The sequence below is a fragment of the Lampris incognitus genome, chromosome 1 (assembly GCF_029633865.1).
Source record: "Lampris incognitus isolate fLamInc1 chromosome 1, fLamInc1.hap2, whole genome shotgun sequence".
Lineage (NCBI taxonomy): Eukaryota > Metazoa > Chordata > Actinopteri > Lampriformes > Lampridae > Lampris > Lampris incognitus.
In genome coordinates this window covers 101,371,401-101,506,223 of record NC_079211.1, presented here as the reverse complement: position 1 = coordinate 101,506,223, position 134,823 = coordinate 101,371,401, and the positions used below count along the sequence as shown (strand labels likewise).

The 134,823-nt window shown below is 44.6% G+C and overlaps 2 protein-coding genes across 4 annotated transcripts; one reads left to right on the top strand and one right to left on the bottom strand.

Moving 5' to 3' along the window:
• The first annotated feature begins 18,969 nt into the window (after positions 1-18,969).
• On the top strand, positions 18,970-26,049 carry zgc:101858 (uncharacterized protein LOC449555 homolog). The gene is made up of 8 exons (XM_056275730.1): positions 18,970-19,059; positions 19,238-19,408; positions 21,857-22,035; positions 23,383-23,476; positions 23,559-23,628; positions 23,718-23,754; positions 23,955-24,018; positions 25,758-26,049. Exons 1-8 carry the CDS (start codon positions 19,036-19,038, stop codon positions 25,914-25,916), a joined length of 798 nt encoding a protein of 265 aa, XP_056131705.1. The 5' UTR covers positions 18,970-19,035; the 3' UTR covers positions 25,917-26,049.
• Positions 26,050-27,488: 1,439 nt separating this feature from the next.
• On the bottom strand, positions 27,489-126,404 carry col27a1b (collagen, type XXVII, alpha 1b). 3 transcript variants are annotated; one of them, XM_056275701.1, is made up of 61 exons: positions 125,505-126,404; positions 123,644-123,708; positions 113,791-115,088; positions 109,469-109,522; positions 100,972-101,025; positions 91,212-91,265; positions 91,061-91,114; positions 83,767-83,811; positions 73,471-73,524; positions 72,259-72,303; positions 71,261-71,314; positions 70,733-70,777; positions 68,393-68,446; positions 67,175-67,219; positions 66,843-66,896; positions 66,439-66,483; positions 66,181-66,234; positions 66,019-66,072; positions 63,589-63,642; positions 63,069-63,122; positions 62,929-62,982; positions 62,770-62,814; positions 61,257-61,310; positions 60,983-61,027; positions 60,503-60,556; positions 60,344-60,397; positions 59,969-60,022; positions 58,061-58,114; positions 55,794-55,847; positions 54,987-55,031; positions 54,554-54,598; positions 54,295-54,348; positions 52,456-52,509; positions 52,298-52,351; positions 51,969-52,022; positions 51,577-51,630; positions 49,750-49,857; positions 49,582-49,635; positions 49,208-49,315; positions 49,071-49,124; positions 48,170-48,223; positions 44,914-44,970; positions 44,763-44,816; positions 44,590-44,643; positions 42,287-42,340; positions 42,063-42,164; positions 41,658-41,765; positions 41,460-41,567; positions 40,892-40,999; positions 40,719-40,772; positions 39,509-39,571; positions 38,556-38,609; positions 38,403-38,438; positions 37,858-37,875; positions 37,701-37,736; positions 37,530-37,556; positions 37,363-37,428; positions 36,277-36,445; positions 36,057-36,166; positions 28,195-28,413; positions 27,489-28,052 (listed from the first exon to the last, which is right to left on the bottom strand). In XM_056275701.1, the coding sequence occupies exons 1-61, from the start codon at positions 125,555-125,557 to the stop codon at positions 27,906-27,908; spliced, it is 5,139 nt and encodes a 1,712-aa protein (XP_056131676.1). In that variant the 5' UTR covers positions 125,558-126,404; the 3' UTR covers positions 27,489-27,905. The 3 variants fall into 3 exon arrangements, with proteins under 3 accessions (XP_056131676.1, XP_056131686.1, XP_056131693.1); XM_056275711.1 differs by having other exon boundaries at positions 42,063-42,116; XM_056275718.1 differs by lacking the exon at positions 109,469-109,522.
• Positions 126,405-134,823: the final 8,419 nt, after the last annotated feature.

Here is a 134,823-nt window from a genome sequence, read left to right as displayed (position 1 = left end):
ACGTGAACTGACTCACCCGGGACATAGCCATCATATTCGCCATCGCTGTCGGTGCAGAGCTCCCTCAAGAAGTACAAGACGTCGACTTCGCGACGGGCCCTGCTACTCCACAACGTGATCTACGGGAGGTTATGGCTGCAGATGACGCTTTCAAAGTAGTATTCACTTTCTTCGTTTTGCATGCAAGTCAGCTCCCGTTGGGCCTTAATGTCCTGCTTTTGGCACGTCACCGCTATTAAACCCAGACCCGGTGCGTCCAGTGGCTCCCCCAGACATTTTTCATAGGGGTGGAAAAATGGGGCCACTGAAAATCTTGGGGTGGCACACCCAAGACCAAAAGCCATGACTGAATTTCGGGAATTCTATGATGCTGTTGTAGTACACTGTATAGGCTGGTTGAAAACTGTCAATATGAGAGTTAAGAAAAATATACATTATTGATTTCAATGAACAGCACCTAATGCAAAATATCAGATAGAAGCATATTATGCATAATCAGAAGCATATTCTGCATATGCGACTCGTGGCTGGGGGGGGGGGGCAGCGGGGAGGCCAGGGATGGTATCAAGGTGGCCCTGGCCACCCCTTGGGGGGCGCCGCTGGGTGCGTCTGCTTTGGCACTGTGACGTTTTCTTTCCAGGCGTCCTCGCTGAAGGACGAAGTGACGCTGATCATAGGACCTTGATGAAATTAATTTCATATTTGCTATTCGCCGATAGTTTCCCCCCTTCTAACCTCAATAGCCCCGTGTAACCGGAACCGACTGTGTGCAGGTTAACCTTATATTGTAGAGGAAAACGCAGCCCACGTTTCACAGTCTTGTACAATTCAACAGCTTCAGTGGTTGAGACGCAATCGCAGATGAACTACACTCACCGGCCACTTTATTAGGCACACCTGTCCAACTGCTCGTTAACGCAAATTTCTAATCAGCCAATCACATGGCAGCAACTCAATGCATTTAGGCATGTAGACATGGTCAAGATGATCTGCTGCAGTTCAAACCGAGCATTAGAATGGGGAAGAAAGGTGATTTAAGTGATTTTGAACGTGGCATGGTTGTTGGTGCCAGACGGGCTGGTCTGAGTATTTCAGAAACTGCTGATCTACTGGGATTTTCACGCACAACCATCTCTAGGGTTTACAGAGAATGGTCCGAAAAAGAGAAAATATCCAGTGAGCGGCAGTTCTGTGGGCGAAAATGCCTTGTTGATGCCAGAGGTCAGAGGAGAATGGCCAGACTGGTTCGAGCTGATAGAAAGGCAACAGTAACTCAAATAACCACTCATTACAACCGAGGTATGCAGAAGAGCATCTCTGAACGCACAACACGTCGAACCTTGAGGCAGATGGCCTACAGCAGCAGAAGACCACACCGGGTGCCACTCCTGTCAGCTAAGAACAGGAAACTGAGGCTACAATTCGCACAGGCTCACCAAAATTGGACAATAGAAGATTGGAAAAACGTTGCCTGGTCTGATGAGTCTCGATTTCTGCTGCGACATTCGGATGGTAGGGTCAGAATTTGGCGTCAACAACATGAAAGCATGGATCCATCCTGCCTTGTATCAACGGTTCAGGCTGGTGGTGGTGGTGTAATGGTGTGGGGGATATTGTATTGGCACACTTTGGGCCCCTTAGTACCAATTGAGCATCGTGTCAACGCCACAGCCTACCTGAGTATTGTTGCTGACCATGTCCATCCCTTTATGACCACAGTGTTCCCATCTTCTGATGGCTACTTCCAGCAGGATAACGCGCCATGTCATAAAGCTCGAATCATCTCAGACTGGTTTCTTGAACATGACAATGAGTTCACTGTACTCAAATGGCCTCTACAGTCACCAGATCTCAATCCAATAGAGCACCTTTGGGATGTGGTGGACCGGGAGAATCGCATCATGGATGTGCAGCCGACAAATCTGCAGCAACTGCGTGATGCTATCATGTCAATATGGACCAAACTCTCTGAGGAATGTTTCCAGTACCTTGTTGAATCTATGCCACGAAGGATTAAGGCAGTTCTGAAGGCAAAAGGGGGTCCAACCCGGTACTAGCAAGGTGTACCTAATAAAGTGGCCAGTGAGTGTAGGTTGAAGTTCATCTGCAAAAAAAAAAAAAATGAAGAAAAACAAGTCTGGTACAGTAAATTCCCAACCCGTCGCCTACCAGAAAGAGGTGACTCCCAAACCCCCTTTTTGCAGAAGTAGCCACACATTTAAGTGCTTGTAAAGGGATGCACTAGCCCTAATAAACAAGGCTCTGCTGTATAAAGAATGTAGTTTCATGTAAGCAAATTGTTATAGCTTATTATTTTCAACCCAAAAGCAAATTGTGTTCTATTGATATACAAAACTACAACCCCCCCCCCAAAAAAAGTAATAGTCATAATAGCAGTAGTAATAATGCATTTGTGCTTAGGCTCAGTTTTGTTTACTGGTCTCCGGATGTCTTTAGATATATTGGAATCAATCCAGTGAAAGTACCCCATACCAGTATCAATGTACTTAACGATTGATTACGGTGGATAAGCGTATCAACATACTGAAGTGCATGGCTCAGTAAATGTCAGTGTCACAAGAGGACACTAATTTTTTTTTTAAAAAACAAAGGGTGGACCGTGTGGTGTATTGATAAATGTTCTATCATTCACTGTGGATACGGAACTACTTATTGTTTACATGTTGTTGACCGGATGTAACCCCGCCCAGAAAGGATATAAATATTAGGTGCAAAAGCGCCAAAACCCAGAACTGCGCTCTCCAATGCCTCGACAGTCAGGTGGACATGTACAGCCGAGAGATATGAATAAAAGCTCCTGTACATAAAGTCATCTCCGGGTACTTTGTCCATAAGAACGCAACACTGGCGACGAGGATAGGATTCGTTTTTCCACGAAAACGTTTTCTTCTGAGACGGAGAAAAGGGTGTGAGAGAAGAGAGAGCTAACCGGAGCAACGCGCTAGCTAGCAAGCAAAGGAGCAACTAGCAACGTCAGTCACGACATGGCTGTGCTTAGCAGTGAGTCGGGTTTGTGCTTCAACGAGGCTAACGAAAGCTTCAGCACGGACGAGGATCGTTTTGCACAGTTTATCGAAGCCAACGGGATTGAGGAGGGGAAGCAACGGGCTGTGTTCCTATCCGTGGTGGGTGCAAAGACTTTCACCTTACTGACTGAGTTGGTAGCGCCAAAGAAGCCATCGGAAACGCCATTAGCTGATATTTTTAAAGCATTGAGGGACTTTTATGTGCCAAAGAAGAATGTCCTTAGCGAACGTTATAGCTTCCGTGCCCGCAAGCAACAAAGTGGTGAGTCTCTAGCCGAGTATGTTGCCGCGCTAAAAGGGTTAGCAGCCTCTTGCGCATTTGGCGCGACGCTGGAAGAACAACTGAGAGATCAGCTAGTATATGGTATCAGTAGTAAAGAGCTGAGAACTAAGCTGTTGAGTGCTGCTCATGGACAAGAGCTAAACTGGGCTAAAGTGATGGACACGGTGAACAATTTTGAGTGCACATCCACGAGTCTTAGAGCGTTCCAGCAAGCTCCGCTGAGAACAGACATTGTGAGAGCCAGCAGCTACAAAGGGAGTGCCAGTGCGCGCGGAAACGCTGCACACGTCATGAAAAAGGGGGCCAGGGACACGGCGTGCTACCGGTGCCTCGGAGAGGGACATCAAGCAGCGACATGCAGGTACAAAGAGTTCCAGTGCAGAGCCTGCAACCGGAAGGGCCATCTGGAGAGGGCGTGGAGGTCTACTGCATCATCGGAGTCGGAGACGGCCAACCACGGCGGCAGCTCCAGACGGGGACCTAGGACGAGCAGGAGGGCCACTCCTGCAGAGAGGCAGACTCGCTACATCACCAGGGAGGAGTCTCCCCACGAGCAGCAAAGTGCATCGGAGGAAGAGACTGATTATGAGGACTATAGGGCCTCCAACAAAACCCACAAGCTGACCATCATCGAGGTAATAGGGACTGAAAAAGACTTGGGGTTGTTTTCCGTTACCGGTAGGCCTAAAAATGATAATGAATATGTCAGACCATTTATGGTCATGGTGAGATGTAATGGTGTAAAGATCAAAATGGAGGTAGATACAGGCGCAGCCATGAGTATCATAAATGAGAAACTGTACAGACAGAGGTTTAGCAAGTGTCAACTAATGCCATGTGATGTAAGTTTAAAAACTTATTCTTCAGAGCTGATTCCATTGTTGGGTAAATTCCAAGTGGAAGTACAGTGTGGGGAGCAAACAGAACAGCTATCTTTGTTAGTGTGTAAGGGACATGGGCCAACACTGATGGGTAGAAACTGGATCCAGTTCTTAAAGTTAAACTGGTCTAGAGTGAACCATGTACCGGTGGTAGTAGATCCACTGACTGAGATGTATCAGAAATACTTCCAGGTGTTTGAGAGAGACAGGGGGGTCATTTCAGGAGTAAAAGCAAGGTTACAGGTGGTTAGCGACGCCACGCCCAAGTTTTGCAAAGCAAGATCAGTGCCTTATGCACTGACTACAGCAGTAGAACAGCAGCTAGACAGACTGCAAGAAAAAGGAGTATGGAACCCGGTAGAATATAGTGAATGGGCTACTCCCATAGTATGTATCCCCAAAACAAATGGAGGAGTCAGAATATGCGGGGATTATAAAGTGACAATAAACCCATGGCTAGAGGTAGACAAATATCCTCTGCCAAAGACACAAGACCTGTTTGCTAAACTAGCAGGTGGCAGGTATTTCACCAAGTTAGACCTCACACAAGCATATCAGCAAGTAGAGCTGGATGATGAATCCAAGCAGTACCTAACTATAAACACGCCTAAGGGGCTGTATCGTCTAAACAGGTTGCCATATGGAGTAGCAAGCTCCCCAGCAATATTCCAACGCATCATGGATCAGGTATTACAGGGGCTGCCAAGGGTGGTGTGCTATTTAGATGATATACTCATCACAGGGACAACAAAAGCCGAACACTGGGAAAATGTAGAACGAGTGCTGGAGCGGTTACAAGACAGAGGTGTAAGGGTGAACAAAGACAAGTGTGCCTTCTGCCAGCCAAGTGTTACATATTTAGGGCACAAAATAGACAAGGAAGGGTTACACCCCATAGAAGAGAAGGTAACAGCCATAGCAAATGCTCCCACCCCAAAGAATGTCACAGAACTGAGAGCATTCTTAGCCCTACTGACATATTATGGGAAGTTTATGGACAACTTATCCACTATCATAAAGCCTATGACTGAGTTGTTACAGAAAGACAAGCCATGGGTATGGTCTACTAAGTGCCAGGAAGCCTTTGAGAAGGCCAAGAGCCAGTTAACATCAGACACATTGCTGACTCACTTTGACCCCCAGCTACCACTATTACTAGCGTGTGATGCAAGTGCCTATGGGTTAGGAGCAGTGATAGCACATAGAATGGCAGATGGTAGTGAATGTCCAATCGCATATGCCTCACGCACACTTAGCAAGACTGAGATCAACTACTCTCAAATTGAGAAAGAAGCACTAGGCATCATTTTTGGGATACAAAAATTTAGGGACTACTTATATGGAAGGAAATTCATATTAGTGACGGATCATAAGCCTTTAGTAAAGATTCTAGGGCCAACAACAGGGGTGCCAGCGTTAGCCGCTGCCCGCCTGCAGAGATGGGCATTACTCCTCTCTGCCTATCAGTATGACATAGTCTACAAACCCTCCTTACAGCATGCAAATGCAGATGGTCTGTCCAGGCTCCCAGTACAGGGAGAAGCACCAACGAGTAACCCAGAGTACAGAGTGTCTTGGTTAGAAGCAATGCCAGTCTCAGCCACAGATATTAAAATCCAAACAGATAAAGACAGGGTGCTCACAAAAGTTAGGCATTTTATACAGACAGGATGGCCTAAACACATAGCAGATGAAGAATTAAAGCCATACTGGAAGAGCTCACAGTGGAAGCCGACTGTGTGTTATGGGGTTTAAGGGTAATCATACCCATGACACTGAGACCTACACTCTTGAAAGAGTTGCATGCAGAGCATTTGGGTATTGTGAAGACAAAAGCAGTAGCCAGAAGCCATTTTTGGTGGCCACGCTTAGATCAGGAAATAGAAAATATGGTAAACAATTGTATTTTATGCCAAGCAAACAGACATCTGCCCACCAAAGCGCCCGTACACCCATGGAAATGGCCAGAGCAGCCATGGGAACGAATCCACATCGATTTTGCAGAAAAAGGGAAACAGCAGTTTCTTTTGGTCAGCGATGCATACTCGCGCTGGCCAGAGGTCAAGCTTATGACCAGGACTACAGCTACAGCCCTAGTAGATGCAATGAGGGGCCTCTTTGCAGCGTGGGGGCTCCCCCAAGTGGTCGTTTCAGATAATGGCCCACAGCTAGTGTCAAGGGAGTTTGAAACCTTCTTAGAACAAAATGGTGTCAAACACATCAAGTCCGCTCCTTACAATCCAGCTTCCAATGGACAGGCAGAAAGGTTGGTCCAGACTTTTAAACAGTCTTTAGAGAAGCAGAGGGAATATGGGCATCCAGTGCAACAGTGCATTGATAGTTTTTTGTTTAGTTATAGGAACACTCCATTAACAACCACAGGGAAAACCCCAGCTGAGCTCTTTCTGAAAAGACAGGTTCGAACCAGGTTGTCGCTGATAAAGCCAAAATTCTCAGCACAGATGCAAGAGAAACACACAAAGGTTACAGGCAGTCCTAGAACCCTCCAGCCCAATCAGAAGGTGAAGGTTAGGGATTTCCGGGGAGGGGATGGGAAGAAATGGAAACCAGGGGTGATGGAGCGAGCTCTAGGGCCAGTGACTTACTTAGACAAGGTAGAGGGGCAAACCCTCAAGAAACACATTGACCAGTTGATCACAGATAAGACCACAGACAACACAGGAGACCCAGAATTTGACATTGCAGAACATGTGTTTGTCAGGGCTCCAGAAACAGAGGTGGTACCCAGTGGTGAACTGGAAAGAGATGAAGCATCTGCCGCTACGGAAGCACCACGCACCAGACCACAGCAAAACAGGCAAGCACCTGATAGGTTAACTTTATAATCTGCTTAGGAGAAACATTGATTGTAAACAACTGTTCATTGAGTGTTGACTGTAATAGGAAAAAGAATGTCACTGCTGTGGGTGGAAAATGGGTTTTTTTTTTTTTTTGTTCAGATGAAAATATGAGAGGTTTAAAGTTTCTGGGGAGGAATGTGGTGTATTGATAAATGTTCTATCATTCACTGTGGATACGGAACTACTTATTGTTTACATGTTGTTGACCGGATGTAACCCCGCCCAGAAAGGATATAAATATTAGGTGCAAAAGCGCCAAAACCCAGAACTGCGCTCTCCAATGCCTTGACAGTCAGGTGGACATGTACAGCCGAGAGATATGAATAAAAGCTCCTTTACATAAAGTCATCTCCGGGTACTTTGTCCATAAGAACACAACAGACCATAATAAGAGTTTCTGGCATGTGTCTTCCTTCCTTTGACGTGATTAACTGCAGGATGGGTGGTGTTCATAACGTTTGTGATATCTTAATGTGAAGGTCAAATGAGAAAAGTAGTTAAAAAATAAAATATCCAATTACACCATTTGTTGTTTAATAAAGATGGTAAGGCGTCATATTCTGACCAGTCACAGTGATATGTCTTAACAATTGTAAACGTTAGAAGAAGAAGAAAATAAACATTATAAAGAGCAGTCAGTCACAAAATAAGTGCTCTCCAACTTATCTTCCTTCCTCTGGCATAAACAGGTAGTTTTCGTAGCTTTGTAGCCGTGGCCTATGTCAGCCAAAGTAGTGTGTTTGAACAGTCGTAAACACAGCGAGAAGAAGCGCCACGAGCGCGCGCTTCTCTACAGGAGCGTCTAGGGACCGTCGTAAAAGTGCTATTTAAGTATAATCATATTTAAGCAAAAAAAAACATTCTTTTATTTATCAAAATAGTTCAGATGAATTATTCTATGATTAATGGTCGTCCCTCTCACACTCCTTTCACAGCCATTGGATTACCACTAGCCTATGTTTTCTATATTATACAATGGCCATTATAGATTACCACTGGCTTTTGTAAAAGCTGTCAGTTTTCTATCAACTTCAAACCACCTCTTAAATATTTCACCTCCTTTGCCGGCTGTTAAAAAGCCTAAGACCAGACATCAGTTCAATAAACCCTAATTATGACGACCCCTTGCGGGTATTTTTTTCAATGGTTTTATAAATTCAAAAGATAATGATATCAGAACACCTCTCATATGTTATTCGGGTCCTCTTGCAACTTTCACAGCTTTTAGTCAAACGTGAAATCAGAAGATATCCTGATCGGTTGTAACGATCACGGATGAATAGCCTCGCTATCCCTTAGCCAATGTAGCGAATCCCGGGGGGGGGGGGGCGAACCCGGGTCTCCCGCAGGGGCGTCAATTGGGTATGCCGCTGCCTGGTCAGTGTGAAATAATACATTTCAATTACAAATTTCTCAGTGTTTTAAATGAATTGTTTACTGTGTGGTTTTATCCAGTGGGGTTTTGTCCATTTACCGTGACCATTTTTTATTTCTAGTAGCCATCTTAAATTCTGTGAAAAAGTTTCACTTTGAAAAACATGAAAAACAATAATATATACTTGCCATATTATAATTTGTAGCAGGGCCAAGGCGTTACACCTGTGGCGGGCGATGAGGAAAGGCTCTGACTGTATCAGGGTGACGCCGTTTGTATAAATTAAATGAATGGTTGTAGCTAGCTACCGGTTGAGATGCAATGAGAATTTGAGGGACTTGATTTGATGTCACGTGATGTCGGATGTGACGTCATCTGACTTTGCCATACCTTGGCTTCTGGTGAATTGACGCCCCTTGTCTCCCGCACCACGGGCAGTCGCCTGGGTCGAGCGGTTAACGACGTTAAACAGTAGACTAAAGGGTCCAACCCGTTAGCCAAGGGCTAGCGAGTCTGTTCATCCGTGATCTTTACACTTACCCCCCTCCTTCCGGAAGCGCGTCATGCCTCTGGGCGCACGCGCTTCCGATGGCCTCACGGTCTCACCGTCCCACCTCTGACACCAATGTAGCAAATTCGGGGGCCAGCCTGGAACCGAACCCGGATCTCCCGTTAGCCAAAGGCTAGCGAGTCTACTCATCCGTGATCGTTACACTACTTTACCAAATGGCGTATGCGGTCCCAGACCGGAGCACCGCCACAGCCGGGACGCGAACCCGTATCTCCCGCACCGCGGGTGGCAACGTTAACTAGTCGACTAAAGAATCCGACCCGTTAGCAAGGGCTACCGAGCCTATTCATCCATGATCGTTACATTGCCCCCTTCTTTAGAGAGCCGCGAATCGCCACAGCCAGGACGCGAACCTGGGGCTCCCACACCGCAAGCGACTGCCTTAGCCGCTCGACTAAAAGGTTTGTTCCGTTAACCAAGGGCTACCGAGCCTACTCATTCGTGATCGTTACATTATATTACTTTTAAGTTTATTACAAGTGTAGGTCATGCGTGTAATGATCTGTGCCCTCTGGCTATGTTAACTTATAACATTAATAAAGCAAGGACGACTTCTCTCGCGCTGGGTGTTTATTCACCGACCGGATTCCGACTGCCGTTGTTACGTACATCACGTGACTTTGTTGTGGCGCTACGGAAAGCCGTAAGGGACATTAGCAAATCAAATATTACTAGCAAATATTACATCTCCCTTTTTCTGAAAAGTGCTGCTTTCTCTGCAGAGATACAGACCACGTTGAGCACGTTTATAAGCGAATACAATCTTAATAAGAAAGAATATGAAAGTGGAACTCTTATATAACTGGACTGCAACAAAGTAGTGTAAAACATTTCCTTCACTGTCTAAATGTGACACCGTAATAACATTTCATCTTTTTTTTCATTTCATTACTGGTAACTGCAAACAGCAGGTAGGTACACAAGGTAAGTGAACGCTGTAAATATTTCTTTTCAAACCATAGCAGGTATAGTACAGGTTGGTGTACAATTCTCTCTTTTTTTTACATTCATAAGTCAAGGATTTGTCTTGGTTTGATCGTGCGACCTGACCTCGTGGTGTAACCAGGCTGTGTGTCTGGTTGTCGCTGATTGTTCGTGTCTGGAGGTTCAGCATGCTCTTGCTGATGGGCTTGTGTGTTGTTGTTAGCGCTGGTAACAGTCTGCTGTGAAGTGTGTGTGTGTGTAGTGTGAGTGTTCACTCTGCTTTGTCGCAGGTGTTGACGGTTGCGTTGGTAGATCTGACCTTCTTTGGTTTGGATGTGGTAGCTCCTGTCTGTGTTCGCTGGTCTTTCCACAGTTGCAGGTCTCCAGGATCCATCCTCCTGCCGGAAGCGGATTGGTGTGCCTGCGGGCAGGTGGGGCAGAGGTTTGGCTGTTCGGTTGTAGTATGCCTGCTGGCGCTGTTGACATACCTCTCTCCTTTTGTGAACATCCTCCTGACTGGCGATCTGTGGCTGCAGGTGTTTTGCTGTTGATGGGAGAATGGACCGCAGCCTCCGACTCATCAGTAGCTGTGCCGGTGATTTCAGGTTGTCCACCGGTGTGTTGCGATACTCCAGTAAGCTCATGTAGGGGTCTTTGTTCTCAGCTTTGGCTTTGTCCAGGATGCGTTTGGCCGTCTGGACAGTCTTCTCGGAGAGGCCATTGCTCTGTGGGTAGTGGGGGCTTGTGGTGGTGTGTGAGAAACCCCATGTCTGTGAGAAGTTGCGGAACTCACCAGAGCTGTAGCACGGACCGTTGTCGCTGATGATAGTCTCGGGGATTCCGTGTCGAGCCATTGCTGCTTTCAGCTTCATGATGACGGCAGATGAGGTGCAGCTGTAAAGTCTCTCTAGCTCGAAGAATCTGGAGTAGTAGTCCACAGTGACTATGAGGTCCTGTGAGTTCCATGTGAATAGGTCTGTGCCTATCACTTGCCACGGCCGCTCGGGTATGGCGTGTGACATCATTGGTTCCTTTGCATTTGCGCTGTGCCGTTCTTGGCATATGCTGCAGTCTGCTACCGCATCCTCGATCTGTTTCCCCATGCCAGGCCAGAACAGTAAGTCTCTTGCTCGGCATTTGCTTTTTTCCACGCCAAGGTGGCTGGCATGGATGCGCTGTATCATGTCCTTGCGAAGCTTTTGGGGGACAATGATTCTCTCACCTTTGAACAGGATACCGTCCATTTCTGAGATTTCTGCTCTGTGGTTCCAGTATTCCTGGATGCTGGGCCGGCACTTTTTCTTTGTGTCTGGCCAGCCAGTGAGTGTGGCTCGTCTGAGTGCGGTGAGCTGTGGATCTTGCGCTGTTTCCTGCTTGATTTCTGTGAGTCTTGTGTCGCTCACAGCGATGTTACTGAGGACTGTGTGCACTTGGGCCTCCATCCCTTCCTGTAGGTCACTGTCGTGGTGTTCTATTGACTTGCGTGACAGTGTGTCGGCCACCGGTATGTCCTTACCGGGGCGGTGGATGATTTGGATGTCGTATTTTTGGAGCGCCAGGATCATCTGTTGCAGCCGGGGTGGTGCTGCTGCCAGTGGCTTTTTTAGTATTGCCTCCAGAGGCTTGTGGTCTGACTCCACAATCACTTTTCGTCCGTACATGTACTCGTGGAACCTCTTGCAGCCGAAGACCACAGCGTAGAGCTCCTTCTCTATCTATGCGTAGTTTTCTTCAGTGCTGTTGAGTGACTTGGACGCATAGGCAATTGGTTTGCCATCTTGGAGCATGACAGCCCCAAGGCCACTTTTGGATGCATCCACTTGGAGTTGCAGCTCTTTCTGCAGGTCGAAATATGAGAGTACTGGACCTGGGTGCTGTGTAACGAGATTCTTCATCTCTTGGAACGCCTTGTCGTGGACTGCATCCCACACAAACTCACTGTCCTGTTTCAGAAGCTGTCTGAGGGGTGAGTTTATCTGTGAGAGGTGTGGAGCGAATCTGGCGAGGTAGTTGATCATGCCGAGGACTGTCTCCAGCTCTGCTTTGTTCTGTGGGGGTTGCATGTCCTTGACCGCCTTCACCTTGTGTGGGTCTGGTTTGATGCCTTCGTGTGAGAGCGTGTGGCCGAAGTAGCGTACCTCGGACACGCATATGTGACACTTGTCGGGGTTGAGCCTCACCCCTCGCTCCCTTGTGCGCTTCAGCATCGCTCTGAGACGCTGGTCATGTTCCTCTTTAGTCTTGCCGAACACTAGTATGTCATCCACTATGGCCGTCACACCGTCCAATCCTTCATATGTTTCATCCACGCGTCTCTGGAACTCGTCTTGAGCGGACACGATTCCGAATGGCAGTCTGAGGAAACGATACCTGCCAAACACTGTGTTAAATGTCGTCAACATTGAGGATTCAGTGCTCAGTTTGATGGCCCAATAGCCTGACCGCGCGTCTAACACGCTAAAGTACTCAGCTCCAGCGAGCTTTGTGGTGGTGTCCTCCAGCGTGGGGAGGGGGTAGTGAGGTCGTTGTATCACTTTGTTAAGAGCTCTGGGGTCTAAACACACTCTAAGTTTGCCTGTCTTTGGCTTCTCAACAATGACGAGTGCGTTCACCCATTCTGTGGGTTCTGTTACCTTACAGATTATGCCGCCTTTCTCCATGCTGTCAAGCTCGTCCCTCAGTTTGCTGCGTAGGGCGATGGGGATTCTGCGTGGCGGGCAGACAACCGGCGTTGCATCTGGTGTGACACGGAAGGTGCACTCGCCTGGGAACTCTCCTATTCCCTGGAAAACATCTGCATACTCATCCATTATGCTCTGTGATGTGACATTGTTTTCCTCGCTCACAGCCATCACTATTTTTACCAAGTTTAGGTCACGGCATGTTTTCATTGCCATGACTGGTGGGGCGTTTGTGTCAATGACGTAAAAGTCCAGCACCATTGCATTGTCTCTGTACTTACATTTGAGTTTGCATGTGCCTTTCACGCTCAGCGCGCCTCCTCCATATTCAGTGAGTCTGTGTATTGCTGGTTTCAGTGTCACATTTTTGAACAGCGCCTGGAACAGGTTGGTGGGAATAGTATTGGCCTGTGCCCCAGTGTCTAGTTTAAACTTTACCTTCTGTGGAGGTGTGCCAATTCCAACCTCTACGTAAGCCTGCTCGTTGCTTTTTCCGTTGTTCTCTATTGAGATGCAGTCTATGTACAGCTCTGTCTGTTCTCCCACAGCGGTGCTCTCCACTGTAATGTTGTCGAAGTACAGTTCTTCCTGTTCTCTGTCAGTGGTGTACTCTTCTGGGTTCTCTCCGACGGCATGTACTGTGCCGCGGTAGTACTTTGTCTGTCCCTGGGAGCTAGACTTGCATACTTTAGCAAAATGATTGAGCTTCTTGCATTTAATGCATTGTTTACCCTTAGCTGGGCAAGTGGCTTTAGCGCCGTGTAGCCCTCCACAATAGCTACACGCCCTGGCGGCGGTACTAACGTTACCATCCCTTTGTCTGAAGTTAGCGTTAGCTGCTTTGGGTGCGTTCGGTTTGTAAGTCTTTCTGCCTTTTGCGTGCACCGTTTCATGTGTGCTGCCCTGGCCCATAAACTTTAGCTGTTGCTTTGCTAGCTCGTGTGAGCGTGCTACATCTATGGCTTTTTCTAGCGTTAGCTCAGCTCCCTGGCTAAGTAGCTTTTCTCTCACTCTGGGTGAGTTGGTGGCAAACACGATGCGGTCCCTGACCATCTCGTCGGCATTTGGGTAGCCACAGTCTTTGACTAGGAGCTTTAGTTCAGTTACAAATTGTTCTAAGGATTCACTCTCTCCCCGCGTCTTTTCATGAAATGTATATCTGGCATAAATCGGGTTTGCTTTGGGGCTGATGTACTCAGTGTACTTATCGTAGTACGTTTCTAGCTTCTGGGCTTGTTCTCCGCTGAGTGTCCAAGTGTTGTGCACATCGCGCCCTTTTTCCCCTATCCAGAGCAGGAGGTAGCTGCATTTCTCCTCTTCATTCTTCCCGCGCAGGGGGCCCGTGAACATTAGCTCCGTTGTTTGTCGAAATCGTTTCCATGCTTCAGGTAAGTTCGCCGATTCCCAGTCCATCCGTGGAGCTGGAACGCCGTACGAATCCATATTGGGTATTTAAACTCCGCTACTCTGACACCATGTAATGATCTGTGCCCTCTGGCTATGTTAACTTATAACATTAATAAAGCAAGGACGACTTCTCTCGTGCTGGGTGTTTATTCACCGACCGGATTCCGACTGCCGTTGTTACGTACATCACGTGACTTTGTTGTGGCGCTACGGAAAGCCGTAAGGGACATTAGCAAATCAAATATTACTAGCAAATATTACAATGCGCTCTTCTACAGCCGTCAGGGACTTTTAAACCTCAGAACAGATTACTCACTTCCCTCCACCATCACGGACAATTTCCCCATCGATATTATCCGCTCACGGGTCTCGCAGTGGAAATGCTGCCCCCGTGGGAAACGTAAACCAAAGAGGGGGAAACAAGGCGGGCTACATGCTAAGCTAAGTAGCGCTCCCTTCAAAGATTCTCTCCCCAGCATCTTCATGGCTAATGTCTGATCGTTAGCTAACAAAATGGACGAGATAAGACTCAGGCTATCCTTTCAGAAAAGGCTGGAGAACTGTCTGCTCATGTTTACGGAGACTTGGCTCAACAGCAACATTGCTGACTCGGCAGTCGAGCTAGCAGGCCGCACAGCCTTCCGTGCCGACAGGACAGCGGACTCCGGCAAGATCTGCGGAGGAGGGTTGAGTATTAATCAATAACTCTTGGGGCAACAATATAAAGATCGTTGAAAGGCATTGCTCTGCTGATCTCGAGCTCCTTATGATTCAGTGCAGGCCTTTTTACCTGCCTAGGGAGCTAACGGCCATTACCGTCGCTACTGTATACACCCCCCCACCCCCCGCATGCTAATGCTAAGGTAGCACTTAAGCAGCTACAATGTGCCATCAGCAGACAACAGACCAAACACCCGGACAATGCCTTTATCATAGGTGGTGATTTTAATCAGACTAACCTCAGGGCTGTATTGCCCACATTCCATCAACATGTCTCCTGCCCCACTAGGGGGACAAAACACCATGGACCATCTCTATACAAACATTAAGGGCTCATACAAAGCTACTCCCTGCCCCCAACTGGGGCAGTCTGACCACCTCTGCCTGTTCCTGGTCCCAAACTACAAACCCCTCATAAAAATGATCAAGCCAGCAGTAAACACAGTCACTGTCTGACCAGAAGGAGCAGTCTCTGAACTCCAGGACTGTTTTGAAAACACAGACTGGAGTATTTTAAAACATTCAGCTACCCATGGCTTCCATATAGACATTAATGAACAGACATCTGCCATACTATCCTACATTAACTTTTACACTGAGAGTATCACAAAAAAAAAACAAAAAAAAAAACATTTTCAGACCAGAAACCCTGGATGACCAGTGAGGTCTGGCAGCTGCTGAAAGCCCGGGATGCAGCGTTCAAGTCAGGTAACTGCAAGGCCTGCAGCGCAGCCAGATCCAACCTCAAAAAGGGCATCAGAACAGCCAAACATAACTATTCTCTACGAATAGAGGACCACTTTCACAATAACTTCGATCCCCAGCGAATGTGGCAAGGCATTCAATCTATCACAGACTACAAAAGCTCCAATAGTGGTCCCACTATCCATGATGCCTCCCTGCCAGACGAGCTAAATAATTTATACGCCCGCCTCGACAGGGACAATACTGACCCAGCCACAAAAATCCCCAGCCACCCAGAAAATCAGGCGCTCATTCTATCGATCGCAGAGGTCAGAGAATCACTGCGCAGTTTGAACACACGGAAGGCCATCGAACTGGACGGCATACCGGGTCAGGTCCTCTGGGAATGTTCCGACCAGCTGGCTGGTATAGTTAACCTCTCACTGTCCCAAGACCACCTCTATCTCTTCTGTCCCCAAGAAATCAACACCCACATGTCTGAATGACTACCGACCCATAGCACTTATCCCCATTGCTATGAAGTTCTTTGAGAGACTGCTTTTGGCTCACATCAAAAACACTACCCCCCCCCACATTCGACCCACATCAGTTTGCCTACTGTCCCAAAAGGTCTACGGAGGATGCCATTGCCACTGCCCTGCACTTTGCTCTGACCCACCTTGAACTTAACAACACATACATCCGGATACTGTTCATAGATTATAGGTCTGCCTTCAACACTATCATCCCCGCCAAATTAACCACCCAACTCCTCTCCCTTGGCCTCAACCCTTCCCTCTCTAACTTGACCCTGGACTTCCTGACCAACAGAACTCAGTCTGTTAAGTTAGGAGACCACACCTCCTCCACCTTGACCCTCAGCACTGGTGCCCCTCAAGGCTGTGTTCTGAGCCCCCTCCATTTTCCCCTCTTTGTCCATGACTGCCTGCCAACTCACCCTTCAAATGTAATAGTTAAGTTTGCAGACGCCACCACAGTCATTGGCCGTATCACCAACAATGACGAGACGATATACAGGGACGAGATTCAGCACCACATCATGGTGGACTATCAACAATCTTGTCTGCGATTGTTCTCATTCATCCAGGTCACGGTTATCCAAAGTAGTTGAATCAAGTGCAACTAGACTTGGTATATATCCGTGACCGACTGTTCCAAGAACAACAGTCGGTCACTAACGGCTCCAACGACTCAGGACCACTGAATAATGAAGTCGAGACTAACACCCCCAACGACCGTCGCTGCTAAACAAATGCAAATCAATAGCCCCGATGGCGACGGGCATCGGAGCACAGGAGAGCCATGCATATCAATAGCTCCGATAACGATGGGCGCGGCCAAACATCGGTACACAAAAAAGCCACTCATATCTATGGCTCTGTTAGCAACGGGTGTTGGTAAACATCGGGACACAAAGAGCCATGGACATCTATAGCTCTGACAACGACTCCAAGAGGATAAAGTTCTGAGTCTCGTCACCAGCCAAGTCAGACTAGCTTCGTCTAGTCAGAAAGGCACGAACTGAGGAAGCCTCTTGGATGAGAGGCGAAACGTCTTCACGGATATATACCAAGTCCAGTTGCACTTGATTCACCTACTTTGGAAACCAACAATTTTGTCCTCAATGTGCAGAAGATGAAGGAGCTGATTGTGGACTTCAGGAGTTCTAGAAGTTGCAGCCACTTCCCCATACATATCAATGGAGTGGAAGTGGAGCGTGTCTCCAGCTTTAAATTCCTTGGAATCCACATCAGCGAGGAACTTTCCTGGACATCAAACACCCAGGCTCTTGTGAAAAAGGCCCGACAACACCTGCATTTCCTGAGGAGTGCGTCTATCCCCTAAAATTCTCACCAACTTCTACCACTGAGAGCATCCTGACCAACTGCATCTCAGTGTGGTATGGCAACTGCACATCAGTAGACTAGAAAGCTCTGCAGCAGGTCATCAATGTGGCCCAGCATATCCCCGTTACCCAGCTCCCAGCCATAAAAGACATTTATCACAAACGCTGCCTTCGAAGGGGTCTCAGCATCAGCAGAGAGTCAACCCACCCCAACCATGGACTGCCCCCCCCCTGCGCTGTGGGAGGTGCTACAGGAGCCTAACTACCAAGCTCACAAACAGCTTCTTTCCCCAAGCTGTTGCCTACCTGAACCTGGCTACCCACTGAATGTCTGTGGATATTTTTAAATATTTTGTACTCGTGCTCTTTTTTTAACTTATCTTTAGCTTTTGGTCTTCATCTGTGTGTATGTTATACTGTGTTTGCTGTGTTTGTCTGTGTCTGTCTTGCACTGTTTGGCAAAGCCACAGCCCTTATTTCATTTTAACATGTTCCTGCATATTGTTTTTAATGACAATAAATTGAATTGAATTGAATTGAATTGAACTGAGTTGAATTCATGTTCCTCATCTCAACATTTTGTCTCCACCAGCTCGCAGAGGAGTGTAAGCAGAACTATCCCCTCTGCAGACCTGGGGAGGTGGATGAGTTGGCGCACGGTATCGCCTTCCTGGCATCTGATGCTGCCAGCTTCATCACCGGGGTCTGCCTACCAATTGATGGGGACAGGCACATCACATTTCCATGATAACACCCTGCCTATTCTTGCTGTCTGCCAATGCAGCTTAAAAATGTCCTTAAACAAACGGCCGGATCTCCGCATAGGCCGACAAGGCCCAGGCCAAGGGCCCAAATCTCCGAGGGGGCCCAAAATCATGGGGGAAGGGGGGAAATATATTTTAAAATTATTCTTATTATTATTTTATTAGTAGCATTTTTTAACATATCAACAATTCCTATGACACTTACACGCCAAATAAATATATGTCTATCAGTCAGGGATAATTATTATGCCATAAAAAGAAATAACGCAAATGAAACCATGGTATCAGGTAATCTTAACTCTAAGAACTCCATCTGCCAGAATGCCATACCGGATTTGCATTTAACTTGGACTGTTAATGGAAGTTACAGCAGAGAAACAGCATCCACGTGGATCCACACTTAATTTTGGAAAAGAGCTACAGAATGCATTCCCATGCACTCCCAGTCAGTCAGTCAGGTGCAGCAAAGCGTAAAAAAAACAATAACAAAAAACAAAAAAAAGAAAAAAGAAAACAAGAAGAAGCAGAGGCTGAACGCCGAAGAGGGGCATTTGAAAAATATGAGGGGGGGGGCAAAACGGAGGCGAAGCCTAGGGCCCATTAACGTCATGATCCGGCCCTGTATACAAACGTTACACGGCATATTTGTATCTTGCAGCTCGTGCTTGTACAGGAATGTTTGTTAAGAAATGAATTTGCAGAAATAAACCAAACTCACCAAAATCCCTCAAGTTTCACAATTTATTGTCCCGCTTCTTGATTTTATTATTATGATAAGTCATAATACTTTTCCATTTTTGTTACTCCACAAAGCGAAACTGCAGACGTTGCGCTCCGGTCAAAACTACAAGTCAGTCGCTCTATGATGACGTAACTCACATGCGTAATCACAGTTGGACAAGAGCAGCCTGCTCCATTGCGGCTCCGTCTCCACGTCAGTCAACGATATATTCAAACACTGACAGAAGTTATGGCTGCAGATGACGCCTTCAAAGTGAGTTTCTTTTCGCAGAGTGCACGCGGTTATATTAACCCTCTGTCGGCTGTCTTAACGTTTGGTTTTCATAGCTGCCAAACGTTGAATTCAGAAGAAATCTTGATCGGTGCCGTGTGTCCCCCGTATGCGCGGTACATTCTGGACTCAGGTGTTTCTGTCTTCCGCGTCTTCTCAGGTGTCCTCGTTGAAGGACAAAGTGACGCTGATCACAGGAGCCAGTTCGGGCATCGGGGCAGGAACCAGCATCATGTTCGCCAAACTCGGTGCTCTCTTGGCCTTAAATGGGCGCGACGTGGAAAACCTCGGCAAAGTGGCGAAACAGTGCCGGGAGTGCGGGGCGGCGGAGGTACACACACACCGCTCCACGGGAGCCCCACGGCACGACAGGGAGCGTGTCGCCAGTCATAAGTAACGTCACAGCTGGGCTTTAGGTCGCAGACACGAGTCCCAAGCCTAATGCAAAACGCTGCCTATATCTATTATGCCATCGTTTTACAAAGTTAAGTAACACCAGCAACAATAATTAACATATGTTGCTAATATTTGCAAATCCCTCCAAAACACAAAACAAAACAAAAAAACACACACAACAAAAAAACACTTTGTTCCATTGCAAGTGGCTTGTTGCTATGTGGAGGCCGGAGTTGATTGAACAATTTTCACTCTGCCGTATTTCTGTGGCATCCATTATCCACTATCCATTATCCACTATCCATTATCCACTATCCAAGCCCCTTATCTCAGTTGGGGTCGTGGGATGCTGGAGCCTATCCCAGCAGTCATTGGGCGGCATTTCTGCGGCATAATTTATGTTAAAATGTTGTAACCAGTTAAGTGATTTGTAATTAAAGTCATATGTATACGTGCCCACCAGCCTCATCGTGGGGTTGGTTGGCACAACGTTAAAAATGCTGCAGATACAAAACAATGAAGGAACCAACAGAAACATTTTGAACATTTAATTCAAACAAGAACCAGAAAGCGTGAACACGTAATAGAATATCTGCCCATTTTTGAAACCAAATATAATTTTTAAGCAATTCATCAGTAGGAATATCTAATTACTTTTGCCATTGACCATTCAAAATAATAATGATTAACAATATAAACATTGTTTTTAATCTTTCAAAATACCCCCAACAAAATACACATTAACAGTTACACGTTCATGAACAAAACTTATCATTAAAAAATTGGTCATTAAAAAACTTTTTCTTAAAAACTTTTTACAATGCACATTGTCCCCATAATGTGACAATGTGCATTTAGTTTTAAAATGCACAGCCATGAACCGACACTAGGCCTACTGTTATTTCTCCTTGCCCCTCTCTCCCTTTCTGTGTGTGTGTGTGTGTGTGTGTGTGTATAAACCCATGCACATGTGGATCAGTGTGTGTGACTGGTCTCAATCTGACTGAGTCACAAGAGGATACTGGCAGTGGTACTGGGAGTGGAGTCGGGTAGTCTACAACTCATGTGCCCACTTTTTACACACATAACAACACTGAATCCAGAATTCCCTTGGCTGGCTTTTGGAGAAGGGCTCGACACACACAAGACAGCATTCCTCGTCTGACTCTGATGGTGACTCACACCTTCTCTTTTTGGCAGCAGGGGCTTTGAACTTTGGAGCTTTGGGTGGTTTCTTGCTTTTTTTGGACGTTTTTTTTCCCTTTGGCTTTTTTTTGAAGAGCCTCTGTTTTGCATTTTCTTTCTCCTCCTCCAGATCTTTCTTTACAGGTGTGTCTGTCAGAATGGCTGTTTACTTTTTCCTCCTGACAGCACCTCCCACTTTTCTAGGCCCAGCTTTGGGGAAAGGCATCAGCTCCTCAGGGAAAACCCTCCCAGTGCTGCTGGGTCTGGCTCAGCATTGTCCCCGTTGGGGTAGAGTTGTGGCACAGCATTGTCCAGGTTGGGGTGGAGCTGTTGCACAGCATTGTCCCCATTGGGGTGGAGCTGTGGCACAGCATTGTCCAGGTTGAAGTGGAGCTGTTGCACAGCATTGTCCCTGTTGGGGTGGAGCTGCGGCACAGGGGTTGGGTTTGCCCAGTGTGTAATGTAGGATGGGGCGAAATCCTGATCAGAAAAGATGTCCCCCCCCCCCGTTGCTCAGAGCCCTGCCTGGATGGTTGCCTGGGTTGCAGCTGCCAGATATGCTGTGGCAACAATCCCAGTCACATCATAGATGGACATGGTTTTGCCCGGATTTGTCAGCGTCCACCTATGGCATGCTGTATTTATGTGCCTCTGTTTGGATATTTCTAAACATTTCTTGTTGATAGGGACACTCTGATGACAACTGTTGAAATCAGATGTTGATGAAATCAGCTGTTAGAAACCGAACAATACAGATGAGGGAGTGGTCGTGTGGTAAATAAAACGTGGCTCTCAGCCAATCAGATTGCCTGATCACAAACCTGCCATATTTGACTTGCTGTTGCACTCCTGTTGACACAATGCAGCTTTTACAGCTTTAAGTCACGCTTTCATAAACTATCAGCAAACAAGATTCGTCCTCTTCTGGCGATTTGTAACCTTAATCCGCACATGTAACATAACAGTCGGTAGGACCACTTTATAGGTAGGATGAAATGTTAAACGCTCCATGTCTTCACTGTTTATGTATTAAAGCTCTTCATCAATTGAACTATTACTGGCCTCGGCGTATTAGGGATATATGAAAAATTCATAAAAATTATGTCAGAGGTTGAGCATTACAGATGTTATGGGTATGGCATTATGGATACGAAACTCAGCAAAGTCACTGTTGGTAAAATGTGTTGTGATCTTGCAGCCCTTGCTTGTTCCTGGAGATCTAACTGATGAAGAGACGGTGAAGAGGACCGTGGAAATGACTATCGCTCACTTCGGCCGGTTGGATGTCCTGGTCAACAGCGCTGGTATCCTGGCCATGGGCAGCATTGAGACAGCAGACCTCGCTCAGTATGACCGAGTGATGAACGTCAATGTCAGGTGAGATTTTTAGCCTTGCTGTAGCCGGACCCTACTTCAAGGAGAAGGGTCTGGCTGAACCCATTACCGAAGTCGGATAATGAGATAAACAGGGAGGGTATTTCTGTGTTGAAGGAAACAATCACTAGTCTTGTGGACGGGACTTCTGGCGACTGTCCTCCAAAATAACATCAAGTTGCAAATTCTTTTTTTCTTTTTCTTTTTTGGATTTTCCCCAATTGTACTTGCCCAATTACCCCACTCTTCCAAGCTGTCCCGGTCGCTGCTCCACCCCCTCTGCCGATCTGGGATGGGGGAGGCTGCAGACTACCACATGTCTCCTCCATACATGTGGAGTTGCCAGCTGCTTCTTTTCACCTGACAATGAGGAGCCTGACAGTGAGGAGTATCACCAGGGGGATGTAGCATGTGGGAGGATCATGCTATTCCCCCCAGTTCCCCCTCAGTCCCAAACAGGCGCCTCCACCGACTAGAGGAGGCGCTAGTGCAGCAACCAGGACACATACTCACTCCCACCCGCAGACACAGCCAATTGTGTCTGTATGGATGCCTGACCAAGCCAGAGATAACACGGGGATTCGAACCGACGATCCCCGTGTTGGTAGGCAACAGAATAGACCGCTGCGACACCTGGACGCCTTGGTTGCAAATTCTATATTGTAGAACATGTGAGTTACAGGTTGGCGATTTGGAGAGATGAGCAATGTGGAAGACTCCTGACAAAATACCATCCAGAAATGTTGCATTTGTCGACTTTGTGTCTGTACCTCGTCTTTAAAACTACATTCTATTCAATGGTATTGTAGAAATTAGCAAGACACTATGGATTTAAAAGAACTTACCAGCCCATTAGAGATAAGGTTGTGACAGTAACTCCCCACAGATGAAGGGATATAGTTGGATAAAACATGCATTGTGGCCATTTGACAAACAGGCAAGGACGTTGTGTGTTTGCTACATATTCTTTGCAAATCTGTGCTAAAGCTGACAGTGCAATGATTTTTTTCTTTTTTGTAGTCCTCCATACTGAAAAGTTCTTAGTGTTGCTTTCGGATGTCGAAAATTGTAACACATTGCGCTCGGAGAGGAAAGCGCGGGATATGTTCGACCAGATTTGGTCAGCACCAATCCAAGCATGATACGAGTTTCTCCCATTCTTTAGGCTAGACTTGTTGAGATTTAAGTAAATTACAGACACAGGGAAGAATTGTAACACCGACATCTTAATATATAGAAAATACAAAAAAACTGTGATTTGGTGCTCATGCTTTAAGCACAATTGTTGCCATGATGTACTTGGTCTATTTTCACGTAAAATATTGCCCTCCTTCTATTTCTGTATTCCAGATCCGTTTTCCATTTGACTCAACTATGTGTGCCCCACCTGATTAAGACCATGGGCTCCATCATCAACGTATCAAGTGTCAATGGACAGAGATCTGTGGGTATTCGCGCTGGCCATGTTTCTCTTTATATCCTCACTTTGTTAAGAGCACTTAGTAACTGTGTATTCCTTCCCATAGTTTGGTGGTGTCCTGGCCTATTGCATGTCAAAGTCAGCCATCGACCAGTTCACACGCTGCACAGCACTTGGTAAGGGACAAGTTTTTCTCCGAAGTATCAAGATGATCACCAAGGCACCTCAGTGTGTGCAAAGACACATGACTGTGTTTTTATTTCAGAGTTGGCATCCAAGCAAGTGAGAGTGAACTCTGTCTGGTAAGTGCACTTGATCTGTCATTGCATCACTCAAGTAAGCTCATTCACGCAGTTCCTCTTCTTCTAAGGGCACACCACTCACTTTACCCAGAAAAATAATCCTCAGTATACTGTTCAAAATTAAGTGAAATTACTTTTGTGGTTAATTATCTGGATTGTCTCTACTATGATGTTAATTTGTTAACTTTCCACCCAACTAGCCCTGGCGTGATCATCACAGATGTCCACAAGAGAGCTGGACTGGATGAAGAGCAGTATGTTAAGGTGAGCCGGCCTTCATCAGTACAGTATTTGATGCAGATATCCCTTCTGCTATATGGGGGTTTTGAGCCTTGCTTGGGTGTTTGAGAATGGGGGCATGTCACTTGATGACATCTGCCCTCGAAGGTGATTCATAGACCTCTAAAGTGATGCGTCATTTTGATGCCCTAGTGTGGCACACCGGATCCATCCATTTGTCAACTCAGTGGAATAATGCACTGGGGTGTGAAAAGATTGCCTTTGACTACATCCAGTGTTATTTTTAGACAATTTTCCTAGGATAATGCCACAATTATACATTTATTTATGAAATTCTCTCCCGAATTGTTTCTGGCCAATTACCCTGCTCTTTTTGAGCCATCCCGGTCGCTGCTCTACCCGTTCTCTGCCAATCTGGGGGGGAGCCCTGACTGACCAGAGGAGGCGCTAATGCAGCGACCAGGACAAATACCTACATCTGACTTCCCACCCACAGACATGGCCAATTGTGTCTGTAGAGATGCCCGACCAAGCCGGAGGTAACACGGGGATTCGACCCGGCGATCCCGTGTTGGTAGGCAACAGAATAGACCGCTACACCACCCGGCTGCCCTTACATTTCTTCATTTGTTGAAATAAATTCCAATGGGCTTTGAAGTCGCAATAAATAAAAAATGAAAGAATTGCTAACATTACCTGTCAGCATAATTTAACTGTCCATTTCTCGGCTTTGTTGCAGGGTTGAGGGTCATTTAAGCATGTAAGGGCTTCACCATGGGTCGGTCATCTACACATACAGCATTCAGCACATTTTAACGACATTAACAACTGGCAATCAGCATCATGAAGTCGCATTCATTTTTCCATAGACAACAAATTGAATGATTTTGGGTGTGCACAGATTGACATCACCACTTGAGAAGTCTGTTAAAGTAGGCCCGAGACACCTCCAGAAGGCCCGGCTATAGTAAGCCAGCGGTGAATGCAGCAACAGAAACGTCCCCCAGGTAGCAACACAACAGGGCTGTTCCGCCTCAGCTGTTAGTTCAGTGTGTCTCGGTTTCCTCCTGTGTGTTGTGTGACTTATCTATCGTCTCCTCTTTTGGTACAGTGAGTTCTTTAAGATTAATCCCCATTCACCACTGCAGACCTGCCAAGTCTCCCCCTTCTCCCAGCAGACTTGCATTTCAGCCATCAAATTTCCCAGTCTCACAACCTAACTTAAACAAGCAACATTACATTCTTAAACATGTTGGAGACAGTAGATTATTTGGCAGGAGTGACTACTAAAGTGTTTAAAAATAACTTGAATTATCAAAACCAATTTGTAATTTCACACCCTAAGCATTTGTTTTTCTTGAAAGTGGTTGCATACCATTAACTTTGCAGAAATTCTGCCATTTTGCATTCAGACAAAAAGCTAGACTACATATTTACATGTATGACTTTAACTGCATATGAGCATGTCAGAGGACCTAGCAAGAATTCATTTTTATCCCATTTTAGAGGACGAGAGCAGATCTTGATGTCCATACTGAATCCAAGATGACATGGCTTCATATTCTCACCCAAACCATTGTGGCTATAGCTTTGATTTCTCTGCCATCCCTCTGCTGTAACCTCATCAGTATTTTTAGTTGTCTTCAGTCTTTGCTGTGAATCATTTTTGTAAACACTTTTCCAAAAGTGTTTACAAAAAACAAAAAAAAAAGGCTTCTGAATTCCCCTCTGCAGTCCGTTTCTCTATCTTTTTGCTCCACCAGTTCTTGGAGAAGTGTAAGCAGACCCATGCCCTTGGCCGACCAGGGGAGGTAGAGGAGGTGGCCCATGCCATTGCCTTCCTGGCTTCCGATGCCGCCAGCTTCATCACTGGGGTCAACCTGCCAATCGATGGTGGCCGCCATGCCATGTGCCCAAGATAATACCCATCATCTTCCCTTTCTCAGCCAATAATACACAACTTTGAAAATAATAGTAATAAAAAACCTCTGAAAATCCCATGGATGCCAGTGAAATGAAATGAGAAGGCCAGTTAAATAAAAGATGTCTTCACACGGCCCTGTGGTCCTGATTAGAAGTATGAGGAGCCGCATCACTTCAAGGATGCGATGTCTCTCCATGTTTCCAGTAGCAGCAGCTCAGACGTTGCAATGTGGCCATGCACCGGGTACAAACCAGCCAACGTGCACTGAGTACAAACCAGCCAGTGTGCACCAGCAAAACCGGGCAGTTAAAATCCACTGCATTCTCTCCTCGTGCCAATTTTTGCTTTTCCCTGTCGGCTTTAAGGGTTCTGTTTTTTCTTTTTCTTTCATAAAACATTCAAATCTTACTCGTTAATTAAAGTTCAAAGCATTTATTGGATTGCCTGTTCAATCATCAGGTGTTCCTTGTGGAGCGTGAAATACAAATGAACTTTGCGCTCCACAGATGTAAAGGTACTGCGGTCGCGTATGAAGGTGGTCACGGGTTGTGTTTGGATGTCATCTGACCTCATGGATTCCTTTTTTTTTAGGTAACAGTATCAATAGTAAGAAATAAGGGGTGGGAATAAGTCCCAAATGTACAGTTTCATTGTTCAGTACAGTTTAATTATAAAAAAAAAGCAAAAATCTTTGAACTCTAAAATATTTGAGCCTCCAGATGAACAAATATGATCTATCAATACTATTGAATGTATGGCTGGTTTGGAATAGGAAAACCCCATGGGAATTTAAATTAAAATTTAAATAGCGTCCACTGTATATAATAAAGGTTGCATAATTATACACATTTACATTCTGAACGTGTAAAAACAGAACTAACTTAACTTATAATGTCACACTCATACAAAAGAATATTGAAAATGTTGCAAAACGCTAGCTTGAAAAAGATAATTTAGTGAATTTGGCCTCTGTATACAAACTGTACAGTCTTCCCTTTTTTCTCTTTTTTTTTTAAGTACAAGTACGTATGTAGCTTTGCTGAGAACTGGCTGGACTAAATCGTATGAAAAGTGTCAGCGATCGCAGCACCAGGTGCCACCTCCACTTCATCCCGGACGACGCTCCCAGGCGCTGCCGTGTCCGTCGTGAGATGAATTGAAATGAGAGGTGTAGTTAAGAGGTAGCATCTTGACACTCGCTTTTCTCGGGTCACGATGTGGGGAGGACCACACGGGTCGGTGTGACGGTAGTCCTTTACCCCAGGGTGTCTCAGCGTTGGACAGTTGCACAAAGTCTCAAAAGGCTTGCCGGGAGACGGTGCATCTGTGCATCCCGGCCACACTGGATATACCTGAATGTAGTGATACGACGTCGAGATCTGCCCGTTCACCTGAATATTTTTTTTTTTGTTTTGAAAATGCTGCGGAACAATTACTATTGCACTTTATATTACAATATACAGTACATATACATGTATAAATACATTATTTAAAAAGATGTAACATTAAAATAAGGAGTTATTGCATTTGCAGATATTAATGTTCTGTATTTCCGCCCAGATGTCTTGTGAATTTTGGGAAGGTTTTGTGTAAATGGGTTATCAGACCTTTAAGGGAATATGTTACAACATGGTCCAAAAAGAGATGACAGAAATGAGACCATTATATTACTCCTTCCATTCTGGGCATCCAGACCTTGTATTAAAGAAACAAGTCTCTGAAAAAGAAGAGCTTATTATTTTCCAATGGGCGGACTAAGGCCAGAAGTCTCTGTTATCTCTGCAGTGCCTCTTACTCCTCTTTCTTTTCGCTCTCTCTCTCATGCTCTCCCTTCCCTCCTGTTCCTGCAGTCCAAGCATATCACACAGAGAGGGATGTGGGGCTCTTTTTTTACTCCGGAAACCTAGAGAAGCACCAGTCTCCCCTTTCCATCCTCCCCGCAGCGCAGTCACTCCTTTGAGGAGCATTGAAGGGCTCCCACAGGGCCCTATAAGAAGCACACCGGTCCAACCTCCAGGTGGTAGTGTGAGCCAGACTCTGTCGCAGGCAGGTTGTATACATCCACTATGGGGAGTAAGTGTGGGTCCTGGGTCTGGAAGACAAAATGGGTCTGATGCCAGCGGCCATCTTTGATCTGAAAGACAAGGTTGTGTCACGTTACATGGTAAAAAATATGACTGCGTAGGTTGTGACAAAACAAGAGAATGAAGGTGTATTTTGGAGTGATGGCTTCCAAACTGCATACAATTCAAGATGATGCTATCTAATTCACATACCCAGCAATCATCCCTGGGAATGATGGGTTCGAGAAGGTCCCCGGCCTGAATCTTCTCGCCGCTCCAGGCCTTAAAACTCACAGCCTTTGGTGAAGGTCGCAGGGATGGCCCCGTTGCCCACACTGGGGTGTTGAAGCAGTGGATGGTGATGTGCTGCACTGCGTCCGAGCTCAGGAGGTGGAGGAAGTTCATCTGGATACGACCCACACCTATGTCCAACTGTAGAAAGAAACACACTTCTATCAGTCCGTATAACTGGTTACCAGAGATCATACAACACGCTGTGGCCTTCTCATGCTCACACTGCATGTTTCCATCCCAACGTTAAACAAATTTCAAGTTAACTTTTGAGAAGTTTGAAAAACAAATAATTTCAATCGCTTAAATTTCCCCGAAACAGTGGAACAAGAATTATTTGCTGTTGGAGACATTTTTAAAAACACATTTCCATTCTCTTTATTGATGACAACTTCTCTCTCCAAAGACCATAAAACATTTTGTGGTGTTCAGGGAGAGCTTTTGTTATGCAGGTGTTTTCTGATCCATTTTTCTCAAGTCGCATCTTAAAAACCGATGCGATCTTCAACCTCCAAACAGCTGTACGAATTGTAAATAAAACCGCTTACAGAGAATCAACACATATGCTTTTTAATCAAACTAAAAGCACTAAAATGTAAAGATTTGGTTGATTTTGAAACTATACAGATTGATGAATCAAAAATTACATATTAGCATCCAAGGGATGTTACGACTGAGAGAAAATAAACAGTTTGAGAGGAACCTGTATATTCAAAACTCCACCGGGAAGGACTGATGTAAACCATCCCTGTGGTAAAGCCGAGGGAGCTAGTTTAGTTTGTGGAATAACTGCAGTGATGAGCTGAAAACACGTGGTACTTTATCTGAACTAGAAAGACTCGTCATCAACAAAATACGGAGCAGTTATGAGATTTTTCTTCTTTTTTTTGTTCTGTCCGAATGAGTTGATTTGTTTGAGTTGACTTGAGACAGATATCACAGACACTCGTGGCTGTAAATTAAACTGTCCTTTTCTATTATAGACTTCTTCTTTCGGCTTATTCCCTGTTTGTCAGGGGTCATCACAGCGGATTTTACAGTTTCCATCAGTACCCGGTGAGGGCACAGCACCAATGGCGGTCATTATTAACCTGGGTCTTGACTGATCCGGTGTGAGGGCTTGATCTACTCGCCCTACCGGATGTGCTCGGGGTCCTGCGACTACAGATGACATCACTACTTCACGCGTTATGATTGGGGTAGGGGCTCTGGTCGGGGCTAGTTCAGGTTTTTTTTGTTAGGGGGGAGGCTAGTTCAGTGTAGGAACAGCGGGAAACAGTGGATTGAAGTTAGACGTAGCTCGGCCCTTCGGCCCTCGCACCTTTACAAACCAACTCTATGTCAACGTGGATTGCAAAAAAACACACACAGCTAAATAACTATACGCTAGCTAGCGACATAATCGGTGACGTCACATGTAGTCGGAGGACCCCGAGTCGTGCCTGAGCAGAAATGGAACCCACACAGTATAAAGGCGCCGGCAGCCGTAATCCTGTACGCCGTGCGTGCATTTTTTTTACGATGTTGTTAGTTTTTACATTCTATCTTTAAAATAAAATTGTGACAACAGCAGATCCTGTCTGGATTCTCTTTTATTGAATAATGTGCTTGAGATGCATTTTTGGCTGCGTCCACTCACTGACGTCACCCTAAACCACTCGCGCCGTTTGACGCCAATACATTTGAAGGCCGATGACGTCTGGCGTTGACGTCACTGGCTACAGGTCATTGCGTGATCAAACATTTCTGGCGCTTAATGATGACGTTGGGCAATGTTGGATTTGGCTTAGCGGTAACGGTATCTTGTGTGTTAGCCGTAGACCGTATAAAATAGGTGTTAGCAAGCAAATAAGTAGCCTAGAAATGAGCAAACGAAAACAATTGAAAAATGTTCAGGCTTTTGAAAATAGAAAGCGAGCTATCATACGCAGTGAAGATTCTGCCGAGAGCAGCACGAGCATTGAGTCTGCTGACGTTAGTGCTGCTAGTGCTAGCATTGCGACAGAAGCTAGCAGCCAGCTACCCGTCCATGAGCCACACGCTTTGCAAAGTGATGAGCCCCGGGAGGAGTTTACTGATGTGCACAGCAGAATTTCCTAATGTTGCCTTGGGAAAGAGCCAGTCTATATATTCCAAGTTAGATCGCTCACACCAACAAGCAGTAGAGCGCATCAAATATGGACACAAAGCAGCCATCGATCTAATCGCCGTTTGTGGACAGCAAAACACCCACTCGGGGCCACACGGATGAGCGTCGTAATTTTCAAGCGCTTCTGAAATATCGTGCTGAGGGAGACGAGTCGCTGAAACAGTAGTGTAACGTGCATGGATATGAGGACACGCTGGCCGCTAGGTGGCGGGTCTGACCCTTTAGTCGAGCGGTTAGCGATGTCTCCTGCGGTGCGGGCGATACGGGTTCGCTTCCCGGCCGTGGCAGTTCCTGTGGTTGCGTTGTCCCCCGAATTCGCTACATTGGTGTTAGAAGTGGGATGGAGCGATCGGAAGCGCATGCGCCCTGAGGCGTGAAGGAGCTGATATGCTTAAGCGCGGGGACGCGCTTCCCGAAGGGGGGGTAGTGTAACGTGCATGGATTAGAAGACACGTTGGCCGCTGGCTGGCGAATCTGATCCTTTTAGTCTAGCGGTTAGCGATGTCTCCCGCGGTGCGGGCGATACGGGTTCGCGTCCCGGCCGCGGCAGTTCCTGTGGTTGCCCCCCGAATTCGCTACAGTGTGTTGAAAATGCACCAGCTAACGCAAAAATACTGCAGTCATCGAATTCAGAACCAGCTGATCGAGATATGTGGAAAACAGATCCAAGACAAAATCCTCCGCAAATGCAGGGATGGCAAGTGGTTTTCCCCATTGGCTGATGAGACGGCTGATATTAGTAACGTTGAGCAAGTGGCCCTTGTAGTTTGGTACGTGGACTGTTGTGGCAGCTACTCAGGGCGAGAGGATTTTTTGGGGATTTGTTTTTCTACAGCTGACATTACAGGCGAGACCTTAACTCAGGGGTGTCAAACTCCAGGCCTCGAGGGCCGCAGTGTCTGCAGGTATTTGTTGCAACCATGCACTACACCACCCGATTAAACTAGTTACTTTCCCTCCTTGATCCAGGAGGTGAGCTAATTAGTTAAATCAGGTGGTGTGGTGCATGGTTGCAACAAATACCTGCAGACACTGCGGCCCTCGAGGCCTGGAGTTTGACACCCCTGCCTTAACCCAACTTTTGTTGAACAGATTGACAGAACTGGATTTAGAGCCTCTCATTTAGTTGGACAGGGGGTGTGATGGTGCTGGGAATGTCAGTGGACAGGTACAAGGCGTTCAAGCGTGCACCAGAGCACGGTACTCTGCTGCAGTTTGCCTAGCAGTTGTGCATTCAACTAAGATCCCTGTCGTTCGCAACACCCTGAACACTGTTCAAGAAATAGTGAGCTTCATTACAGCCTCCCCAAAGCGCTTACAGTGCTTATTGAGCAACAGTAGCAACAAGAAACGCCTCCAAAAGTTGTCTGATACACGCTGTTCTCGGCATGATATGTGTCTGTCTACTGTTATTGAAAAACTACGTTGACGTATTAACGACCTTGGCTGAGCTGAAAACTGAAAACAGACGGAGACGCCAAATAAAGTTCCGCAGCATCCTCGCTCACTCAAGCTTGGAGTCATTTGAATTCATCGCGTGCTTAATTATTACTCAGTCAGGAGCTGCTTCACCATCTAACGCAACTGAGCAGTGGCTTACAGAACCCGAACTGTGAATTCCCGATAGCCGCTCAGGTGGCTAGGGATCTTGTGACGGTGCTTTAGAGCAAACGACATAATCTACATACAGTGAAATGTGGGACAAAGCATGCTCTCTGGCTGTGAGTGTTGAAGTCACTCCATCATTGACTTGCATCGCCAAAACCCAAACCCAAAGGTCAAATACACCTGCCGCAAGCCCAGAAGACTGCTGGAGGAGAAACATTTTCTTGCCGTTCATCGACCACCTGACCACAGAGGTGAGGGACAGAGTATGCCTTGCACTGCCACGTCTTAAAGCCCAGTACCTTCTACCTGACAAATTGCCACTGTTGACAGACAGTTTATGGCAGGAGATAAAGGAGGTGTATGCTGTTTTGATGCCCAATGTTGACACGGCAGATGTGGAGCTTGAACTATGGAGGCAGCGCAATAGGCATACATCTGCCATTAGTGACATCTGCCAGGTTTCGGGATTAACTGCAGACTTCTACCCAAACCTTCTCATAACGATGCCTGTATATCCACTGTCAGTGCTGAGCTCTCCTTCAGCTTTTTACGTCGCTTGAAGACGTATCTCAGGAATACGATGACTGACAAGCGACTGAGTGGACCTGCGTGGATGAACGTCCATCATGATGTTGGAACTGATGCGGAGGCCGTTCTGCAAGAGTTTGATGCAACGGGGAGACACAGAATGAACTTCGAATAGGTAGGAATACTATTTCATTGTTATTTTCTCATCTGGCTTTTCGGATTGTTTCTTGTAGTAGTTTGGTCTGGCTGTTGCTGCATATTGTTCATATCTTCAGGCCTACCTGTTCTTATGATGATGCTGCTAAATGAGAAAATCCGTTGATTTAATGCACGTTTCTCTGGGCTATACGTATTGGAGCCTGTTATTTAGCTGGCTGTTGTTTTTCAGGCCTGTCGGCTGGTCTTTGAAATGCTTGCGGAAGGCTAATCAGAGGTTTGTGGTGGTGGTGGGGTATTGGTAACGTTAGTGCAAAATTTTACTTCGGATGCCCTTCCTGACACAACCACTAACCCTATGGACAGGGGGCGCAGGTAAAGCTCTGGATGCCATCCCAGTATTCATGGACTTGCGCCCATGCCTGTCACCACTTTCTATTATTATTATTATTATTATTATTATTATTATATCTATTCTGCGATCCTGTTACCATTTTCTATTATAGACTGTTATCTATTGTAAAGTGCATGGATAAGTAGACACGTTGGTCCTATACTAACGGGTCGGACCCTTTAGTCGACTGGTTAACGTTGTCGCTTGCGGAGTGGGAAACACGGGTTAGCGTCCCGACTGTGGTGGTTCTTGGGCTGCCCCTCTAATTCGCTACACTATTATCAAGGTGTCATGCATAGCATAAGGATGGTGAGGAATAAGAAGACGTCAAAGACCTAGCTCTTTAATGAACACCTCCACACCTGATGGTATTGATAAAAAATACAAACAAAACAAAAAACACTTGTATGCTCCCGTATCAGACTTGAGCCTTTTGTTGTTGTTGTTGGCATTCCTTGCTATTGTTGTCTCCTGACTAGATCCTTGCTTGTGTTGCATTCATTGTCAGATGTACGTCGCTTTGGATAAAAGCGTCTGCTAAATCAAATCGTAACATTGTAATAAGGGGATAGGACTAGAACATTTCTCAACTTACCCCTTTTGAACATGATCAGTATTATTTCAGTTGCTTATTTACCGCTTGTATGTTGCTTATTATTTTGTTTGTTTTTATTGCTTATATGTTTAACATATTGTAACGTGCATGGATAAGTAGACACGTTGGTCCTTTACTAACGGGTCAGACTCTTTAGTCAACTGGTTAACGTTGTCGCTTGCGGAGTGGGAAACACGGGTTCGCGTCCCGGCTGTGGCGGTTCCCGGACCGCCCCCCGAATTCACTACAATATTCAATAAACATTTGTTGATTGATTGATTGGTTGATTTTCCCTTAGAATAACTTCCTCAGCTTGTGTTGTGTTCAGTTGGCGTATGGAGCAAATTTTTTTTGGTACGGAGCAATGTTTTGTTTTGTTTTTGTTTTCATTTGCTTTAGGGGGAGATCGCATGTGTGCATCTCTCTTGGTAGTTGTGTGTGCAGAATTAAGTGTGTTCAGAACCCAAAATGCTTGGTTACAACTATAAACTCTGACCTGCATGTCTGCTTTTCTCTTCCTGAATACAATACTTTATTTTTCCCTCTGTACAAAGGGAACTTCATAGAATTTCATATTTAATTCTGAATAACATTTTGTTGGCAGTGTTTCTTGTGTTCTGTAGTGTTTGCACATTTATAGACCGACTCTCTCCGCATATCAAATATGTAAGCATTGGTAACCGTCTCACAGGAGTGTGGTAAAGATGTAGCTGGTGCAGCATTTCCAATTCTGACTGATTCATTGTATATGAGATGAATTACAACACTGTCTTGCCCAACTCAAACCAGCGAGAGCAGGGCAGAAAACATGTATTATGCAGAAACCTCTTGTTTGGGAAAGCTGAATCTGTTCTTCATTTTGCAATCAGCAGTATGTCCACGTACGACCCCGTAGCTTACAGTAAGAAACTGATTAAGGGAAGATGTTTTCACGGCCTTTGTGCTGGTTTGTGACAATTACACAAGAAATCCCGGGTGCAAAATATTAAAATGATGCCAGATATGTTTAAAATTTTACAGGGCATCCGGGTAGCGAGGCAGTCTATTCCGTTGCCTAGCAGCACGGGGATCGCCTGTTCGAATCCCCGTGTTACCTCCGGCTCGGTCGGCGTCCCTACAGACACAATTGGCTTGTGTCTGCGGGTGGGAAGCCGGATGTGGGTATGTGTCCTGGTCGCTGCACTAGCGCCTCCTCTGGTCGGTGGGGGCGCCAGAGAAAAAGGAGGGGAAATTAAAAAAATTACATTGTATTGCCTAGCTAAGTAAAAGACTAAATGTGACATTAAAATGTGTCCTGGGTGGTCTGATCCCTAATGAACAGCTCTAAATACCGGCCTGGAAGCATGCAATGCATCCTCAAGACGTCTTGAGATTAAATCACTCGTGACAGATTTTCTGAGGTGGACTGGGGCACGTGTCCACATATGTAGTGTAGTCTGGACACAAATGTGTCTCTGTTCACATTGAAAGACCGCCTCTTCGCCTGTGTAAGCAGATTTAACTGGCCATGTGACCACCGGATTCCCAAGGGACGGGAGTCAGTTTCACCATCAGTCCCATGAATGGCAAAGGATCAAAAAAAAAAAAAAAAAGACAGGAGTGGTAATGATTGGAAAGATTAAAAAAAGTGAATTCATATTTTCTTATGTTTTCCTGAGTCTGAATGTTCTGGCCATTCTCTGTGGCTTCCAACTCCCTCCTTTCTTGTTTGCTTTGGTTTCATCCACTGCCAGTTGTGTGCAAGTTACAGTGAGGGGGGAAAATTGCCCAGACAGCAATATAATTTGCATGGAAATTAAGTTGGACAAACAAGAGGAAGGATGGCCAGAATCTCAAATCAAAATGCATTGCATAATAAGCCCAGTCTACCCGCCTAAAAAAGAAAGAAAGAAGTAATAATAAAAACAATAATAACAATAATAAATAAAATAATATTAATAATAATAATGATAAATGGGGGAATGGGACGGGAATCATTTTGTAAGTTCAGCTGGGCCAGGACAAGACGGGAGAATTTCCTTAACGTGTCGCAGATGGGAGTAATCTTGTGGGAGTGGGACAGGACGGCAGTGAAAATCCACTCTTGGCTCAGAACGACACTAGCAGCGGCAACAAAAATGTGGTATTGGAGATTGATGTCAGACTGTGACTGTATGTATTGTTTTAAGTTTGTGCACAAGCCCTGGTATATCACATAGACCAGAAGTGATGTATAGTTATTTGCATACTGAGCAGGGAGCCGAGATCTGACCAAGTGGCCATTTGAGACGCGTTAGAGGTGTACTGTAATGCCAGCCATCTGTCTCACCTAGATCGAGACAGTCTGTATCTGGATGCAGTCTGATGAGCCTCACCTTGGACACAGTGATGGGTTTAAGACAGGTCTGCCCTCCGCCAGTGAAGTTGCAGATCACCTCAATAGTGTCAGCTGAGCAACCGAGGTTTGGGTCAATCCAGTAAGTACCTTTTCAAAGAGGGGTGGGGGGAGATTCCTGGTCAACAAGGACAAACACGCAAAAGAAAAGGGAGTTGTGTAGGGTATGTTTGAAGGTTATTCTCATTCAGGCCCCTCACCATCATGCATCCTCTGTTCGCACTCCTGGAGATCCCGACAGATCCGGGCGGGGTTATCGCGGGTTCCCAGCGGGTTCTTCAGACTCTGGATGAGCGTGTTGAGCTGCTGCAGGGTCTTAAAGATCACTGTGCTCTGGTCCAACATGGGCAGGTCCATACTCTGGTAATTCTGAGAATGCAGACATTAAACAAGGCACTCAACATCACATGAAGACGGTAGTTTTGTAAATGTTTCAAAAAGTTGTTTTTTTTAATCATTCAAATTTTGATTTAAATTTTAGTACTTTTTAACCCTTGCTCATCAAACTCTGGTAAATTTATGTTGTACAAGATGTTTAACACTATATGATGTTGAGCATGACTGCAACAAAGATTTTAATTAACCCCCCACCTTTTCTTCCCCCCAATTGTATCCGGCCAAATACCCCACTCTTCCGAGCCATCCCGGTCTCTGCTCCGCCACCTCTGCTGATCCGTGGAGGGATGCAGACTACCACATGCCTCCTCTGATACATGTGGAGTCACCAGCCACTTCCTTTCACCTGACAGTGAGGAGTTTCACCAGGGGGACGTAGCGTGTCGGAGGATCACGCTATTCCCCCCAGTTCCCCCCTCCCCTGAACAGGTGCCCCGAATGACCAGAGGAGGTGCTAGTGCAGTGACCAGGACACATACCCACATCCGGTTTCCCACCCGCGGTAGGCAACGGAATAGACTGCCACACCACCCGGAAGCCCCAAGATGTTAGTGACATTTTAACTTAATTAAACTAGTTTTAACTTTTTAAATTTGCATAAACGTTTACCATTTCATTTTTGTTATCCTTAAACCTCTGACTCACATCGTTTTGTACCTTATGGTCTTTGTCAACTTCCAAGTCTATTCTTTTGTTCCTGCGGTGACCTCGTAGTGATTTGTTTTGTTGCCATGGCAATGTGCATTGTAAAATAGCAATGCTAATTTCTTTGGAGTGCTTCAAAGTGCTCCACATCAGCAATACTGCCAAAGAGTCAACGTCAGAAACAGTATTTCCTTCAGTTTTGTCTTCCCTAAAAAGGGAGTACTTTATTTTCCCCAAACGCTCACCTCTGATCTAAGTTTGGCATGGGAATCAATGATGACTTCAAAAGCAGCATCAAGAGGATCCTGTTTCTACCACAGGAGACAACAAAGCAGTGCGTTAACCGAGACTGTTCTTCATTTTCCTTTTTGTATTTATCTGTCCCGCTAATGAAAAAGGCAGTCGTACTTACAAATGCGAGGGGAGTACTCGGGAGCCCCTGCAAACCAAAGAGAGGAAGACAGCGGTATTTTAGCCTTAATGCAGCTTTTGACACCGAAAAACAAAAACCAAAAAAACAAGTAGCATGGATTTTCCCTTCCTGTGACAGGTATTTGTAAAATTCACAAAATCATGAACTTACTGGGGGTCCTGGTGGTCCACGAGGACCAGGGGGTCCCTGAAAAAAAAAGACACTTCTACGTTAAACTTCAAAACTATGTTCAACTTATTCTTTAAGAGGATTGACCGGTTCCTTCATCCTGGGCGGGATGTTCAGAGAGAGATGAATAATTTCTCACCCTTGGTCCTCGCACCCCCTGTTGGAGACGAGAGCAGAGGAAAGCAGCGCTCAGTGGGGAGCCATCATATCCCAAAATAATAGAACACGTGTGACTGTATTTTTTGCCGTAATATGAAAGGAAACCAGAACATCAGCGCACCATGTATATCTTCATTTAACTGGCACTGATTTTTTTATCCATGTTTAGATGAACTGTAGGTATTGACTTGCTTCCTTGCACACCACTTTGCAAGCCATATGAGATAGCTATATTGTAAAACAATAAATCCATAACGGCAAACTGTCATGCAATAGTAATGGACTTGTGAATTGTGCCAGAGTCCAATAGACATGTCTGCAGCAGACATTTATCAGCCTGATATGAATTCTGCTGCAGCTTAGTGTCATCCCGTGTGTAACTACAAATACTGGAGCACAATAGGAAATGAAAAGCGCTGTGGGCGAGAGAGGCTTGGCAGTGTGCTTGCCGCCATACTAAGTACTCTATTCTGTGCTCACACTACAAACAGGAAAAAAGGATTCATCAAAAGCAGTGCCACGCACCATCTCGCCCCGATTCCCTTTGTCACCTTGGGGTCCCTGAGAGTGTGAGAGAGAGAGAGAGAGAGAGACAGAGAATGACTCCATCACTGTCAAATATAAAGAGGTTGCGTTGACATGATGTATGAGAGCTGAAATGGGAGGTGAGATACATACGGGGTGACCACTGGGGCCAATGATGCCAATAGGGCCCAGAGCCCCATCCATACCCTGGAGGACAAATGAGAGACATTAGTGACATGGGATTAATTTCATAACTGCGCCTGTTTAGTGAAGTCAGAGGGAGAAAAAATGTGACACTTGAAATAAAATAATTATCCAAAATGATGGATAACCAAAATCTTGGTGTTGACTGTGTCCCAAAATATAACTTCATTGGGGGGTGTAACTCTGTACAATGAGGACATGGAATCCCCCCCCCCCCGCCTTACCCCATCCACCCACCTCCACTTAGCATTTGGCTGACTGAAAGCTCGTGTAGCTGTGCAGATGGATTGCTTAATGGAGAACAGTTGACTGCTGGTGAATGGAGAGAAATGGAAAGAAAGAGTCCTTTTTTTCCTTTTTTAATTTTTCTCCCAGTTGCATCCTGTCAATTACCCCACTCTTCTGAGCTGACCTGGTCGCTGCTCCACCCCCTCTGCCGATGCGGGGAGGGCTGCAGACTACCACATGCCTCCAGCTGCTTCTTTTCACCTGACAGTGAGGAGTTTCGTCAGGGGGACATAGTGTGTGGGAAGATCACGCTATTTCCCCCCCCCCCCAGTTCCCCCTCCTCCCTGAACAGGCGCCACGACCGACCAGAGGAGGCGCTAGTGCAGCAACTAGGACACGTGCCCACATCCGGCTTTCCACCTGCAGACACGGCCAATTGTGTCTGTAGGGACGCCCGACCAAGCCAGAGGCAACATGGGGATTCGAACCAGCGACCCCCGTGTTGGTAGGCAATGGAATAGACCTCTATGCTACCCTGACGCCCGAAAGAAAGGTATTCCTGACTAAATTCCCACAAAAAGGTTTATAAGAACTGGAAAAGTTAGTGGCACAGAGTTTAATGTCCATTGCATTGGATGAGATCCTGTGTGCTGTAGTCCGCCTATTCACCTTACCATCAAGCCACGAGGTCCTTTGGGTCCCTGTATTCCTGCTGGGCCTGTGTCTCCCGGAGGTCCCTAGAGAGATGCAAACATATGTTTTTTTTCCACTGTTGCAGACAAGGCCACACAAGGTCAAAGTTCACACCAGTGTGTGTGGGTGCTGGCTTTAAAATGTGAAGAGTAGTTTTCCTTGCTCTACACCGGTCACATGGTTCCGTTTCCTAACGGTGAATTCAGAAGTGTAAATATAATAGCGATTCATGGGAAGAGAACCAATACTGGCAACTTGAAACTGAAGAAAAGGTATTGATAACTGTAGACTACCATATAGGTTTATTGACTGCAAAATGACTTGTAGGAAACATATTAGCACCCAGATCCGTTACGATGAATATAAACACAAAAATGCACTTAAGTGCACACAACACCATTACTGACATATGCACGGTGCAGACAGCAACACTGATATATTGGATGTGATCAATGAGCTGTAACTGTTCCTTTATCACAACTGCTGAGATGGGCTGCAAACTCCGACACAAGACTCATCTGCTTTTCACTTCCTGCTATTGCTGAGGGCAGTAGGAACATGTCCAAGATTACTGGCAGTAAATTACAGAGTAAAAGTTTAGTAAAGCAGCTCTGTTTGTTCAGCTGGAAATTACCCACAATGCACCAGTAGACTTAAGGTTTACTAAGCAGCACACACATTGGGAGCAGTGGAGAACATCTTGGAGAATCTTTATCATGTGCATCTCTCAATAAATATACTTCTAGACTGTTCCACGGACTCAAATTCCACAAAAAATCTCTTGGAGTAATGAATAATAAGCCAAGTGCTGATTTACGACTAAGAATTACTTTTATTTTTTTTTAATCTTTCAGAATATTCCTGTGGGTCTGGCTTTAAAACTTTTAACTTAATTCACATGGGGGAGAAAACTATACAGATGATCAGCATTGGGCTTCAGGCTGTCAGTGCTGGATTACATTTTGATTAGATCCACTTTAAAGATCTCCATGGGGAAACTGAATCATCGCAGCAGCAGAAAGGTGAACGAAATAGATAGTTGTACCATAAAAACAAAATAAAGAAAATCATAAACTAGAGCTTCTGGAATTACATAAAGTGTCGGCAATACATGTGCATGGTGAGCAAACGTAGCTAAAAATCACAAGGAAACTTAGAGAAATGAAGAGTGAGAAGTGGACAAGTGCATACCTTTGGCCCAAACATGCCCAGAACCCCTGGAAACCCTTGTTCGCCAGTATCCCCCTGACACAGAGGAAAATAGGGGAGAACTAATAAGATACTAGTCACTGCGCAAACAATGAGACAGTCATGATGCAGCTGAGAACAACAGGAAATCTGTTTTCATCAATTTCAGTACTAACTGGTTGCCCTTTGGGTCCTTGGTCCCCCTGTTTCCCTGGCAACCCCATCCCACCAGGGAAACCTCTCTTCCCTGAAGGTCCAGTTTGGCCTGGGAGACCCCTTTCACCCTGGAGCAGCACACACACACACACACACACACACACACACACACACACACACACACACACACACAGACTTGAAATTAGCATGGAGTTCTCGAACACTGATTTTTCTGTGTAATATATTGACATATACAACAATTTCCACATATTTAGGGAGATCAAGTGGGCAAGGGATTAAAGGTATTTACAAAGTAATAAGTAACTTTGTACTCGGAGCAAAAAGTAAAAACCAACAATAGGAAACCAGCAGGTAGTGGATCTCAGGTACGCAATATTCACTCATTGAGAAATTCACTGTTTGGGATGAGATTACACTGGTGAAAGACCATGTCAACAAATATGTGGCTAGATGTGAACTCAGGCAAAGGATAAGGCTATGAATAACAGTGTTTGACAGAAATGTAAATATGATATAATTTGACAGAAGCAGAGGAAGATTCACCCTTCCACCAACTCTCATTCTCACCTTGAGTCCAAAGGAGCCTTGACTTCCAGGAAGCCCAGGGACCCCAGTTTTACCCCTTTGTCCAGGTTTTCCAAGAAGACCAAACTCTCCATCGTCTCCCTGTTCCCCCTGAGTGGATGCGAAGAAGTTACTAGTGAGCCGTTGTCCCAGCCACTTCATTTCAGCCCATGGCAGGAGCGTGATTGACAGTAACCTTACCTTGACTCCTTTGCTGCCATCTTTACCTGGTTGTCCATCCATTCCAGGCGGGCCTTCAAGTCCTTCCCTGCCAACCACACCTCTTGGGCCAAGAGGACCCTCTAGACCCTAGGCAAAAGGATATAAAACTATTTTTGCGACACCATGGAAGGGTCTCCGATCCATCACAAGTCCCAAACGCACAATCACTCACACACCATTCATTCCTATGGACAATTTAGAGTTACTGAACTTTCATGTCTTTGAACCGCTGGTGGAAACAAGAGTGTCTGGAGGAAACCCAAAGGCAAACAGCAAGAACATGCAAACCCACACAGGAGAGCTTAGAGTTTGTGATTAATTCATCATTAAGCATGAGTGATTGATTGATCAGTTCATGAAAAACCAGCCACACATTCAACTTACTGGTGGTCCTTTGGTCCCAGTTGAACCTCTTGGTCCCTGTTTTCCTTTCTGACCCTGGAGCAGAAATAATTCATAACACAGTTCAGTTTCAACGTATCTGGACTATGACAAAAAAACAAAAACAAAAACACACACAGCTCAATACCGCATAATGTGATTTAGACTATTCTACACACTTTTTACAATGACAAAAAAAATCATGCCGCTTTAATTATTGTCCTTACTTGATCACCTTTGGATCCTTTCAGTCCTTGTTGTCCTTTTGGTCCAGGATGTCCCTGTAATGAAGATGAACCGATGATCGATTAATCTGTTTTGCCATCGTATTAGGTTTCTGTCACCAATATGCTACTCCTTTGAAATGGCCCTCTTATACAATACCCTTGTTACAACTGCATAAATACATATTCACAGAAACACAATATCCAATAGCATGTACAGAAAGGACGATTTGTTATCTTCTTTTTTTTGTTGGAATTTTCCCCCCTTTTTCTCCCCAATTGTACTTGACCAATTACCCCACTCTTCTGGTCGCTGCTCCACCCCTCTGCCGATCCGGGGAGGGCTGCAGACTACCACATGCCTCCTCTGGTACATGTGGAGTCGCCAGCCGCTTCTTTTCACCTGACAGTGAGGAGTTTCACCAGGGGGACGTAGCACGTGGGAGGCTCACGCTATTCCCCTCAGTCCCCCCCGAACAGGCGCCCTGACCGACCAGAGGAGATGCTAGTACAGCGACCAGGACACATACCCACATCTGGCTTCCCACCTGCAAATACGGCCAATTGTGTCTGTAGGGACGCCCAACCAAGCCGGCGGTAACACGGGGATTCGAACCGGCGATCCCCGTGTTGGTAGACAACAGAATAGACCGCCACGCTACCTGGATGCCCCAATTTGTTATCTTCTGTATTTTTTGTTCTTTATATTTTATATTTATCTTATAATTGTTGTTTTTTACGAAGAAAGTTCAACTGTTGAGAGCATCTGCAGGCAGGCATTTCATGGAATTGTCCGCTTTGTGTGTAACTGTTGCATGTGACAACTAGAAGTGTGCACTCAGCAGAGTGCGGCTCTCCACCAGATGTAGCTCCCCTTCTCTGGTGCTCAGACTTAGGTGAAAAACCAGCTAAGGAGTTAGCACTTAATTGCAGTATAAAGCAGGTTTTTAAAAGGTTTTGAATCACCGCAACAATGAGCATTCCTTAATCATACAGTTGTAACTGTGCACAAATATTATTAGGCTGACAGGCCCAGTGAGATTAGCACTTGACACACACACACACACACACACACACACACACACACACACACACACACACACACACACACACACAGAAAAACCATTCCTGCCATTATAAGACTTTTGTGCAGAGTCAAAGTCGATTGAACGGGAAATATGGAAAAAAAATTTTTTAATATGCAGCACTCAAGCTAAAAAATCTACCTAATAAAAAAGTTTTGCCTGTCAGTCTGTGGATGTGCAGCCTGCTAGGTGGACCCTCACACAGATGTGACCAAGTCTAATATGAGCTTTCACTTTCCAAAAAGAAAAGGTTTGCTATGTGACCATTTTGGTCTAACCCTACCCTGTCGTTATTTTCATAATATAATAAAGTTGGGTAAACCGCTTACGCTCACGCATGCATGACTCACATCTACAGTTGACTTAGATCAGGCAGCAACAAGAATATACAACACTTCCTGTTTCAAAAGGAAAGAAGAAGAAAGCCACCATATTTTTTTCATTGTATTATTACAATGAATGTGTTCTCTGCATGTAACCCATCCTATTGTATAGGAGCAGTGGGCAGCTGCAGCACCCGGGGACCAACTCCAGTTCTTCTTTCGATTGCCTTGCTCAGGGGCACAGACAGGAGTATTAACCCTAACATGCATGTCTTTTTGATGGTGGAAGGAAACTGGCACACTTTAAGGAAAACCATGCAGACACGGGGAGAACATGCAAGCTCCACACAGAAAGGATCTGGGACGGCCTGGGGTTCGAACCCAGACCTTCTTGCTGTGAGGCAACAGTGCTAACCACTGGGCCACCGTGCTGCCCACGACTGCAACCTAGAGGAAGTTTATAACGTTATCACTTTCATGTTTTTTGGATTATCAAAATTATTTTAATAACTTTTGATCCTGTCGCTGTCTGATCTGAATCTGATCTGGGTAAACCATTTACGCTCGCACATGCGTGACTCACATCTATGGCTGACTCAGATTGGGCGGCAACACAGAGCCACTTTGGTCGAGCGAGCTAGAGAGTGAATGAGGAGAGGAAGTGGCGATAGCAAGAACAAAAATTTTTCAAAAGTTTTGAATCACCACAACCACGAGAGGTTCTTGATCATGCAGTCTTAACTGTGCACACTATGTAGTATGCGAGATTAACTGCGAACACACACACGCGACCAAATGCAATATCAGATAACTTGATTGTATTTGCCTTGATTTTTGTCCTGGGGTTTAGATGTTGTCTTAATGCTTGAGGCATAAATTTGATGCATTCAGTACTTACAGGAAGTCCTGGGGCACCAGCTTCACCTCTCTCTCCATCAACACCCGTTTGGCCCTAAAAACAATAGTTTTTCACATTGTTATGTGTAGATCAGGCCATCACTTCATCTTGACTGGTTATGTGGCTGATCATAAACACAGTATTTAAATAATGTAATATATCATATCACTCACAATGTATCCTGGGTCGCCTGCTGCTCCTCTCTCTCCTCGGTCTCCAAAAGGACCCTGGTGTGATATGGGAACCAGGCACAATTAAATAAAAAATGTCTAACTTCCTGCAACCATACAACTCATTCAAACCAGGAGCACATAGGGAACTCACTCTGTCACCTTGGGGACCTGGAGGGCCTTCCAGCTTGCTGTCATCCCCCTGTTCACCCTATGCAAAAAAACAATATACAAATGTATAAGTAGAAGAAGAAAACCTGTTACCATTAGACTTCTCCAAGCCATAGTCTATATATAATCAATGGGTGGTTTGTTTGAAAGAGCACTGCTCTGCAAAGAAAAAAAAAAGCGGTCTCCAGTCTTAATCTGAATGGCAAGTCATCAAATGTGGTTTCACTAATGACAATCCAAATAACAGGGCCAAAAGTTTGTTCCACTGACTTTATAAGTTCCCATAAACAACGGCTGGGGATGTATGTACTTATTAAATGCTCATGTGCTGCGCATGTGCAGAATGTAATAAACAGCAAACAGCCCAGCAGGCAAGGGGAATAATGATAGGTGGCCAAGGATCACTGAGCTTAACTGTCACTGAGATGTACACAAGAAATATTGTGGCAATGGCGCTTCAGATGTAATTCTATTGCAAATGGAGCGATTTTTCAAACAGAGCTGTTCAATGCCAGAGCGAACTGGCTCTCCGAACCCCAATTTACTGTCGACGTGCTTTTCAGTGGGTCCAGTGAGCTCTGGCTCCCATTTTCTTAACTCTCCTTGGCAGCCATTGTTGCAATGCTTATGGCAGTGGCGCAGTGTTGATCTCATTATCAGACCGATATCGGGTATCGGATTAAGGATATCGGCAAACAGAGAATTTCCACAAATACCCAGCTGCGATTTAGCAAAAAAAGTAACTGATATCCCGAACTGATATATATAAATTTGTTAAAAGAGATTATATATCTCTTTAACAAAGAATCAAAGAATATATAAAATTATATATCTGGATTATATATATATATATATAACTGATAGCTGATGATTGTTTATGGCATGAAACAGGCTTGTACTGTCTCATAAAGAATTTACTTGACTTAATGGATTTTATATATATATATATATATATATATATATATATATATATACATAGTGTGTTTTTTCTGGAAACCATCAGTGGTATAGATGAAAGTGCTCAACAAATGAAGAGCGGAATATTAATAGAGATGTAGGAAAAAAAGCTAATGCATTTCAGTACAAGCTTGTTTCATGTGTCATGCACTCATCAGCTGCCAATGTGATTAAACAACAAAGAAAAACACATGGTCAATAAATATTACGTTGCCCCATGTCATGCCCCTAATTTCGGTGGACAGCAACCAATGAGAGGAGAAAACATTTGAACTATTACAACCAGTGGGGTAGGTAGTTACGTTGCACAGGAACCAATGGTGGGATATAAAACATTACAACCAATGGGGTAAGAGGTTGGAGCTTGTTTTGAAAAAGCAAGGATTTAAAGGGCCAGGGCACTGTTGAAATAGCATACATTTTAAATATAACAAGATAACATCAAATGGGGTAATTTACGTATATGTAAGTCTTATTTATGATCCGCATATTTCATTTGGCAAAGATTTTACGCCGGATGCCCTTCCTGACGCAACCCTCCCCATTTGTCCGGGCTTGGGACCGGCACTAGGAGAGGAGAGATGCTGAGTATATTGGGAGAAGGATGCTGAATATGGAGCTGCCAGGGAAGAGGAGAAGAGGAAGGCCAAAGAGGAGGTTTATGGATGTGGTGAGGGAAGACATGCAGGTGGCTGGTGTGACAGAGGAAGACGCAGAAGACAGGAAGAAATGGAAACGGATGATCCGCTGTGGCGACCCCTAACGGGAGCAGTCGAAAGTAGTAGTAGGGGTAATTTACGTATATCATATAGTTGAGTTGTGTTGGGGCACAGTTAGAAGGGCATACATTTAAAATATTAAAATATAACATCTAATAAGTGTCACGTGTGTATCAACTAATGGAGGGGGGGTAATAAAGATATTGTTTTACTTGTAATTATAATGGAGATATTTTTTTCTGTTTCTACAGCTGGTGCCCAATTAATTTCTACTGTTCAAGGTAGACATATCAGATTTGCAAATATTTCTCTGCCAAGCATAGGTTACATCTTTTGCTGTTGGTTGAATATGCATTGTTTTTCACGAGGATTTTCCATGAAATAGAGTAATTAATATTCTTGTTTACAAGTGACCAAATGTGGCGGCTTAAGGCCATTGCATTTCTTGCATGCTCATCCCTGAATCTACTCATATGGGCATTAAACCTAATTTTAAAAGGGCCCTCTCTGTTAGTCCAGTGTAAGTGTCCACTTTGCACTGCAAAGTGATGATTTTACATTCAGTAATGATATCATTCCCAGCCCTTTACAGACCATTACATATAGACGATACTATGGACAAAACCAGTAAGGATGAAGATTGGGTCAGGTGGATTCTATTGATCCCTGTAGGGCTGGGGTCCCCAACCTTTTTTGAACAGCAGACCGGTTTAATATTGACAATAGCCTTGCAGACTCGCCGGCAGGAGCAGGGGTCTTGTTTCCTTGCAACTAGATGGTCCAGTCGAGGGCTGATGGGAGACAGCAACACTCAAAGGATGTTCCTTATCCCCAGTCTATTTTGAAATTTAGTTTTCGTTGAATTCATTGCAGAAAACCCCGCTTCATAGAGATATGATGGTGGAAATGCAAGCAGCGTTTTCAGTGCTTTCGTGGCTATCTCAGGATGTTCTGCCTTGACTTTGATCCAGACTGCTGGCAGAGAAACATATTTTTCAGCCCGCTGTCATTTGCAAGCTCGAGGATCATCATCATTATCATCATCATTAGAACTTTTATCTCCAGTACCTCTTCCAAAGAAACTCTGAAGCGACATTTGTTTTTAACTCATTGTAGCTAGCTAGTTGCAACACATGCATCGAGTAGGTAAGTGGGTGGTGACCAACTGATGACCTTAAGGTTCACTGCATTACTCAAGTTCAACATCAGTATCCTCGGCCTGCTGTGGGCGTGATGGGGAATGGTGAGGAGAGGTGCAGCACAGACAGACAGTGCCAAGTTCAATGTAATTACCACACAAATAGCCTATACTGTTATATGTTTATTATTCAGGTTTTGTTTTATGTATCTTTTTATTTTTTTATTTTTGCCAAATCATATTGTTTCCTTGCAGCCCGGTAGCAAATTCTTTGTGGCCCGATGCCGGTCTGTGGCCCTGTGGTTGGGGACCGCTGCTATAGGGACACTGTATTGTGTAGCAGCAGAGCAGTCTAAAACAGTACCAAAAACAAAAACAATATAATTAAGATGCAGAGTCATAGCAAATGAAAGTTGGAAAAGTACCTTTTCACCTTTTGGACCAGGGGGACCTAACGGGCCTTGTGGTCCTGTGTGACCCTATGAGAACAAAAAGGGTAAAAAAAAAAAAAGTTTGTGGAAGAGTGCAACGCAACAGTGCCTTACTAGCAGTCACAAGTCATAGCGTTTGTAGCATGTTATCCCTGGTGAAAGAAAACTACATGTTGAGCAATAATTCCAGTTTTTCATCAGATTATTTTATATATATAAATTCTGCCAAATAAATATCAAAATCTGAAAAACATGAGGTAGAATATTCTCACACTTCTATTTCACTTGAAGAATAAAGAAGGAATGCTTCTTAACCTAAATTGGTAAAAAGGTAAATGTTATGTTACCTTTTTACACACAACTATTCAATAGCAATGAAAAGGCACATCGTACCAAAATCAAGCCAATCCCTTAATTGCACTTAAGTGAAGGTTGAAAATATTGATGGAAGACTTTTCAATATTTATGCAAACGACTAAGACAAGTCTTAATTTAATTTAATTTTGTTTGTTTTTTTCCAGGGTGGGTTGGGGGGGTTAATCCCTTTTCATCCCAATTGTGGCCTATCCAATACCCTCTTCTGCAAAAGCACCACCTTTACACAACCCATACAGCGGTTTGGGAGGGCGCAGACTTCTGTATGTCCAACAACTGCTTCATTTCACTAAGGTTTCTCCAGGGGAACGCAGCATGTGCAGAAGTTCACACCATTTCCCCCCAAATCCAGTCAGAGCTGTACACAGCGCCCCACTAGGAATCCCTAGTTGCAATGGTAGCGCATGTTGCAGCTACTGGCTCCTCACCCTGGAGCATTGTATGCAGGCTGCGCCATTTGAGCATCCCAGATTTGTATTTTTGATTACATCTTGCTTTCTCTTAATGAAGTAACTCTTACCTCGTATCCTGCTAAGCCTGGATCCCCTTGTTGGCCCATCCTTCCCGGAGCACCCTGTGAAAGCATGTCTTTAAATATATATTTAGCCTGATATAACCAAGAACCAATTTAATTCTCTCCTTCTTCAGAGGTCTTACCACTGGCCCAGTGGTTCCTCTTGCCCCCTTTGGCCCGACAAATCCTGGTTCTCCCAGTTCTCCGATTGGCCCAGTTTCCCCCAGGTGACCTTGGTGACCCTTGCTGCCCTAGAGAGAGGCCATCATGGAACAAGTATTCAATGAGAGCAAGGTCACAAATCTGCCCAGTCACTGACCAGCTGCATGGGGTCGTTTGACTATTCAGATGGCTGTCTGAAGAGCAGTTCCAATGTCATGCCTTTGGAGGTCACTGAGCTAATTGTTTGTTTACCAATATGGCAGACAGCCATTAAACTCTCCAAGCGAGTGAGAAAGCAGCTGGACACACATCTGAGAGTAAAAGGCATATTTCAGCGGTGAGTGGACTGACAAACCTTTTCTCCTGGTTTTCCTCTTTCGCCAATTTTGCCAGGTTTACCCTCCTGACCCTAATGAAAGAGAAAGGGGCAGGCTGTGTAAGCAGACAGAGAGCGCTGTGTTTTTAAGGCAAAACTGAACAGCAGGCGGATTGATAGATGGAAGCTGTCTGCTAGCCCACTTACCCTCACACCCAACAGCCCAGGGGACCCAGGGGGTCCTTCCTTTCCTTTCAGTCCGATTGCGCCCCTGTCTCCTTTAGCGCCCTCTGGACCAGGTTCTCCTTTTTCACCCTGACAGAAACAAGCACGGTGAAACCTACGCAATAATACAACTTACCTGCAAGTAACAGCACCTTTTTCAATTCATAGGACAGGATTCAATGAGTCTACTTTTTTTGAGATGGATACAGATGTGATCCAACCCAAGGCCAATGTGGTCACACGTAACTCCAGCAGTCGAGGACCTGACTTCTTCAATATCCCTTACTAGTCATTTCAAATTATCAAGTTATTGTATTCAATCTACTAAAAAGAAGTAATAAAGTGTTTCTGATTTGTCATTTTTGTAAAATGTAAAATTTTGTAAAACTTGCAGAAACTCATTGAGTTATTAACTTTTTTTTTTTTTATTAACCCCACTCTTCCGAGCTGTCCCGGTCATTGCTCCACCCCCTCTGCCAATCCGGGGAGGGCTGCAAACTACGACATACCTCCTCCGATACATGTGGAGTTGCCAGCTGCTTCTTTTCACCTGACAGTGAGGAGTTTCACCAGGGGGATGTAGCGTGTGGGAGGATCACGCTATTCCCCCCAGTTCCTCCTCCCCCCCCCAAACAGGTGCCCTGACCGACCAGAGGATGCGCTAGTGCAGCGACTAGGACACATACCCACATCTGGCTTCCCACCTGCAGACATGGCCAATTGTGCCTGTAGGGACGCCCGACCATGCCTGAGGTAACACGGGGATTCGACCCAGTGATCCCCATGTTGGTAGGCAACGGAATAGACCGCTACGCCACCCGGACGCCCCCATTTATTAACTTTGTGACTACTATATTTAATGAAAAAATAATTTTTAGTTTGCCAATGAAATCAAAAAAAATTGTTATTTCTTCTCACTTATCCTTAGAGCACCATTGGTCTTAAAATTTTAAATCTACCCCAAATAGGTGCTTAGAAATGTGCAGGTGACATCATTACTTTTATTGCTATGCATTAGAGAACAACCCCCATATACTGTGCCCTTCGTCAGCTGACCAAAATGAAATAGAAACAATTGTCCTCCTGCAGTAAGACTCAACAGTGGCTACAAAAAAATTGCTCTTGTTGTAGTTTTTCATTCGTAGCCATAGCAGATTTACAGCCAGGAAACCTCCAGCGGTCTACTTCCCTAACAGAAGCTAACCTGCACAGATGCTCAGGTCTGAACCTAACCGGTCCACCTCATGCAACAGTAAGTGCTCTTGTAAGACACCTCTTGGCTAAAAGTTGTTTGTGGATCTGCCTGCCATACTTCTCAGCAGCTTGGCTCTGAGTAACTTTTTGTGCTTCTCTGAATTGTTTTTTTTTTCTTTCATAAGGCTTGCCAGACAGTAGAGCTCTTAAAATAGGACCGCTGTCTGTTTTCACTAAGCATCAAGAGAATGCCTTTCCAACTGTGCAAAGGCCAGCATCTCATAAGCAATCGACTTTGTCTTGACAATGTCTAGCGGCAGTTCCACTAAACTATAGAGTTCACTGGGTCCAAGCACATACAGCTTCAGAGCAGACTTGATCGACAATGAATTTATACTGACTGGTGGTCAAGGTTACTTTATATGACATTGAGTGCCATCTTTAATTCAGTACGCATGCTAACGTCAAAGTTTGGTCAAGTCATTTTTGTGTGTCAGCTAATTCAGCACTCTACAGTCAGAATTGTAGGGCACTTGAATATCTTATATTTATGCTCACGCTGAACCCAGTGATGTGTGCATGTAACGTGTATAATCTCATGATCATTTTACACACCTTGGCTCCGTCGGGTCCACTCAGCCCAGCCTCCCCATCAATGCCTGGCTCACCCTGATAAAGAGAAGATCATCGTGTTGGGGGTAAACTGTTTTAAAGTGCCACAAAATAAGGCAGATGAAGCAAAAAGCCGGACGATTATCCCAGAAGAGCAGGCCAAACCTTTGCAAAATAGTGGCTGAATGCATTTTGAATGCTTGAGAAACAGAATGCTTGGTACATTTTATCTTGTAAATTGCAGGTCCTCTTTTGAGGCTTTTCGAGTGTTTGTCAAGATAAAGCCACTACAACGGAACTAGTTCAAACATCTGAAGCCATTTTGGATATATTTTTGCAAAAGCCCACACCAAGCCTCAGTAGATGTGTGCAGAAGTGAATTATGGCATACTCACCCTCTGGCCCATCAAACCCTGCTCCCCGGTGTTTCCAGCCTGACCAACGGCACCCTGTCAAGGCACAGAAACATTATGGCAAAGTCCCCGATGAGCTCCTCGTGGTGCATCATATACAAACAAACCTAGACTTGGACTTAATTGTCCTTAAGGGGAAATTCCTTTCCACAGCACTGTACACATCAGAAACAACAGTACATACAACAGCACACAGTAACAACACACAATGGCAGACAACAGAACACACTCAGGCCTGCTCAGCGAAGCCTATTGTTTAAGGCATAAATGAAATTTAGTGACAGTCTTTTAAAGTCCCTCAGAGACCTCACCTTCTCTCCTTGTTCGCCAGGTAGTCCCTGTTCGCCAACCTTTCCTGGTGGCCCCTGTCAGAAAAAAAAAAATGCTTCAACATTCAAAGCTAGGGTAGAGTCGAATCTCACAATAATGTGTGACATTAGTGGCATGCGAGTTGTGTGCTAAAACTCACCTTAAGCCCCATCTCGCCCAGTGGTCCTATTGTTCCTGGTGGGCCTGTTGGTCCCTGCACATCAATAAGAAAAAAGATAACAGCTCAAAATTGCTGACGCACATATTTGAGAGTGACAATATAACAAAGATGTGAATATCAAAATGAGGAACAGACACAAAGTGTTGGTTTGTAGAGATGTTAATCTAAGCAGCTGAGAGCCTTCAGAGAACTGCGCCAAATCCTCTTTGAAGGATTGAAATGGGCCCTGCTGTGATAGAGACACATTCAGGCATCAATAAAGCTGCCTTTCCAAGAGGAAGACGGTGTAAATCAAACTGACTTGGACTCACTCCTTCTCTACTTGTGTCTAAAAGTTTGTTGGGTAGAATGAGAGAAAGGGGATTAGGGTCTTCAGGGCTCAACAACCTGGGGGATTTCTTTGTTGGGCTTTGAATAAGAGGCATAAAATTGGAGACCCTGAGTTTATTTGCAAGTCTCAAAGCAAAGGTGTGTGGCAGGTGCTCAGGAGCTCATGGCCTGTACAGATGTGATATTACAGCTTGAGAATATTTTTTCAATCAAACCTAACAGAGGAAGTTTCCAGGAAAGATGACAGAGATTCTGCAGACAACCACATGGAGATCTTTAAATAAACTTCAGCACTGGGGTTATCAGGGGTAGTTTTAACCCACTCTCCAGTTAAATGGTCAGTATACTTTCTGCTGACACAAATTTATTGCAAATGAAACAACACTTGAAAACGTTTCTGCAAACTTATACCTATAACCTACTGTGGCTTCATGTTGTTGGTTTACCACTTAATTGTTAGCACAGAAATGAAAAGTGGTAGGGAATCAGATAAAAAAGAATAAAGATGGTCCAAACAAGTGATACAGCCAACCATCTGACATGGGCAACTAGTGCACATGACCCTGCACTGGAAGGTAGCGTGCAAAAAAAATTAGATTTGGCCAAAAAAAACCTGTACAATGTAGAGGATAGAGAAATGCAGCACCTTTCTATCTCACAAATGTTTTATTTTGCGTAGAATAACCAGCTAAATTTCATTCACACATTAAGTATACCTTAAGTATACATCCCCCTGTTAGAGCTGTTAGAGGAGCAAACCTGTGACCTGAAGGTGGCCAGTTCACGTCTCTACTCTGGCTGGGAGAATGTAGTTGGGGAAGTTAGGATATATGCCATGCTTGGGGCATCCGGGTAGCGTAGCAGTCTATTCTTTTACCTACCAACACGGGGATTGCGGGTTCGAATCACCGTGTTACCTCCAGCTTGGTTGGGCATCCCTACAGACACAATTGGCCGTGTCTGCGGGTGGGAAGCCAGATGTGGGTATGTGCCCTGGTCGCTGCACTAGCGCCTCCTCTGGTCGGTCGGGGTGCCTGTTTGGGGGGAGGGAGAACTGGGGGGAATAGCGTGATCCTCCCACGGACTACATCCCCCTGGCAAAACTCCTCACTGTCAGGTGAAAAGAAGCGGCTGGTGACTCCACATGTATCGGAGGAGACATGTGGTAGCCTGCAGCCCTCCCTGGATTGGCAGAGGAGGGGGAGCAGCGAGCAGGACAGCTCGGAAGAGTGGGGTAACCCCCCCCCCCAAAAAAGATGATATACACCAGTGTATAACCTCCAATTGTCCCTGTCGACATGCTCAGTGGCCAACAGCAGAAAACCTGAGTTGCACAGGCCAACTTCCAGTTGTGAAACTATGCCTTTGAATGTAAGCCGGGGCTGTCACTAAAAAAGAATAGGCATGGCAAGCTATGTTACCATTAAGTTTAAGAAAACGACCTGCACCCAAGACTCATTTACCCAAATACCAAATACTGTAACTCACTATTTCTCCTGCTATTCCTTTGGCTCCTGGAGGCCCAGAAGGTCCTGGAATACCCTGGAAATAATACATAGGTTTAGAACATACACTACCACTATTCATAAGCACATAGATCCATGCCGAAGTGGCACAACACCCGCTAGAATAACAGTATACTGCACAAGCCTCTCTTATCCTTTGGTGAAGGCTGTTCCTCAAAAGGTGTCCACCCCAAAAAATTAAGACTGACCTAAAAGAGACCTCTGTTTCCACAATCACTTACTGGAAATCCCTTAGGCCCTGCTTCACCTGGTTCGCCAATCTTTCCCTGCAGCAAAAAAACACAAACAGGAAGAGAAGTTGAATAAGCAACAGGTGAACTGGTTGGGAACTCATACTGTGTGGTTTGTGTGTAGTCTGTTTGTTATATGATGTCACATTCGCCCGATGTGTGTAAAGTCAGCACTGGACATTATGTCTTTATGCATGCTGAATAATCCAGGTAAGGAAATCACAGAAAGTTGAATCAGTTCATCTGGACACAATGTTTATTGAAATAAATGTTTCATCACTCATCTAAGTGACGTCTTCAGTCTCAACAGGACAATATGATTGTACTGTCATGCACCAGAGAGTTATCAGGTTCGATGGTACCGTTGCAAATAGTTGTCATTAACTATCATAAAGAGAACATAAATAAGCCAAATTCTACCTACCATCTCGCCAGGGAAGCCAAATTTTCCTGGTGGACCATCAGGGCCCTGCAAAGAAAACATTCGGTAGACTCTGCTCAAGGCTTTTAACTTTGATTTAAATATCCTCCAAGACTTATAATTTTCCCCTCTGCAAGAACTAACAGCAGCATGGATATTTAAAAGTCTTTGATTAAATGTCCTGCTGTCAGAATCAATGTGAGCAAAGACTGTCCTCTAAAAAAGTCTTTAGATCTTATAAATAGGTGCTTCTTGACTTTTGAACACAGCTGCTAGTAAAAGCTGTCGTGATGTGGTACCAGTTTTGAGGCTTAAAATCTTTTCCTTGCTACAAGTAAAAAAATCTGCACATAATGTAAGATGGTTTCCATAGTTTGCCATGTTGAGAACATTCCTGAAACAATAAGGGACTATATCTTGAAATAAGGATTGAAAAGAATCCTATAGTATCAAGAAAAATAATGAAAGTTTATTTGCACTGGGAACTAAAATAATACAAATGTTTAATTCATTATTTCTGTTATAGGCATAGATAAGTTACAGTTAATCATTGCGTGTAATTAGCTTTTTTGAACATGTTTTAATAAAATGAACAATGAGGTGGATATTTTTGTCAGGCATGAGCTATAGATTTATTTTATTCTGTATACTATAACTTATTTTTTACAGGACAGATATGTGTGTGATTTGGTTAGCCTACACTAACGAAAGCCAGCATTGCATGAGGGGCGTTAACAGCCATGTGGTGGAGGTCAACATAGGCTCCAAAGATGACTGATCATCAGATAACTGATTATTGTTAGTCCTTACCTTCACTCCAGTAGAGCCTTTCTCCCCCAGTGGGCCATCAGGACCCCTTGGACCCTACAGAAAGATTACAGCTGTTGTTGGTAAAGATCTTCAGAACGACCAGTCCTTCCACTGACCCATAGCATACTGACAGAATATTAAAACTGTTTCCCATGTAAAGTCAGCGAGTTATGGTTCCTTAATCTATAACATGAGATGAGTGTGATCAATATCTGTAGGAAAATTGTATTGTGAAGCAGTAAGCAGACTTAAGACAGTTTAGGGAATCTAAGGCATTGAAGTAGCAACAGCCTCTGAGATCTTTGCTGAAGATACTTGGAACATCTTGAATTTGGATCCACAGTATGTTTAATTCACTCTGGTGAACTTGTCTCCATCCTTGTTCCATGAGCACATGCTGTAAGGCTGTGCTATTCAGCTGCTGTACACTGGGGATATTGTGCCAAAGGGTTTTGAAAAGGTCATGGCTAGGCCTGGGCCCTACAGCTGACTCATCTTTGCCTCTTGATATAGACCAGTCTGTTCCATCTCAGGGAAACATGACAGGATTGGAGGTTTTGTTCACAAAGGTCTAAATAAAGCCTGAATGAAGCCTCAACAGAACACACTTTCTATAGAGCCCGACGATGGCACTGCTGCAGGACAATAAAGCAAGGTTGTAGATGGCAGTGTTCAATGGTCAATGTGAGGACTACAGGGGTTTTCAAGTTTGTTATTGTATGGAGAGAGGTGAAAAACTGTTGTCTCCTGGTTTTTGTGGGAAATGCAATCAGTCTTTTCCTCTGGAACAGGACTTTCTATCACCAGTGCAGTCTGCATTTGGTTTGAGAGAGCCATGGTTGGGCCAGCTTCACCCATAACCTGATGCATTGTTTGCTGGATGATTGCCCACCTTCACTTGCATTGCTTCACTGAATCTGTGCCAGTGGTAAAACATGGCTGTGAGTGATTTGATGAGTCTCTTAGGAAGCGCAGCGATGAATCACCTCTACCTGCTTCAGTTTGGTCAGATGGCGGAGGGGGTTGATGTTTTGACAGCATTGAAATACAAAATGCTTAGGTATGATTGAACACCCACACATATCCGTACCACTAAAAGTCCTGCATGTAAACAAACACAAAATACATAATTTGGGCTTGGACAGCCCATGTCTGATCTTTCCTTGCTGTGATCTATAAGTATGATATCTGTTTTTGAGTCCACATAGCAATATAAAAATGCCTGGTTTGTAAACTTTAGGAGACCTGTTGAGTAACACTATTTGTTGAGTAATACTATTTGTTTAAGTGGACATGATGTCAATCGTTAATAATGCAAATCTCTGGCAGAGACAGATGGAGAGTTTGTTGAGAGTTCAAAATAAAAACCTGGTTATATTTTTAATCTAGTGTGTTGAGGAGAACTTTCCACAGTGTAATAAGGATAATTACACTTAAGCTGATGTAAATTATATTTTCTGAAGCTTTGATGTAATTTTCTGTTATTATAATTATTAAATATTAAATTTGCAGTTGCCACTGATACCAGGGGAGCCATGAAATATGGGGCCACAAAATGAAATGCCCTAATTATACCACTTAATCATGTTTTGATAAATTATTCATTTCGGCTCAATGATCCTACCACGCAACCAAGGGCTATTCTCCAATGGTAAAACACTGAGCTCTGTAAAAGCCTACTAATATTTGGATTACGCTGTGCATCTGGCAGCCATGACCACACATTTCCATGGACAGGACCTTGAGGATGCTTATTTAGAGGTGATGAAAATGAGTTTGGCATGTTGGAACTATGTAATAACCTAGTTTGGATATGAGGGGGTGATGTGGTTATGTAGATTAGGGTTAATCAGGTTGTTACAGGTCTCTGGTAATTTAGTGCAGTATTTACCAACCCAATTCTAGCATACTTCCTGTCCGGATAATTTTCTTTGTAATGCGGCATAGGTAGGTCTGCTTATATTTATTGAATTTGGTGAAATTATGTCAGATTTGGCACCACTGACATAATTAAATATGACTGGGTGTGTAACTACAAGCAGGCTTATGCAGAGTTACAAAGAAAAGAGGGGGATGGGGGTAAAGACTGGGTTAGGAAACACTGGGTTGGTATCCTATTGGTAAATTAAAAAAAGCATAGCTTGTAATTTTTCGTTTGTAAAATCTAAGTTATAAAGCTTCTCTTTGTTAACTTGGTCCCCTATGTTGATATATAGTCTTATTGCATTCAAGCAAGTGTGTAGAAAAACAGGAGTCCATTATCTTACCCGCCTGCCCTTGGATCCTCTGATGCCAATCACTCCACGCGAACCAGGAGGCCCCTGAAAGTGGCAAGAACAAAACTTCATTTTTTACCTGTAACTGACGATATTAAAAATCTACAACTTTCATCTCTACCTGATCTTCTTCTAACAGTAAATGGGATTCAATTTTACAAGAAGCACTGCTGGACCGTCATGCGTTATGGGATGCCTTGTTCATTTTCTTTACCCCTCCCATTTTATGTGCACTCAGAATTTTAAGGGTGGCATGACCTCTGCTGCATTTTTGTACCATGCTGTTGGACATTTCAGTCTCCAAAAAGCCACAAAGTCAGCCATACACTGATCAGCCAAAACATTATGACAACCTGCCTAATATGCTGTTGGTCCTCCATGTGTTGCCAGAACAGCACCAACCCATCAAGGCATGGACTCCCCAAGACCCCTGAAGGTGTCCTGTGGTATCTGGCACCAAAACCTTAGCAACAGATCCTTCCAGTCCTTTAAGGTGCAAGGTGAGCCACTGTGGATCGGACTTGTTGGTCCAGCACATCCCACAGACGTTCAATCGGATTGAGATCTGAAGAGTTTGGAGACCAGGGGAACACCTTGAACACTTGATTATGTTCCTCAAACCATTCCTGAACAATGTGTGCAGTGTGGCAGGGCCCATTATCCTGCTGGAAGAGGCCACTGTCACCAGGGAATACCATTGCCATGAAGGGATGTACCTGGTCTGCAACGATGTTAAAGTAGGTGGCACGTGTCAAATTGACGTCCACACGAATGGCCAGACTCAGGGTTTCCCAGCAGAACATTGCAGAGAGCATCGCACTCCTTCCACCAACTTGTCTTCCCACAGTGCATCCTGGTGCCATCACTTCCTCAGGTAAACGGCGCACACATACGTACACGGCAGTCCACATAAAGTAAAGGAAAACATGATTCATCTGACCAGGTCACTTTCTTCCACTGCTCCAAGATCCAGTTCCGATGCTCACGTTCCCATTGTAGGCGCGTTTGATGGTGGACAGGGATCATTCATAGGCACTCTGACTGATCTGTGTCTACGCAACCCCAGACGCAGCAGGGTGTGATGCACTGTGTGCACATTCCTCCCATAACCATCATTCAAATTTTCTGTGACTTGTGTCACAGACCAGATGGGATAGCCTTCATTGCCCTCGTGCATCTATGTGCCTTGGGTGCCCAACACCCTGTCACCTATGTGTGGTTTGTCCTCCTCGGACCACTGTTGGTAGGTACTCACCACTGTTGACTGGGAGCACCCCACAAACCTTGTCATTTCAAAGATGCTCTGACCCAATCATCTGGCCATAACAATTTGGTCCTTGTCAAAGTCGCTCAGGTCTTTTCTCTTGCCCATTTCTCCTGTGTCCAACACGTTGACTATGGGAAATGACTGTTCACTTACCATCTAATCAACCCTTACCTCGACATGTTCCCTTGTTCTGAGATTACCAATGTTATTCAATTCGCCTGTGACTGGTCATAATGTGTTGGCTCATCTGTTTATACAGTAGATATAATTTCCCCTCAGCGAGTTCTGCGGGTCATTGCACTTGAATCAATTGTCAACAAAACTGCTGAGGAAGTCACACTCTCAGTATTCACAGTGTTCTTTTAACACATACATATATCTTGGCAAAATTGTTTTTTTTATTAACTTTTTTCAAGAGGATTCAGAACTGGTGATAAATAAAAAAGACAAGGACGGAGGGAGATAAAGAGAAGGGCAGAGAAGACAAATAATGGAAGGAAGATAACCCGAAGAAAATGGCAAGCTGGGCAAGTTAAAAGATATCATACACTTTATTTCCTTGAGGGGCGTTGCAGATAAACTACAAAGACCTGCGGTTTGTGTGCAGTAGACAATGACCAAAGTGAACTCACTGGTATCCCTTGTGGTCCAGTGGGGCCACTCTCTCCAGGAGCTCCAGGATGACCCTGATGGACATCAAAGTTCAGGTCTCAATCAAGCATATCTATATTTATATCTATATAAGTATGTGTATTTTTTTTCCATTACAAACCCTTCACTTTTAATATGAAACTAATTTCCGATTTCAGATAACCACAGATCATCTCCTCACTTGATGGCCCCCTTTTGATCACTATTTGGCCAACATAGGGGTGTTTTAATATACGAATGTGTTCTCAGTTCAGCCTTTCCATGTGCATCACATCACATCCTGTACCCTACCCATATAATGTTGAACACCCCCTGCCCCAATGGGAGGAGAGACGGGGTCCAGACTTACTCCTTACCATCGCCCCCTTTTCCCCTGGTGGTCCGGGGAGGCCTGTTTCCCCTCGGTCCCCCTTGAAGGAGAAGACACCAACTTTTAGTTTGCTATCATATGACACACAGACAGAGAGTGCTACCACAGAGCCAAACTAATATAAACGAGAATCCGTGCCGCTAACCTTTTCCCCAGCGATGCCTATCTCACCGACAGGCCCGATGAAACCCGGGAGGCCCTGGGGAACAAGAGGAAAACACGCTCTGTATTAGTTTAACTTAGTGTGCATGATTCCATTACCGCTGTTGTTCTTTTTATAATCGGCTGCAGAGCTACGTGGCACCAGCAAACAAATGCACACACACACAAAAAAAGACACACACACACACACACACACACACACACACACACACACACACACACACACACACACACACACACACACACACACACACACAGCATCAAATGTAAACCAGCAGAAGGAGAGAGAGAGAGAGAGAGAGAGAGAGAGAGAGAGAGAGAGAGAGAGAGAGAGGAGGGAGGGAGGGAGGGAGGGAGAGGGAGGGAGGGAGGGAGAGGGAGAGAGAGGGAGGGAGAGGGAGAGAGAGAGAGACAGACAGACAGACTGAGACAGAGACAGAGAAAGAAAGAGAGAAGCCTTTACCCTCTCGCCAAGCTTTCCGACCTCGCCAGTTATCCCAGGCTCGCCCTACAGCAGAGGAGCTAATTAGCATATCAGAAACTTATTCACGGCTTTTTTCTTTTAGTTCAAATCAGTCAAAATGTACTTAGAGGCAGATTCCCCTGTGGTGAGGGAGGATTAACATCTAATTTACACATTTAGACTCTACATTATCATCAAAGTGAGCGGAGAAGAGCGTGTTCGGTTAGCGAGATGACATTGATTCGATGGTGGATGCGTGTTTATTAGATCTGACCTTGGGTCCATCTGGGCCTGTGCTTCCCGGGAATCCTTGCCTCCCAGGTCTGCCCTGAACAGAGAGTGAAAATGAGACGTGGGACTGGACTCACACAAACTCACACAAACAAAATCCAAACAAAATCCTTTACTGAAGACGTGATGACTTCATTGGAAGTCCGTGATGCTGCTGTATCCAGACCAGTCTTGGTACACAACAAACCCAATGACTGCTCAAAAGAAGAATATTCCTTCAGAAAATTCAATATAATAAAATCCATCAAAGCTCAACAAAGACCTATTTGCAGTGTCAAGGGCTCCTAATTACTCATGAAGGTCACTGGGTCATCTGTGTTTACTTTTAGTGAATCGTTTGCAAACTACACTAGGAGATGGCCGATTAGACAACCTCTGCCTGTATGGCGACTACAATCTGGTTGAAGGGTTGGATTTGTCTGCTGCTATTGTTCAGACCTGGGTCTGATCCAGACAAACAGTTTATTTAAACAAAGAGGCAATGATAAACTCAAATAGTATGGCCCCGTGCCAGTAAACTGAAAAATAAGTTCAGAAGTGACAGTCATTAATCTCGTCCTCCCAGGGTTTTCATCTTTTAATGGACCACTATATCCAGATGTTTATGATTACTTAAAACAGAAATGTATGTTTGACGGATTTAACTTAACAACCTCCAGTCGACTAATAACTTGTTTTCCCATATTAGCCACAAACTCCGTATCTTTTATCCATCCATTCCATCCATCCATTATCCAAACCGCTTATCCTGCCCTCAGGGTCACAAGGGACACTGGAGCCTATCCCAGCAGTCATTGGGCAGCAGGCGGGGAGACACCCTGGACAGGCCGCCAGGCCATCACAGGGCCTTTATTATTCTTTTATTTATTTATTTATTTCATTTATTTTTATCTATTTATTATTATTATTAATTTTATTTATTATTTATTCTTTTTAAACATTATTATTATTATTATTATAGTATTTATTATCTCTAACATATATACTAAATATATACTAAAGTATATAAAGTATATATACTAAAACATGATTGTACGTGTTAGGCAATTGCCTATTAAAGAAGTAACACCTTAAAATAAGTTCTGGAAACCTCTTTGGACTATATCAACGGCATATTTGCGAACCGATTATGCAAAGAGAACTGGGGCTCAACTTCTGTTGATAGAGGAGAAAGCACATCGTCCCGTCATCCATCACACTTGACAGGGCCGAGAGTTTTTATGACAGAAGAGAGCACAGCAATTTGCTAACCAATCTGGTGATGTGAGTGGACACCAAGCGACGGGATGTTTTTCAGGATGGCCTCGGAAAACAATAGAGCGACGCCTCTGCCAAGTACTTGCTGCATAGCGCCAGTCATATCTATCCCACCAAAGCTAAATTTAGACACAAACACACAGCCCCCTGGTGGTGTGCTATGTGTTGTGGTGTGCGGTTTCCATATGTGGTGTTATTGTTCTTTCAAACTGGTCAGAAGCAACAAAATCACCACTCACCTCCGGTCCGGGGGCCCCGGCTGGCCCGACAGGTCCCTCGTCACCCTGCCAACAAAATGAAGCAAAAGCTTAGGAGGAAAATGAGCAGTGTTGTCCTTTAGAAACGTACAAAGGGGAACAAAATGTTTGTTGATATAAAGACGCTAAAGTCAATCACACCTCTGGTCCAGGTGATCCTCTGGGACCAGGTAAACCTCGTAGCCCAGGCTTCCCCTGTTGGAACGGGATAGTGAGAGTTACCTTCCTGTTTATTTACATTAGGATTAGGATAGTTAATGAGCTGATGCCTTTACACTGACCTTTGGCCCTTCAGGACCATTGTGTCCCGGTGGGCCAATGTCTCCTGGAAAGCCCTGAGAATGTAAAGTTTAAAAAGAAAGACAAGTATTATCTTGTATTATATTAGTATTAACCTTATATATACAATGAGGGAAAATATGCATGTCTTATAACAGAGGGTGATTATGAATCCTGATTGGAGCCTGCACCAAGTGCATGTGTGCATGTATATGAGTGCTGATGGTCAGTGTGCAGGGGCAGGATGAGAAGCTAATTTAGGGTGAGGAGAGGAGGATGTTTTGGGGTTAGCCCTGCCTAGATAAAAAAAAAAAACATGGTTTGGCTGAGAGAGTGGTTAATAGCTGAGTGCATGCATGCATGCATACTAGTGTGAAACAGCAAATTGGGGTATGCAGTAAGTCTCCGTATAGTCTCCGTTATGCTCCTTCATAATGCTTAACAGCATTCAATAATTTATAGTGTGTAAAACCCTGATGAGTTAATGTGGGTTAAATGAAACATGACTAATCAAATTCTCACCTCCAGACCTAGAGGGCCAGGTATACCACCAGGGCCTTGGTCACCAGGTTTACCCTTGGAAATGGGAAAAAAATAAAATAACTCAGGGTTATCACATAATGCTGTTAATAATGCTGAATTAATAGAAACTTTTTTTTTTTGCTTTTCCCCCGCCCCCAATTGTACTTGGCCAATTACCCCACTCTTCTGAGCCGTCCCGGTTGCTACTCCACCCCCTCTGCCGATCCGGGGAGGGCTGCAGACTACCACATGTCTCCTCCAGTACATGTGGAGTCGCCAGCCACTTCTTTTCACCTGACAGTGAGGAGTTTCGCCAGGGGGAATGTAGTGCATGGGAGCACGCTATTCCCCCCATTTCCCCCTCTCCCATGAACAGGCGCCCCGACCGACCAGAGGAGGCACTAGTGCAGCGACCAGGACACAACGACATCCGGCTTTCCAACCTCAGACACGACCAATTGTGACTGTAGTGATGCCCGACCAGGCCGGAGGTAACGTGGGGATTCGAATCGGCGAGCCCCGTGTTGGTAGGCAACCAAATAGACAGCCACACTACCCAGACTAGAAACTGATTAAAACTGAAGAAAAAATACTATGACTATTCATAAGGCTAACAGTATGGGTTAATTTGGTCTTTAATCCTTGAAACCCAGACACTGCACTTGGCACTCAGACCGCGAGCAAACAAAGTATATTTAAATTAGGAGATACAGTCAAACCCACTTAAGTGATCCTGCCGGGGAGGAAAATAATGAGCCCAACAGGGCCTCCGGTTAATGTAGGTTGTTGAGGTTTGGTTGTTTGGTACTCAGGTCATGGCAACTGCTCATTTATAGGAAAAAAAAACCCTGTTTTTTAGTGTACCTTTAAAATGAATGACTCAATATAATTTTATTCATTCGTTCATTCATTATCCAAACCGCTTATTCTTAATCAGGGTCGCAGGGATGCTGGAGCCTATCCCAGCAGTCGTTGGGCGGCAGGCGGGGAGACACTGTGGACAGGCCACACACACACACACACACACACACACACACACACACACACACCTAGGGGCAATTTAGTATGACCGATTCACCTGACCTACATGTCTTTGGACTGTGGGAGGAAACCCACGCAGACACGGGGAGAACATGCAAACTCCACACAGAGGACGACCTGGGACAACCCCCAAGGTTGGACTAACCCAGGACTTGAACCCAGGACCTTCTTGGTGTGAGGCGGCCATGCTAACCACTGCACCACTGTGCCGCCATATCATTTTATTATGGTTTATAAATTAAATATACTGTTATTTTTTTGAAAACAAAAATGTGTGACGTGTGATGTTGCATGTCAACGGCCATTTCTCATCACACATCTACGTTGTTGGGGGTTTTCTTACTCTATGGTCCTGTTAGAAAGTTTTCAGATGATTGCAAGTAGAAAATCCTTGGAGTAGCCTACTACAGCCCTGTAGTCTCTCTAGGTGAGGGTGTTTATGTGACTCCAAGCAGGCTGATGGGAGGCAGAGCTAACAGCTCCTCACATCTCATGACAGTATGACAATCCCTTGTCTTTCCCTTCGAAATAGTGATAGAAAAAAATGCCTTTATAAATTATATCTTAGCAGCCTGCCATCTGCCTGAACCTTACCAATTCTGCAACATAACGTACTGTTGGACAGTTTCTATCAGTAGGATTTTCAAATAGTTTTTGGTCAACATATGGGCCTTCCGTCTCATTCCAACTTGGGTAGGATCCCTTTTAAAATCGTAAACAAATGCATCTGTAACTCTTAATGTTATTTCTATTTATTTATTATTTTGGCATTCTCAATTTTCCACATAACTGTACCATTCAGCTGACTATTAATCTCATCCTCTCGACGCAGACTGAAAAAGGCTCTCTTGTTTCTAGCTCGGTCCAATCTCCAGACACTTTTTAATATGCTTTTAGTTTTCTTGGCTTTTACAAATAAATCTCTCGCTGCAGACAAATGCCTGCCATGAACCTATTCCTCATGACTGATTGCAAACCCTGGATCAGCTTGCGCATCACTATATCAAGTTAAACAGTATTGAAATACATCTCTGGACCAATGGCAGTGATTTAGCTAAGAGGGTTCTCGGACTAATCCAACCTTGACTTATCCGAGGCCCCAATAAATATATTAAAATATACAAGTTTTGTCGGGACTTTAAAAAAAAGTTGAGTCGTCATTATTCCAGTTATCGTCAGAGTGGATTTGACTGTGACTAGTTGTCATGTTGGTAGCATTCAATCAGTAGGCGGGACAAAAAGCATGACTAAAATTTGATTGGCTGCTCTTGATTGACGTCATCCAACAGCCGACTTTTCGTTGGCAACAATGGATGTATTGTCTACAGTCAGAAAATAATCACACTCCTAGCAATGATTAGTATTCCCATGGAATCTAAAAAAAAATACCTGAGTTCCAGGTTTTCCGCGAAGACCTGGCACCCCAGGAGAGCCCTGGAGACCCTGTGAAACAAGAACACCTTCATGTCCACAGGCTATACAGATAAATGGGTAAGGTGCTGGTCAGATATCAAAAATATCAATTTTAATGTCTATAAAATGAAGAAATACCTTGTCACCTTGAAAGCCACGCTCCCCTGGCTCTCCCGGTAACCCAACTTCCCCCTGAGAAGAGGAAAAAAAAGGACCCCATAAAATTGATAAAGGCGTTGAAGAGAATCAAAGTGGTGAAATACATAAACCAGTGCATGGCTGGTCTGCGCTGACAGGTAGTTTTTCCACAGCAGGGGTTACATGTCTGTATGTGATCATCTGTAGCATGCACAGAATAGGGCGGTTACAACGCTGAGAAGGACATATTCAGATCACCTTATCACCTTTCAGTCCTGGTTCCCCTGGGTTTCCAGGTACTCCCTGGGAAGAAAAACAAACAAAAACAGAAATGGGATGAATAGGCAGCCCTTATATTTCCCTATTAACTGTTGTTTATATTTACTCAAGCTGCAGGAGGGCAGTCAGAGAAAATGTCCTTTGAACCAGCGTCCACAGATTTGACCGACAGCCATGTGACATGTCGAAGTGCCATCGAACAAACTGAACCTCGAAATGCAGACTTACTGCGAGTCATTCTAGATGTGACTAGGTAAAATGAGTTCACCTCAATGGAAAAATCCAAATTGTTCTCTCACCAAGGATCCTCACTCCAATTGCACACAAAATAAAAACCAGACAAGAAAACAAAGGAATAAACAGGTGTTTTTTTTGCCAATTACCTTGAGTCCTGGAGGACCTGGTAACCCCATGGTGCCAATAGGGCCCATATCTCCCTGTCAACAATAATACACACGTCAAACACTAACAGAACAATAAATGCACAGACAAATATTCCATAGTGTTCACCCCATTTCTGCATACACTACACATAAACAACAAAGTGAGGTTTTTTTTTGTACTTGTAGCGCGTCAACTACAGTTACTATGCAGTAACTTCATCCCAGACCAGATGACAAACATGCATAAACCAAGCTAAGTACCCCTATAAAAATGCTGGGGAAGCTGAAAAAAAGCATGGCGGAGGTAAACAAGTCAGGCTTGTAACACTCACAATCAGGCCAGGGACTCCGCATGGACCAGGAGCTCCGAGCTCACCCTACAGGAGAGTTAGTTGGAGAGGGGGGGGGAATAGGTTGCTGACATTAGATGCACACTTGACACACATAGAGAGAAAGGTGTACAGCTGTATGGAAGGATCAAGTATCAGATATATTTATTCATATTAATAATGCATGCACATGTGCGTGTGTGTGGGTGTGGGTGTGTGGTGTGTGTGTGTGCACACGCGCAGACATATAAGCATACATGTACATGCATGTGGCCAGTGGTCACTCTTCCCATATTTGTGTTGCTGTGGATCTGTTTTCCCTCCAATATATTGTGTAAGGCTTTGCACCACCATAATGAATGAAACACTGGCACTACACACAAATACACAGACACAAAGGCCTGTTGTGCAAAATATCAACCCCACGGCAGTGTGCCATGCTCACATCCTCTCCAAGAACCAGATCCAATAGGGACAGAGACAGATGGAGAGAGAAGCAAAAGAGAGAGGGACAGCGAGAGGGAGGGGGTGAGGGGCAGAGAGAGGGTAAATAAGAGATGGATGAAACACAGCTCAGTGTGGCGTTCCTGCTCCCCCCTTTCCCCTCTCATTTCTCTCTGAATGAAAGAAGGTGGGTTCAGCCGAGCAGAACATCCCCTCTTCTGTCTGGACAGAGAGAGGAAATGAGGCCTGGAGAGGTTCCCTGAGGTCAGCCAATCTCAACCTGACACTGAACTAAACCATCAAGAGCCATTAGGGTCAAACTATGGCAAGAGGAAAGGCTCATGCCACTGCTGATACTACCCTCACGTCATGTTTGGGAGTGGGTAAGTACTGACTGACTGACTGCACCGATTTCACCTCACAGCCGCGCTTGCACAGGACCAAAATACATCTGTCATAGAACAATCTGTAAGTTTGTTCAAAACCCACAACCAGATGTTTATTTAACACATTTTCAGAGATAATGCCATAACATCTGTCCAGTAGGGCCTCACACCAGAGACTCTATCAATCTATCAGATGTTATGAGTGTGAGATGTGACTTTAAATGTGATCTGTATATGGTGTTATTAGCAGTTTTGGAGGCTCATTGATGGGTGTAATGTTTTAGACTTCAGGGACTGTCATAAAGGAGGGCGTCGTTCCAGTCATCGGATGGTAGGAGTCAGTAGGAGGAGTGTGTCACATGAATGAGCGTATGCATATTGTTTCACTTACTGGGTTCCCATCAGGGCCTGGTGGTCCCCTTTCACCAAAGTCCCCAGGAAACCCCTAGGTAAAGATGCAAGTAAAGGATGTTCACGTTAACAAAAGATGCACAGAGAACTTCATGATAGTCACATTTCATGTCTCTCAAACCACCTTTTTTTTTACAATGATTTACTTAAGTGTTAAAGCATAGCATCAGTACTCCAGCCATGTGAAGCATACCAAATACATAGGAACAAGAGAATACCCCCACCCCACCCAAACATAGACGTTTGCAGAGTAAGGCCAAGCAAATCTCTACAAACGTGCTCGCACTGCTTCATTCCTGGGAAAACAGCAGGAAATTCCACAGCCAAGTGTCTCTGAGCGACAGAGCGTGTGCGCGCGCTGGCAGAGAGTGCCTGGCAGTCCGGCAAACCAACCCCCAGGACTAGCCTGGCTGGCTGAACAAAGCGGTTTGGCTCAGGAACTGCTGACGAAGTTCTTTTTTTTTTTTCCTCTTTTTTGCTTGGTGTTTGTGATTCCATTATAGAAACAGAACAAGAGGAGTGACTCGGCTGCGAGGCCACACGCTCGACGCGAGCTTGTCGCCGCGCCAAGGTCAACAGCACGCTACTGCATATTGCTGCTGAGCATGCGCACCCACAGGAGGCGAGCGCTGCGCCTGCATCTTCCATGATAAATGGCAGATTAGCAGAAAGGTGTCTCTCTCTCTCTCTCTCTCTCTCTCTCTCTCTCTCTCTCTCTCTCTCTCTCTCTCTCTCTCTCTCTCTCTCTCTCTCTCTCTCTCTCTCTCACTCCATCTCACTTTCTCTCTTCCAATGTGGAGTGGCACGGAAAAAGATAGATCAGATGAAACTATGAAGACCTCAGAAATGGCATGAGATAGGGTTGTTTGTGTTCATTTCCAACATTAAGGCAAATGTGGGGAAAGTAATAAGGAGTAATTGCTGCAAAGTGAAGCCCACAGGAAATGTGGAAAAGTTTGTTTCTTTCCAAAAATGTCAATAACTGATTTCGGTTTGATCAGAAACACATGCTTCCCTTAAGTCTTTGTTTTTCACACTGACAGCATGGAGGAAAAAGTGAGGTAGGTGGGACCCACGTCATTACATGGTGACTTCGGTGACAGTTACCTGCAAGCTATACCGCTCTACTTTAAACACGTAAACCAGAGGACTCATCAACTTTCCGTCCACAAGCTGGTGATAGGACAGCACGGACCACAACGGAAAGACAGTCTCACAATTAACTTTTTGTGAGCCGGTGTAGTGTTTAGCTCAGTTATTTTTAAAATTACATATACAGGATCGACCACACACCCACACACACACACACACACACACACACACACACACACACACACACACACACACACACACACACACACACACACAGCACCCCTTTGTGCTCTGCTTCTGCACCAATAAGGAAGAAAAAAACTTGAATGGACTGTCCACTTATTGTGAAAATTGTGCTTTCTCATGACTGTGCCATTACATAGTGCCGTGTTCGCTTTCACTCTGTCACTGACCATCAGCGGATAATAAAAACACTATGTACAACCAACTAGGCCTGGGAAAATATCAGTATTACACGAGTGGTTATGAGCAGTGTTAGGATTTTCCATGTAAGCCTAGCAGAAAGGGGAATTCACTTCCAGGCGCCAATGACGACAAACTTCCCTTGGTCTGCGGGCAGCTGTGAAGGAGAGCCAAACCGACAACTGACACATTACATTTTCATGCAGCTCTAATGTACAAAAAGAAAAAGGAACCGAACCACTTTTAAAAAGCAAACAGTGTGAAATAAAGTTTTTAAATCCAACTTCCCTCGGAGAAAATTATAATCTTGGAGGGTTTATGGATAACTTCGACAAATATTTCCATCACACACCGTGTGTGTGGTCCTCGATTTCGAACTTGAGATGGGCAGAATGAGAATGTGGATGTAGTGCACTGAAGCATTAACATCTCAGCGCTTCTCAAACTTCCATCTTATTAACTAAAAGTGCTGCTGAGAAGATATATGGGAACTTGGGGACAGCTGTCAGTGGAGCGAAGAGGTTTTTTTTTTTTTTTTGCAATCCTGCAGCAATTGAGTTTACCCCCTATATCAAACACAGATTTATGGCTAAAACAGAGGGTGTGTACCTGTGTGTGTGTGTGTGTGTGTGTGTGTGTGAGAACGGGGCTTCATTCTCAACTTGGACTCCGGAGCCCCTCTTGATGAATGAGCTATAAATCAACTCCGTCACTAAGAGGCTTTATATCAAAATGAAAATACCCTTTATATCAACGGCACATTATGGAAGGTATGTCTAAAAAGTATGTTGAGAGAAAACTTTACCGGCCTACCCATCTTGCCCTTCTTCCCATGAACGCCAGGAATTCCCTGGAAACAGAAGAGAAAAGGATCGCTGTGAGGGAGAATGAAGTGTAAATTGAGCAAAGCCGGTATAAAATGCAAATTCATCACTATTTTTGGACAAGAAAGAGTGAGCTGATGTCAAAACACTAAGGCTTGGAACTAATATCTCATGAGACTTGGCACTCGTATTCACTGCCCTGGAGCTTCATGGGAATTTGAGTCCTGGCTGGCTAATCCAAAGCAGAACTGATTCAAGCCTCTACATATTACCCTTTTCCAAAACAGTAGGGGGATGGCGAGCTTTCCCTTAAGGCTTGATCCTATGTAAAACATTTTTTAATGGAAGCAAGAGCTACGCCGGGCATATAGAAGTGGTTTCATGGCGCGTACCTGATGCAAGTATTGCATGAGTGAAAACTGATTCTACTTCACATTCGTTTTGGCAGTGCACGTAGTCATATAATCCAAAACCGGGAGATGTCAACATGTGCAGCAACTGATACTCACTCTCTCGCCATCAGGTCCGGGAAGGCCAAAAAGCCCAGGGATTCCTATGTGACCCTGGAGAGACGAATGTGAGACAGAGGGGGGGAAGGAGAGATGACAAAAGGAGAATATGGATGAGGGAGCGAGGCAAAGAAGGGCAGAGATGACGGATAACAGTTAGAAAGCGGTACACCTTGGACATATTTTTAAATCTCCACACACACAGACTTTATCAGAGATGTTTCAGTCCTTTCCAGTGTCACCGGCCTTTTAGGATGGAGGTATGGAGGGGTGGTCCTGAAGAACCAAGCCTTGAGGCAAGTGTATATGCCCATGGACTGCATGGTGCTGGCTTCCACGATGTAGTCCAAGGGCACATACCCTCACATCAGGGATCTGCCAGGACTCTGGCACTGGCCTGCTCGGTGGAGGAAGAGAGAGAACGGGCAAGATAACCAGGGAATCATGAAGGGCGGAAATAACAAGGCGCTGAAACGAGAAGCTAATTTCCCCCTTCTATGGCACTTAACCTCTTTAAGACGAAGATTCACGGCAGTTGCTGTGCAAAACAAAAAAGGGGGGGTTTAAGGTTGACTTAACAGCTAGGTTAATTTCAAATACAGTACACCTGAACTATCCCCAGAAAGCCATCTGTCATTATCATCACAGCAGGCCAGATGAGAGGCGTTTACGACAGTGGCCCTTTAATGCACTCACTCTGGTGAGTTAATTCATTTAGCATGCCTCTTCAAAAGCTTATTTACAGAAAGTGAAAGCTCAGTGGCTTTGCAGTCCTGTGTTGAAACAGATCCCTTGCCATTTTGGCCAAAATTGTAAAGCAGCATGTACGTAATGTGAGTAACAAGAACATGGTGTACAGATTAACCAAAAAAAAAAAGGACATTCAAAGTTTCGATCTTGAGGTACAAAACACGTAACATTTTTTTTCTGCCACCTTTCTAAATGAGGGAGCCGCACCTCATCGAATAAAGCCATACGAAGGTTATGAAATTACTTACCCTGGATCCTTTAGGCCCCATTTTCCCAATGGGGCCAGGTAATCCCTAAGAGAAAAAAAAGATGCAACAAGATATTCCAGTGTTCACAAATAATTGCAAAACCTCAATTATAAGGCTGTCAAATTACAAGTCAATATCCCCAAAAGTCAAGTTAAAAAGTACACTACATCGACACGTATTACAGGAGAGTGTGATAAACACCCGCTTCATCCAGATTTCTGCATCCTTTTCAACATCCAAATTAGCCTCTTGCCTAGCGTGCGGCGTATAAAAATCTCCCCCAGCAGTCATTAAGATCAGGGCCACAGTGAACCGAGTTCCACGTTGTAAAACATTGTCTTGACACAAACCTACAGCTCTTGTGATTCACAACCCACAGATGGTAGGGGGTGCTAAAGTCTAATCCATCACACACCACTAAGTGGCTATAGGGGCATCAGGAGGCTGACACAGTATGTGTGCTAAAAACAGGGGCAAACGCCGGGACTTGTGCCGGCACCCTCAACGTTATCACAAACATTCAACTGACACCAGCAAGCGAGTGCTTTTCCAGCTGCGTTCTGGGTTGAAATTGGCTCAGAGCCGCCGGGAAACAGACTTTACAGGTTCTGAACACAGAGAAACCCAAATACCGGTCAGACTTTCTTTTCTTTTTTTAAATCTTTTTCAAGCATTATTCCTTGAAGCAGGCAGGTGAACGGAGCTCACAGTCGGGGTGTGGAAACACAGCGAAAGCTTATTTGTATCCGGAGAGTTCTGGCATTAGTCACACTTTTATTACCTTTTCTTTCTTGGGGGGGGGGGTAGCACTTACGATGGAAAACCTTTTGACGTTTTATTTTCCTCACTAGACCAGGGCCATCCGTTGCTGACTCTCCACCGCGGGGCCTCGTCCCTGATTTAGGACTGTTTTCCCCCTCAATCAGGGTCCATTTTTCTTTCATTCACCTCCTGGGTTTAATAAGCTGTGCTTTATAGCCCCCGCTCCTGCTTACTATTCTCCCTTCCTGCTCGCATGAGGAAAGGGGTGTGCAGCATCTACCCCATCAGAGGTTCCCCTGGTTTTATTGTAGACTTATCACTCAAATCACCCAAGTCCCCACTTAGAAATCTGTGTGTGTGTGTGTGTGTGTGTGTGTGGGTGTGTGGGTGGGTGGGTGGGTGTGTGTTTGGCCCTGCTCAACCAGCACCACAGCACTAGATTTACTGCACCTGCCTGCCAGGATAACCTTTGGCCCCGGGGCTTCCATCTTCTCCCCGCTCGCCCTGGAGAGAGAAGAGAGAGAGAGAGCGATAGAGCGAGAGCGAAATAGACAAAGAAAGAAAGAAGGGACAAAAGAAAAAAACAAAAGAAGGAAGAGGATCTTTTTTAATGGAGACCCTTTGTTTCGTCACGTCAGTATTACTGCAAGGGAAAGTGGCGCCATCGTGGATGCTGGCACTAAGTCAAGCTGACATCAAGTGCTCTTATAATGTGGTTGAGCCGCATACTGTTTGACTACTGTGCTGTCAACTTCTCCTTCATGTTTGTGCCCTCACAACGGCATTTCACATGAGTCATTCCTTCCATGTGGGGAAACACACTAGAACAAAACTCCAATGTTCAGTTCTATACATTTGGGAGGAACAAAATGGGATTAGTTCTTGAAGGGCATGCAAGAAATTATATGTCATTAGTGTACCGAAAACCCGACCGCATTAATAACATGCTGGCGACACTCATGGTTATGGCTGTTTCAGTTATGTTTCACTGCTGGATTTCCTCGGGAAACCAAAACATAAATGACATAAAATGTGAATTATAATGGGAATACAACGGGAATGCTTTTAAAGAGCAACAGAAGGGTTGTGTAAAACTTGTGCGATTTACGCTTATCTGGTTGTGGGCCACCCCACAGCTAGATAAGCATACATTACATAAGGCCTCAAATTTCACAGCAATGTGGAGAGTTCGAATAAGACCTTGGGTCAGTGTCGCGTCCCTTCCTCGCTTTTATATATTTTCTGTGTTTATCTGCTCTTTGTGAAGCAGTAAAGTGGTAAAAAAATAATCGAAGTATAGGCCATTGATAGACAGAGCACGGTTTTCCTGGTTGTAGGGGCAGCGATAATAACTTCAGAGGTATTCTTTAATCTAAGCCCTATGTCGAGCATGCATAAAGACATAAGCCCTGTGTTGTTAGGAGTTAAACCAAATGATGGGTAGCAGAATTTTGCAAATTGATTCAGTGTTGAGCAAGCTAGCATTAGCCAACATCTGTGCTCCCAGCTCCAATTTCACATTTAGGGGCAATACCGCTCGTCCACTAACATCCACTGAAAGAGCTCTTTTTTTTTGGCACTAACAAGCTCAAAATGTTATTAGAGGAGTCTAGAGAGCCTTAAGGCTGATATCAATTATGGAATATTATATAGAGAAAAGCGACAAATTAAAGGAAAAACCTGAATGCTTGACCCCTACAGTGAGGTGGTCCGGGGGCTCTGTTATGCTGTGGGGGGAGTTTTCCTGACATGGTTTGGGTCCACTTGTCCCCTTAGAGGGAAGGGTCGCTGCAAATCAATACAAAGTTACTCTGAGTGATCACCTTTATCCACTGGCGGAAGTGAGTGATGACAGGCCTGGATGCAAGAATTGGGCAAGGGCCTGTGATCAATATCAAATTGATCAAATATTAATGCAAATTGAATTGTTCACTTATTTGACTAAATGGCTGAAAGTCTTGCCTGATCCCAGAACTAGCAATATTGTAAGCAACAGAGCTGGCAACAGCATCTTCTGAATGAAAGCCCTCTATTGACTGAAAAAACAAATCCAAAATTGGAAGCTTCTCTCTCTCTCTCTCTCTCTCTCTCTCTCTCTCTCTCTCTCTCTCTCTCTCTCTCTCTCTCTCTCTCTCTCTCTCTCTCTCTCTCTCTCACATCCGCACACTCTTGTTTTCTTTACTGTGCATGACTTTTGTGTTTATATCTGGAAGACATCCTGCTCCTCCTCACTTACAGAAGTTGGTGTTTTTACACTTGCTAGCTAACATTGTCAGCCGGGGTAGCTGGATAGAATAGACACTCATGGAAGTAGGAATCACGTGACAATTGTTGAGCAATAAAATAACACTATATGTTTATGCCACTGTGGTAGTGGGGTGTGGTTTAGCCTCGGCTGCAAGCAGAGAGAGGGAGCATGACTCGCGGGAGAGCAGATGCAATAGGGAGGCTGATTAATGATCAGCCTCAGTTGTGTCAAACTAAAAATCTGTTCTATATATACTACAGTGAAGCTGGGCCCTGGATGGACTGACTGACACAGACAGTGACAAAGAGACATTAGAAACTGGCATGGGGAGAAAGAGAAAGGAGCCAGACGAAGCTCTGAAAGAAGAGGGCGAGTAAGCGACTCTGAAACCACAGCAAGCTGGCCTGTGCTGAGTGAATGAAAAACTGTATTGAATTGAATAAAAAAGTCTGTTACTGTCTGCCGAGTGTCCGCCTTCCATTCTGAAGCCTCCAGTGGCAACAGCTTTGCCACAGTGGTGGCCCATATGGGTGAGGGATGGAGCAGCAAGAATCTTCACTAGGGTGAGCCCTCAACTGAATCGCCAACCTACAGAAGAACCAGGCTCGTATGCAGTCCCAACAGACTCAAGTCCTGCAGGAAATGACCACCCAGCAGCAGTAGATCAGGCTCTCCTGAGGGAGCTGCTGCACTCCCCTTTGGCTGCCCGTGGGGGTGATCTAGCTGTTTCACCATTTCATTGGCCCCAGATCACCCTCTCCAAAATGACATCCGCCGATGACCCCAAGGCATTCATGGACATCTTCGAGAGCACTTGTCAGCGTGTGGGTGGCCAGAGGAGCAATGGGCTGTGCGCGCACTTCCACTGCTCACCGGTGAGTTGCAAGCCGCCATTCCCAGCTTACTGGTGTCTTCCCAGAGAGGGACATCTATGCTATCAGGCGAGCCATCGTGGACCAGGCGGGGCTCACGCCAGAGGGACATCAGCACCGGTTCAGGATGCTTGCCCTGGAGGGCGCTGGCCCTCCCTTCATTCTCATGCAACAGCTCCTTGATGCGACGAGACGGTGGCTACTGTCAGGCCCGGATGACATCAACGATGTCCTCCAGAAAGCAGCACTGGAGCAATCCATCACCTGTCTGACTCCTGCAACCACCAACTGGGTCCATTGCCATCATTCTGAGGGCCTGGCCAAAGCCATCGCCCTAGCGGAGGACCACCTCGCCCTTCCAGTCCAAAGCCGATGTGGCAAAGACTGCTGGCCAACACCGGGGGCCCACCTAATCCCAGCCCTGCTGAGGAGACCAGCCTGGGACACATCCACACACACCTATACACACACACCCACAGACACCTCCATGCAGCAGCACATAACCCCTACACCTCGTCTCCGCTATATCCCCTCCTTCTTCTATAATCCACAGGGCCCAGCTTCAGCATCTGTCCTCCTCGACCCACAGGGGGTGCCTTGAACGTCAGGCGCTGGCGGTGCAGGAAGCCGGGCCACTGGTGGAGGGAGGGTCTGTTAATGGAGGTGAACCAGGTAGTCTGGGTTCTTGACCTCCTCGCCCGATCCGGATGGGAAATACAACATGCCGGTACGTATGCAAGGGGGTATATATCAGGCTTGGGGACATTCACAAGTATCCAGTGGTGACCGTGCAAATAAGCATAAAGTCCAGGCCGCGGTTAGTTCCCGTCTGTCGAGGCCCCTTTTATTAGGCTAAGATTGGCCGAGGTTTGATAAGATGGTTAGGGGGACAGCAGGGCCACGAGCGCGACAGCTAGGGCATTGTGAGTGGTGTGCAGTATTAAGTGGTGACACGAGCTCTTCCGAGTCAGGTGAGGGGGAGTCAACAATGGCTGCGGTGGCCCGCCCAATGAAGAGCTGCCCCATCGAACTGACTTGGAATGACACACTGTGCTTTGTGCTTTTGACCATGTAATGACCATTTATTGTCAACAGTTGCACCCGAATACCACACTCACTCCTCCATATTTTGCACTGATTAGAAACCGGTTATATCGAGTGAGTTGTGACACTCAACCCAGGGAAGAAAACAATTGTTATTGCCAAAAGGTTGCTGGCAGCTCATCACAACCCCATTGTAGGTCACCTCAGATATAATAAAACACTCGCCCGGATAACGGCTCGACTTTACTGGTCAGGGATTCATAGCAATGTGCGCTGGTAGTGTGTGTCTTGCCGCAAATGGCAATTGTAAACCTAACGGCCACCCCAAAAGCGCCATTGCACCTGTTACCATTAATTGAGGTCCCAGTTGAGCATATCGGCTTGGACCTCCTTTGGCCATTATACCGGAGTACACGAGGATATCGCTTTGTGTTAGTTATTGTATATTATGCAACGCGCTATCCCAAAGCTGTGCCATTGCCCAACATCTCAGCTAAAAGTGTTACTGAGGCACTGTTTCATGTAATCTCCCACATTGGAATGCCAAAAGAGATTCTGACAGACTAGGGCACATGAATTAATTAATTCATTATCCAAACCGCTTATCCTTACTCAGGGTCGCAGCAATACTGGAGCCTATCCCAGCAGTCATTGGGCGGCAGGTGGTGAGATACCCTGGACAAGCCGCCAGTCCATCACAGCCCCCCCCCCCCGCCACACACACACATAAAATCAATCTGCACAAGTATGTATTACCCCCAGACAGACGGGCTTGTGGAGATTTAACAAAACGCTCAAAAATATAATTTGTAAGGACGTGCACGAGGATAGCCACAATTTGGAAAAACGGTTGAATCCTGCGCTATGTCGAGAGGTGTGTTGGACCTAATTACAGAAAACTGGGTGACCGGTCCAAGAGCCAATGAAACGAAGTGCAGTATGTCCTGGGAGCAAAACTCCATACAGTGGGGCAGTTATCACGGGAGAATTTGCTCCAGGCCCAGGAATGGCAACAGTGCAGAGGAACACAACTATGTCAATTTGCACTGTTAGATGAAGTCCTGATATTACTCCCAACGTCCAGCTCCAAATTACTCGCCAAGTGGCAAGGGCCCTTCATGGTCATATGGCGGGTGGGGGATGTCGACTATGAGATCCTACGTAATGATAGGGAGGCCCAACCCACATTTAACACCTCAATATCCTGAAAACATGGGAAGAGGCGGTGCCCGGTTTCTCTGGTCATGGTGGTATCAGAGAGAGATGAGTTGGGACCGGAGATACAAAAATCGAACAATCCTGCCTCCCTCCATTGTGACCCCCCCCCCCGCCTCAAGAAAGCCGAGGTTGCCGTGTTGCAACAGCGCTTTGCTGATTTGTTCTCCCCCTTGCCAGTAGGGGTGTAACGATTAATCGACGTAGTCGACAGAAATTGATGACAAAATTAGTTGCCAAAGAACTTAATTGTCGACAATTCGTCGGTTACGTCACCGCGCATGTATTTCACGTCGTATCACCGGAGCTGGTGACGGAAGTAGCGAAGGAGTGAGGCGTCTCGCTTTCTTCCCAGCTCTCTGAGTTGCACATGCGCAAAAGCGATCGGCAACGGAAGCGGAAAGGACAGGACAGGTAAACAAAATAGCAAAATGACAGCGGCCGATGCGACACCTTCGCGTCCTAAAACATCTAGAGTCTGGGAGCATTCACCCTCAACTTGGCAAAGTAAAGGACTATCTGAAAGATAGTAGGCACGTTGGACATCTGGACGACGCGGACGTGCCTCGGTAAGATAGTTAGCTTGTTAGCTAGCTAGCAATGTATAGACGGAGTTGTCTTGGCTTTTAACATTAACATAAAGCCAACACAACCCCGTCTATACCTGCGTGCAGGATTCTAAGAGTTTAAAAGAGCAATTTTACCCATTTGTTTGACAAATGTTTTTTTTAATCAAATTTATGCAGTCCGACCCCGAAGAAGAGTAAAGGTACCATGGATGGCTTTATGGATGGCTTTATGCAAAGGAACCAGACGTGTACGCCTCAGCAAGCGACTGCTCTCACCGAGTCGATACGAAACATGGTGGTCAATGACATGAGGCCACTCTCCATGGTTGATGGTGAAGGGTTTCAACAAATGATTCGCCAGTTCAACCCCGAACACACCCTGCCATCCAGAACCCATTTCACCCACTTGATGGACAAGAAATATGAGACAACCTTTCTGAAGGTAAGCGTTTAATAAACACACACACAAACACACACACACACACACACACACACACACACACACACACACACACACACACACACACACACACAGTAGCAATTATATATTTGATTTAAGCAATTATATATTTAATATAACGACAGAATTTATGAAGAAATACTATTAAGATCGCTGATCAATAATTTTTATTTATCTTTTATATCAGTAGTAGTCTAATGAGCAGCAAAGTTTAATAAAAGATGTCTTAAGTATTCATCTTTATTGTCTTTATTGTTAGTTAGCACATGCCTAAAACAACCTCAAGCCAAATTTAAAAGCTGATCGCTAAATAAGAGCTATTGTTTTGTGCGATTCATTATCTGACTAGTCGATTAATCGTTTCAACAATCGATGACTAGTCGACTATCAAAATAGTCGTTGGTTGCAGCACTACTTGCCAGGACACACAAACCTCATACAACACCGCATAGCGACATCACCAGGCGTGATTGTTTGCTCACATTCGTGTCAGCTGCCTGAATACAAAAAAACTGTTCAGGCAGAAGTCAAGGCCATGCTGGAAATGGGGTAATAGAGGAGCCTGGCGATGACTGGTATAGCGCTATTGTCCTAGTGCGTAAGTCTGATGGGTTTATATGGTTCTGTGTAGACCACCGCAAGGTGAATGATGTGTCAAGTTCAATGCCTATACAATTCCATGGCTCGATGAAGTCCTGGACTGGCTTAGCTCTGCTTGCTTTTTTACGACACTGGATTAACCAAAGGCTACTGGCAGATTCCCTTGTCTCCAGAGTCTAAGGAAAAAATGGCTCTCTCTAAGCTGGAGTGGTTTGCACCAATTTGTGACACTTCCATTCGGGCTGTTCAGGACTCCGGCCACATTTCAATGCCTAATGAACCGGATGCTGCAACCACACACTGCGTATGCTGCCGCCTACTTGGATGATCTTATCCACAGTAGCAGCTGGGACCAGCATATGCAGCATGTGGCAGCAGTGCTCGACTCCTTGAGGCAGGCGGTGCTCACAGCCACCCCATAAAAATTGTGCGGTCTGGTGGTGGGAGGTATGGTACCTGGGGTACCACTTAGGCCACAGACTGGTGCATCCCCAGATAGATAAGACAGCAGCGACTGCGGCCAGCCCAAGGTCTGAGACAAAAAAGCATTTGAGGGCATTGCTGGGACTGGCCATCTGCTACAGGTGGTTCATCCTGCCTTTGTAGAGCTGACTAGTCCACTGAACAACCTCACCTGAAAGGTTGCCACAGATCCAGTCCAGTGGATGCAGCAGTGTCAGGTGGCATTCGAGAGGGTTAAACAAGCCTTCTGTGGGGAGCTGCTGCTCCATACTCCTAATTTCTCTCTCCTTTAGTCTTGCAGACCGATGCGTCAGACAGAGGGCAGGGGCCATTTTGTCTCAGGAGGTGTAGGGAGTCGATACCACTGTACATCAGTGATAAGTTGGCAGAGAGAGAAGGTATAGCACCATAGAGGAGTGTCTGGCCATCAGATGGGCGGTCAATGCCCTCTGCTTCTACCTCCGAGGGCACTCATTCACCCTCTGTTCGGACCATGCACCACTCCAGCGGCTCGACTGCATGAAGGATGCAAATGTGTGGATCACCCATTAGTGTCTGGCCCCACAGCCTTTTAAGTTCAAGGTGATCCATAGGCTGGGGGCACAGATGGTCATGGCTGATTTCTCTCACTCGGGGGTGGGGGGTGTTTCCCCGGCCTAATTCGGGCAGTGGGGGTATGTGGTATCGGGGTGTATTTTAGCCTGGGCTGCAAGCACGGAGAGGGCGCATGGTTCACGGGAGAGCAGACGCAATATGGAGGCTGATTAGTGATCAGCCTCAGGTGCGTCAAAATGAAAAACTATACCTCAGTAAAGCTGGGTCCTCGTGGACTGACTGACACAGACACTGTTAAAGAGACAGCAGAACATAGCGTGGGGAGAAACAGAGAGAGAGAAGCAATACGAAGCTCTGAAAAAAAAGAGCAAGTCAGTGGCTCCGGCACCAGAGCGTACTGGCCCGTGTGAAATGAATAAAAGACTGTATTAAATTAAATAAAAAAAAGTCTGTGTTACTGAATAGTGTCCGCCTTCCATTCTGAACCCCCCAGTGGCAACAGCTTTGCCATAGCAAATTTGCCAGCAGTTTTTGGCATCACAATGAAAAGAAATAAAATTTTCCACAGAAATGTAAAAGTAATAATAAATGTATTCTATTCTCAGTCGATGGGTTTATGATGATGGCTTAGGCTATGTGGTGACTGTTGGTGAGAAGAAATCATTGGCGACACCATGACGCATAAGTGCTGTCCGCAATATATAGGACTATGCTTGAATTAGGTAATATTATATATGGGTTGAAATAATACATACGGCCTTGCAAAACAGGTGCACCGGGCCCGTGCCTAAAACTTAACTTGCAAATTTCCCAGGCCCTCTGTAAGCTGTGGCCCCATGTGCAACAGTGCCTCCTGCAGACACAGAAATGCCACCCCTGTCTTTATCCTACGATGAAACATTTCTATCCTGATGGAGGTGATCTCTTATAGGATAGCAATGCCCCCATACACGGCATGAGCAGTCACTGAATGGTTTGATGAGTATGAGAATTGCAAATCATATGCTATGGCCTTTGCAGTCATCAGATCACAACCCAGTTGAATACCTATGGGAGATTCTGGAGTGTGTTAGATAGCACTCTCCACCACCATCATCAAAGCACCAAATCAGGGAATATCTTTTGGAAGAATGGTGTTCATCCCTCCAGTAGAGTTCAGAGACTTGTAGAATCTATGACAAGGAGCACTGAAGCTGTTCAGGAGGGTCGTGGTGGCCCAAAACTTCACTAAGACACTCAATGTCAGTTTTTCTTTTAATCTGTTACCCGTCTGTATATATGTATATAGATAGCAATTCATTTCTAACCCAGAGCAGAAATCTCGCTCTGTAATCCCATGAAGTGTAAATTGTTGGAGGAAGACAACAATGGAAGCATGAGAGCGTTGAAGAGAAGTGCAAAAAAAAGAAAAAGTAAAGGAAAATACATAAAAAAGGTCTATAACTGCGATGACCAACTGTACTTGGACTCTCATAATAGAGGGTGCTTTCAGACTTCTCAAAACACTGAGCATGTTAGTACCAAAAAAGCTCTTTTATTGGACATTACTTGGTGAGTGTTATTGCCCATAAGGAATGCATAGCGTCAGCCAGTTAAAGCTTGGTGCGCAGCAATCGGCTAATGCTAGCTTGCTCAATACTTAATCAATTTGACCCCTAATGGTAGGAACATAGGGCTTGGGTTAAAAAATACCAGTCTTCCTTTGAATACGAATTGTATCAGTAGGTCTTGCTGCAGTATGGGCAGTAGTGATGTGTAGTTAACTAGCTGGAGTTATTTTGGCTATTTTCAGCTGTGAGGAATACTTCACTAAAGAGAGCCAGAGGAGACAGTCCAGGGCTCTCCCTGTGTGACACAGCACATTCCTCCCAGTGATAGTGAGCAGTATTTGTATAAGGGAAGAATCCTAGAGAAGAGAGGGGGAGGAGGAGGAGTGACCGGGTGTTGAGTCCATTTGGCCCACTTACATATCTGCCAAAAAAGAAATTTGCTCAGTGTTCCTGCTAACATTTCCTTGGTGGTGATATGTTCTTGCTGACCGTCCTTCTCTACTCAAGGACAGGAAGATTCCTCTTAACGTTTCCTTCAAACCCTCTCATCTTTTATTACTTCTGTCTCTTCAACTTTCCTCTCTGGATGAGGACAGAAGTGCCTTCTTCTAACTATATTTCATTCAATCCTTCACTATTTCACTATCTCTCTTAACATCTCCGTACATCTCTGTAAATCCCCCCTCTCTCTTGCTCCAACTGGAGAGCCTCGTCTGAGGCTTCAGGGAACTGTCTCTGTTGACAACATAGTCTTGGCTCTTTTCTTCAGTGGATGAACCTATGTTGACGTACAGTGATGAAGACGCCGGGTAGCTTTCAGCCAGACGCCACAATACCACGGGTTAGTCGGCACGCCGGAGTCTCGGGGAGACAGAGGAGGGATTGTTGACAGGGGGGAAAAAAAGCCACAGTTGTAGTTGTTTTGAGATGCCACTGGCAGCTTTTCAGACAGCTCCTTTGTGATTTGTTTGTTTTGTTTCTTTGCTGCGGCTGAAAGCTTAATGCAAAAAAGGGAAAGCCTCACTCAGCTTGGTAGACTTGCAACAGATATTGAGGAAGAAATCATACATGTTATTATCCATGTATACCATATTCATTTATTTACACCATGTACAAAACAAAATGTATGGTACTTATCATAGTGGAGAGACAGCAGGGAAAAATTACTTACAGGTTCACCTGGGAGACCAGGGGGGCCGGGATGACCTTTTTGTCCCTGTTAATGAAGGAGCAATAAATTGTGTTAATATACCCTCCTACAAGACCTAGTGGTAAAACAATAGCCTACCATACACCGCAAAAAAAGCCTGCTCTTAAATCAGATGTACACTAGCAAAACACTGCAACAAAAATGTGCTTAAAATATGTGGGGAAACAAATCAAATCTCCAAACAGGGTACCATACTTCCACTTGTTTCCAGTACAGTTTCAACCATTTGAACAGAATTCTTTAAACAAGACCATTTGAATTGAAAATGAGTGAACGTGTGTGTGTGTGTGTGTGTGTGTGTGTGTGTGTGTGTGTGTGTGTGTGTGTGTATGTATGTATATATATATATATATATATATATATATATATATGTCACCCCCCCCTTGCAATTTCTTCAAATTATGTTTTAATGGCAATAAGATTTTAAAAGTTGAGTACTAGAAATAATTTTACAGATGGTTGCTTTTTTCTTATATTAATATTCTGATAACAAAATCAGGATTAATATTAGGTGATGTCTTGTGGAGTGAAATATTATGTAAAATACTTGGTGGAACATATGATGTCAGTGGTCACACTTAATCTGACTTTTGCTGCTAGAGAGTTTATCACCTACAAGTTCAAGAGGATCTATTATGGATTTGGAATAACTGGTGTCTGTCGACAATTCAGGCGACTAAAATCACGTTTCCCAATTGGGGAGTTTCCTGCTTCATTACCTTGCAAGAAAGCATAAAAAGCAACTTTAAAAGGATCTGGATGGTTTAGTTTAAAAGAGGCCCCAGTGTAATAACTGTGAAATCAGTGGGCCTCATATTGGCAGCACAGGAAATCATCATTAACCCAAGAGAAATGGTTTTGTGTCATCCACGCCAGACCAATACAGTGTTTGTTCACTTGGACAGAACGGTAGCACACAACAGGCAACTTGGCTACATGTACCAAACTGTATCAACCACTGCACACTGTCACAAAACCCATCCTGAGAACAATTTGACATTAATTAGGCAAATAAAATTGTAATCGAGCAACAAGTGTGGCCAAGGGAAAATAAGCAGCCAGATCTTCAGGCCCTGTTGTGTCAAAGGAGCACGCCAGCTAGTTTTGTGAGGTCCTGAAACTCCAAAGATTACTAGATTGAATTAGACTAGGTACACTTTAATGATGCATCAGGTCATTCATGCTAATCTTGAGCCGTAAATTCTAATTTCCCTTCAACTGAACAAAAGAAATTGAGAGAAAAAAAAGGAGATTAAGGGATAATTTTAATGGGGTTGAACAGTGGCTTAGTGGTTGGAACTTCCCAGTAAGGGGGTCCCTGCCCATGTGTGACGTTTGCAGGTTCTCCCCAGCAAACTGCAGCCTGAGTAGGTGGGTTTAGATGATATATAAATGCAATCAATTTGCTCCAAGAACTTCCTTTGTTAGTAAAGAGACATTATCTTGTCGCTAATCTATAGTTACGGTGTCCATGGAATGATATGCCTTGCACGTTGTACTCGATTCAAGATCAGAATTACAGTAACTTTAAAAATCACGTTTTGCAGTGTACAGCAATAGGTTCCCCTATGTATGGTCATGTTAAAGAAGGTAGCTCCAGGGGACAACCCTTTCAGCCCTGTCTCAAGTATGTAGTCTAGTGATGTCTGCTGTCGCGCTCTTGCCACCTACTAGGTTTGCCTGTCAGCAGCAGCGCAAAGTAAACCACAGACTCCCTCCGCCGATGTAGAGATTAGCATCAGTGTAAACACAAAGGCCACCATTGAGCGGCACCCATACCGAGCACTCTCAAACCCGGAGCCCTGAGTATACACATGAGGATTATCATCTCCTTCTATAAATGTTCTGAGTCATTTGGTAAAGTAGTGGTTTGAACAGGGCTTGAGTTCTGTCATAGTAAAACCAGCCTTAGTCTGTTTTGTGAAGTCCTGAAGGAAGGGAAAGATGGACTTAAAGGAGAATACCACTAAAATTCAAGAATTATAACCCAGCTACCACGGGTCCATACTATTTTTTTTTTATTTCACCAGTGCAACACGATTCTCAACAATGCAATTTACAGTTCTTCTTCAGTGTTGATGTTCTTTAATGCAGATGATCTAGTTTACTGATTCTCTCTGGACTCTTTCTGTTCAAGATGCTTTTACTATTACCTCCCTCCCTTAGCTGCTTTTGTCTGCCTGATATGTAGCTTCACTTAAATTCTTAGTGCTCTTTCCTTAGTATTTTCATACTCTTAGCCGTCCTACCTTTAGTGTGCTGTGCTGCCCCTTGTGTTTTTATTTAAGGAACGCAACCAGACAATTTTTTTATATCTGCAAACACACATTGTGGTCAATAAAACATGATTTCAATTTAAGATTTATGTTATTGCTATGCCCCGGGGCAGTACAACTCATGTTGTTTGACATCGGAGGACCATCGCTCCCAAAGCCAGAGAGACACTCAAAACTGTGATGTCATCAAGATGTGAAATCCAGAGCTGCTCCAGAGACATCTAGGCAGACACTGATTTTGTGGCCCCACAGAAGTATGCAGCAAAGAAAAAAAAACAACTCTTGAACTCTATCAATTGGAATTGACCAGAACTAAAAACATCCAAACAACACACAAAAATAAACAGAATTTTAGATTCAAAAATATGTGGGTTTCCAATTTCCTGTTCAAGTCTCTGTCCAATTTTCTGTCCAGTTGCAACTTTTGAAAAACACAAAGGTGTATTGTTGTACAATGTTAGCACTACTTTTACCATTAGGTTTTACCAGACTCTAAATATTGGATTTTTTCTTTTTTTACACAGACAAAACTAAATTGGAAAAAAACATTTTTTTTACAGGCATCAGAGTAGAGTTCCCCTTCGAGAGCCAACATAACCGGGGAAGGACAAAAAAGTGTGTAAGCCTTCCAGTCAGCCCGGTACAGCCGAGTACAGTAACGCAAGAGCCCAGAAGTCAGTCTGTAATCTCTAATGACAATTTAAAAGAAAACCAACCAGGTCATTTATCAGCTCTAGGAAGAATCGTCATAAACCCAGAAGATTACGATGATATGACAAAATGCATCCGGAGAACAATCTGGATTAATTTTGGAAAGAACCCAATAATAATAGAGTTACAAGTGAAGCCAAAGGGCAAAAATAAACAGCGAGTTCTCTACTCTGTTCCCCATAGGTCTCAGCCGGTACAGCAGACTATAATGAAAGGAAAAAAGTGGTCCATCGCCGAAGTGTGTGGTTTGTGTGTGCATTAGTGCGTGCGAGTATGTTTGTTTGTGCTTATCCAGATACAAGCATTCCAGACACCGGACAGCGTTCCAGACTGGACAGCATTTCAAATGGCGTAAACTGGTTGCTCAACACAAAAGATGGCAACAAAACACATTCTCCATTCAGCATGCTATGTTAAGAAAAGCAGAACAGCAGACAGTATTAATTATTGTAAGACCTGCCATGGTGTGCTAGCCAACTGCAGCGATGCTGCCTACCACCCCTCTGAAACAGTCTCTTACAGGCCTACTTTGGAAGAAATAATACGTTGTTTTTTTCCATAGGATTTAATTGTTTTATGAAAACAAAAAAAAAAAGAATGCATATTCCCATTTCATACAGTATCCGCTTGGCAAGGATTATATTCTCTACTGGACAAATGGATTTGGAAAAAAACTAAAGGCATGGGAACATTATTACACAATGTTCAGGAATAGGAAGGGAAACTCTGGAGAGCTGCACATTTAATAAAGAGCTGGGTGCTGTTCCAGTGTGCAGTGACCATGGCTTGTTGTGTACAGAGAGCACCCGTCCAGAGATGGTAATACACTACACCGTTTCTCAGCTTGACACACACACACACACATGCACACACAAACATCTCTTCTTATTTTAGCGAGCGGGCTGCTGACCGACTCCGAGCTAACCTTCCCATTACGTACATCTTTACAAATTTCCCACAGTGAGGAAGGCTTTCTCTGGCACGGGGCCAGTAAATACTGCACACGGCTCCCAGCGGCAGATATGAAGTCCCCATAAAGCCGAGGCCCAGTAAAACTAAGGTCATCGTTTTACATGCTGGTTAGACAGCGGGGTGGGGGGTGGTCGTGTGGGGGGGTGTGAAGGGGGGGTTGCTGGTCCAAGCTTCAAATCTGGGGGTACTGTAACCGATGATGGAATTGTGAATACAAAAGTGTTTTGTAATGAGTTTTGGCCCCAAATCCCAAAATTTAAGGGGGAAAAAAAAGAAAAGTGAGCTAAGCACAGCTGCAAACAATGAGGTGTCTGGCGGCCTTCAGCAGAGCCAAGCAGATTGCCTTGCTTTCATTAAGCGGACACAAGGTGCTTTAAAAAGCTTAGCGCTGTTGTCAGCGACAAAGCCTCCAAGACGTACGTTACCGCTAGCACCGGGGGACGTGAATATGCAGTCCCCAATTCCCACCTGAATTGATCTTTCCGAACAGGAAGAGATATCCATTACTACCACTTGACCTCGGTCTGTACAGTCATCCACACCCAGCAGGAATCTGCAATTACCATAATTCAGCTGGAAGAATAGGAGCTTTTTCCCATGACTCCGCTTTCCGTGACTCAGAAGATGAGAAGTGAGCGCTCGTTCACAGAATTGGTGGCCTCCCCACTTTACTACAGCGAGTGCAAGGAACCAGATGGTCCTTCACAGTCAGCCCCAGCTGATTGCATAATAGGATGTTGTAGTTCCCGCCAAAGCCCTTGTTCAAAATGTGTAATAGTTGAGGACAAGATTACTCTGTGTTTGTGTGTGAAGTTGTTTGCGTGTTTACTTTGTCTGTGTGTGTGTGAGAGATGCTCAACAGAATCTTCCATCTTTTGGCCATCATTATCAAATTAACATTCCTTTGGTTTGTGAATGTTGCCCTCGCTGTGACTTTCTACTGTACAGACTCAGCTGATGGCTGGGTTCGTGCTACAGTGACTTTCTACTGTACTGACTCAGCTGATGGCTGGATTCATGCTACAGTGACTTTCTACTGTACTGATTCAGATGATGGCTGGGTTCGTGCTACAGTGACTACTGTACTGACTCAGCTGATGGCTGGGTTCATGCTACAGTGACTTTCTACTGTACTGACTCAGCTGATGGCTGGGTTCGTGCTACAGTGACTTTCTACTGTACTGACTCAGCTGATGGCTGGGTTCATGCTACAGTGACTTTCTACTGTACTGATTCAGATGATGGCTGGGTTCGTGCTACAGTGACTACTGTACTGACTCAGCTGATGGCTGGGTTCGTGCTACAGTGACTTTCTACTGTACTGACTCAGATGATGGCTGAGTTCGTGCTACAGTGACTTTCTACTGTACTGACTCAGCTGATGGCTGGATTCATGCTACAGTGACTTTCTACTGTACTGACTCAGCTGATGGCTGGGTTCGTGCTACAGGGATTTTCTACTGTACTGACTCAGCTGATGGCTGGGTTCGTGCTACAGTGACTCTACTGTACTGACTCAGCTGATGGCTGGGTTTGTGCTACAGTGACTCTACTGTACTGACTCAGCTGATGGCTGGGTTCATGCTACAGTGACTCTCTACTGTATTGACTCAGCTGATGGCTGGGTTCGTGCTACAGTGACTTTCTACTGTACTGACTCAGCTGATGGCTGGGTTCGTGCTACAGTGACTCTACTGTACTGACTCAGCTGATGGCTGGGCTGTGCTACAGTGACTCTACTGTATTGACTCAGCTGATGGCTGGGTTCGTGCTATGGTGGCTGAGGAATACAGCTCTCAGCAGATCACACGCTATAAAAAGCTAGCGTGTCGATGAGCTACCGAGCGTAATTCAAAGGAGGAAATGTTTTCGAAATTGCTCCCTTTGCTCTCTGCTGCTTTGTTTTTAACAGATGCTGAGGCGGGGTGTCATCTTACACAACGCTGATTTTCTTTTTGTGGTTTTGCAGTGCATGTGCGTTTGTGTGCATGCATGCATTTGTGTACACATCTATCGACAGTAAACACGAAACCGTGTTTGTATTTGCAAGTGTTTGCATATAAGCATGTGCACCTCTGTGTGTGTGTGTGTGTGTGTGTGTGTGTGTGTGTGTGTGTGTGTGTGTGTGTGCTTGTGTGTGTATATATAACTATAGAGCCTTGCGTTGTTCTTTCCGGCTATGTCCTATTCATTTGGGAAAATGGAGCAGAGTCTGGACCAGGGGAGATGAATAATTAGTGTATGTGGAGTAACATTCTTTGGGACAAGGCCATGGATGAAAGCCCGCAAGGCCACACAGTGCTTCGCTGCTAACCATCATTCCCTGTCAAGAGAACTTGAACATTGCAGCTGGCGTCTCAATAACTCAAACAACATGTATAAACAGTCTTTGGCGGCAGCAGAAGCACAGAGAATTAACCCACATTCATAACGTGCCCTACTTTTTCAGGGGAGCTGTTATCAAGGGAGCAGATGACATAACATTCTCTTGGAAGAGCCGTGGACTGCACTGTAAAGCACAAGCCCGGCTCCAACCAAAACTTGAACTCTGCTCCATCGTCTACATGGTTTAGGGGGGCTAGCGGTGATGATGTAACAGCGCTAATATTCAAACCTTTAATGCTTCAGATTGAAGAGGAACACAAGCGCACACACTCGCACACACACATAACAGGCCTCAGGTGTGCTCCTTGACACCTGCATCATGTTAGGCCGCTTGCCAAACCACAGCTGAAACATCCTGAACAGGAGAGAGAGAGAGAGAGAGCGAAAAAGAGAGAGCACAAGATAGAGAGCGAACGAGCAAGATAGAACTAGAATGAGAGAGTGAGCAAGCTAGAACTAGAACGAAAGAGAGAGAACATGAGAGAGAGAGAAAGAGAGAGAGAGAGAACATGAGAGAGAGAGAGAGAGAGAGAGAGAGAGAGAGAGAGAGAGAGAGAGACAGAAAGTGAGAGAGAGTGGGAGAGAAGGTGTTTGGCCAGGCCCTCCAAACACTCTTCAAAGATTCCTTCCCTGAAGCACATTTCAAAGTGGGCAAGGTTGAGGGTACTTAGTGCTTTACTAGATCTTCATAATGTTCATTCATTTAAAAAGCATGTGATTCCTGTCTAAAATCATCAGTCAAAATCGAGGCGGAATAAGGATGAGAACCAAGCTTAATCTTCACAGGTACAGGCCACTGACAATAGCGTATTGATTACGCTGGAGCAGATTTAAACATCCTCTCTCTCTTGCACACGCCCACACAGAAACACAGACTTCAAATTAGGATGTCAGCCAAATCGATCGCCTACCTTTCGTCCATCTTGGCCGAGCAGACCAGGGGGCCCAAGTGCACCTATCTCTCCCTAAAAGACATAACAAATGGAGATGTATTGAATGTCTTAAATATCTGCATAACAGTAAAACTGACATTACTGACTAAGGGGGTAACATATTGCATACTTTCTCTCCTTTTGGGGCACGACCAGGGGAAAGTCCAGGATCTCCTTTTTGGCCCTGGAAAATGAAAAAAAAAAAAAGAAAAACATTACTTACACTATTAACCTTGTGTGTGAAATATATAGTGGATATAAAAATTCTACACATCACTGGTAAGATGGCACGTTTTTGTGATGTAAAAAAAAAAGTCAAACCAAGATAAATCATGTCAGAACTTTTTCTACCCTTAATGTGAAGTTGCAAACTCTAAAAATAAAGTGAAAACAATAAGAACGGTTTAAAGGGGATATAAAAAAATACAAAACTTACAATAGCCTGGTTGCATAAGTGTGCGCACCCTTTAATAACTGGGGATGTGGCTGTGTTCAGAATTAACCAATCACATTCAAACTCATGTTAAATAGTAGTTAGTAGGTCATCCAGGTGATGTGGTGGTCTATTCCGTTGCCTACCAACACAGGATCCTAGTTCGAATCCCCGCGTTACCTCCGGCTTTATCGGGCATCCCTACAGACACAATTGGCCGTGTCTGAAGGTGGGAAGCCAGGTATGTGTCCTGGTTGCTGCACTAGCGCCTCCTCTGGTCGGTCGGGGCGCCTGTTCAGGGAGGAGGGGGAACTGGGGGGAATAGCGTGATCCTCCCACGCGCTACGTCCCCCTGGTGAAACTCCTCACTGTCAGGTGAAAAGAAGCGGCGGGCGACTCCACATGTATCGGAGGAGGCACGTGGAGACATGTCTGCAGCCCTCCCCTGATCGGCAGTGGGGGTGGAGCAGCAACTGGGACGGCTCGGAAGAGTGGGGTAGGGGGGGCAATAAATAAATAATAGTTCACCTGCCATCAGTTAAAGTGACTGTGATTAACCCCAAATAAAGTTCAGCTGTTCCTGTAGGATTTTCCCGACATCATCTTTGGTTTCTTCAAGCTGCAAAAGTCATGGTCTACAAAGAGCCTACAAAGCATGAAGGGGATCTCATTGTTGAAAGGTGTCGATCAGGGGAAGTAATTTCCAAGGCATTAGATATACCATGGTACACAGTGAAGACAATCATCAACAAGTGGAGAAAATATGGCACAACTGACATTACCACGAACAGGACGTCCCTCCAAAACTGATAAGAAGACGAGGAGAAAACTGGTCAGGGAGGCTGCCAAGAGGCCTACAGCAACATTAAAGGAGCGGCAGGAATTTCTGCAAACTACTGGTTGCTCCCTACATGTGACAACACTCCCCTGTATTCTTCATATGTCTGGGCTATGGAGTAGGTGGCAAGACGGAGGCCTTTTCACAGGGACAAAACCCCCACAAAAGAACACCCAAGTACGGCTCTATTTTGCAAAAAGATATACCCAGTCTTCCAAAACCATGTGGAAAAATGTGTTATGGTCTGATGGGGCCAAGGCTGAACTTTTTTACCATAATCCCAAAAGGTGTGTTTGATGTAAAAACAACACAGCCCATCACCAAAAGAACAGCAGACCCACAGTGAAGCGTGGTGGTGGCAGCTTCTTGCTTTGGGGCTGCTTTTCTTCAGCCGGAACTGGGGCTTTAGCCAAGGTGGAGGGAATCATGAATAGCTCCAAATACCAGTCAATTTTGGCGTAACACCTTCACGCGTCTGCTAGAAAGCTGAAGATGAAGAGGAATTTCAGCTTTCAGCACAACAACGGCCCAGAGCACAAATCCAAACCGACAAAGGAACGGCTTCACCAGACAAACAGCGTTTTGGAAAGGTCCAAGCACAGTCCAGACCTGAATCCAATAGAAAACCTGTGGGGCGACCTGAAGAGGGCTGTGCACAGGAGATGCCCTCACAATTGGACAGATCTACAACGTTTTTGCAAGGAAGAGTCAAGATGTGCCAAGCTGATAAACTCTTAACCAAATAGACTTTAGTGCTGCAGTTAAATCAAAACAAACTGTTAGTTTAGGGGTGTGTGCTCTTAAGCAACCAAGTTATTCTGAGTTTTTTTATCATTTTTCTTTTTCCTAAAAGTTCAGTTTGTTTTTCACTTGAATACTATAGGTTGCAATTTCACATTAAAGGTGGAAATAGTTTGGACATGATTTATCTTGGTTTCATTTGTTTTACATCACAAAAACCTGCCTTTTTAACAGGGGTGTGTAGACTTTTTAAGTCTACTGCGTATACATACATACATACGTACACACACATAAAAATTGCATTTATTTGCAGCCATCCAGACTTGCCTTTGTTGTATAAAGTTTGCATGTCCTCTCCCTGCTGACATTGCATGTACATGTTCTGTGGGATGGGTCTCAACAAACTGTTGATGTGAAAGGCATTTTCCTAAATGGTCTGACTTAGCTTTGTTTATTTATTTATTTAAATGAAACACACACTAGGTTTACTGCTCGATAAATAATGCTGCACCAATAAAGCTTGACTGCACAAACACGATTCCACAGCTTCAGAGGGTGTCACAGCCTGCAGATGTGATCCCACTGAGATTGATTTTTGAATCTTTTCATCACAGAGCTTGATAGCACTTGTTGTACGATGCCCCACATTCGGTCCGACAGGGTTCAGTGTCTGCGTTTGATTTGTATACACCTAAGAGTGAATGAGTTCACCCTCATCAACGGAGGCACTAGCTGCTGTATTTACACAAATGCGCGGTCCGTTTATGCCCTCCGGTGTTTCAGTTTACAACAAGCCACTGAGAGGGGATTTGGGGAGTGACCATGTGCATTCTTTTCCCTTTTCGAGCAGCAGTGATACTGTCGATGCACTCTGGGTCGGTGTTCTGATTTCCTATGGCACCAGTGAAAAATCCTCTGTGGTCCAGTAATCTACTCAGCCGTGGTGAGAGAAAGGCTTCTGGAAAAATAGCTGTACATCTTCGGTATCAGTTTCCCTGCTTATCATATAAAGAGACATGGGAGGGGGGGATCAGTGTGTCTATCCAACAATGTAACGGGAAAGGATTGCTCTTTCGTTAGTTTGGCCCTAATCAAACCACACCAATAAAGTTTTATCCGCATATTATAAATGCCATTGCGACTCTGCCAAAATTAATCTAATAAATTACACATTGGCTGTGGAAAGAAAAGTCTCCATTGTGCGTCACATTTTGGGTAATGCTTTAGTTAACAACATCCCTGATGCCTTGTTAGGGAGAAGGCCATTCTCTTCCAAACTCCCCAAGTGCAAAGGCAAACGGCACCTCGGCAGCTTGTAGTCACACATTCAAATGCATACACTGCCTCATTTCCAAACGAGTAAAAGACAGGAGTTAGGCAAACTTTTCCATTCGCACCTGTATTGTAGCATTTAAGTGTACATGTTCATGTCAGCTACAGTATAACTTGGCATTAAATGGGTTTTCCGTAATTTTCCCCACAGGCCACCATTTCTGACAGTAACCGCAAAGGTGCCCAAGCCAAGAGCTAAATGCATGAACTCTGAATCATTTCGCCATCTTGTATTTCATCTCGAGTAAAAAAGAAGAAAGCTACTTTATTTTTGTCGTTGCACAGTTGTTCGGTTACAGTGACATTTGTTTTCTTTGTTAAAATCGGAGGAGTTTAAATTCCGGTACAAATCGATTACTTTCTAAGAATCTACACTACCGTTCAAAAGTTTGGGATCACCCAAACAATTTCGTGTTTTCCATGAAAAGTCACACTTATTCACCACCATATGTTGTGAAATGAATAGAAAATAGAGTCAAGACATTGACAAGGTTAGAAATAATGATTTTTATTTGAAATAAGATTTTTTTTACATCAAACTTTGCTTTCGTTAAAGAATCCTCCATTTGCAGCAATTACAGCATTGCAGACCTTTGGCATTCTAGCTGTTAATTTGTTGAGGTAATCTGGAGAAATTGCACCCCACGCTTCCAGAAGCAGCTCCCACAAGTTGGATTGGTTGGATGGGCACTTCTTTGAGCAGATTGAGTTTCTGGAGCATCACATTTGTGGGGTCAATTAAACGCTCAAAATGGCCAGAAAAAGAGAACTTTCATCTGAAACTCGACAGTCTATTCTTGTTCTTAGAAATGAAGGCTATTCCATGCGAGAAATTGCTAAGAAATTGAAGATTTCCTACACCGGTGTGTACTACTCCCTTCAGAGGACAGCACAAACAGGCTCTAACAGGTACTATTTAATGAAGATGCCAGTTGGGGACCTGTGAGGCGTCTGTTTCTCAAACTAGAGACTCTAATGTACTTATCTTCTTGCTCAGTTGTGCAACGCGGCCTCCCACTTCTTTTTCTACTCTGGTTAGAGCCTGTTTGTGCTGTCCTCTGAAGGGAGTAGTACACACCGGTGTAGGAAATCTTCAATTTCTTAGCAATTTCTCGCATGGAATAGCCTTCATTTCTAAGAACAAGAATAGACTGTCGAGTTTCAGATGAAAGTTCTCTTTTTCTGGCCATTTTGAGCGTTTAATTGACCCCACAAATGTGATGCTCCAGAAACTCAATCTGCTCAAAGAAGTGCCCATCCAACCAATCCAACTTGTGGGAGCTGCTTCTGGAAGCGTGGGGTGCAATTTCTCCAGATTACCTCAACAAATTAACAGCTAGAATGCCAAAGGTCTGCAATGCTGTAATTGCTGCAAATGGAGGATTCTTTGACGAAAGCAAAGTTTGATGTAAAAAAAATCTTATTTCAAATACAAATCATTATTTCTAACCTTGTCAATGTCTTGACTCTATTTTCTATTCATTTCACAACATATGGTGGTGAATAAGTGTGACTTTTCATGGAAAACACAAAATTGTTTGGGTGATCCCAAACTTTTGAACGGTAGTGTAAATCTACAGTGTCTTCAGAAAGTATTCAGACCCCTTCACTTTTTGCACACTTGTTGTAAATTTAAATTTAAATGGAGAAAATTGCCATTGTTGCCCATCAATCTGCACTCAATAACCCATATGTGAAAACATATTTTAAGAAATTTTTGCGAATTAAAAAAAAAATCAAAAATGGAAATCTCTCATTCACGTAAGTACTCAGACCCTTTGTTGCAGCACTCCAAATTGTGTTCAGGTGTATCCTGTTTTTAGTATTTTTATTAGGATCCCCATTAGCTGATGTAGAACATCTGCTAGCATTCCTGGGGTCCACACAAAACACAAAATTATAACAACAGATAAGACATGTACAGACAAAACAACTACATGAAATTAAAATCATTAAAGTACAACTAACAATATTCACAAATATATTACTATACATATTCTTATTCACACACACACACACACACACACACATAGTATATATAAACACTAAATCCATAAGCACTGAATAGACATACAAAGTGATATCTTACAACATATTCATATACATTTATATTCCTATACTTAAAAAAAGTTTTGCTTTAACCATCCTTGAGATGTGTCTAGAACTTGACTTGAGTCCACCTGTGGCAAATTGAATTGAATGGACATTGTTTAGTAAGGCACACACCTGTGTCTATAAGGTCCCACAATTCACATGACATGTTTTGCCAAAAACCAAGCTATTAAGTCCAAGAAACTCTCTGTAGACCTCCATGATAAAATTCTGGCGAGGCTTAGATCAGGGCAAGGGTATAAAACCATTTTTAAAACTTTGAATGTTCCCAGGAGCACAGTGGCCTCAATAATTGTGAAATGGAAAAAGTTTGGTTCTGCCAGGACTCCTCCTAGTTGGCTGTCTGGCCAAACTGAGTAACCAGGCAAGAGGGCCTTAGTAAGGGAGGTGACCAAGAACCCAACGGTCACTCTTAATAGAGCTTGAGAAGTTCTCTGCAGAGATGGGAGAACCTGCCGGAAGGACAAGCATCTCAGCAGCACTCCATCAATCAGGCATTTACGGTAGATTGACTGGACAGAAGCCATTTTTGAGTGAGAGGCATATGACCATCTGCTTGCCAAATGGCATTTAAAGGACTCCAAGAGCATGAGGAAAAATATTGTCTAATCTGATGAGACAAAAATTGAACTCTTTTGGGAGAACTCCAAGCACTATGTCTGTCAAAGGTGGCAGCATCATGCTATGCGGGTGCTTCTCAGCGGCAGGGACGGGTAGAGTGGTCAGAATTGAGGGAGGGATGAATGCAGCCAAATACAGAGAAGTGCTTGAAGAAAAACTGCTCCAAAGTGCATGTGAACTCAGACTGGGGCAGTAGTTCACCTTTCAGCACAACAATGACCCCGCAATCCAGCCAGGATGACGCCCAGCCAAGACTTAAACCCCATAGAACATCTGCGGAGAGACCTGAAGATGGCAGTTCACAGATGCTTCCCATCCAATCTGACAGAGCTTGAGAGGACCTACCAGGAAGAATGGGATAAACTCCCCAAATCCGGGTGTGCAATGCTTGTAGAGACTTGTCCAAGAAGACTCAAAGCAGTAATTGCTGCCAAAGGGGCTTCTACAAAGTACTGAATTAAGGGTCTGAACCGGTTTTTGATTTTTAATAAATTGCAAACATTTCTAAAAACATGTTTTCACTTTGTCATTATGGGTTACTGAGCGTAGATTGATGGGCAAAAATGGCAATTTTATCGATTCAAAATTAATCTACAACACAAAGTGTGCAAAGAGTGAGGGGGTCTGATTACTTTCTGAAGCCACTGTAAATACTTTATTACCTCATATAATCTACAATTATCTATATAGTCAATTGTTTTCAAATAGTCATCTAAAATAGAATCTTGCACACATGTAAGATGAATGAATCTCAATTAGTCTTTATGTGTCATAATGTCTTGCAGATTACATGAGAAAAACTGATTTAATGTTCCGCAGTAAAATTCAGCATGTGGGAAATAGTGTTTTCATCTAGCTTGCTCATTCTTCTAAAGAAGAGGAGCATGCCAGACGGTACAATATGCTGTTGAAAGGATTGTGTGCAAACGGGTCAAGCTGAAATGGTCTAGGTTAGGCTCCAACTAGCACACATAGAATATAAGAGTTATGGTTTTCCCCTGGTAATATCACAGCCTCTGGCCAAAGTATGGTATCAATTATATTTTTACTGTCCAGAAAGGGCTGGAAAACGCTGAAATTCAATGCATTCATCAGGATTAGGTGCGGATTTAAAACTAGAGCAAGTTTCCATGTTAGTCCTGCGCAGTAGAAGACTACTTTGTGAATTCAGAGTGACACAAAATGGAGTTTAGTAACTTTTCTCTGTTGGCAAGTCAAAATCAGCCGGAGCACCGACTTGTACCATCAAGTGCCTGCAAATGGACGAGACTAAATCAAAACCGTTTCTTATAAACAGCAGAGCAGAGTTGTATGAGATGGATGAAAATTACCTGCCAAGATGTCATGATTTATACATATGGCTACATTTTCATTACATCATGGCTTTCATTTCCTATCATTTGGGTGATATGGTTCAATAAAGACACGTGAATGATGAATTGTAGAAACATTTCTCAAGAGCGGCAGACTGATTAAGTTTGACGGTACATAGGTATGAGGCGAAGTGAAGAGTCAAAGCATGACTGATTGAACAAAATTAGCTTCTCGATGGCACTGGCACCACGGAAAAAAACATGGGTGTATAACGTACTGACTTTATTTACACGTTATGCATCCAAATAGAGAAATCTAGCAAATGGACGTGCAGTAATGAAAAAATCTACTCAGCTGGAAAAAGAAAAACTCTTATCTGCACACACTTGTACAGTAATAAACCATAAAAACGGAATATTTGTGAATACACATTTCAGATAAGTGATGCTTCATAAAAACACAACTCCAAAATGGCAGATGTTTGAAAACTATTAAAGAACAAAATTCATTAGACACACTTATTCACTTAAAAAAAAAAGTAACTGATTTTACAATGGGTTTGATAATCCTTTCAGCTAGGATATTTAACCAAGACCCACAAACGGCAATCTGATCCATTTATCTAAGTAACGAGCTGAAAATCAAAAAAACAGGAGATGAGGTTTTAAGAGGTATTATTGTTGAGACTCAGCACAGCCCAGTATTTAAATCTATTTCAGTTGTCTGAACATTTCACCAGTGGGAACTTCATCCTCTTGCAGATTAGGGAAAGCCCAATTTAACGCCCCAAACTAAACACTGACACGCTCAATAGAGGTAACAGAAAGATGAGGGTGAAATCCTTGCCCGCTTAATGTCAGATATTTCCTCCCATCGTCCCATGTTTTGAGTGATTAATAATACGTAGGGTTTGTATGACATGACACACATGCCGCACTCCAGAATGAGCTTCCACGATGAAGACCAGCTCAGACAACTCAGCTTATGTATTATCAATTCAACAAGCTAATTACATACCCAACTAGCTAATGTATTCAATCAATTGAACTACCAAAATACCAAACCAGCTATCAGGGGGCGTCTGGGTGGCATGGCGGTCTATTCTGTTGTCTACCAACATGGGATCGCCGGTTCGAATCCCCGTGTTATCCCCGGCTTGTTCAAGCGTCCCTACAGACACAATTCAATTGGTCGTGTCTGTGGGTGGGAAGCCGGATGTGGATGTGTCCTGGTCGCTGCACTAGCGCCTCCTCTGGTCGGTCAGGTCACCTGTTCGGGGGGGGGGACTGGGGGACTAGCGTGATCCTCCCACGCGCTACTTTCCCCTGGTGAAACTCCTCACTGTCAGGTGAAAAGAAGCGGCTGGCGCCTCCACATGTATTTGGAGGAGGCATGTGGTTGTCTGTAGCCCTCCCCGGATCGGCAGAGAGGGTGGAGCAGTGACTGGTATGGCTGCGAAGAGTGGGGTAATTGGCCAAAATAAATTGGGGAAAAATAGGGGAGAAAAAAAAAAGAAAACCCAGCTCGTGGTGGTTTGAGACTTTGTTTGCAGGCACATCATTGGGGTTATCATGCAGACACGTTCCTTTACTGATGTTTCAGGTTTTGTTGAGTTCGGTCCATGATACCTCAAAAAAGCTCATCAGTTTATCCTCAGTATCCCGGAGCACCCGCTCTCAGTTGACTCAAACTATACCTAAATTAACTACCGCCTGCACAGAATGTTCCCCTCCACCCTGCTTTGTGCCTAAGCCACAGTCTACAACTAACACCAGGTGTCACATCACAGTCTACCTACTGGTCTCAAGAGCAATAGGTTAAGGTACCCACTGATGGTTGGATAGTTTTATTCTAACTTGGCATATCCAGTTTATGAAAGCAGACACACAGAATCTTGCATATTAACTGTCAGCATAGATTTAGCACAGATTCTGGTGCTATTTTTGTGGGCAGCATTTAATTACATCCCTGGCTGAAAAGATATTACAGTTTACAGGCTTAAATTAGGGATGCACAGATGTCAAATTTTCACCGCTGACACTGATTTTAAGTAAGAATTTTTAAGTATCTGCCAGTACTGAGTACCGATCCAATCCATTACTTTTGCTTAACCATGCAGACTTGGACCATTAGTTGGTAAAATATAATTGAGGCAGAATCTGTTTTTTTTTTTTCATGATTAACAAAATACCGGCTTTAATGTGCCAAAAATGCAAATAAATCAAGTAATTTTGCTTTTATTAACGTTTTGCTTGTGGCTTTTAGTATCATATTTTGGACCTGGGTAAAATCTCTGATACCACTACTCCATTCTAACCTGCTATGGGCTCGATATCCAACACCAGTATCAGCATCGGCGCATTCCTAGCCATTGGTGCATCCTCTATATTTTAGAGATGTTATAAAGTGAGTTTTAGCTAAAGTTTTATTTGTTTGTTTGTTTTCTGAAAGGGAAATATAGTGTTTTGAGGTATAATTCTGTATTTGTTGGTACTGCACCTTAAATCCAGGAGGTCCAGGGCGACCGGGGTTTCCATGTGGACCGGGAGGACCCTAGGAAAAAGCAATACACATGGGTAAGGAAGACTCAGAGTAAAGACGAACTGCATCACTGAAACAGGCTCACACTTCAGCAGCAAAGGGTGTGGGAGGACATTTGTACCACATGTCAGGTATTCTCCCATGACAGGTGGCAGTGAGGTGTACAAACTAGGGCAACAAAGGACCCAGACCTTTTGATTGAGGGGATGCAGGAGTCCGACATGACAGCAGTATCACTCTTGGTAGAAGCTAAACCCACACAATGTTCACTCTCTTGTCGTGTTTGTTATGCCGTAGGTCAAGGGTGTCCTGAGGTCCCTCTGTGTTTGTATATAGGTGCTCTGTGAGCCATATGTCTTCCTGAGCGCCTTGCCTCTCAGCCTGTCTGGCTTATGACATATGGATGTGATTTTCTTCATCTCTACACTTTTCCACTGGCATTCTGGGGTCCCTGCAAAGTGAAGGCCACTCATCCATCACACCATGCTCCCCTATTCTCTTTGTACCACAAACTGTAGCTATCCGGTAACATATGATGTGCCTGCATGTAATATATTGAGCTATCGATGCCAAAAGTTACATCAAAAAAAGAGGGGGAAGACAAACAGGTCAGGGCCAGGTGGGTATGATAAATAGGACGGGGGGCTGAGGAGACAGGATCGATTCATTTGGTTGAAGGGAGCATAAGTCCAACCTAGCTACAAAAAAGGATCATTTGGAAAAATTAAGCCACGACTTCCTGAGGTATCCTGCAAGGAGGCTTTGGTGTAAGAGCAAATGCTTGTCTGGCGAACACCAAAAACGCTGAGCATGGAAGATATTTAAAGTGCAGAAACGCACTCAGACAGCCTCAACAGGATGCTACTGTATCTACGATCCATTCCCCTGGTTCGTTGAGGTTTTGCCACAGGTAATGAAGAGGAACCTTTTCCATAGGCCGTAGGCGGAGGGTGAGAATAAGGAGTTGAGCTTACTTTGTCTAAAACAACGGCGGCGACAGGGAGTGGGGGGGGCAACGAGGTGTTTTTGTGGGAGTCTGTGCCTCATCATTATTTATCTACAATCCTATCGGAGTGTGGAGAGGGATGAGGAAGACCAGGCAGCCCCCATCCCCCCTAACACAGGCCAGCCTCTAGCAGACACTCAGTGCTGGACATATGGAGACACTTACCAGAAGCTCATCTACAGATTTCCTCTGCCTCCTCTCCTCCTCTACTCAGCCATTCTGAGTATCTCCCTGCATTCGCGCTAGCTTGATATTAAAACGTATTGAAGTCATTATCTCCAAATAGGAACCAAAGGGAGGAACAGACGGAGCGTGTGAGTGAGTGAGATAAATAGCAAGGGTGAGAGAGAGAGAGAGAGAGAGGGAGAGAAAGAGAATATAACAAATTAAATTCTCTAGGTGTATAAGGTGAGGAGGCGCAGTGCTGATGACAAGGTGGGTGGATGTTTCTCCTGACGGAGACAAGGATGATGGGGTGAATGACTCATTTGATCCATCTGTGTGTGCGTGGGTGAAAAGAGGAATGGTAGCACTCTCTGTGCTGCTAATTAAAAAAAGAGCTCCCGACGAGAGGATATAAGTTTAATCAGAGTACACCACACTCACTCACACTTGCACATACACTTATGTCAAATTTGAAAAGTCAGCCTTAAATTCAGCCCATAACTTTCTCACCTGTAACTTCCATTACTACAAGCCTAGCCTTAACACTCATCTCAACATTAAACCATGAACAACTTGGCTCAGATTTTGAATGTCTATAATGATATTAACGATGTTTGACAAAATCCCCATTAACTAAAACTGAGTAACCTAAAGGAACGCCGAAAACGCTCTAATCTGCCTGCTCAGGGCTTGATGGGCGTGGTCCAATCACATAATGATTGACAGTGACGGGGAGCTAGTGCTAGCAATGGCAGCATCAGGTAGGATTGGCATAAGGCAACTCGTCATGTCTGAACCGCCAGACAACGAATTTCGTAAGGACCAATTAGGGGTCCCGCTGCCAGAAAATGGTCAACTTTCTGCTATTTGACCAGTCAGTGAATGATGAGTTACAAGGCAGAAAGTACATGGCAGCTACGCTTACATTAGCTATCTAAGATGTGTGGCGCGACGGACAATTTGACTTCAGACTCGTGATATTGAGCAAGGGAGTTTCCCCTCACATAATGTTTTTGTTTTGTGTCTCTTGGGCCTTGCCATAGGCAGGGATGGCGTGAGTGTGACTGTGCGCCCCTGCTGGCTGATGTGTGCGACAGAATAATGTGCGTTTGGTTCTCCCCCTCGTGTTGGTTGTCTGCAAGTGATAAATCAGGCGAACTAAACCATCCGTTTAAATGATAATGCCGAGCTGCAACTTGGAATTCATCTTTCGATATCTAAATAACTTTGCACATGTAACTTTGTATTCTGTAGTGTTTGGACATTTATCAGTGACCCCCCCTTTCTCCCCAATTGTATCTGGCCAATTACCCCACTCTTCCGAGCCGTCCCGGTCGCTGCTCCACTCCCTCTGCCGATCCGGGGAGGACTGCAGACTACCACATGCCTCCTCCGATACATGTGGTGTCACCAGCCGCTTCCTTTCACCTGACAGTGAGGAGTTTTGCCAGGGGGACGTAGCATGTGGGAGGATCATGCTATTACCCCCAGTTCCCCCTCCCCCCTGAACAGGCGCCTCAACCGACCAGAGGAGGCGCTAGTGCAGTGACCAGGACACATCCACATCCGGCTTTCCACCCACAAACACGACCAATTGTGTCTGTAGGGATGCCCAACCCAGCCGGAGGTAACACAGGGATTCGAACTGGTGATCCCCATGTTGGTAGGCAACGGAATAGACCGCTACACTCCCTGGACACCCCTTACCAGCGACATATCAAAGGTGCAAGCATTGGAAACTGTCTTGCTGGGGTGTGGTAAAGATGTAGCTGAAGTAGCCTCTCTAATTCTGATTGGCTCATTATTGATGACATGAATCACCTGACGTCAGCCAGCTGCAGCACTGTCCCACCTAACTCGAACCAGCAAGAGGAGAACAGGGAAAAAGTATGGTGCAGAAATGTCTCCTTTGGCATGGCTTAAATTGTTATTCATTTTGTAGTCGGTAGTATGCGCACACAAGGCCCTATAGCTTATAGTAAGAAGCTGATTATGGAACTAAGTTTTCAGGGCCTTAAAGCTTAACCATAATCCTAAACGTAACACCAAACTCCTACACAAAAATACACTTTTTCTTTTTGTCCCCAACTGGACAAAAAGAAACTCATTCCCTAATCAACCAGTGTGTGTTGCGCACACACACACACTTGACACACACCCAACATTCAGCATCCTTTGAATGAAGGGCAGCTGTGCAGGCTGCAGAGCCATAGTTGGGTTTATGATGTGGGCCAATGACTTTTACAGGGGTGACACGTGGAGTGCTACTGATTTTATGGGCCATTAACCCAGAACAGGTCTTCTGACACCCTCTGAGGCCACACATATCTGGACCAAATGCGATGGGCAGAACCAGGTGCCTCCTACAACCAAGTTACATATCCTGTACATGAGTTGTTAACTCATTTTTAATCAGTCATTTCATCAGTAACTGACCCACACTAATAATTCAATTTCATTGGTCCCCAAGGAGAATTGTAGGCATGGCAGCAAAGAACAGAGCTGATGGCCGAGGAGCAGAGATTAAAATTAATCAAATTGTGCACAATAAAATAAATAGGATCCTCAGAACTGATGTTTGCAATTAATGGTCAAAATTCATAGGTTTACAGAACTCTTGACTGCATTATCACCAAGAAGAAGTAGAAGTGAGAGCACAGGTGCCACTGAGAGCAGTAAATAGGGGATTAGTGTCTTGCTCAATGGTGCTGTGCCAGAAATAGACATTTAAGGACACTACAGGTATCTAACCTATGGCCTTCCACTTACAGAAACTTCTTCCTGACTATCAGACCAGGTGGTTGCCACTCGAATGGGGTGACAGGGTTCAAGCCCTTATGACAGCAACATACTGCCCTGCTGAAGTATCCTTGAGCAAGACTGAATACTTTCCAGATGTTGGGATGCTGCTCTGTGCCTAACCCTGTGCTCTGCTCTGCTCTTCCCACAGAAGGAAGCAAGCAATGGGAGAGACTATTACAGTCTTTATACAACTCTACAGTAAATGAGCCTGTAGTGTGACAAAGTGTGACAAAGTATGATGGGTATTATGTACCTTAATACCTGAGAAATTACCTATTTTGCACAGAAGTCATTGCTATGGCCAATGATTAGATGTTTTCCCAAATGGATTTATAAATATAAATAGATTGTTTTACAACAAGGCAGGCTCTCTGCATCAAAAGCTATTTAATCAAAGCAGTTTATATGACTCTTAATTTTAAAATTTTTATACCCTTCATTTCATGTTCAGATATAGAGGCAACCATTCCTTAAGCAATTATGCAAATGTTTTCAATTCCTCACAAGCCCAGCTTCAGAAAGTGACTGCACAGTGCCAGGTCAGTTTCCTTGCACAAAGCCTTCTTTGATCCACCATTCCCCCCTTCAGGCCTGGGTGAACTCTCCATTTCCCGATGCTCTGCTGAGCTTATGGCCAGCCCAGGCAAACGGGGGGCTCTCACGTGTCAAAGATGCTAATGGTGCTGCTGGTGTGGTGAGACTGTCTGCTCAGTCAGACATGACACCTCTTTGTCATAGAGCTAGCATTAGCCAGCTAGCAAATGCTCAAGTGATGTTACTTCATTCTAGCCTCTGAAAATGCAAACTTCAAAATATGATCAGTCGGTATATCGACATACAGCATGTACACAAGTCGCTTGCCTTTTCTTTTTGCATTAACAATGGCTGGCAGGTTTCACATTGTATCTCAGAGGCTGCTTACACCTGGCATTAACATGCGTCTTGGGTGATTCGATCACAAGTGGACGGCTCTACGTACGTCAGTTCACACCTAGCATCAGAATGCACCTCCACACACGTCTCAAGTGACCACATGGTCGGGTCTCACTTTCTCCCTCTATATGCAAATAAACACGCTCATCATTTCCGTTTGCAAAGACTAAATGCGTTGTTGTTTTCAACCGGTGGGAGGCAGCAATGCTCTTCCCGTGCAGCATATTGTTGTGGATTCTTCTTGTTGTTTTGCACTTGGTCTTTTTAGACTGACGCACCTTAGTGACCTCAGTAATTCATTTTCAGTGAGAGGCAACCGGGCAGGTAGGGAGGCACGGGCAATATGTTTGGCGGAGCAACAAGCCAATGCCAGAGCTGAATTGTCTTGACTTTTTTTTCGACGCAATGTGCAGTTTCATCACCACAAAATGAATGAAAGACTGATCATTGCTGTTTGATATATATATATATATATATATATATATACATATATATGTTTTCTAAACAGTTGTATAGCTCAACTAAACTCAGTAGTAAACTTACTGAACTAATTTGATAGTAGCTATGCAATTTAGTTATCGACTCTTTCTTTCAATATTTTTAGATGACAGAAAGAAAGAAAGCCAGAAAGAAAGAAAGCGGAAAGCCACTTTATGTTGTCATTGTATTCTTACAACAAATTGTATTGTTACAACGAATGTGTTCTCTGCATTTAACCCATCCGATGGTATAGGAGCAGTGGGCAGCTGCAGCACTCGGGGGCCAACTCCAGTTCTTCTTTCCACTGCCTTGCTCAGGGGCACAGACAGGAGTATGAACCCTAACATGCATGTTTTTTTTGATGGTGGGAGGAAACCCATGCAGACACGGGCAGAACATGCATATTTTAACATGTCGCTATAGCCTATAAAGAAAGTACAGTTGTACTGGCAGGGGTACAGCAGTGCACAGAAGCCGTTTCCATGGTTACCACGCATAGAGCTCCTGGCATTTAGCTGGGTGTACTTGTCTGCCTGTCTATTCATATGAGGAGCACATTGAGATCCCACGGATCCACATGGGTAGACAGGCAGAGTGACACTTACTGTCTGAAAAGACCATAATATGACACTGTAGGTGCGCGAATGAGTACGTACTTCTGCTTATGCAGAGGACGTCAGCTGAGCAGGCGGTCCTTCAGTATGGCCCAGGACACATTTGCGTACACACTGCTTAAAGAATCTGGCCATATGCAGCCCAGACCACCCCTGGATGTTGTCTGAGTGATCGGATCGCAATGCGTCCTCAATGTGTCTTGGGTGCGTCCACACCTGTACTTAGAGCTGTCCACTTTTGATCAGATCACCCAAGATGCATTTTAATGCCAGGTGTAAACAGGGCTGGATCCATGTGGCTTTTTGAGCATGAGGTAAAAACTGAAGGTAGGTAAGGATCTTTCGAAATTCATTGTGCACTTCTTACACGAGTCCTACACAGGAGTACCGTATACATTTTCTACTACTACCACAAAACTTTCAGGCTTTCTGAGGTTACAAAACAAGTAATAAGGACCATTGTACCTTGTTATGCTGTCTTGAAGTATAGCACACTTAGAGCAATATTTCTATCTGGCACAGCATGCACTTTTTCATTGTAAGTAGATCCAGATGGTCTCATGGAAAAAAAAAGTTGACCACCAATGATAGCTGCACCAGGGATCCCCAATGACATACAGGCTTCTTTCCATTCAAACAAACCATGAATACTGGCTTGCCGTGCATTGTTTAACCACCAATTGCCTTTGAAAACTGCAGTTCTGATCACATGAAGAAATATAATAAGGGTACATGATGCTGTTGTACATAAAGATGGCCAAAACTTTTTTTTTTCATTTTTCATTTTTAGGCAAGTTAATACGGCATGCATAGAGAAATTCATCAAAACAAATCAATGAGGAAACAGATGAAAAGCCCAAATGTGACCATGGATCCCTGAGGTATTTTACATAGGAGGTTAACTGTTCATGAACTCATATGGAGGTATGCATGTTAAAAGGGGAAAATGTTCCACCATAGTGAAATACTTCTTTTATTCCAAATGTTTGTTCAGGCTATGCCAAGGCCAGAGTCCATATGAGAGCATTTTGTTGACCATATGTGAGTCCCACTCTCAGTTGAGGAAAATTACTATGGTTAACTCAAACAATCATGAAAAAAAAAAACTTAGCATCTCCAGGCTTTGCGCAGATTCAGAGCGGACTGGAGCAGGATCTCGAGAGCTTGTTCCTGAATGAACTCTTTAGAGGTGGTGTACTACCGGAGTGAGCTGCTGAGCTCCAGACAGGGTCTTAAATGCCTTTAATAAGACAGGGACAAAGCCCTCTTTCTTCCTTGTTTAAAGAGATTGGGTTCCCACAGCCCAACCCTCTGAGGCCCAACCACAGGGCACAGTCTCACGGGCCACGGCAGGTAGCTCTCTCTCTCTCTCTCTCTCTCTCTCTCTCTCTCTCTCTCTCTCTCTCTCTCTCTCTCATAGCTGAAGGACTCTGCATAGGATGTCTAATCGTCTCGCTTTTCTCTTTGAATTTAGTTCTTCCCTGGTGGGGTAGAGGTGAATTTAGCCCCGTTAGAGACCAAGTCTATACAAACTTTAGTGACTATTTGATTCATCACCTCACATCATCCGCTCTTTTAAAATCAGAGAGGCAGAGGGGGATTCATACAGCAGCTATAAATAAAGGCATCGCTGTAATGGGGTCTTGAATGAAGTCAGTATAAACCACTATCCCCGAAAAAAAAAAAAAGCATGAACTTAAAATAACACCTGTACACCCCCACCCACCCCCCCGTTTAGCTCTGTCTAAGCCTCCAGTCGCCGAGGCCTAACATGAGATACGTGGCAACAGAGGATGCAGTCTGGAAGACTTACACACTGGAGGCATTCATTGATGTTAACACAGGAGCCAAGGCTAATTTAAGCACCCGCGCTGTTTATTTTTGCTGTAGCAAGCTCTTTTTTTCTGTATATTATTCATTTATAGAAAAAGGGCTTTCTGTGGGAAGGCCAATTTTTAAAGTTTTACAAAATAGTCTTCCAGCCACATAATGCTTTTATTTATTTTTTTCATAAAATGTGGCCCTTTAATATCTACTTTTTGCTATATGTACGGTTCGTGTCACACCAGCAACACAGTTTTGTGTCTTACAGTTGTTTGCTCTCCAGCTTTCAGAAATGGACCTTGGCAGCAGATGAGTGCAGCTTGACAAGAGTCTGAGCCAAAGCAAACTTAATTTGGGGTGAATAATGCAAAATAATGTTGTTATTGAACACTTTATCACAACGCTTAAAAGCTCACGGTATCAGGCCGCTTCGTGTCCTCATGGTAACATATTGGTGTTAGAAGACAGCACTGGATTACGTATGACACAGTCACCATGGAGCTTACTGTTAATGAGCTGATCAATAATTTTGGATGAGAAAAGGAAATGGGTATGAAGTCATGGGGGAGGCATCTATGAAGCCCTTCAGGAAGTTGGGAGTTCACCGAGTCGAACACAAAAGGAGTCTTACCCGGGGGCCCCTCTTCCCTGGCTGCCCTGGCTTCCCAGGAGGTCCCTTAAGTCCCTGAAGGGAGAAGATGAAAGATGTCAAGGAGACGTCATGTAAAGGGGAAGTCTATAAATACAGCGAGATGGGATCTGAGTAGGCGTCTTTTAACTTTACATCCGTGCCGAAGGAAAATGGCCCTGGATGCTGTTGAAGAAGTGTAAGAGCGTTTCAGATGTCAAGACCCTAAAATAATTTATACAAACTCCACCAGAACTGAAACTCTGCATGTAAGCGGCTGTATCAGAAGAACCATAGGACAAGCCGTCTGTAGCTTTTCTGCAGGTCCGTTCATTAGCAGAGGCTAGCCGAGGGATGAGGGGATAACGCTCAACTGTTGCACCCCTAAATCAGTGAGATCCTCGCTGGCGTGAGAGAATCAAAATCAGTTTTATTTGCTAACAAAGTTTTGTCACACAAAGAATTCAACTCCACGTGTAAGTCAGCGACTCACAGATATAATGAAATTTAAAAAAAAAAAAACAATATGAAAAGAAAAATTATTATAGATATGTACATAAGCTTTATATTCTGTGTTTCAAAGACAGCTTATTCTATACATGGGTTTGCTGCTATATTCCGGTTCATCTCTATTTTACTTCTGCCCAAAACCACTACAGTTCAATGGACTGTAAGTCTGACTCATTGTACTGGCAGGGATGCTGGCGTTGGTTCCAGCCACAGCCAATCACATTAATTATGGGCATCAGCTAGTTTTAAAACAATTTCATACATGGATTAGCAAAGCTTTCAAAGGTCAAACCTAATGAGGTGTCAGCCTAACAAACTTCAGTTAAGTTGAAATGTTAGGCTTTGCTCTTGTTTACCCATGGCTCATAAAGTTTTAAGTAAGAGGGGAAGGGAAGTGGGTCCAAAAGTAGCCTGAGGCAACTGAAACTGGATTACTGTAATAATGTAGGAAAAGCCCCCCCCCCCGGACTATGATGTACCAAGAACATAATCTGTGCTCTTTCTAAAGACATGTATTCTAAAAAGTAAGAGCTTCAACTTTAGGGAAATTTTTAGGGGTTCCTCAAGTTTCAATTGAAGGGGGACCCCAGAAGGCTCTCTAAATCAGGGGCTCCCAAGCGTTTTCATGCCATTCTCAATTTCCCCTCGGGGATAAATAAAGTATTCTGATTCTGATTCTGATGACCCACCTATGGAGATACTTTTGGCCAGGAAACCAAAAAATATCATGTGCCTCTTCACTATGATATGATAACTACTCAGCAAATATATGAATAATAATGCGTCAGATTTATGAAATACTTTTCTAAATACTCATAGACTATTTGCATCAGAGGCAAAAACAGACAAGCAAAACAAAACTAAAAAAGATAAGGTAATACAATTACAGACAACTGTAATAAAGATAGTACTACTTCATATAGTATTACTATGATATTACTACTATGTGGTGGTCTTGTTAACGGGAACATTTTAATTTATCTGCAAGTTGCTGACTCTCATGTAAGCCACTTTGGATAAAAGCATCTGCCAAATGAGTAAATGTACATGTATTTCAGTGATATTTTGGAATCCGATTAAATCACTGCATTGTTTGCACTGATTCAAAAGTATTTTTGAGGCAATGTAGTTGCATGCATTCTTTCTCTGTCTCAAAACAAAATGTGCTGATTGTGGACACCCTGCAACCTGCCTGGCGCCCTCGAGACCCCCACTTTCAAACTCATTTTAAAGAACCCCTTAAAGTGGGGTTTGTAAACCCTGGTGGTACTTCAACGAAAATTTAAGGTGCTTATTTGCAACCTCGTGACCAATGATAATTGACCAGCTGATGTTATTATGACTTGTTATGTCCTAAACCCAGAGAAAAACAATGCTATTTGAAGATGATGGCAGGAATTATAAAATCTACCACAGCAATGCTGTCTTGATGATTGAAGAAGACAACCATGTCATTTTAACAGCACTCATTTACTCACAACACAAATGCCCTGTTTTCTTGGGCAGAGCAATTATTATGCAACCCCCTTAATTGGTCTCAGCTTACCCTCCTATGTCTACCAAACCTATATGAAAGAAAAAAAATCCGTAACTCAACCACATTCTTCTGGTCCTTTGAATTTAATTACATAAATTATAGGAACACAAGTTTTTCTGTGCATAATAATTTTATTATTTATTTATTTGTTTGTTTGTTTTTTCCCCTCCCCTTTTTTCTCCCCAATTCTATTTGGCCAATTACCCCGCTCTTCCGAGCCATCCTGGTCGCTGCTCCACCCCCTCTGCTGATCCATGGAGGGCTGCAGAGTACCACATGCCTCCTCCAATACATGTGGAGTCACCAGCCACTTTTCACCTGACAGTGAGGAGTTTCACCAGGGGGGCGTAGTGCGTGGGAGGATCAGGCGCCCCGACCAACCAGAGGAGGCGCTAGTGCAGCGACCAGGGCACTTACCCACATCCGGCTTCCCACCCGCAGACATGGCCAATTGTGTCTGGAGGGAAGCCCAACCAAGCCGGAGGTAACACGGGGATTCGAACCAGCGATCCCTGTGTTGGTAGGCAACGGAATAGACCGCCACACTACCTGACAATTGTGGCCTGTGTATACAATAGGTCAGACAACACACTAGCTAACCCTACGATATATCCCGAGGAAGGCAACACTTGCTAGGCAGAAGGGATGCATCTGCATCTTGTTACTCTCTCATAAAGTGTTTCAGGCAGCTTCAGGTGGGAGTGAAGAGAGCGGAGAGCTTTAGCTTAAATGCACAATGCATCTTTCAGTCAAATGTGTTTCAAATAAAAAGGCTTTAAGGGTGGAAGAAGCAGGTAAGCATCCTGCGGTCGTCGGCCCCTCGGGACAGCATGATCTGTCCATTCCCTCTGAACAGTTTAACAAAGAACTCAAAATGACGTGCAGCTACACGTTGCAACACCGAAGCATTGTTATGGACTGCAAAAGATAAAATTCATACTTCATGCTAAAAAACAAAAACACGGGTTTGCTTACATCTCGATATTTATCACCTATGAAATTCAAACATTTTTAATTTGAACTTCACCGTGTGTTCGGAGATAGTTTGGCCTTGCGGTCGCGGCGAGACACGCAAAGCCCGAGGCCGACCTGCCATCTGGACACCAGCACCTTTTAACACGTACCATGCCATGTCCACGCTGTTGGCTCTCAGTGACCTGTCACGAGCTGGACATGCGAGCTTGTTATAGTTTTGAAAGCTGTTCAGACATCTCAATGAGTCAGAAATTCTAAATGAGCTATTTCTATGCGTGATCATAAAGCCAGCTCCTTCTTTGTAAGAGTAACACAACTTTCCTATTCATATTATTACCACATCGAGGCCATTATTGATACTCAGAAAATATGTGAAGCTTAAACGTGGAATAAAGCTTTCTTTCAACAACAGTTTAAGTACTGTATTCCTATTGTATGGCTCCTTGTTTTAGTCTCTGGAGCCTAAATGGCTAATTACTCAGAGGGGCTTTATCCAGTTTTACCTTTGACCCTACTTTAAAAAGGTCCCTATTCTTCTTGCAGTCACACATCCTCTCAGAGGAATCTAACACCTCGACGCAAGCCCCCTTCACCAGACAAGCAGCAACAGGCAAATGCCAGCAGTGAGCCTGAGCCTACATGTACCCGCGCAGCTAAAGAGGAAATCTCACATTAATAAGGCCTGATTTGAAGAGAATAGTCTCCAATTTGAGGTTCGCTCTGCACAGCAAATTAAGTGCCATACAGGTTGGACAGGAATTCAGTCCTGACAGCTTCTAAACTCACACAAAACACTTCCACACTCAAATATACAAAATAAATAAATAAATGCATAAGCTATGCTTGGCATCTTCAAAAACTATACAATATCACACAACCAGGGGTCAATGTAGTAATTAATGTTTGCTGCCAACGGAGGGGCTTCATGTTCTGGACTTCAATGTGGGTCAAATCTGCAATTTAATAGCAAGCTGTCATACTTGTGTAACATTGTAAGCCAAGGGAAGGATTTAAGTAGAGACAAATGACCTATACCACAGAGAAATAAAAGTGATGATATAGTTTATATAATTTGAAGGCATCCATCTATCACAAGCCAAAAAGCCCCAGTTTATAAGGAAGTGAGGTGCGTTTGACACCCTGTATGTTGTTCATGTTTTGTTAAAGTTTCTTGCATCTAATAAGAATTACATTAAAAAACACAAACACCAAATAATATTTGCATTAACACACAAAGATGTGTGTACACACACAGGCTTTCAGGTGAGTTTTTTTTTTCTTAAATATAAGGGAACACATTTACCGCTGGTCCTGGCTCTCCCTTTAGTCCAGGTGGTCCAGCCAGCAGTGAGAATTGGGTTGGTTCCAAGTCAAATGTTTGGAGGCCATCTGTTGCAGCTGCAGTGATTGGAGTAAGCAAGGTGGGTTTGACATCCTGCACGTTGGTCACTTTTGGCTCAGGTTTCTTTGGAGCTATTGTGGTCAGCTGCTTCCTGTGGAGAAGGTAGGTATTTGAAGAAGACCCCTGCTTTGAGGCAGCTGTCGTCTGGAGGTTTGGCTTCATCTTTGGTGGCCTGGTAGAGGCAGGTAGAGTCTTGCTGCTCCCAGACGTTTTCTGGATCTTGATTTCATTCATGTTCTTCCCAACGCTGCTGTGGGATGTTGGTTTCTGTTTTGACAATGTCCGCAGAGACGTGGTAACTGTTTGAGTAGCAAATCTGAACGGCTTCTCCAACCCTGGGTGCACCAGTGAAGGAGGAGACATAGTACCTGGCTTTGGAGTACCTGCTATCTGATAATAAGAGGTTTCATTCAGACTGTCAGTCGGAGCAAGAAATTTAGTCCTGGTCTTTTCCTCGGTCCAGGCCAAAGTAGGTCGGTGGAGTTTTTTGGTTAGTTCTGTCAGTGACAGAGGAGTGATATGGGTGACAGTAATGTTTGGGTCTGTGGAAAACAGAGGTAGCAGGGGCAGCAATACAGGCCGATAGGTGTCAGCCTCTCTGCAATGTTTCTTAATGTAATCACAATAGTTATGAGCTGCCTTGGCAGAGGGATAAATGTCAAACTGACAAATGGCACCTTCAAACGGCACCGAATTCTGGTTCGTCTTGCCCAGGAGGAAAGAACCCTCTGGGTCCAGGGCCTCCTCTCTCTTAGAACGCAAATCTGCGTGTACACTTTTTTTCCCACAAGAAGTATACAAGAACACCTGTTGCCCCTGAATATCCATGGCCAAACTGTGCCACCGGCCATCATGGACATTGTAGTCAAAACTCACAGAGTTCCTCTGTCCCACATGTACAAGGACTTTCCCTGGGATGAACTGCAGCCCAAGTTGCAGTTTCTTTTTCTTAGACAGGATGGTGAAAAGAAAGGCACTGTTGACACGATGGGCAGACAGGCTGAGGATCAGAGAGAGGTTGGTGGAGCTGTAGGTAGCAGGGATAACGGAGTGCAGTGGCACCTGGATGCGTGCCCGCTGGGTGAGGATGACTCCAGATTTGAAGGGAATGACTCCGTTAGGGATGGAGCGGGTGTCCGAAAACGTTGGCTCCCCCGTTCTCCTCCCAGAAAGCCCGAGCTGCTGTAGCACATCCACATCTGCCCAGAAACAAGAGAAATAAACAGTCAGTCCACTGACACCAACGTTTGCACCCTTTGAGATTTCAGTAACAGTATTGGCTTGATATCAGGGGCCTTGTCTCATTCGGATTTTGCTTTTATGGCTACTATAATTCATTGTGTTGGTAATAAATACACATATAGTGACTTTTGCTCCCCTAAAAATGGATCAACAAACAACATCAAAAGGTGTCAAAAGGTGGACAATTTACATTTATGTCATTTTAAGAACTTATATAAAAGGTGACACTTAATTAGGGCATTCCTCTTAAGTCTTAAGCAACACAATATCTAAAAACAAATGGATTTGATCTTTTTTACCGATGAACTGATGTTACTTTTTATTAAAGTATGGAAGACCTATTAAAGACCAAAGGAAATCTCTATTAAAGCTCTTTCTTAAATCTAAAGGGAAGTAACCTGAACCACTTTTTTGAGTACATTTTGATTCGAAGTTGGCAGTTAAGAAGTTTAAAAAGAGACGTCAGCAAATCCTAGGACAGGCACAGGGTAAAACTGTACAGTGGAGCTACACATCAACAGCCAATGTCAATGATCATGTCAGGTTACACAAGTTTGATGTCAATCTTAATTGGAACAGTCTCTCAGAAGAGAGGCTGAAAGGGTCCACGGTAAGGACAGTGACAGTATTTATGAGGGGAACTCCTATTTCAAAGATGGGACGGCCATGTCTGAAAGTGAAGATCCAGCTGAATTAGGATGGTAACTGAGACACGAGGTCAAGATCATGAAAACGTTGCAGAAAGCTCCAGTAGCGTCCTCCGGGTTTTAATTGGCATCCCATGGGAAATGAAAGGAAAGTTCACACATATAAATTGCTCTGTTTATGTCACTACTAATTGTGGTCATAAGCGCTCAATCAAGTCCGTAGTTTAGTTTGGCAAGAAGACGGACTTCCCAAAATAAAACAGTTTATGTCTAGCTGCTTTACAATAAGTGTACCTTATTGGATGCTGCACAACAAGACCTCAACAATGTTTAGAAATAAAGTGACACTTCACTGAACCTGTAAGGAAATTTGATTTTACTTCGCCGTCTTCAAGGAAGTCAAATTATAGGGTCAGCTACAGAACAGAGCCTGTGGAGCTAGTTGAGATTCATAATTTCCTGAAGAACTCTTAAGCAGGAAGATGCTCGGGGATGCAGGACTTGAGACTGGGTTGTCTGAAGGATTGTCTCTAAAGTCCCCTGGTTTTCCATCATGTGTTGTAGACATTGATGAATACAATTATGTGAGTTTTCACTACAACTGAATACTACACCAGCTAATTGTTCTTATGAGCTTAGTCAGTACAGTCAGTTGGTGTGGCATTTAGTTCGAATAAAAACAAACAAATACAGGTTGTCCGGTTAGCCTAGTGGTCTATTCCGTTGCCTACCAACACGGGGATCGGTGGTTCGAATCCCCGTGTTACCTCTGGCTTGGTCGGGAGTGCCTACAGACAATTGGCCGTGTCTGCTGGTGGGAAGCCTGATGTGAGTATATGTCCTAGTCGCTGCACTTGCACCTCCTCTGGTCGGTCGGGGTGCCTATTCGGGGGGGTGGGGCGAATAGTGTGATCATCCCACCTGCTACATTCCCCTGGCGAAACTCCTCACTGTCAGGTGAAAAGAAGCAGCTGGTGACTCCACATGTATCAGAGGAGGCTTGTGGTAGTCTGCAGCCCTTCCCGGATCAGCAGAGGGGGTGGAGCAGCTACCGGGACGACTCGGAAGAGTGGGGTAATTGGCCAAGTACAATTGGAGAGAAAAATCCACAAAAAAAAAACCCCCAACATACAAATACTGTGCCCTTTATACAGTATGGTTGAGTACCAATGCTCTCGCCACCAGGCTATCCTACTATATCCTACTATCCCATGTTAGTGAATTGATCATACTCGTTTCTTTTTCTTTTTTTCTTTTCTTTTTTTGTAACCTGTGCTGTCATCAGGATTGGCATACAACACAGGGAGCTTGTATGCCAGTGTGTCCTAGACAGAGTTAACCTGCAAGTGGAGTTCAGATTCTTCACTTGCAAAGGCAATCTCTATTAATTATCAGGAACCGCTTATAATAAGCCCGTCCTTTGGAAGGTCTGTGGGATGACGAGCACAGGGTTTTTGTTATACATTTTTAGCCGCCACCGGTCGGTCCTCCTCGTCAGCATGTTTAATCAGCTGAACAACCACTCAGCATCGCTTCTGCAAGAGGGGGACCATCACCACAAGTGAAACAAGGGAACTCAGAAATGGAAAATTACATGTATCTGAAAAAACAGACAGAGAAACAGGCACCGACATGCACTCGACAAGTCATAATTGAATCGATCTTGTTGATACCAGTTATAGCAATAAAGCAGAAGACAAGAAGAAGGGAGCAAAAAAAGGCGAAAAAGGGGGAGAAAGGACTAACAAGAAGGATGTAATCCAGAGAGTGTTCCAGGGAGTATGTGAGAGACGCTAGCCGTCTGTCTGTGTATGTGACGTGTCCACCTGTGAGTGCACAGGATTAATCCCAATAATAATAATAATAATATTAATAATGATAATGGATTACATTTATATAGCACTTTATCTAGACACCCAAAGCACTTCAGATTGAAGGGGGAAACTCATCTCAACCACCACCAATATGTAGCACCCATCTGGGTGGTGCACCCACCTGGGTGATGCACGGCAGCCATTTTGCGCCAGAATGCTCACCACACATCAGCTTGGGGTGGAGAGGGAGGAATCATTGAGCCAATTACACTGGTGGGATGATTAGGTGGCCAGATGGAGACATCAAGGTTGGGAATTTTGCCAGGACACCAGGGAACCCCCTACTCTTTGAGATAAGTGCCATGGGGTCTTTAATGACCAGTGAGACAGGACCTCGGTTTAACGTCTCGCCCAAAGGACAGATAAGTTCTGGTGTCTGCAATTTGCATCTTATCGTAGTGCCTCCAAGCAGCAGACATGTCTTGCTTGCAGTTGTGCAGACACCCCATGACCCAGAGAAGAGCCCGAGCCCAAAGCACTGCAACCCCAGAGGAACACCGAGCCCACAGGGGGGGCAGGAGTCTGCAGAGTAACAGCCTCGTATGGCCCCCAAGGAGCACAAACCAGTCCCCGAAAGCGCAAGCTGGGCCCGCATCCCCAAGGCGCACCACAACCACCAACCCCCAGGCGCACCCGCAGGCATGGAAGCCGAGCCGTAAACGGCAAGCACAGACCGCCAGCCCGGCGCCAGGCCCTATGACCGACAGACTGACACACTGATCAAACTGTTTTCATGACAACGTGAACAGTAACGTGCAAAACTGTTCAGAAAGTTAAGTCAGGCTTTATCTTGAAAAGCAGATCTGACAGCAACATTTTCATACTAATGGTAGGCATTAGTAACATAAAACAAAAGCTTTACGCTTTGTGTTTTTGCATGTATTTTTCAACTAAAAAACATTTGCAAAAATACAGGATATGACATAACAATTCCCCATGCGATACTCAAGCACAGAAGCCAGATTCAGACAAGTCAATGCGCTTCCCTGGTATATATCACAACACTGATATAGCACTAGTTATCATAGAGGACATCAGGCGACACTGTCTTTATAGCCATTTGCCCATCTCACAAGCAATATCATTCACTAAACTACCTACACTAGCCATTAAATGCGGTGTGTAAGTATTGTTGTGTTATTTGGGGTTATCACAAAGGGGCCCCTTTCTTCCTGAGTTAGGACCACAACATCTTAGGAAAGGAAGGCACAACAGTTGAATCTTGTGCCTTGAACCACCCTCCTCTGTACCTGCTTTCAGCTAACTCAAACCGGCTGTGCCATTGTTATCAAAGGCCTGTTAGAAGTTTCCATATACATTTCCACAACTGAAGTCCAATGAAATCACTGTGTCTCTAATATGTTGGTCTTTATGGTGTGCGCAATGTGCTAACTAGAACGTTTCGATGTAGAGCCAAGGCAACTTTATTTATATAGCACATTTTACACACAAGGCAGATTCAATGTGCTTCACATATATAAAAAAAAATCCAAAACATTATTCAATAAAAAAGGATTTAACAATGAATTCATAAAGACATTTTTTTAAGTTTCCTTTAATCCCCTTGGGGAAATTCAGTTACTGCAAATGAACCCATCCTAGCTGTGATCTGTGTAGCTAGGAGCAGTGGGCTGCCGCCTTCATGCTGCGCCCGGGGACCAACGCCAGTTCTTTTCCCGTTGCCTTGCTCAGGGGCACAGACAGGAGGATAAACCCTAACATGCATGTTTCTTTTTGATGGTGGGGGAAACCGGAGCACCCGGAGAAAACCCACCGCAGACACGGGGAGAACATGCAAAGTCCACATAGAGGACAATATCATATTCTTCATAAATTTTATAAGTCCATTATAAGTCTGTTTATCCTCTTTCAATGTTGTCTTCTGTAAATTGTGTAAACACAACATCTATTGCACATTGTCCATCTTTGGAAAGAGATCCCCCCCTCTGCTGCTCTCCCTGAGGTTTCTTCCTATTTTTTCTCCCTGTAAAAGGGTTTTTATGGGAGTTGTTCCTTATCCGATGAGAGGGTCTAAGGACAGGATGTTGTGTTGCTGTAAAGCCCACTGAGGCAGTTTTGTAATATGTGATATTGGACTATACGAATAGAATTGACTTGACTTGACCCGGGATGACCCCAACGTTGGAAAACCCCGGGGTTCGAACCCAGGACCGTCTTGCTGTGAGGCGACAGCACTAACCACTGGGCCACCGTGCCGCCTAATTTAAATTAAAGAATAAAAGAATAAAATCAAAATGTAATGGAAGGTTTACGACTGCAAAAGTCAAAAGTGCAAGGTTTGCGGTTTAGCAGAAACCAATGGTAGACATAAACGTTTTTAATATGGATTTAAAAGTCGCCAGTGTTGGAGCAAGTCTCAAATCTTCTGGAAGAGCACAAATATCTTGGCTTCGCCTGACTAACACAATGCAAACATGGGTAAAGCTGATTGTAGCATTGAGATGATGAATGTAGACGACTAGTACCTACATCTCTGTTCAGTTATACAGGGATGGTTAGATACTCGTTCTAAGGGGAAGTGGTTGTAAAACCCTGTACAATGTGAGCAGGGTCAGGAGGGCAAACTCAAATGACAAAACCACATAAAACATAATCTCCCATAATGCTTTATGTTAAAAAGTTATTTACTCTATGAATGGGTCAGTGAATTATTTTTCTATATTCTCCCACTTAACAACTAAGATATTTCTAATATCTGCAACATGTCTCGACGTGATTCATCTAAATTACTTTAACACCTGGTAAACAAATCACAGTCAATATCTCTTCCCCTCAGCCAGAAACAGATTGCCGTGCATTCAGAACCCCTCTGGTAATATTTAAGACCTTTAAAATTTACAGTAAACACCTTGTCTTGGTTAATCCCCTTCCCCATCTGTCTGTCATTATACAAAGCTGCATGCACCCGTTTGATTCAGTTGCACCTTCTGGTTGGATCCATATGCTAACCTTGTGTATGTAATTGCTATACGAGAACTGGAGAAGCATTAGGTTTATACTTTGTTGTTTTAACAGGGTGAAACGTTTCTCTGACCACCTCTGTAGGTGGTTTGGGGGATTGAATCATCAGTGCATCTCAGATGCTTTCACCTTGAGTCCATGTTTTTTCCTCTTTATCCTATTGCAATGCGATTATCTATAAAACGTGTTGACACCACACACAAAAGCCTTCTTTGATCTAGCTACTTTATTGCCATATTTGCTAGTTATAGATTATCATTGGCAATTGTCGATGAGCCAAATCATTATGACCAGTCACGGGTGAACCGAATAACATTGATCATCTCTAAAGAAGGACACATGTCAAGGTCTGGGTAGGCTAGATGGGAAGCGAACAATCAGTTCTCGTAGTCAATGTGTTGGATGCAGGAGAAATGGGCAGGAGTGAAGACCTGAGCAACTTTGACAAGGGCCAAATTGTTATGGCCAGACGACTGGGTCAGAGCATCTCTGAAACGGCAAGGCTTATGGACTGCTCCTGGTCAGCAGTGGTGAGTACCTACTGACAGTGGTCTGAGGAAGGACAAACCACAAACCGGCGACAGGGTGTTGGGTGCCCAAAGCTCATCGATATGTGAGGGTAATGAAGGCTATCCCGTCTGGTCCGAACTGACAGAAGGTCTTCCTTGGCACAAGTCACCAAAATTTTAATGATGATTATGGGAGGAATGTGTCACAACACACAGTGCATCACACCCTGCTGCGTATGGGGTTGCGTAGCCACAGACGGGTCAGAGTGTCCATGATGACCCCTGTCCACCGTTGAAAGTGCCTACAATGGGCATGCGAGCGTCGGAACTTGACCTGGTCCGATAAAACACGTTTTCTTTTAGATCACGTGGATGGCCGTGTACGTGTGCGCCGTTTACCTGGGGAAGTGATGGCACCAGGATGCACTGTGGGAAGACAACAAGTAGGTGGAAGGAGTGTGATGCTCTAGACAGTGTTCTGCTGGGAAACCCTGGGTCCGGCCATTCATGTGGATGTCAATTTGACACATGCCACTTAATTAAATATTGTTGCAGACCAGGTACATCCCTTCATGACAGTGGTATTCTCTGATGGCAGTGGCCTCTTTCAGCAGGATAATGCACCCTGCCATACTGCACACATTGTTCAGGAATGGTTTGAGGAACACGATCAAGTGTTCAAGGTGTTGCCCTGGCCTTCAAATTCTACAGATCTAATTCCGATTGAGCGTCAGTGGGATGTGCAGGACCGACAAGTCCGATCCACGGTGGGCCACCTCGCAAATTACAGGACTTGAAGGATCTGCTGCTAATGTTTTGGTGCCAGATACCACAGGACACCCTCAAGGTTCTTGTAGAGTCCATGCCTCGGCAGGCTGGTGCTGTTTCGGTGGCACATGGAGGACCAACAGCATATTAAGACAGGTGGTCATAATGTTTTGGCTGATCAGTGTATGTCCTTTTATTGTAGGGTGATTGAAACAATCACCATGTAGCCTAGTTAAGTTACCGCTCTTTGTTTTTGCTCCTTTATTTTGTTGAAAATTGTGTTTTACATCAGGATTTGTAGTGAGTTTGTAGTGTCAGTATTACTCTGTTGTACATCATCCCTAATATCTTTGAAATACCAACACAATGTCAGTGTTAGCCTTGCAGTGGTGTCATCAAGAGCGTTAACTAGTGAACTTATCAGTGGAACAGTAGTGTAAGTAAACAGCTTTATCATATTTAGTACTTGTTGTGAAACATCCTTGGAAAAAAATGTGAATGAAAGAGCTTTTCATCAAGCAATTAAATGAAAAATATCATATACTTAAAAAAGGTCTCCATAGGATTGTCCACAGGTTGATAGACTAATCTGTGTCTGTGTTTAACTGTGATGCTGAACCATTCAAATAAACAATAGAATGGCTCTGGGCACACGGCCGTTGTCCATATGCAAGAATGTAGTGAGACTAAAATCTACTTCAAACTTCCTCCTTTAAATCCCCAATCCTCAAATTCCTTATAAAATGAATCCATGGGAAGGAAGCCATATTTTGAGGGATGTCCGAGGCTCAAAGCTAATCCAATTCTAGTGCTCAGTACACAACACCCATGTCCGGGGGGGGGGGGGGGAGGAGGAACCATCTCCAAACTCCAGAAAAGACACTCTCTCCCAGGGCAGAGTAAACATATTGGGGCTGGGGTTTTTTTGGCCTTGGTAGATCAAACAGCAGAGTTGGCAGAGGTACAGCTGACCAAGCTAGGGGGATGGGGTGAACGCTGATCACCTCGGTCATAGTTAATCCTTGGATCATTTTGACAAATGTGCACAAGAAAAAAGCGGCCAATGTTGGGGTGGCTTACTTAGGTGTCCTCGACTTGCTTTTCAACTTACGTTACCTATTCTTTGCAAAGTCATTTTTAACCATATTAAATTGGCATGACTCGGGGAGGCTTGCTATTCTCACTGCTACGTGGCTGCAATTATATCTTTCAGTGTTGCACTCACAGGCATAATGCTCATAGGTGCTTTGTTCACATAAGGTGAATTTGTCTCCACCAATATAATGGACTTGACTGATTTTGAATTCACCCCTTATTTCTTCATTACTGTGCAGGTGTTACATAATCAGGCCATTACCATAATCATATAGTTGTAACTCCTGTTGAAGAAACCTAACATGTAATTTTTGCGTGTGATTTTTTTTTTGATAAGTGCTGATTAAAAGTAATGAACTAAGAAATCAAAAAAGGTTACATGTGAAACCAGGAGATGATCTTGATGTTTAAGGAAATTGCTGGAATATTGTTTTACTTGGTGAAGCTACTAATTGAAAATAAAAAGCAGAAATGGTATGGAAATTGCATGCAATTTGTTTTTTGTTTTGTTTTTTTTAAAAAAAAAAAGGCATTTTCTCCCAGAAATCCAAAGCTCACCCCCACCTGTTTCACATTGCCCTTATTGAGACGGTTTATAATTTCATGGGTCATCCATCCGTACTCTGACGTTACTCACCTTGTGCTTGGGCAAGTCTCAGAGAGCAGGCGCAGCACAGCACGGCCCAAAGAATCAGAGCTCTCCTGCAGGAAAGAGACACAGCTGACAAAGTGCTAATGGAGACATACAGTTAAAATAAGATGAATTCTCTGCTCAGGATTGAAAAGTTGCTGGCTGTGTGCAGACTGCTAGAACTAACAAATCATATAGGGGCTGAGGTTAAAGCATGTGACCAATCAGACGGCAACGGGACTCTGCAATGCTTAATGGCCACAAATGAGCTAACTGTCAACAGTGAATTCCTGTGACCTCTGAACTTGCTGTATCTCCACCATCCTCTGTGGTCTGAATGGCTTACAGCGGAGACAGCATCAGCAATACCTCTGCTTTTTCTTTTTCTTTTTTTTTTATGCTCAGAGCCTCTACAGCTGTGTCAAGTCACTGGGCACTTTCTTTATCTTGTCACCAGATGTGATAAGCCACTCTTTAGGAGGCTGGTAAAGCTAGCGGAGCGCTCCCCTTAGACCCCCATAGGTCGCCGAGGGCTCCAAGGACCCACCAAATAACCTGCGTTATCTCATCATAGTTCAAAGTTCATCACAGTTCAACCAAGATGATTTTGCAAGGTTAAAAAAAAAATCACCAGAAACAAAAGACAATCATTAACGGCTCCAATTATGGCACAGAAATATAAAGTATGCCTTATAATATTCATAATTAAAATTTTTTTATATTCTGTTCTTAATTCGTGTATTCATCTCACTGGGGAACAATACCAATGGTAGCCTCATCTTTCCCTCTGTTAGAGGGTGCAGGACACAATGGCTTAAATGCAAGTGCTTTTCCAGTTTAGTGGCAAGTGGCACACTCTGAGCGGTTCTGGCAAGACAACGTATCCATCATATGTGCAAATCATTTAACGTTTGTGGCTTTCCCAACATACTGAGGCCTCCAAATGACCCCCAAAGCCTGAGCGCTTGTGCCAGGTTTGGTAAAAAAAAAAAAAAAAAGTGATCGCTTCTCCAGCATCAAGAAATACCAGAAAACCACAAGTCAACCACAGACTCGTCACCTCTGGCTGAGGCTTTGAAACTCAGTTTTGGGGTTATCTTCACCCCCACGTCTCTCTCACTGTCCTCGCACCGCTTTCATATGAGCAGGGATAGAGGGAGAGGTGTACCAATTTTTGGACCACAAGTCTCACGGATGTACAGTTAAATGATGCAACATTTTGAGTTTTGTATTCCCCTCCCATCAGACTCTCCGGCCAACCACCGTGGTGATATGCACGGTAGGGAGGAGAGAAACGAGGGAGGAGAAGGACCGGGGACGGTTTCCTCCTCCCCTCATACATTCCCCTCTGATCAGCCACAGCGAGATTGGCAGCTCAGTCCGAAACAAGCGGCAAGGCGCAGCTTCACGTCCACACATGTGTCTCCGCCGGGTTTACCCTTCAATGTGAAAATGTTGAGACTCGGGACTAGTCCCCCACCCCTCACCCCTCACGAGCGACCCTATCGCCTAACGCGGCGCACGTCAACCATCTGAAACGCTGCAGCGCTTTTCTCACCCGACCCCCCCCCCCCCAAAAAAAACTAATCTCTCACAATAACAGGAAAAGACCCGCTAACACGCTCCCAAACGCCAAGAAGTAGCACCAGTATGACGGAGGGGTGTAAACGCAACACCGTCTCGGTCGGATGCTGGTGGTACTTCAGAATATGACGAATGTCACAAACTAGCGCTGTCACATGGACACCTCAGGCGTGCTCCGGGGTGGGTGCATGCCCACGCTTAAAGCGCGACAGCTCTCGGCCAAGCCGTGAAAGGAGCCGATGAGGGGTATTTGGTTTTTGAGCAATTAAGTCAATCTACTCACCCCCCGACTCCAGCTGTTTTGAGTTTGGAGTGCGGGGCATTGTCCGGCTCCATAGCGGTTACTTCATTCTCCCTTGCGAGTTTCTACTATAGTCCAGACGTGGCAGAGCGGAGCAGAGTTTTTCCATTCCAGGTGTTCCGCTGGGCTTCACCGCAGGAAGTGAGCGCGCCGGCTGACAGGGACTTGAGACGACGACCCACGAAAAGCCCGCTCGGGCGGCTCGGCAGCTCGAGTCACGGTGGTGAAGAGGCGGCGCGGCTCATCGTCTTCGTCGCGTCGCGCGTCTCTCTCTCTCTCTCTCTCTCTCTCTCTCTCTCTCTCTCGCTCTCTCTCTCGCTCTCTCTCTCGCTCTCGCTCTCGCCCCCCCCCCCCTCACGCAGACCCGGACCGCCAGCCGTTGCCACCTCCACCTGCGTGCGGCGTTGCCCCGCTGTCACCCCCGCGATACGGCGACGGGTCCGGTCCTCTCGTCGGTCCGCCGTTGAAACACGTCGACCCCCTCGGAGCGCGCAGGAATCGCGGAGGGAAGCTGCTGAAGCTGCTGCTGCTGCTGGTGGTGCTGGTGGTGGTGGTGGTGGTGGTGGCGGCGGGGGAGATTCTTGAGAATGGAAATCGGGAAACACCTCCCTCTGTCGCCCTCAGCTGACATCGAGGGAAACAAGCGCATCAGCGAGGAGAGGGGCGCTTTCAATGAAGGTGTGTCCTCGAGAGCGGGACCCTCTCAAATTCCAGGTGCGCCGGCGGCCGTGCCAGGCAGCGCTACACCGGCCCAGTGTTGCGGTGCGGAGGGCGGAGTTGCTGCTGTGTCGTTTTCGTGTTTGCGCACTCTTTTTTTTTTAAGAGGAGGACGCATCACACGTTTCTCTTCCCAGCTGCTCTGCGTGGGTCAGCTTGTACCAAAGTTAATCTAAATGACCTTTCATTAAAAGAGAAAAAAAAAGATTTAGGTGGTGTTTTGTTTTTTTTTGTCTGTGAAAGATTGAACTTGATAAGTGGTAAATGAAGCCTGTCTGGCGAGCCTTTGCACATAGAATAGGCCTACAGTTTTTGTGACAACCCCTTCTTTGGCTACTGCCCTCACCAACATCCACTTCCGTTCCTTTCTATAAACGGGAGCCGGAGCTGCTGAGTTCCCTCAGGTGCAGTGTGTGTGTGTGTGTGTGTGTGTGTGTGTGTGTGTGTGTGTGTGTGTGTGTGTGTGTGTGTGTGTGTGTGTGTGTGTGTGTGTTGTCGTGTGCTGTGAAATTCCTCTGCCAAAGAAAAGTCCTCATTGACCCGCCTTCAGCAAACCCGCTATGACAGTGTCCAGGGGAGACCCAACAGAGCACCAATTCAGCTGCCTCAATCTCTCCTCCTCACACAAGAGCCCCCTCACAGTTCATCCTCACAGGGCCCGAAAGGGAGCACACCGCCACCTTGAAAGAGCTCTTCCCTTGTAGTACTACTACCTGCCTTAGCCGTGTTTGATTAGCATCTGTCGCCCGGCATTTTATTTCACACACAAGGGAGGCAGTGTCCTTACAGCCTCTGAGAAGACGCCCGACAATCTCCTTTCTGGAGCGCTGAGGAAAATGTTTCAGCTCTGTACACAACATGAGGGTTTGTAATGATTATTGCAGCAGCCTATGGGACACTGTGCCCAAAGGCAAGAGCGGCGTAACATTATCGCAGATTTCCTACCTGACTACATTTCAGCAAAGTGCCGCGGTCCAAGTTAAGCAAAAGAGCTTCAGTTGTATCTCATGGGACCGTAATCTGCCAAGAGCCTGTTCCATGGAAACCACAAACGAGTTCGGGTGGGAGGGGTGAACAGCAAAAAAAAAAAAAAACCTCCAGCAAATCCAATGGTAAAATTTGCTTTTGAAGACAAAAGATCTGGAGACTAGCTTGCACTGGTGTTGTACAAGTTGGTTCTCCTGCGCTCATCACATATGACTGCCATCCTGGCCCTAGCTATAACCATTGACAGGTGTGGAAAGGTCCTGCAACTGTTTTTATTCTAGACTAGCGGCGGCTAATAGAAATCAGCTGGCCTTTATACCCTGACATTACAATAGATATTAGAAGTTTGGTGTCTCCAGGAAATTGGAAGTTTCTCCTTCAGACAGACAGGCCTATACATTATCCATAGGAGTCATGCTCACTCAGAAGAGCAGTCTGGCTTATGGGCAACATTCCTGCACATTTAGGGGTAAAAAACCCAAAACAAACGGCAATAAAAAAAAAGAAATCGTGGAATCGTTTTGTTTAACAAAATTTTATCTGAATTTTTGATTCATCAAAGCAGCCACCTTTTGCAGATATAACAGCCCAACACACTCGTGGCAGTCTTTCTGCAACGGAAAGCAAATATAGTTGGGGAAAGTTCTCCCAGGCCATCAGGCCATCCTCCTCCTGGTCTGACAACTGGTGTCCCACACTGAGGAACCATCCTTTGGCCTACTGGACGACCCTGCGTGATGAACCAACCAAAGATTTCAAATTTTGATTCATAGGTCCGTAAGACTTTCTTCCAGTCTTCAGTCGTCTACTGGCGGTGCTTCGTGGCCCAGGCAAGCCTCTTTTTCTTATTTTGTTATCTTATCAATGGCTTTCCTACCGCCACTCAACCCGTCAAACCTGCAGCTCCAAGTCTTCTCCTCACGGTTGGAAGTCAGACTTGCTTTACTTCGACCAGTGTTAAGCTGTGCTTGAAGCTGTTGTCCTGTATCAAGCTAGCTGTTGACTCTCAGAAACTTTTCTTCTGATTCTGTCGAGGCTTCGGGTCCGCCAGACCTCTGCCTGTCAGAGTTTCCAGTTTCCAAGTGCCTGTTCATGTTCACTTTTTTTTTTTTGCAATTTCCCTAAAGCAAAGACCTACACTTTTACGGGTTATAATGGTCTGTCTGTCTTCCTTGGTTAATTGTCCTTTTTTTTCTCGCCATTGTAATGGCAATATACTACTTCTTGCAATGCAGCGTCGTCCAAACAGTGCTTCAGAGGGTGTGACGACACAGTCCATTCCAACACTGCGTTATACAGACGGAGGGTTTGCAAGCAATCAGCAAAGGTTGGGACTCCTGTAGGAATTGTTTGCATCAACTTTCAAGGCTTAGTTTAATTCCATTGCTGCAGAACAGCTGTAAGTTGTTACTTGTTCCCTGAAAAACACCATTTTTTTATAACTCGGAAATTTACATTATTTTTCGGTTTTTTGGTAACCTAAACGTTTTGTTTTAACCTCTGGCAGTTTAGTGCTTCCTTTTGTGCCATTTCAGGTTATTCACTGGACTTGAACTGCTTACATTTCAATAAAAAGTGGAAAAATGGGACGGCGGGAGGGGGGGGGGTGTCCGAAAAGTTTCGACCGGTAGTGTATATTAGCCACTTTTCTCTGTAGTTTTACAGTGGGCCACAACGACCTACGATGAAACATATGCATACATGCATATATATGTTCTTTCCCGGGTAGCTTTATTGACAGCTGATGATTGCTTATGGCATGAAACAGGCTTGTACTGTCTCATAGAGAATTTACTTGACTCACTGGATTATTTTGCTCCTTATTTGTTGAGCACTTTCCCTACCATTGTGTTTCTTTAAACAAAGTTGTGTGTGTGTATATGTATATATATATATATATATATATATATATATATATATATATATATATATATATATATATATATATATACATACACACACACACACACACACACACACTCACACTCACTCTTATGTCATAGCTGAAGAGATGGAAAATCCTGCATGATAAACACAGGGGCTTTTGTTTTACTGCTGTGTCTGGGGAATCGGGGCCAGCTGAATGCAGCAGCCTCTGTCCAGCCACAGCTGGATCTAATAAGAGTGGGCCCACTCCATCCATTAGAACAGGAAGTTCAGAGGAAACATCTATTCAATGAGTTAGGTAACTCAAAATTTGAAATCATATTCCAATCATATTCCACCGTTGCAATGATGCTAATTTATTGTATTTTCAGGAAGAAATGTTTATGTTTTTTTTTTAAATCGGTTTAATGGCTTCCTGAGTCATAACAGTTATAACATGTACAGTGAGTTTAAGTGAATGGTATGAATGAATGATAGATAGATAGATAGATAGATAGATAGATAGATAGATAGATAGATAGATAGATAGATAGATAGATAGATAGAATAAAGTACTGTTCCCAAAGTCCTTCCAAATCTGGAAGCACAGACTGGACTCCATTGTAGGCAAATGGAGAACTGGACCACATACATTTGTCTTTATGTTCTTGTGAATGACAGATCTTCTGTTACACTGAGTTTTCTTTACTTTGTTCTGTTGTTTTTCGTGTCCCTAAACCGGCTGACATGTTTTGGAGTCAAGTTGCTCTTGAAGTACATCTTAAGTGTATTTGTTATTTATTTGTGGAAACACATGTGTTACATCCATCCGTAATGTGAAGCAAAGTTGACCTTGTCGCTGCTGCAGGCCTTGGTAATGTAGCCAGATGATGCCCGAACTAAAAGCACACCCTGAACGCCATCCCAGCCTTACAGCCAAGAACGTCCTCGCTTCAAAAGTCAATGGTAACATCGTTGTTATTATTGTAATATCAATAGTTATTATTAACATATTTAACACATTAAATTATTATAATTATTATAATTAGGGCAGCATGGTGGCCCACTGGTTAGCGCTGTCACCTCACACCAAGAAGGTCCTGGGTTTGAACCCCGGGGTTGTCCAACCTTGGGGGTCATCCCGGGTCGTCCTCTGCGTGGAGTTTGCATGTTCTCCCCGTGTCTGCGGTGGGTTTTCTCCGGGCGCTCCGGTTTCCCCCCCACCGTCAAAAGAAACATGCATGTTAGGGTTAATACTCCTGTCTGTGCCCCAGACTGAGGCAATGGAAAGAAGAACTGGAGTTGGTCCCCGGGCGCTGCACGGCGGCTGCCCGCTGCTCCTAGCTACACAGCTAGGATGGGTTAGATGCAGAGAAGGAATTGCCCCACGGGGATTAATAAAGTAGTAAAGAGAAAATAGAATAACTGAAAAGTCCCAAGACGTGGACTGCAGGGTCTGGCCTTTACCAAAGCCCCCTCATCAGTAAGCATAATGACGCGCAGTCCTTCAGCTCACGGAGTCAGAGACAGATAATGCTGTCATATCTGCTGCCTAGTTGCGGTGACATTTGAGCAAAGGATCACACAAGCTGATGAATAATGCACGTCGAAAGGCCGCCATTTCTTCCAAATGTCAAACAGCAGCATGACACATTGTTCACAGAGCGGACGCCAAGACTTTCCATTCATCATCATTATCGGCACAATACTGCGCTGTAAAAAGGAAAAAAACAAAAACAAACAACAAAAAAGGAAGGAAAGAGAATAAAAACCTGCCCGTGGTTTGTTATGCACAGAGCTGTTTATGTTCATTTGTTGAGCGAACTTCGATAAACGTGTGTTTCATTTATGGTGACGCTGTCAAACGGACTAAAACCAGACAAACAAGAAAATAACGTATTTTTGGGTGTAGAATTCAGACACCCCTCCAATATTTCCACCACATGTCATGCGAATTCGGGACTAATCAGTCACACGTGCTGATGGTAACTTGTTTGCTTTGGTTTTTACTGTAACCCACATGCGTCATCGCCAGAGCAGTATCTGATCTATAAATCGCTTGCCCGCTCCTGCCAAGCCGAACGGAGCCATCCTGAACCACCAGGCCCCACAAAGATCTCACTGGAGCGTTACATCTCACAAATCTAAAGAGGCTCTCCTCTCATCCCCAGCCAGCCCTGTCCACATCCGCCCTCCTCTATACCATGCCAAGCGTGGGCCAACATGAACTTCCTCCTCACCTTCTCACCACGCGCCGCATCGCTCGTGAGGACGAAGGTGGAGGTCGGGAGCAGATGATGTTAAAGAGCTGATAAAGCTTTTTTATTTTTTCAACATTGTTTAAGCTGAAAACATGTTGGGGGGTTTTCCCCCCTATGCAGGGTGGTAAAAGTGATAGCCTCAGTGAAAAAGTCAATAACACGAAAAGATGCAGCTTTACTCGGCTGCGTGGAGGTAGAAAAGCTACACCGTCTCTTTCTTTAGGGCTAAAATGCACATTAACATCAACCCAATGATTGACCCAATGAAAAGCGTGACATAAATGATTATTATTATCGTCCATCGTCATAGGAGGGGACCAATAACACTGGTAGTTTACAGTAGTCACCCTCTCCCGGAAGCTCTTTATTCCCGCGCTCCGACGAGGCTCAGCACACTTCTGGATCCTACCGCTACCACCAGTGTAACTGAACATATTTCCGCCCGCTGCAGGATTCGAACCAGGATTGTACTGCACCATGAGGCGACATCACTAACCGCTCGACCAAAGGGGCCGCCCTGCCAGAGAGTCTTTTTAGTAGTTTACAACGCCAACACCCTTTACCACTTACCGGATAGGCTCTTCATGGTCACAGAAGAAGTCTTTTACTACCGCAGGTGGGAAACAGAGGGACAATGAACAGCCGGTCACATATCCAGGCAGTGTTTCAGGGTGTGCACCACGTCGCCTCTTAAAAAAATATTTTGAATTAAAAACAAGCTCCCTCCCTTGTTCACGCCATGCCAGCGTGTAACATCTGATTTGGACGGACTAGACAAAATAAATTAGCGGGCACCTACAGGGGTCAGTACAGAGTGAGTCCACGAGGGCCGAATAGAGGTACTGCTGTTGCAGCACAGCTCCAGCCATTCCCAGGCTTCTGTAAACACAAACACCCCACTTTGGTTTCTAAATGTAGGTCGGAAAACATGCCCACTGTGCACACACACACACACACACACACACACACACACACACACACACACCCAACAAACAAATACACACACACACACACACACATAGCCCTCATAGTCCATCTGCCCCTTCATGTCACACACAAGACTGAGGTTGTTCTCGGAGCTCAGAACCTGAAAATGGGCACAGTCTGTCCCAGGGAGCTTTGGTGTTAGTTTCGACAGCGGTGCAAATGACGCAGTGTTGGTGTGCCAGTGGGGCTGTTAAGAGCTGTCTTTAAAACATAGCCTTGTACTGACTGACTGAATAGGTTCCGCTGTGCTTGAGTCATCTTCAGAAGTTCTTGGTTTTTTTTAATGGCACATTTAAAATGTGAATTTAAAAATGAATGCATAAATCACAAGACGGTGAGACTGAGCCCCGACTGACTTGTGCAGCAGCCAGTGTGCCTTTGCGATGGCTGTTTTCAACCCGCTCCGTAAGGACACCAGCAGTGCTTAATTGTAGTCCCCTGTTATGTCACGTCTAAGAAATCCCAATTAGATGGCTGGGGTACCTGACACACAATCTCTGTTCTGTGTGATATCCAGATGATATGGCAAAACCCATCTACCTGACTCATTTCTGCATTTCAAGTTTTATTCATAGACAAGTTTGCACACACTCGATGTTCAGCACCAACTCACAAGGACACAAACACAATATTTCTTTAAAGTAGGAATATCAAGGGGCAATCAGGTGGCGTGGCGATCTATTCCGTTGCCTACCAACAGGGCGATCGCCGGTTCAAATCCCTGTGTGCCTCCATCTTGGTCGGGCATCCCTACAGACACAACTGGCCGTGTCTGCAGGTGGGAGGCCGGATGTGGGTATGTGTCCTGGTCGCTGCACTAGCACCTCCTCTAGTCGGTCGGGCGGCTGTTCGGGGGGGGGGAATAGTGTGATCCTCCCATGCGCTACGTCCCCCTGTTGAAACTCCTCACTGACAAGAAGCGGCTGGCGACTCCACATGTATCAGAGGAGGCACGTGGTAGTCTGCAGCCCTTCACGGCTCAGCTACAATTGGGGAGAAAACGGGGGGGAATCCTTAAAAAAAAAAGGAGGAGTATCCAACGATGCAAAATCACTTGATTACTAAGGACATTAAAAATTACTGTCCTAGCAAACAGACAGGTTTCCACGTGTGTTTCATTGAAGGCTGCATATTGGATCATACTCCAGCTGAGTTTAACTGGCTAGCATCCTCCCGCATCCACACGGCTCAAGATGCGCTGCTCAGTGAAACCAGCTGCTGTGATGTTTGGTCGTGATAAAACCTTAAAGCCTTTGGCCTCCGTGGTTACATGGCTGGAAACCAATGGTGCACAAGTCTTAACAGTAGAAATCAGTTGTTAAAAAGTTTTAAAAAACATGGTATGAAGGAAGGAAGCCGAAATATTGAACTTCCCTTGTGAGTCAGCAGCAACTGTTCACTTCATTGTTTTGTTTTTGTCCTAAATAACAGTAAAAAAAAAAATCACTTCCCAAAACGTAACATTATTCATTTTTCATACACCCCAGCTACGGTACCCAGAGATACAGAGCCGTCTCCTATAAATCATCAAACAGGTGAAGTATCTCCCCGGCATACCGGTGAATTCCTTTAAGATTGATGTTTTCTGGTTGTGGCCTAGTCTCTGGAAGTGCTGTTGACAGAGCCTGACAACACCGTGGCATTTGTTTCAGGCCAGATTAAGATAACTTTGGCAGAAGGACAATAGCATCACTGATCTGAGTGCATTCGTACCGGAGAAGCATGTGGACCTTATCCTGGTAGGAGTCAGTGAATTACAGCACAGTTCATGCAAGCTTATGCTCAGCCAGCCATGACGGGGTACCACTCAGATCTACGGTCAATACGCTGCACATGTGGTTTTTAAGATTTTGGAAAGATTATGATCCAAAGAAGAAAAAGACAGAGAAAGTTACGGGTGAGGCCAGATCATTTTGTGTTTTATAGACTCTTTTTAAGCCTGTTTGTTACAAGACACGAAATGCCAAGCGGAGCAGAATTTACACAGTGAGAGGTACAAAGCAGAAGATCATTACCAGAACCAAAGACCGTCTCATACGGATGAAACGGTACTAAACATTTCCATTCTACTCCAACACAACGCCACAGTTTTTGTTTTGTTTTTTGTGGTCTTTTTTTTTTTTTTTTTTCATTTGAGTTCATCCACACGGATCACGGGGAATCTTTGTTAGCTGGAATCTTCAGGTGCACCAGTCGCCATTTGTCTGTCAACCTCGCGTTGTCTCGGGGGGGGGGGTTGGGGGTCTTTATCGGGGGGCTTCAGACACAGAGAGAGGAATCCGCAGAACTGGAGATGAAATGTGGAGGGATTGGTTTCAGCAGAATCACTATTGGCAGTGTGTGGCAGTGAGCTGAGAGGATAATTACCACCGTGACCAGCTTTGATCACACGTATAGATACTCTCAGAATGGCGGTTGGTGAAAGAACAACAAGATGACAGCGCCCCCACCCCCCGCCCCGAGATTCAGACTCAGCCACCCTA

What these genes read in the sequence shown, in the direction of transcription:
- zgc:101858 (XM_056275730.1), top strand. Translation starts at nt 19,036, where the DNA reads ATGGCTGCAGATGACGCCTTCAAA. An exon ending in GTGTCAATGGACAGAGATCT is followed by an intron (nt 23,477 to 23,558) that starts GTGGGTATTCGC and finishes TCCTTCCCATAG; the next exon opens with TTTGGTGGTGTCCTGGCCTA. An exon ending in CACACGCTGCACAGCACTTG is followed by an intron (nt 23,629 to 23,717) that starts GTAAGGGACAAG and finishes TTTTTATTTCAG; the next exon opens with AGTTGGCATCCAAGCAAGTG.
- col27a1b (XM_056275701.1), bottom strand. Translation starts at nt 125,557, where the DNA reads ATGGAGCCGGACAATGCCCCGCACTCCAAACTCAAAACAGCTGGAGTC. An exon ending in CTGGCCCTCTAGGTCTGGAG is followed by an intron (nt 63,123 to 63,588) that starts GTGAGAATTTGA and finishes TTACATTCTCAG; the next exon opens with GGCTTTCCAGGAGACATTGG. An exon ending in TGGGCGAGATGGGGCTTAAG is followed by an intron (nt 52,352 to 52,455) that starts GTGAGTTTTAGC and finishes TTTTTCTGACAG; the next exon opens with GGGCCACCAGGAAAGGTTGG.